Source organism: Rhinolophus sinicus, chromosome X (assembly GCF_036562045.2).
Source record: "Rhinolophus sinicus isolate RSC01 chromosome X, ASM3656204v1, whole genome shotgun sequence".
Lineage (NCBI taxonomy): Eukaryota > Metazoa > Chordata > Mammalia > Chiroptera > Rhinolophidae > Rhinolophus > Rhinolophus sinicus.
In genome coordinates, this window is record NC_133768.1 from 103,591,191 (window position 1) to 103,735,369 (window position 144,179).

The 144,179-nt window shown below is 36.4% G+C and overlaps 1 pseudogene; it reads right to left on the reverse strand.

Moving 5' to 3' along the window:
• Nucleotides 1-44,826: 44,826 nt before the first annotated feature.
• LOC109456644 (hsc70-interacting protein) lies at nt 44,827-114,396 on the reverse strand (annotated as a pseudogene).
• Nucleotides 114,397-144,179: the final 29,783 nt, after the last annotated feature.

Here is a 144,179-nt window from a genome sequence, read left to right on the forward strand (position 1 = left end):
AGTTTCTTTTCAGGACTCTGCGTGAGCTTTGCTTGCTGCTACACTCACCTCCACTGTCTTCTTTCCTTTTTCAGCCAAAAAGCTTAGCCTATAAGTTTAGCTCCCCCAGTGATCAGATGTTCTCCCTGCCCTTTTGCAGAGTTATTAGGTGCCTGGACCCCAACAGCAAGGAATGTCTGAAATTGTTTGTGCTTTCATGTGACCTGGCCAATGTCAGTCACTCATATTCCCACCAAGCTGCAGCTTTCTCTGGAACCTTCATTAGATTGGAGTCATTTGAAAAGCTGGGCTCCTACCTCAAGTTTTTTCTGAAACTTAGATTGCTTTGCTGGAGCCTTAGCTGGCTCTGGTCAACCTCTTTTCCCTGGAGAGCAGGCCTAACCCCCAGTATCATTAGTTGCTTTCTGAGGGTCCTGCTCCAAATAGGTTGATCACCCACAATTACAAATCTGTTACCTATTTGACTATATTCATTTAGTCATGAATTAAGTAAATATATGATTGAGTATGTACTATGCTAGAACTAGGGACGAAGACACTATAGGCACTCACAGTCTATTGAGATAAGAGAAGTAGCGCCCACATCAATTGTGTGTCTGTTGCAGAATTAGGGAAGCAAGGTAATTCAGTAGCAGCTGGGAGTGGTGCCAGGGCTGCTGACCCAGAGGAGGTGATACTTGTCACTGACTGTGATTTAAATACAGCTTATTTAGATAAAGAGAGGGTGTGAATGACATTTGAAATGAGAGAAACTTCACATGCACAGCACCCAAGCAGGAAATTTGGATAATGCTTAGAACATATATTATTGGCGGAGGAAACTTTAGGGATGATTGGAGAAGTAGGCAGGTGCCAAGTTACAAAGGACCTTGTTCCCATGATCAGGAGTTTGAACTTGGCACACTGGTATGACATGGAAACCCCTCCTTTCACACCTTCTCATTGGCCTAGAAATCCTTGCACTTTAAATCTAGAATTCAAGGTCTACTACTGGGGCATTCTTTTTTTTTTTCTTTTTTTTTTTTTACTGGGGCATTCCTTTCAGCTACAATTCTCACTTTTATTCTCCACCCTACCATACTTTGGAGTCTTGGCTCTCTTCTTTTCACCATTTATCCCTATTGTTGAGCTACTGGCATACCGTTCAGCAGATCAGAGCTGCCTTACCCAAAATAGATCTTGGGGGAGGTTGGCCCAAGTTCTTGTAATTGTTAAATGTGCTTTACAATGTTCAAAGGGAAGGGGATGGAAAAGATTAGTTTTTAAGAGAGTCATATGTTCCAAAAGATAATTTTTAGAAAAAGCATGACTTGCAGATTTTATAACAGTTTTTATTTTGAAGACCAAATTCCTTTAGTTCAGAGCAATTGCACAGGCTAAGAAATCCAACTTCTCTCTCTCTCTCTTTCTCTCTCTCTCTCTCTCTCTCTCTCTCTCTCTCTCTCTCTCTCTCTCTCTGTCTCGCTCTCTCTCTTTTAATTTTCCTAGATGGAAAGGAAAACAATCTAGGCTTTCTGGGTTTTAGAGTAAAAGACATGGCAACCCTCTGGTTGGGCTTGGCTAGGGGGGAATGGTATAATTAGAGGCTGGAATTCCACATAAGTTAGTGAGAGCTGCATGTTACAGTGTATTCATGGGACCTCACTGTGCTATTTTATTACCTTTGCCTGAATCCTACTCACCACTTCATTTAGGAGATAAGTAAGCCTGTTAAAAGCCACCTGAGCCATCATTCAAGAAGGTGGTAATGACAAAAATTTGGTTCATTTAAATGATTTGAAATACTATATAACGTTTCAGTTATTTAGTTCTCAAGTAATGGTTCCTTGGCGTTCTACAGAAGCAGACACTACAGAAGCAAACAGCCGTGCGTTTGGGGAGCAATTGGTGAATCTTTTAAGATATCGGTAGTCACACCACTTTTAAACGCACTTTCTGCAACAATCTCCTTTACTGTGTATTATCACATTCAGTAAGAAAATGAAAATTCAGCTCTTTGGTGGTGTTAATGTTGGTGTTAAGTTTTTAAACAGAAAATGTCTGATTTCCATGAGTTTAATCATGAGCACCATGCAGGGATGAAAAAAGAAATAATCATCCTCACTCTTTTCTTGCTTCTGTTTCTATAATTTCAAGGTGAAGGGAGAGCTTCACACAGAGGGGGAGTATACAGAAACATGAAAATAGACACAGGATGTGGAGTACACCATAAGGAATAGAGAGAGTGTAATTTTAACAGCTACATACGATGTCAGAGGGGTAGTAGATTGGGGGACGGGGCTATCACTTTGTGAGGGGTGTAAATATCTAACTATTACATTGTTTTGTACACCTGAAACTAATAAAAAAAGAAATAATGTCAAAAAAATAAAAAAATAAAGTTATACCATGTTTTGCTGACTTTTAATATAATATGATTTCAAGATGTAATGGGTGGGGAGGTGGTGACGAAGAACTGTGTCCAGGGACCTAATGTCAGTCTGTCACCTAAGACATCCCTCAGGTGACATCCTTGAACTGTAACTTAGCCAAGAAAATAGAGTATGGATGCCTCCCATGTCTTGATGAGTCTACCTAGACGTAGGTGGGAGGGATAAAAAGAGTCTGAAGTCAGGGACCACACAGATAAGTGTTCAGTACAATTTGTGTCCCACCCATATTGACCTGATTACCCTAATTTCCAAAGCTTATGTAATTATAGCCATCCTTGTTCCAAAATGGATTTACAGCATTTCACAAAACTACATACAAAACAAGGAGTTAAACCCTACAAATTAATTAACTTTCATTGTAGATTAATACATCATGGACACACACACACATACACACACACACGCTCACACACACGCACATTTTATGAAAACTCTAGAAGTTAGTACCCCTCACTAGAAGGGGTCTTTCTTTAGTTAGAGGAATTAGATGTTATTTTTACATCTGTTTTTCTATATTTTATAATGTTTATGCAATGAACAGGTATTACTTTGATAATAATTAAAATAAACCTGATATTCAAAAGGAGTGAGCAAATTAGTGCAAAGGAAAATTAAAGAAGGAAAACATCAGATGAAGCCAGAGTTGAGGTTAGCAAACAAAATAAATTCTACATGTTTCTGTGAATTTGTATTCATTCCCTCATTTGATGAATATTTTTATTCATCTACCATTTGCTAGGAACTAGGGGGTATAGAGTTAAAGAAGATACTTTTTCTGCTTTCATAGAACTTTCTTTTTTTTCAATTAAAGTTTATTGGGGTGACAATTGTTAGTAAAGTTACATAGATTTCAGGTGTACAATTCTGTAATAAACTTAAATCCCAAATCATCTATATCACATTGTGTACTTGGGTGGAAGAACTTACTTTCTAGAGAGGAAGGCAGATATTAATAAAATAATCATAAAAATAAATGAAAATATACATCTGTGATAACTATTATAATATGGAGGAATGAGTAATTATGCAAACACATAATAAATAAATACCTTATTTAAACCAAACAGAAGTTATGTAGTTTATTGATTGGTTAAGTCAATATAACACTGTTATTTGGAGCCCTATATTTGCCTCTGAGCTTCCTAGTAGCCAAAGAAAACAAGAAATATGATTGTTTATATGATTCATTCCTGAAAGAAGCATAACTACCATGTTTCCCCAAAAATACGACGTAACTGGAAAATAAGCCTTAGCATGAGTTTTCAGGAAGACATTCCCTGAACATAAACCCTAATGCTTCTTTTGGAGCAAAAAATAATATAAGACCTGGTCTTACTTTCGGGGAAACATGGTATATATTTATAGGACTGAGATAAATTTTTCATAAAGGGCTTTGAAAAGATGACACTCTTCAACAGCATTAACAACATCTCTGTAGTAAATATGAGTCTGTTGCTAACCACCAGGTATTGGGTTCTTGTCTTGCATTTCATTGCTGAAGTTACTATTCTGAAATCTCAATCACTCAAAGATTCTGTAAGAAATCTGGGGATCATTGCTCCTTCCATTTCATTTCCAGTAGTTGCATACTATCTGGACATGAGCCCAAGACTCAGTGCATCCTCCCTATGTAGGTGCTTTATTTAGACCTCCCTTTGGGATTTAAGTTTTAACATTGTGGCAGTATGTTCTCACACCGAGAGTTGCTGGCTTTTGGTTCAGTACACGTGCCAGAAACACATGTCCATCTCCCAAGCCATCTCTTAACAACATTTAACAATAAAACCATGATAAGGACAATAGTCTTCTCATTAATGAGCACTTAGTAAGTGACAAGCAAAGTGCTAAACACTTCATACCATGTTTCCCCCAAAATAAGACCTAGCCGGACTATCAGCTCTAATGCGTCTTTTGGAGCAAACATTAATATAAAACCCGGTATTATATTATATTATATTATATTATATTATATTATATTATATTATATTATATTATATTATATTATATTATATTATGACCTGGTCTTATATAATAGTAAAATACGACTGGGTCTTATATTAATTTTTGCTCCAAAAGACGCATTACAGCTGATTGTCTGGCTAGGTCTTATTTTCAGGCAAACATGGTATATGACATTTAATTTAATCCTTTCAAAATATTTATTAAATTTATTGGGGTAACATTGGTTAATAACATTATATAAGTTTCAGGTGTACTTAATTTACACTAACCCTATGAAGTTGAAAACTATTTTTGTCCCTATTTTTAGGATGAGGAAATTGAGACATAGACATGGAAAAGGAGCATAGTCAAGGTCACGTATGTGTTACGTGGTCAAGCTGAGTTGTAAACCAAAGGTCATGCACCAAATCACCAAGTCCTCTCTAGTTCCTGTCATTGGTGATCTGCCAATGCCTATTTTCCATGTAAGGCCCTCCGAGGATGGGCCCAGCCCTTTGTTTATGCAATTATTGATACAATAACTCATTCATTCATTCAACTAATATTTATTGAGGGTAGCTTATGAGCAAGCAGTATGCTAACCATTAGGGATATGATGGTGAGCAACATAAACATACTTGCTGACAAAGACTCACTCAAGTATGTAATAACAAACTGTGATAAATGCTATGTAGGGAAGGATACACAGGAGAACCCAATATAAACTGCAATGTTAGAGACAGGAGACCTGTAGAATAGATAGTCATTGAATAGGCCAAAATGTGACATATTGGTGGGGTGGGGGACTGTAGTTGAAGAGTGTTTTAAGCAGAAGGAATAATTTGTGAGAAAGCTTTGAGATTTTAAGGAATGTACCCAGTTGAGGAAATGAAACAAAACCAGCACAGTTTTAAAGTAAAGGGACAATGAAGAGACGGTTACAACATAACATAGCAGAGTTCCGTAGGGCCATAACTGCTCATATAAGCCCTGAGTACATAGGGTTATGATAGAAATTGTGGTTTTTTCCATTGGAAGAGTAACGAACAGAAAGCTATGGATGAGTTTTAAGCAGCCGGATGTCATGCAAAGATTTGTTCTATTTTTAAACTGGTAAACAGTTTTGGACAACACATTAGTAAAGGGACAGAAGTAGAGGTGAGGGAAACTACCGTGTTTCCCCGAAAATAAGACCAGGTCTTATATCAAGTTGTGCTCCAAAAGACGCATTAGGGCTTATGTTCAGGGGATGTCATCCTGAAAAATCATGCTAGGGCTTATTTTCTGGTTAGGTCTTATTTTCGGGGAAACACAGTAGTTAGGACACTACTGCAGGCAACTGGGTGACTGCAGGGCTCCTGCTTCTATTTTTACTTGATATATAATTGACATATAAGATTGCATAAATTTAAGATGTACAATGTGTTGATTTTTAAAAATATATATAATATTTATTTATTAATTTATTTATATTTTTCAATTACAGTTGACATCCAGTATTATTTTATATGAGTTCAGGTATATGGCAGAGTGGCACATCTATATACTGCTATTATGACTACCACTGTAGTATTAGCTAACACCTCTATCAGGTCATGTTAACAATCATTTCTCTTTTGTGGTGAGATTTAAGATCCAGTCTCTTACCGACTTTGAAGTATATAATACAATATTGTTGACCGTCTTCACAATGCTGTGCTTTAGATCTCCAGAACTTATTCATCTTGTTACAAGTCTGTATCTAACATCTCCCCACTTCGATTCTAATACCTGGATCTTCAGGGTAATATGACAGTTGGGCAGGATCCCACTTGCCTGTATCTCGTTGGAATAACCGAATAATTTAGACACACCCTGTCACAAAGAAACTGATTCATTTGGTCATATCACTGGGTATTCTGCAAGTCATTTAGCTAGCAATACATCAAATAGTCACAAACTGGAGCATACAAAATGTAACTTACACACACATATGACGGAAGCTCCACATCTGCACAGAACAAATGGACAGATCAATTCTTTCTAGGCATATTCAACTTAATTCAGTAATGTGTAAGCCAAACTCAAGCAATGTAACTTCTGTCACTGTCTGTCTTACAGCTGAATCATTTGAGGTAAATCCTCAGTCCCTCCCCCCAACCCTCCCCCCATGTCTGGACTTCCCCCTCATGGGATCTAAATTGCTAAGCAGCGATGGTAGGAAACTCTAATGCCTTATTCTGCATTGTTAAAGTGGAGTCCGGTCCTTGCTACAGGCAGACTGAGTTTCTCATGCCTCTCAAGTTCTGGGCATAATGCCCAATGCACAGCAGGAATTTATTGAGAGTGCATTGTTTGGTTAAATCACAAACAACATTTTTGAGACCTCACTTTTAGATTATTCACATGAATTTCTTGCAGACTGGACGATGTCGTAACCATTCTATAACTTCTTTCTAGAATAATGCCTTATAAACAATAGTGATTCCACAAATATTTGATGAACAGATTTGACTCGTTTACTCTCTGAGACTTCCGTAAAGTGTTGTGCAGCTCTTGCTTTATTTGGTAGGAAGTTAGGCGGTAGAAGTTAGGGGTGGAGAGGCTTCAATCAACACAATATCTCCCTGTACATTCACCAGATTTGATTTATGCCTGTAATTTGCATATCTATGCTTCACTAGGCTGGGAGTATAAAATGAGGTCACATTGGCTTTCTTTCCTTATTAAATTTTAATGCTCAATTTACAGGAGCTCATGCCTCTACTGACTCTAATGTAGGAATGCCCCAAACAAAGCATAGCCAATTGTTTCTGGTGAACTACAAAGAGTCATCATGCATATGTTCACAATTCTTCTGCAGTGCCCTTCCTTTCTTGTTCTCATGGCTCCTAGACAGCAGCCACTATTTGAGACATCACATCAAGAAACTCACTACCGCCAGTATCAACGTGTCTTTCTAGTACCAAGAGCGCTTTATCTCAGTGTTCACAAGCCTGAATGGTACCTGATTCTCTGCAGAGCTGGGAAGATTTGCCCTTGCCTTGCTTTGCTGTCTCATTTAGTCACCTGGGCCCTGAAGTGACACTATTCAAGTCCAGCCACTCACAGATGAGCTCAAGAATGGTGTCCCTTCAACTCTTTCAGATTTATCACAACAATTTATGCAGCCAAACAAGAACACTTAGAATTTACATTTCCTATCTCCATCAACATGTATCTTTTTGCGTAAAAACCATAAAGCACAAACTTGCCATAGGTATTTGCAGAATGAATGCATACTGTCTCTAGATATATTAATGAGAAATTTGAGGGAATTTATTTCCAGAATTCAAGTGCATGTCAGGTTACATACAATGAATTTTGGTTAAATTTTCTTTTCCTTTTCCTTGAATGATTTAGATAATCATCTCAATTTCTCACTAAACTGTTCAGAAATAAGTGATCTATATGTAAATAATAATAATAATAAATTAAATATTATATCATAGACATGTAACGGTACTAAGAGTACACCAGTATATAAGCCAAGAGAAAATAGTCCATATTCTATTTAGTGATATTTAAATTCTTTAGAGGAAAACAAATGTAAAAGAGAATAATGCAATTCAATTTACTAAGTGCCAAGTGGAGGATAAACAGGATGTGAAAGACACCAGAGGGAAAAAAACTGCATAATTAGCAAACTCAGTAATTCTTCTTCCTCAATTATTTTTGAGTTATAATTATTTTTCATTCTTAAAAGACTATAGACCAAAATTGCCACAATGGAATATGGAATTTATTTCTTCATCAGAGGAATATGCATTCATTGAAATATTGAGATAAGCAAAAAAACACTTTCCTTAATAATTAGAACTTCTGTACAATAAGAACAGCGTCATTAACCTCTAGTTTCTATATTGTGTGCTTTGCTTGCTTGCCTAACTGTGTACTTTCCCACTGACATTTTGTAAAATTATTCAATTATCAATTTCTAGAGTATGGATTCTTAAACTTAGAGGCACGTTGAAATCACTGGACAAAGCTTTAAAGAAATAATTGTTGCCCAGGCCTCACACATAGAAGGTGGTGATGAAATTGGTACATGGTATGGCCTGGAGTTTGGGAGAGTTAGCCTCCCGCAGTGATTCTAATGCACAGTCAAGTTTGAGATTCTGGGCTCTAGAGCTAGAGGATTTCTTAAATAACACCTCCACTCCTGTGATAAGCCTTGTTAACTCTATGGAGGCAGTGTTTTATAACATGTAAGAGTACATGTTCCGAATTTTGACCGTCTAATTTAGAGCTTGCCGTCTACCAAGTCATATATGTCACTTTATGCAAATTACTTAAGCTTCAGTTTCCTGGTCTGTAGAAGAAGGAGGGAAGAAAAAACAAAAAGAAGGGCAATGTTACCAATCTCAGATATTTAATGAGGATCAAATTAAATCAATATTGTAAAGTATTCAGCAGAGCCTGGCACATAGGGTACACTCAATACCAATCAGCAATTCATACATTTGATTATTATTAATACATCGAATACATGTAGATTATATATCAAAGCACCAGACACAAGAAATGTTTGTTGATATTATGTTATTATCATTATTTAAACTACATAGGTCATGTTTGCCTTCTGTGGTCACATAACCCAATGTAAGCCCTGTACAGCACCCAATTTTTAAAGAACTTAAGAGAGAAATCTATTGCTTGCTTCACTTAAAATATAGACTAGAATGAAATATTTCACCTTTTTAAAGATGAATTTGGATAACATCCCAGGTTATCCATTTTCATTTCCGAAATACAGCTCTAATGATCAAGCTAAAAATTAAAGTAATTAGGAGATATATGCTATATGGATAGAAAGGTTAACTTTCTCCTGCTTTAGATAAACATTTGTATTGACTTTAATGTTTTTAATAAGTGAAAGCATCTTTTCATATGTACTTGAAGGTGATGCACAAACAAGTGGGGAAGGGAAATAACACAAATAATGAAATAAAGAGAGTCGTGCCAAATTCTCATTTGGAAAATACCAGGCACCAACTGATGTGATGTTAGATCTATTAAGTGTGCTGATAGTTTTTTGTTTTGGAATAATTTTAGAAATATAGAAAAGTTACTAAAATAGTACAAAGTCCCCCATATACTGGTGTTTCACTCAGTTTCCCCTAAATTTCATATCTTACATAACCATAGCACAATGAGACCATTGCTATTAACTAATCTCCAGAATTAGTTTGGATGGATATCGCTTTTCCCCTAATTTTCTTTTTCCGTTCCAGTATCCATTGCAGGTTACTACATTTAATTTAGTTGTCACATATCTTTATTCTCTTTCAATCTGTAGCAATTCTTAAGTTTTTCTTTGTCTCTTTTTACATTTCCACTGTTTCTATTCCTAATGCTGTACTCCGCTTCTTGTAAGTATATACATACATATCTTTGTCTTTTTTATCTTAACAATTTTGAAAGTAATGGTCAGTGGTTTTACAAAATATCCTTCAATGTGGGTGTATCTAGTGTTTTCTTGTGAGAAGACTGTGGTTATGGATTTTAAGAAAGAAAACTGCAGAGGTGGGGTATCCTTCTCAGTGTAACGAATCAGGCGATACACGAGGTGGCTATGTCTTATTTCTGATAATGTTAATCTTACTTTGTTAAGGTGGTGTCTGAGGAATTTCAGCACTATGAAGTTGCAATTATTCCCTTTGTATTTAACAAATATCTTGGGCGTAATATTTTGGGACTATGCAAATGTCCCGTTTCTCCTTAAATTTTTTCACTAACTTTAGCATTCTTTGGTGGATCTTGCTTGCTACAATTATTCATTAGTGTTACAATGGTGATGGTGATTGTTTTCCCTCATTGATTATTTCCCTCATTCCTTCCACATTTTATTATTATTACTATTATTACTATTCAATTATAGCTGACATTCAATATTGTTTTGCTAATTGGAATTCTTCAATAAAAAAGCTATTCCTTCTCCTACGTTTATTGATCTATTTAATTATTTATGCCAGTATGGACTCCTCATGGATATACATTTTTTTCTGTCGGCTTCATTCCAGTACTCCAATTAATGATTAATGTTTTTGTTTAAATGGTTCCTGCTTTATGCATTGGGAAGTCTTTCAGGTGGATGTGTATGTCCTTTTGCCTCCTTCTTTGAGCACTTCCCTAATTTTTGGCATTGCAGAATGTTTCAGAATCGCTTTTTGTCCCAGTCCTAGAATGAACCTCTTTTCCAAACAACTCTGGTTTTTTTCCCTTGGAGAATGGTATTTAGAAACCAGTCTCTAGGTACAAGGTGTGCTCGTTGTTATTGACACATTGCTGCTTCCAAACCTACTCAGTGAGCAGAGCTTGGAAACATATGTATGTATAATACTCCAAGACTACACACACCTATACTTATTACTCTACCTATATCTATCATCTGTCTATGTATATGTGAACTAAAATATGAGTTCAGACCGATATCTGCAATTCCAATCCACCACGATGAGGTTCAATCCAGAATTTGCCCTTTCCTTTGGGTAGCTTATTTCTCTGACAGTGATCACCTGGTTCTCATTTTCTACCACATATTTACTTATTTCTTCAGCTCTGGTGCATGCTTACAGTAGTTTCAGAATAGCTAACCCATATTCCTCTGGGTTATTATAACCAGTATATTCCATTTATTAACTGAAGTATAATAGTTATATAGTTATTTTTACCTTATACCGTATTTAATCAAAATACTCTTCCAAAGTAACTTCAGCCTCAAATATATTTATCCAAATATTTGCTGATGGTTGAACCTGCTTAGTAGGTAATGAAGTAGTTCTCTTTTCATATTCAAAATGAGATTTATCAAATACTCTATGCCTTCATGTAATCCAATAGCATATTATGAGGTCATGTGTTATCTTCAGGCAAGCCATATTTTGGATAGTTTTGACCATGAAACATTTCTTAAATTGAAGCCAAATCTCTCTCCAGCTTCTACACTTTGGACTACATGTTTATAAATTCCATAATTAAATGTTGCAAAAGTTGACTTAGAAGAGTCAATTAGCTCTCATTATTTAATTATTTATGGATATATAATGGGACCATCACATGTATTTATTTGTAGATGTCAGTGATGTAGCAGAAAAAAAAAGAACTTTATTCCAGTTGCTCCTGGAAGCCATAGATAATCTCATACCATAACCTTATTTTATTTTTTTTACTACTAGGGAACTGTGGCTTTCCAAGCAATTACATAAAAATACATGCAATAGTATGAATACACGTATTTAGAAAAAAAGATCTTTGAGTCTCTGTGACATCCTTTTGTGGAATAATTCTACATGGGTTACCTATCTTATTAAAAAAAATACTCCTCTGATAATTACTAAGTTTTTTTCATAAGAGCAGACACAAATAAAGTGAAAGACATGTACCGTGTGTGGATAACTGGAGTTTGTGACCCATAATCTGTTCAGTGTTTTGTAAAAAAAGAAAACTGATCTTTTAAAATAAGATTATTTTATGAATCAGAGGGAAAAAGAACATTTATCATTATTAGCAGCATCGTCTCCATTATAGATTTTCTCAGCTGCGTGAGAGCTAGTTCATATTTATAGATTTTGCTTTCTGCATGATGGCATGGGGCCAAGCCAGCAGGCAAATAAGGAAGACTTGCACAAAGTCAGAAGTGCCTGTGATTCTGGGCGAGCAGTGATAGGGTGTGATATGCAGTCTTAGGAGGGCTGCCAAAAACCTAAGACCTTGGTATTCACTGATCCCCAGTACACAGTGGGTGTGGCTTCAATTAAGATAAGTGCCTTCTTTGGTGCTCTTGAAATCCTTTTGTTTCTGATTACATTCACTCACAATATCCATTAACTTAAAGTGCATGCTCAAAAGGCATTTCTTAAATGAATATGAATGAACGAATGCATGAATAAATGAATGAATGGTTTGTCAGGCATTAGCTACTACGAGCCATGAGAACAGCAGCTCACTGCAGCTCAACAGTTAATGACAGGCACACCCATGCTTTCCCAGCTGCCTTCCGGGTCAAATTTAGTAATGAGCAGAGCTGAGGTTTCTGAAGAATCTTTTATCCACACTCTGGAAAAAGGCGTTATGAGCTCAAAGAGAATAATGAAGCTGAAACTCCTGATGAGTTTTCTCAGGATTTTGTCTTCAGTAATTGATCATTCCTTCAGCCTATTGATTTTCCCTTTAAAGAAAAATTACTTTCTTTCTCTTTTCTAGTTGCTATGAATGAACAGAGGCATTCATCATTGTGAGCAGTTCTTACTCCAATTTAATTTAGCTGTCATCCATAAAATATCCCAATCTTTGGAATAAAGTAGGATTATTGCTTGAAATTATTTTCTCATCTTTTTCTGTCTCCTCATTTGATCAAAACCAGTATTAACTAAATGATTTCAGAGTTTCAGATGCAAAAGCTACATTCTCATAGAGATGTAAACTTGCTATTTAGCACTAAATAATTCTTTAAAAACAAATGGTACTTTGGAATTAAAAAAGAAAAGGAAAAAAGAAATTTCTGCCCATGCATATCTCTTTATTAAAAGGCTTACATAAAAGCTCATACTTATAGTAGTCTATTTTAAGCTAACAACTTCATTTCAATTGCATATAAAAATTCTACACCTTTTTCCCTGCACACACATACATTTTATATCACAATTTATATATTTTTATATTGTATATCCGTTAACAAATTATTATAACTATAACCTTTAAACGAGTTAAGAGTGACTTACATGCCTCTATCACAGTACTAGAGTATTCTGAATTTAACTGTGTGAGGTCTGACAATTAAGTTTGCGAACTTGTTGCAACAATGCTGCTAACCTTTTTTTCCATATCAGAGGGATTATTCATTATGAATTCATACCAACTGGACAAACAGTAACCAAGTTTACTATTTGGAAGTCTTGAAAAGTCTGCGTGAAAAAGTTAGACAACCTGAACTTTTCACCAACAATTCATGGCTCTTGCATCACAACAGTGCACCAGCTCACCGGGCACTGTCTGTGAGGGAGTTTTTAGCTGGTAAACAAATCACTGTATTGGAACACCCTCCCTACTCACCTGATCTGGACCTCACTGACTTCTTCTTTGTCTGAAGATAAAGGAAATATGGAAAGGAAGACACTTTGATGACATTCAGGACATCAAGGGTAATACGACGACAGCTCTGATGGCCATTCCAGAAAAAGAGTTCCAAAATTGCTTTGAAAGGTGGGCTAGGTGCTGGCATCGGTGCATAGCTTCCCAAGGGGAGTACCTCAAAGGTGCCAGTAGTGATATTCAGCAATGAGGTATGTAGCACTTTTTCTAGGATGAGTTCGCAAACTTAATTGTCCTACCTTGTATATTACCTATATTGGTGCTGGGATCATAGACTGATGGGTCTGCCTCCAGGATCTCAATCATATGGGGCTAGAGCATAGTTACATAGCTGTTGTCAGGTCCACAGTTGGGTCTGAGGTTGGCAGGCCTGTTACCAGCGGCACAAGCATATGCGGTCCCTGCCAGATCCCCAGGTAGACTGGACTGTTCCAGGGCCATGCTGGAGCAGAGCCTGAGCCAGTTCATGAGGCTACTTCCAGGTCTGCAGTCGAGTCCAGTGGGCATTTACCAAGTACAAAGAGTGGTTTGGCTCCCACTATTTCTCGAAGTGGCCTCCTCCATGGTCTCTGAGTGGGATTCTGGATGGACAGAGCTGCCTCCAGGACCACGGTAGACAGAGTGGGAATGGAGCTGGGTCACAGGGTTACTTCAGGGTCTGTACTCAGCAGACTTGTCAGCTGGGGTTGACATGTGTCTCCTACCAGTTTCCTGGGTGGATAGAATTCCCTTGCAACCATGGCAGAGTGGGCTCAAAACAATTCTCAGGGCCACTTCCAGATCCCTAGAGATAACTGACTTTATGGTCCATAGCTGGGACTGACTTCAGCAGGTTTGCAGCCAGTGCCACGGAATGGCATTGCTGGGTCTCTGGGCAGGCAGGACTGGAGTTGGCTCATAGGAGAGTTTCAGGATCTGCAGTTGCGTTTGTGGCCTGAGCGCTTAGCATCAGGGGCCCAGACAGGCGTGGCTCCTCCTGGGTCCTTGAGCAGGCAGGGATGTTTCTGGACAGGCAGAAGGCAGGAGGGGAGGGCTGTAGACAAGTTACAGGGTTGCTTCAGGACTTGCAGTCAGGTCCATGGCTGATAGGACTGTAACCAGGGTCACGGATGGATGTGGCTTCACCTGGGTCCCTTGGCATATTGGCCTGGTTGCAGGACGGCACCCAAGTGGGACTGAATCCAAGTCCATAGGGGGTTGGAGCTCCTTTTGGCTGGACCATGTTTGGTGAGCACGCCACAGAGAAGTGGGCCTGCTGTCACAGAGCAGCTTTCTTCAGTCATAGGGTTCACCAGGGTTTTGCAACCTGGATCCCAAATCTCCCACTATGGCACTTTTGTCCCAGGATGGCTGTCAAATTGTTATTCTCGTTGGGGGCCGCAAGCTGGGCACCTCCCACTCCTCCATCTTGCTGATGTCACTCCTTTCATTGTGGTTTTGATTTGCATTGCCCTAATGATGAGTAATGTTGAGTGTTTTTTCCTGCGCTTATTGGTAACTGGTGTATCTTTTTTGGCAAAATGTCTTTCAAGTCATTTGTCCATTTCTTTTTCTTCCTCCTTCATCCTTCCTCGTTCTCCTTCTCCTCTTTCTCTGTCTCCTTCTTTTCTTTCTTCTTCTTTACCCATTTCTTAGTCAGGTTTTCTGTTGTTGAGTTGTTAGTATATTTTTTTTAATTATTATTATTATTTTGGATATGAACAACTTACCAAATATATAATTCTCCATTTCATGGACTGCTTTTTCACTCTGTTGGTAGTGTACATTGATGCACACAAGTTTTTATTTTGATGTATTCCAATTTACCTGATTTCTGTTTGTTACCAGTGCTTTTGGTGTCACAACCAAGAAATTACTGCCAAATCGAATGTCATGAAGCTTTTCCTCTATGATACCTTCTAACACATAGCTCTCACATTTAAGTCATGGACCTATTTTGAGTTAATTTTTGTATATGCTATTGAGCAAGGGCCCAATTTCATTCTTTGGCATATGAACATTTAGTTTTCTCAACATAATTTGTTGAAAAGACTGTATTTTCCCCATTTAAATGGTCTTAGTTCCTTTGTAAAAAATCTCCTCATTTTTTAATGAATATTAAATCTTTTCTTTTATTTTTAGCAGATAAAAAGTGTTGACCCTATCAGATCTCAAATATGTATGTTTAATATACCGTCCCACCCAATATGTTACTCCTTTGGTTGCTATCAAATATACCTCACTTCATTAAACATTTAATATTTTAAATATAGTGATTTAAAGTGATGTCACAGTGTATACTACTCTATTGGATCATATATAGGCCACTTTTTGAAACTGTTAAAATAACTAAAAATTCTAGATCTTTGACTAGGTCGGAAAGAAACAAAGTAGGATCATTTATATTTTTTGGTGATCTTAGTCAATCAACTCAAAAGAATAATGTTAATGAACATTTTTGATTGATTTTCTCATTTTTCATTAAGAACCAAAGATCATCATGCCAAATGGACAAATGTTTAATATCATCAGCGATTTGGGTCTGCAGTCAAATGTTGGTAGCATACATATTGTACTATTAAACACATTGTCAGTAACACTGGCACCAAGGATAAAACAAGGGAAAATAAATCACATTAAGCTTTCCACTGAGCTGTTATGAACAATCTGTTAAAGAGAAAACTCCAGGTACATTTTTGAACATTTACTTAAGAACAAAAGAATAAGTCTCGGGCAAAAGCATGTTTCTATTTGCAGCCTCACCACAGGGAAATTGAGTCCATGTTTGCTTAAATTTACTGTAAGAAAATCTTTGTTCTAATATTTTCATTTAATCGACTCATATGAGTGAATTGTGAAAAGAACTGCACCTAAGTGATTTTTAGAATTACATCCCAACTCTCTCTCCTTTTAAAGAGAATTTGTTCTGTATAGTGGGAATATTCATGCAAATGATAAATGAGAACAGGAAAAGTCACACAACTTTTGGGAAATACGAAAAACACCATAGGATTTTCTTTTCAATTTCCTTATATAGGCTCTTTTTATTATAGTGTAGATGTTTATTTAGAAACAAATAATTTAGAAATTCGGAAACTTTACCGTCTGTAACAACGATATATTTAGTCTTTAACAAGACTGGGTTTTATGTAGAATTCTAAATTGAAAAGATGAAGAACATAAGTTTGAGAATATCTTTTCCAATACTGCAATGAAAGATCAAAAGAAATAAATGCAAGTTAGGCCAGTTCTCTAAACCACATTGAAACTATTTGGATTCCAAAGTTTTGAGAACTTGAAAGAAATATAATTTTTTTTTCTTTTTTGCAAGCAAATAAAATCTAGGTTAACCAAGTAGGGCTCATGATAGAAAGAGCTTTAATGACTGGTAACGCGCATCCCAACGGTTTGTATGAGAGTGAGTGATTTTAAAATGTTTGAAAACAGTTCGCTACTTCTATTAATTTTCTTATTGGCAAATGTATGAGATGGAAAATAAACCTTCACTGGGCCTGAGTTTAAGTAGATTTTACTGTCCACCTGAACATGAGCGCGAGAAGCTTCTTCCATATTAAAGCTTCCGACAAAGTGTTTTGGGCACTATTTTCTAAATAGTTCCATCTATTTTTGTAGACATTTCAAGAGGTCCTGCATCAAATCTGCAAGGTTAGGTTAGCTTGATTGACTTTGTAATTATACATACTCAGTTCATAGAAGAAGTAGGAGGGGGAGAAAATGGACGAAGGGGGAAGAGGAGAGGAGAAGGGGAAGGAAGAGGAAGAACAGGAACCCAGCTCTGTTTCCACGATAGCATCCCTTTGTTAATTTGGATTTGGATTTGAGGAGAAAATATACTGCTCATGCAAATATATTTAAAACACTGCTTGAAGCCAACTGAAATATCTATAGTTGTGACTAAAAATCACCTGCAAATGGAGGTAAGGTCAGATAGCAGAAGAAAAACCCAAGCATCTTAAAAGGGAAATGGAACTCTTTTTCTCCTTTTTGATTCTTCGATGAAGAAAGTACTGGAATTCTTTCAGAACATAATACTATGGAACTGTAGACCCAATCTTCAAATTTTTCAAGGTAATAATTTGCCCCAGTTGGTTGTTTTACCTCTTGCCATTTTAATTTCCTGGGTAGTTATGAAGGACTTTACCTCCAGCCAAGTATGGGCTGGTCTAACATTCCAAAACTCAAGAATAAATCATGTGAAATATAATCTATGACTTGATGTGCATTTGACTTTCCTGTAAAATGTGTTTCTTTCTGGTTCCTCCTACACACTATATCCTTACTGAAAATGCACATTAAGCAAATACTATCTAGGTCTTAATTAAATATGGGGGAGCATGCACTATTACATAACTCATCAGGTGACATAACAGATAATCCCTAAATAATCAAACCCATTATCAAGTTAACAAAAACAATTATTGAGTTCTTACTGTTTGCCTAATGTGTAAGGAGCTGAGGATAAAACGATGGTGAGCAAAACATAAACTAAGGCTGATCTAGTGTAGTCTACTTTACTGAAGTCATAATTAATGAGTCACCGTCAAGACTCAAAAATATGTCTTCGGGTAATAAGGCAATGCTTTTGTCCATTATGTCTGTATGTAGATTATATACATCTATGCTTTCTTACCTAAGAAAGGTCATCATCAGGACTGTTCAGTAACATCAGCCGTATATGCATAATATATATGGATATCAACTATGTATGCATTTTATTGATATGCTATTAAAATAATTCACGTGTTTTCTCAAACATCTTTAAAATGATTCATTGTCTCTACATGGCATAATGCAGTGTTTTAGGGCCTGGGCTTTTAGCTAGAAGACAACAGTTTGAATCCTGGCTCTGCTGCTTCATGGCTGCCCAACCACAGGCAATGTATTTAATATCTCTGTGCCTTGGTTTCCTCAATTTTACAATTAATATAAATAGAGTACCTATTTTATTGAGTTGTCATGAAAATTGAAGGAGTCAATATTTACAAAATTTTTAGAATAGTGTCAGGCGCCAAGTAAATATGATATGCGTTTCTTAAATGAATATAATAAATGTTTTAAAAGCCTTTGAGGGCCTTCTTTTCTAGAAAACTCAGAAGCATCTCACTGTGGCCCACTTCCCTTCCTATCTCTGTATTTAAAGAAGGAGTTTCCATTAGTTAAATATCATAGAATAGTCTGGATTCTTCAGGCTAGCTGAATAAATTCTCCACATGATGGAATAGATAAGGAATGCAAGCAATCTAATTGGGTTTAATACAGAATAACTGTATGAAGAAATATATATTTATGCACACAGCACACTTTTTTGTTGCATTGCCAAGATGGTCGTACATTCAATACATCAATATGGAGAGAGCAGAATATATTTTCTTGGCTTTGATTTCAATTCTGTAGGCTCGATGAAGAGCAGTGCCATCATGAATACTCATTATATATAAGAAGAAAAATGTGATGAGAACCAAATGTTATGAGTGGTTTCATAGGTGAAAGCATTATTAAATCATATCTTTCTGAAGGACTATGTAGGATAGAAATTAAACAAGTGTGACAACTTAAGAAGGTGAAAATGTTGGTCTAGTATCTGAATTTTTCCTGTGTACTTTATCATAATTTGCAGAAATTACTACTCTCTGGTTTAGCTCTTCATAAGGAAGCAAAGTCAATCAAGTTCAAAGTCAACTTGTACCCTTGTTATACTGTTACCTCAAGTTACACTAAATTAACCTTTTTCATTAAGTGTACAACTCTTCATATATAGAGGCTTGCATGCCAGATTTAAATAACAAGGTTGATTTTTTTCTTCTTTTCTAATATCGACTCAAACTTTTTCCTAGTGGTTATAAAATGTAATGAAGAGAAAAGAAAGTTGATGACCTAGTACCTAGTACCTAGAAAGGTACCTAGTTAGGTGACCTTTGGTAAATTACTTAAGTTCTCTGAAGCTTTAATTATCTCACTTACAAAATTGGTATGATAACCACTATATCTTAGAATGGTAGTACAAGATGGAATTGTACTTTTGGAATATTAACCATTTTTCTCTCTTAATTGATAAGCTCCTATGCTTCTTTTGCTCTATTGCTACATAACAGATTACCCCCAAATGTAGCAACTTAAAACAACAAACATTTATGATCTCACATTGTCTGTGAGTCAATAATCTGCTGGATCCTCTGGCTCAGGGTTTCTCATGAAACTGTAAACAAGATGTCACATATGATCTCATCTCAAGGTTCAATGAAGGAAGGAGGTGCTAAGACATCAAGGGGATCAGTACGCTGATTACTATGTGGGAGATAGAAAGATCCCAGAGATGTAATGGTTCCCTGTTTTTTCTCAGTAAATGGAGCATAAGTATTCTATCAGTGATGACACAGCCCCGGCATGAAATGTCAATATTAGAAGGATTCCCACGTTCTGCAGTATGGTGTGGAAATAGTGGCAAGAGTCACTTGAAGGGTGTATGAGGAGAACTGAGGCATGTCACAGTGGTTTTCTGCAAGTATCGGATTGCTTGAGTGGACTGATGGCACTGGGAAACAGATGTACTGGCACTCCCACTCACGTACCCCATTCTTGGCCAACTCTTTGGCACTTTGTAAGCCCCGAGCAACTCAGAACCAAGGCTGGGAAAATGGGCAGGTGGACAATTTTGCCATGACACTGAGTTAGTTTCTGCCACCCTGCGAGGTGTGGACCACACAAATAAATTAGGTCAATTCTATTTCTTTCACACTTGTTTTTGCAAGTTATCTTTACATCTCATGTATATGAGGGCCTCGTTCATATATTGAAACATTGTAGACGCTTATTAACTGGTAGCTATTATTATTTCCCAAGCTAACTGATATTCAGAACACCTCACAAAAATCAACTCTCTCTATGTCAAGAACATAAGTTCTATTACAACCAAGGGTCTGCATTTATGTTGGGGGAATAGGGAGTGATTGATCAATGTGTTTCCCGAATTATCTCTCTTGTAAGTAATAATGCTCCTATGCTAAGACTGAAGTCTGGCCCCCTGATAGTCATCTTCTAATACTTATCTTCAGAATGGCATTTGATCTGTGAGTATCTCATTCTCCCCATGCAGAGAGTGGGTACCTTAACCCTTTCATCAAAATGTTACTTGGAAGTAGCTGGGATACTGCAATAATTAATCCTCTGAATCAAGGATTTAGATTTCAAAAATTACTTTTTTTCCATTAAGTCTCAGAACAAAGTAAAATATACTAAAAGAGCATTGAGTTGTAATTATTCAACAATTATACAGGAGATGCTTAACCATCTGCATCAGAAAATAACTGCCAATATTTTTTGAGTGCCTAATATGTGCCCAATACTGTTCGAATTGCTTTGTATATATTATACTATCTCATTTAATCCTTGTCACATCCCTCTGAAGTGAGGATCATTATAAAGTCCATTTTAAAGATATGGAAACTGAGGCCTATGTTCACACAGCTGGTAAGTAAATTAGCCAGGATTTTAACCCATGCACACTGGCTCTAGAGTCCATATACTGAACCACTTTCTCAAGAATAAGTTTATCACATGATCAAAGTTAGGAAAGCATTGAAATTGAGATTGAGAGACAACTCAAAGTGCATTTGATTCAGAGTTCTGCTACTGACTAGCTGAATACCTTGGAACAAGCCACTTAATATTTGTTAACTTCATTTTCTCATCTGTATACTCGTACCTACCTGCCAAGTTTGTTGTAAGAATTAAAAGAAGCAATACAGAGCCAAGAACATATTGTTAATTTTCTTAGAATCAAATTTGCTATTTTTAAGTCTCATGGCTAGGCTTCTGATGATCAATTGAGACAATTTCAGTGAAAACATTTTGAAAATTACAAGTCACAAGATAAATGAAAGAAGCTATTTCTATTAATTAACACTATTTATAGAAATAGCTAAAAATTTAAATGTACCAGGCACTGAGGCAAACACTTTTATATATTAGTTAAAAACAAAAACAAACAAAACAAAAAAACTCTAAAGAAGTTTTTTAAAATCCCAAAAGTACAAAGTACTATTTTACAGATGAGAAAACTGAGTCACAGAAGAGCTAAGTAGCATGTGCATGGTTACAGCTAGAAAGTATTAGAGCTTGGAGGTTTCCTCAAACAGTTATCTCCCAAACTGTATGCTTTATATCAGAAAACGTTATTAAAAACATACTGCTTCAAATATCTTAGAAGTAGTAATTGAACTGTGAACAAAATAATTCTATTGTAACCAGAGAGCCAGTTACTTTAGCTGGTGAAATGATACGGGTAAGATTAGTGATTTCTATTGTAATGGTTGATAACATTTTAGGCGGGATTGGATGTACCTCAGGGAGGGATAGGGTGTTACCAAAATCTCCTGAAAGCAATAAAATTTTGTATTTTAAAAGATGTTACATAAATAATAATAATAATAATAAATCAAATAAGTCTAAAAAAAGATGTTACATAATGTTCAGATGATTTTATCCATCTATTTTTGCATCAATGCATCCATTATCCTTCTTTTCTTCATTTATTCAGTAAATGTCTGTAAATCAACCTACTCTTGAAAGGCCCTGATAGTTGCATTACACAGCATTGGAACAAGATATATCAGAGTTCACAACGCAGCCTCAAAACTTACCGTTTGTGTGACTTGTAAAAGTCACTAATCTCAAAATGGAAATAGTAACAGTATCTATCTTAGACAGTTGTTGTACTAAATGTGATAATGCACCTAGAACACTTAGCTCAGTGTCTGGCATGTGGCAAGCACTCAGTAATACTTAGTCATCGTCATCATCATCATCTTTTTAATCTTACCACAAACATTGTCCAATTTATGACAAACTTTTTTTATTTTATAAATTCACTATGTCATAACTGGCTCTCTAGAAACTAAAGACCTATTTCTCTGGATGTCATTGGTTACCTGGAGAAAGAAGCAATATTTCCCTAGAAGCAATCTTACAAACACTACTCAGATTCCTAAGTTACCTTGCCCCATTCCATTAATGCCATCATGTAATTATATAAATGTGATTTAACAAGTTCCAGTCAAGAGACAAGCCAGAGGTCTTGCAAGCCCTAGCTAAACGGCTAGAAAAAAACAGTGGTGGAGAAAGAGGTTGATGGGAAAGGTTGTAAGCTATGCTGAAATGAGCAAGCTATGAAGGGGAATAAAATCATGAAAAATTAAAGATTCTGGGTTTGAATTAATGGATTGATTTAATACTAACAAGTTATTGAAGAGGCAGAGACAGAACCGGAAACGACAGGCCAAAATGGAGGTTGGGTAGAAAGTGGGAAAATTCAGTGCAGATACAGGACACCTGGTTCCAGGAACAGGGCCTAGAAAGACAAATATGGGTGAGGTTGGGTTGGGGGAGATACCAGGGAGAAGGGAGGAATACCTTCCCTTCCCTGAGGTGAGACAGGAGAGAGGTTGTAGATCTAGCTGTACTTTTCCACCTACATTTGTGCTTCTGAAGTTTGACAGCTAAGCAAAGAATAGATCAAGGAGGACGGTGTATGTCCTGCTAAGACATTGGGACAGCTTGCAGAAGGTCATGAAGAGTCACTTAGGACATGCGATTCAGGGAGTCAGCACTTTCTACTACAATCTTAGTCTCCATTTTTGAAGATGATTTTCTATGTGAACTTATTACATGCTGCTTCCAGGCAACCGGCTAACATACTGTAATGGAGCTTTTGCTTAGCATCGTTTAGTATTTTTTTTACCTCTAATGAAGCAGTCACAGAAAGATGAACATTCATACGTTAACATAAAAATCTTTGGGGTGATGTTATACAGCTCTGTATTTATTAACAACACGGCTACATTATTTTTAACAAGCTGGGATAAAACACTCATTTATTCCTCTTGCCATTTTCAGAGGTCACCACGTATGGAGGTCCCTGGCAGCATTACTAGGGAGCTAAATACTTTAATACATAATGTAAAAGTTTTTCATACAGGAATATCAGGTGAGCTACAATGTCCACTCAGCACTCAGGTATGCAGATTTTTTTCTGTATATTGAATCAAATTTGTTCACAAATTTGTTGACATCAAATTTGTTGCTCCACAGAGTCCTTCAAGTCTGATATCTCCTCAGATTTACTGTAAACTCTGTGCAGAGGATTCTGAACCTCACAGACCACTATCTGCCAAGGTATTCTGCCTCCAAAAGTCGTTGGTCAATAACTTCATCTGTCTGGAAGAAGTTGACACTATGGAAATTAGACTACTTTGCTTGACCAGTTATAGGGCATCGGAAAGATGTTTATATAGTCTAAAATGTATCAATCGATTGTTTAAACATTCTTTTCCTGCCTCTCAGGGGAACATAAAAATCAGAGACGAGGCAGAAGTAGTTCTCCAATGCACAGTGCTATCTACATACTGATAGGTATCCCTCCCTCTCAGAAAATAAAAACAAGTAAACATGGCTGAATTTCTTTTTAATTAAAGTTTATTGGGGTGACATTGCTTAGTAAAGTTACATAGGTTTCAAGTGTACAATTCTGTATTACATCATCTATAAATTACATTGTGTGTTCACCACCCAGAGTCAGTTCTCCTTCCATCACCACATACTTGATCCCTTTTACCCTCATCTACCAGCCCCCTCCCCCCTTACCCTCTGGTAACCACTAAACTATTGTCTGTGTCTATGAGTTTTTGTTTCTCATTTGTTTGTCTTGTTCTTTTGTTGTTTTTGGTTCATATACCACATATCGGTGAAATCATATGGTTCTCTGCTTTTTGTCTGACTTATTGTGCTTAGCATTATAATCTCAAGATCCATCCATGTTGTCATAAATGGTCCTATTTATCTTTTCTTACCGCCGAATAGTACTCCATTGTGTATATATACCACTACTTCTTTACCCATTCATCTATCGAAGGACATTTTGGTTGTTTCCATGTCTTGGCCACCGTAAACAAAGCTGCAATGAACATTGGAGCACACGTGTCTTTATCTCTAAATGTTTTCAGATTTTTTGGGTAGATACCCACGAGAGGGATTGCTGGGTCATATGGTAATTCTATTCATAATTTTTTGAGGAACCTCCACACTGCCTTCCATAACGGCTGCACCAGTCTGCATTCCCACCAACAGTGTATGAGGGTTCCTTTTTCTCCACAGCCTCTCCAACACTTGTTATTATTTGTCTTGTTGATGATAGCCATTGTAACAGGTGCAGGGTGATATCTCATCGTGGCTTTTATTTGCATTTCTCTGATGATTAGTGATGTGGAGCATTTTTTCATATGTATATTTGGCATTTGTATGTCCTCTTTGGAGAAATGTCTCTTCAAGTCCTCTGCCCATTTTTCAATTGGGTTGTTTGTTTTTCTGTTGTTGAGTTGCATGAGTTCCTTGTATATTTTGGATATTAACCCTTTATCGGAGGTACTGTTTGCAAAAATCTTTTCCCATTCAGCTGGTTGCCTCTTTATTTTGTCGATGGTTTCTTTTGCTGTGCAGAAGCTTTTAAATTTGATATAGTCCCATTCATTTATTTTAGCTTTTATTTCCCTTGCCTTTCGAGTCAAATTCATAAAATGCTCTTTGATCCCAAGATACATAAGATTAGTACCTATGTTTTCTTCTATGCAGCTTATTGTTTGAGGTCTTATGCTTCAGTCTTTGATCCATTTTGAATTAATTTTGGTACATGGTGACAGGTAGCAGTCCAGTTTCATTCTTTTGCACGTGGCTATCCAATTCTCCCAGCACCATTTATTGAAGAGGCTGTCTTTTCTCCATTGTATGTTTTTTGCTTCTTTGTCAAAATTATCTGTCCACATTTATGTGGGTTTATTTCTGGGTTCTCAATTCTATTCCATTGGTCTGTGGGTCTGTTTTTCTGCAAATACCATGCTGTTTTGGTTATTGTTGCTCTGTAGTACAAGCTAAAGTATTGTCGTTTTTTCTTAAGATTGCTTTGGCTATTCGGGGTCTTTCGTGGTTCCAAACATATCTGATGATTTTTTGTTCTAGTTCTTTAAAAAAATGCCATTGTGATTTTGATAGGGATTGCATTAAATCTGTATATTGCTTTGGGTAATATGGCCATTTGAACTATGTTGATTCTTCCAATCCATGAGCACGGAATGTCTTTCCGTTTCTTTGTGTCTTCTTCAATTTCTTTTAAAACATCTTATAGTTTTCAGCATATAGGTCTTTCACATCCTTGGCTAAGTTTATTCCTAGGTATTTTATTCTTTTTGTTGCAATTGCAAAAGGGATTGTTTTTCTAATTTCATTTTCTGAGATTTCATCGTTAGTATATAGGGATGCAATGGACTTTTGTACGTTGATTTTGTAAAAAATGCCTGAATATTTGAATTTTGCAAAGTACAGATTTTTTTTCTTCATAGTTTTCACCTACATTGAAACTGCTATGTAACAGTCCTGCCTTCTGGGGGGGGGGGGAAGGTATACTTAACACAATTAAAATTTTTCTGGTGCCTCGGGGTCATTGTCAGTAGCACTTGTTTCCTATTGTTTTTGTAACAAATCACCACAAACCTGGAGGTTTAATCACTAAAAATCTATTAACTTCCAGTTCTGTAGGCCAGAAATCCAACACAGGTTTCATTGGGTTCAAATCAAGATATCCGCGGGCCTTGCTTTTTGGAGAATCTGTCTCATTGCCTTTTCCAGCTTCTAGAAACTGCTCACACTAGAGGATGACTCTGGCCCCTCTTCCCACATCTTCAAATCCAGCAGCACAGTTATCTTCAAATATCCCTCTCTTCTGACCTCTGCTTCCATCACCTCTCTTTCTCCAACTGACGTCTTTGCTTCCCTCTTCTAAGGATTGGGCCCATCTGGATACTCCAAGATAATCTCCCCATTTTAAGATTCTTAACTGTATCTATTCTCAATAGCTTGTTTGAACTTCTCCCTCAATGACCAACTGTTTTTTGTGCCAGCTTCCCCCATCTAGTTTTCTCCTTCTAAGTTTCTGTGAAGAGTGAGTAGATGATTAAAGTTGATAGATGCAATAAGAGAGAGAAGAGAAATGAGGAAAGAGGATAGGTAGACATTGAAGCCAACTCTGAATAAAATTTGAGGTAAGATCTTCTGTTAGTAAAGTGCATGATATCCCTGTTGTCCATTTAAAGAACTTTATTTCTTGCTTCTGATTTTCAGATGTGTTCAGGAGAGTTTAGTCTGCTGTTTGCAGCCCACTCAACTATTAAGAATATCTCCCCTTGAATTTTTTTTCTGTTCCTGTACTCATACGTCGCCCCTGCTCCCTGGAATGCCCTTCTCTCACTTTTATCTTTTCCAGAATCCTTTTCAAACATAAATTCTTCTTGAAGACTTTATTAGTACCCTTTCTCCCCAAGTTAGTAATCACTCCGTCCTTTGAGCTCCTATTGAATTGTGTTCCTGTTCAAACAGTTCTCACTCTGTCAGGCTTATTTGTTCATGTGCATGTCTTCCCCTGACGAACTGTGAGTTCCTCAATGATGGGGCTGCATGGTCCTTAGTTTTGCACCCACATCACAGTCCCTGGGACAGAGTAAATTGCTGGGGAGACCAACACACAGTTTGCTGAATATGTAGCCACTATGGAGGGTCAAAATGCTGTGCTGGGTGTGGGGAATGGATACTCGCTGGTTCTGGGCTCTAGTTACCACCATTCCATTGCTTTTCACTCATTGAATGTCTGCGAGAAATATCTGATGAAAGGATGAGTAATTGAAGGTAAATGAGTTACCGGATATGATCACTCTAGTGCTTATTTTCCTTGTCATCCACAAAGGGAACCTCAGCAATATTAATAGCCACCTCTTAGTGCTGAACTTACCTTATCTTATTTATAATTCCAAAGAGTTCTGTGAAGTAGGTATCCATATTTGACAGTCAGGAAACCAACGGTGAAAAAGTCTTTTGCCCAAGATCACGCTATTATCAAGTGTCAAAACTGGAATAGGAACCCAGATCTAACTTTTCTCTTAACCTCTATGCTGTGTGACTTTTCATGTTTACTGTCTGAGTAAACATATGGGGGATGAGTAGGGTGTGTATATGTGTGTGTGTAGTGTATGTATATAAAGAGATATGCCCACTCACTACACACTCATGAAATCTTAACTTGCTCTTTCCACCTAATATAAAAATCATTCTGTACACACACACACACACACACACACACACACACACACACACACGGTGCCAAAAAATGTATACATATTTTAAGAAAGCAAAAAACTGTATTAACATTGTAATACTCAATATATACCATTGACAAAAGATGAATACAAGTCATGTGTATATAATTTCTTGGCACCACTGGTGTGTGTGTTTGTGTGTGTGTATTTTTTTTAATAGCGCCATATTAACCCACTTTATAGAAGTAACATATTTTATTCAACCATTGCACTATTGATAGTCATTGAGGCTATTCCCAGGGTATTATTTTTCTTTTTTGGTATCACCAAACAATGTAGCTATAAACATCTTATTTATACTTTTGTTTCTGTCACTACATCACCTAGGGTGGGATTATCAGAACAAATGTTATTTATGAGCATTTATTGTAATAAATACTTCTTGGATATTTTCCAATAGTACTGCTATTAATAAATAGTTCTAAAAGCAGTGTATAAAAATCCCTATTTCGTCACCACTCACCCACATCAATTAATATATTTTGTCTCTTTAAAAAAAAATCTTGTTAGTTGCTTTGTTTTAATTTCTACTTCCCTGATTACTAGTGAAGAAGTGCATAATCATATTCGTTTCATTTTTTCTTGTCTTAGCCCTAACACAGTATTAAAATACACACTGCAAAAAGTATCAGCAATCCAAGGAGAAATACACATAATGATAATTAGACGACTTTAATAAATCCCTTTAGAACACAGACAGGTGGAGATTTAAAAGAAAGGATTAGTATTATTAATAATCAACTGTGTGTATATTTCATACCACATAGCTAGAGAATACACATTCTTCTCATATGTTGATGGAACTTTTACAGAAACTATCGCTGTTTGATAATAGGTGGACAACAGAGTATTTGCATTCCAATTTTCTATTAGGAACCTAGAAATATTTATTGCACTATGCACATTCTTTATCTTATATCACCCCAGATATTGACACAATAGAGCCTGTCCGTTTCCTTTTAAGACGGATATGCCGAGGACACGGCCTTAGCTATAGAAAGGTATAGAAATAGGCATGCCTATTAGTTTTCTATTTTTGTCTTACAAATTAGCACAAATTTACCAGCTTAAAACAACAAACATTTATTACTTCATGGTTCTATAGGTTAGAAATATGGACAGAATCCAGAATAGACTCTCTGTTTTACTTCAACTTACTTGCTGGGCTGATTGCTTATTTGGAGGCCCTGGGGAAGAATCTGCTTCCATTATCATTCACATTTTTGGCAGAATTCAGTTCCCTCAGCAGTTGGTCTGAGTTTCTGTTTCCTTGCTGGCTGTTACAGAACTATGGGCTAGTCGGAGCTCCTAGACGCCATTCTTAGATCCTTACCACCTATTGGCCCCTCCATCTAAGGGTCAGCAATGGAGAACTTACTTCCTATCCAATCTTTCTTATGCTATCAAAGGATGCATCTCATTAGTTAGGCCCATCTGGATAATCTCCACAGCTTAAGGTCCACTGATGAATAACCTTAATAATATTGGCAAAATCTCTTTTGCCACGTTCTGTAACACAATCATAGGAGTAACACCAAGGGGTGGAGATCATGAGGGACACCTTAGAGTTTTGCCAAGTACAACATGACTGAAGCACCAATGACTTTGGAAAAGTGGATAAGAATATCTCTTTAGTCCATATATATCTGAAAAACAACGGAAATGCTACTACTGTCTGGGAAAAGACACTAAGTAAGTATCAAGACAGAACACAATCAAGGTTGCATGTAGTCTATCACAATTTCAAAATTACTATGTCTAGGGGCACTGGAAAGTGTTGTTAGCTAAGTTGGATTTATTTTAAGTGAATTTTGTTTTATTACAAAAGAAAAACTTGTCCGTTATAGGAAATGCATAAAATATGGGAAAACATAAGAAGAAAACCAAAGCTGGTTCAAATACCACCACCTAAAGATAAGCACTGCTTCTACTTACACATCCAGAGGGATTTTTTGGACTTTGGGCCTCTAAGCTTTTGGTGAGACAAACAAGGTAGTATGTAGAGACGTGTTATGTAAAACACCAAGGAAAGCGATAAACTCACACTACTTGGAGCTTCCTAGACGAGAAAGATAAAATTATCAGGAATGTGGAATGGCCCGAAAGTAGCCTGGCCAGAGAGGGGAGAGACATGTGAGGAGATGATCCAAGGAGAGTGAGAGTTTCTGGAAAAAGAGAGCAAGAGGATTAGGAAACCTTGGGAGAGATTGAACAGTTGAAAAAAAAAAGAAGGACTTCCGGAAAAATGGCGGCGTGAGGTGAGCCTCTGTAAAGCTCCCCTGGAATTTACAACGAATCGAACAACAAAAACTCCACAAAGGACTCCCTGCACAGCAGACAGGCAACACGAAGAGGCCCACTACCGACTGAAATCACCTACAGGTGGGAGATTCGCGCGAGTGGAGGGAGGAGGAAAGGGAGACGTGCGCGGAGACGGAGCCGCGCGGGCGCAGGACGCAGACCTAGCTCAGTGCACCGAGCTCGCTGCTTCCCGGAACTACCGCAGCTGCGGGAGAGGGAAAAACTCGGACTGCTAGGGCTCCGCCAGGGCTCCACAGGGCTGAGGGGACAGCATATAACACGGCTGAACCCAATGCTCACAGCAGAGACCTCGGAGAAAAGACTGAGGGAAAAAGGCTGAAAACGGTGGTTTAAGCCCGCACTGCCGAGCAGAGAACGGAGCCTTAGGCACTGAGACTAGCCGCCTCCCTCCCTCCCAGAGCTCGCCCGCCCCCACCTGCCCGGTGCTAGAAGCGAAACAGTAGCAGTGTCAGATCAAAACAACAGAAAATTTGCTGTTTTGAGAACTGTGGACTGCAAACACAATTTCACAGCCCAACTAGTTCCAGCAAAGGGGAGAGACCTGTGGAAGCAGGACCGGCTGTGGTGGTGGTCGCCGCCATTGCTCTGGGCCACCTCTCACAACTCACCCCGCCCCTGACCCCACCTATCTGGGCGGATCCCTGCAGGAGTAAACAGAACTGCTGAAACATACGGGCTCTGAATCAGGAGCTGGAAGAGCTTTGGAACATCAAAAGCTCTCCGCATACCCACCGGGACACTGCGCCCTGTGACCTAGACGAACTATTAACAGAGGAGAAGCCCGTCTCCCAGGGAATCCCCCATTGTGTGAGAAGTTGGAATAGTGCAGAGAAAACATAGCACTACTGTGTGGGAGAAGAAAATAAGTTGCAGTTGGAGAAATAATAAAACATTCTACCAACAAGTACTGGCAAACAAAAGAAAGACCGCTTATCAACCTGTTGCAGAAGTCACTCCTGTAGATGTCTAGGAAGAGAAATAGTAAACCAGTAATCGCCATGAATAACCAAGGCAACAAGATAGCTCAGAAAGAAAGTGAAAAATCTCCAGAGAAGGCACTTAAAGATACAGAAATATGTGACTTAAATGACAGAGAATTCAAGATTGCAGTTCTGAAAAACTCAACGAGATACAAGAAAACACAGATAGGCAGTTAAAGGAACTCAGAAACTCAATCAAAGAACAGCATGAGCATTTTACGAAAGAGATTGAAATCTTAAAAAGAACCAAATAGAATTTCTGGAGATTAAGAACTCAATAGAAGAAATTAAGAATGAAATAACCAGCTTAGGTAGTAGAGTTGACCAGATGGAGGAAAGAATCAGTGACATCGAAGATAGAAACCTGGAAATGACACAGAGAGAAGAAGAAAGAGACTTGAGACTTAAAAGAAATGAAAGAACTTACAAGAACTTTCTGACTCCATCAGAAAGAGCAATATAAGAATAATGGGCATACCAGAAGGAGAAGAAAGAGAGAAGGAACAGAGAATATATTCAAACAAATTGTCGATGAGAACTTCCCAAATTTGTGGACAGAACTGGACCCTCGAATCCAAGAAGCAAATAGAACACCTAGTTACCTCAATCCCAACAGGCCTTCTCCAAGGCACATTGTATTGAAGCTGTCTAAAATCAACGACAAAGAAAGAATCCTCAAGGCAGCCAGGGAAAAGAAGACGGTAACTTACAAAGGAAAGCCCATTAGATTATCATCAGATTTTTCAGCAGAAACTCTACAAGCCAGGAGGAGTGGAACCAAATATTCAAACTATTGAAAGAGAGAAATCATGAGCCAAGAATAATATATCCAGCAAAGATATCCTTTAGATATGAAGGAGGAATAAAGACCTTTCCAGACATACAGAAGCTGAGGGAATTTTCTAATACACGACCTGCACTACAAGAAATACTAAAGGAGGCTATTCGACCACCATCAACAGGGACAATTTGTGGCAACCAAAACTCAAAAAGGGGAGAGTAAAGGCCTGAACCGAATATGGGAATGGAGAAAGTAAGCGTGCTGAAGAAAATGGAATACTCTAAATATCAAACTTTCTTTTACATAAACTTAAGGGTAACCACTCAAAATAAATCCAGAATTGAAATATATACTGAAATAAAAGAAGAAACAGAGGGAAACATCATAGAATACCACCACACAGAAATAATAGACAACAACAAAAGGCAAAGAAACAATGGAGACACAGCCTTACCAGAAAACTAAAGATAGAATGACAGGAAATCCTCACATATCAATAATCACCCTAAATGTAAATGGACTGAACTCACCAATAAAAAGACACAGAGTAGCAGATTGGATCAAAAACTAAACCCAACCATATGCTGTCTCCAAGAGACACATCTCAGCTACAAGGACAAGCATAGACTCAAAGTGAAAGGGTGGAAATTGACACTCCAAGCAAATGGTACCCAGAGAAAATCAGGTGTAGCCATAATGATATCAGATGAAACAGACTTCAAGGTGAAAAAGATAACAAGAGATAAAGATGGACATTTCATAATGGTGAAGGGGACTGTACAACAAGAAGACATAACAGTCATCAATATTTATGCCCCCAATCAGGGAGCACCGAAATACACCAAGCAACTACTAACAGAACTAAAGGGAGAAATTGACCAAAACACAATTATACTAGGGGACTTAAATACATCATTGACAGCTATGGATAGATCATCCAAACAGAAAATAAATAACGAAATAGTAGCCCTAAATGACACATTAGATGAAATGGACATAATTGACATTTATAGAGCACTTCATCCTAAAACATCAGACTATACATTCTTTTCTAGTGTACATGGAACATTCTCAAGGATAGACCATATATTGGGACATAAAATCAGTCTCAACAAATTTAAGAAGATTGAAATCATACCATGCATATTCTCTGATCACAAGGCTTTGAAATTGGATATCAACTGTAAAAAGAAAGCGGAAAAACACAAATACATGGAGATTAAACAACATACTTTTAAAGAAGGACTGGGTCAAAGAAGAAATTAGAGGAGAGATCAAAAGATACATAGAAACAAATGACAATGAAAATACATCCTACCAAAATTTTTGGGATGCAGCGAAAGCAGTTTTAAGAGGGAAATTTATCTCATTACAGGCCTATCTCAAGAAACAAGAAAACTCCCAAATAAATAACCTCATGTTACACCTTAAAGAACTAGAAAAAGAAGAACAAGTAAAACCCAAGGTCAGCAGAAGAAAGGAAATAATAAAAATTAGAGCAGAACTAAATGAAATAGAGAACAAAAAGACAATAGAAAAAATTAATGTGACAAAGAGCTGGTTCTTTGAAAAGATTAACAAAATTGACAAACCCTTGGCTAGACTTACTAAGATAAAAGAGAGAAGACACTGATTAACAAAATCAGAAACGTAAAAGGGAAGTTATCACGGACACCACAGAAATACAAAGGATCATCCAAGAATACTATGAAGGACTATATGCCACCAAATTCAACAACCTAGAAGAAATGGACAAGTTCTTAGAAACATATAGCCTTCCAAGGCTGAACCATGAAGAACTGGAAAATCTAAACAGACCGATCACCAGTAACTAAATTGAATCAGTCATCCAAAACCTTCCCAAAAGCAAAAGTCCGGGACCAGATGGCTTCACTAGTGAATTCTACCAAACCTTCAAAGAGGATCTAATACCAATTCTGCACAAACTCTTCCAAAAATTGAAGAAGAGACAGTACTCCCTAACTCATTTTATGAGGCCAACATTACCCTGATACCAAAACCTGGTAAGGACAGCACAAAAAAGAAAACTACAGACCAATATCTCTAATGAATACCGATGCAAAAATCCTAAATAAAATTCTAGCAAATCGAATACAACAATGCATTAAAAAGATTATTCATCACGACCAAGTGGGGTTCATCCCGGGGCACAAGGATGGTTCAACATCCAAGAATCCATCAATGTGATACATCACATAAACAAAATAAAGGACAAAAATCATATGATTATATCAATTGATGCAGAAAAAGCATTTGACAAGATACAACATCCATTTATGATTAAAACACTTAATAAAATGGGTATAGAAGGAAAATACCTTAACATAATAAAGGCCATATATGACAAGCCCTCTGCTAATCTCATAATTAATGGAGAAAAACTGAAGCCCTTTGCTCTACGTTCAGGAACACGACAGGGATGTCCCCTATCACCTCTGCTTTTCAACATAGTGTTAAAGTCCTTGCCAGAGCAATCAGGCAAGAGAAAGAAATAAAAGGCATCCAAATTGGGAATGAAGAAGTTAAATTATCACTCTTTGCAGATGACATGATGCTATATATAGAAAACCCTAAAGACTCCACCAAAAAGCTATTAGAAACAATCAACGAATACAGTAAAGTTGCCGGCTACAAAATCAACGCACAAAAGTCCATTGCCTTCCTATATACTAACAATGAAATCTCAGAAAAAGAAATACAAAAACAATTCCTTTTGCAATTGCAGCAAAAAGAATAAAATACCTAGGAATAAACTTAACCAAGGATGTGAAAGACCTATATGCTGAAAACTATAAGACATTTTTGAAAGAAATTGAAGAAGACACAAAGAAATGGAAAGACATTCCGTGCTCATGGATTGGAAGAATCAACATAGTTAAAATGGCCATATTACCCAAAGCAATATACAGATTCAATGCAATCCCCATCAAAATCCCAATGGCATATTTTAAAGAAATAGAACAAAAATCATCAGATTTGTTCTGGAACCACAAAAGACCCCGAATAGCCAAAGCAATCTTAAGAAAAAAGAACAATAATGGAGGTATCACACTTCCTGACTTTGGCCTGTACTACAGGGCCACAATAATCAAAACAGCATGGTATTGGCAGAAAAACAGACACATAGACCAATGGAATAGAATTGAGAACCCAGAAATAAAACCACATAAATATGGACAGATAATTTTTGACAAAGAAGCTAAAACATACAATGGAGCAAAGACAGCCTCTTCAATAAATGGTGCTGGGAGAATTGGATAGCCACGTGCAAAAGAATGAAACTGGACTGCTATTTGTCACCATGTACCAAAGTTAATTCAAAATGGATCAAAGACTTAAGCATAAGACCTGACACAATAAACTGCATAGAAGAAAACATAGGTACTAAACTTATGGACCTTGGGTTCAAAGAGCATTTTATGAACTTGACTCCAAAGGCAATGGAAGTAAAAGCTAAAATAAACGAATGGGACTATATGAAACTTAAAAGCTTCTGCACAGCAAAAGAAACCATTGACAAAATAAAGAGGCCACCAACTGAATGGGAGAAGATTTTTGCAAACAGTGCCTCCGATAAGGGGCTAGTATCCAGAATATACAAGGAACTCATGCAACTCAACAACAAAAAAACAAACAACCCAATTGAAAAATGGGCAGAGGACTTGAAGAGACATTTCTCCAAAGAGGACATACAAATGGCAAATAGACATATGAAAAAATGCTCAACATCACTAATCATCAGAGAAATGCAAATCAAAACCACAATGAGATATCACCTCACCCCAGTCAGAATGGCTATCATCAACAAGACAAATAGTAACAAATGTTGGAGAGGCTGTGGAGAAAAAGGAACCCTCATACACTGTTGGTGGGAATGCAGACTGGTGCAGCCGTTATGGAAGGCAGTGTGGAGGTTCCTCAAAGAATTACGAATAGAATTGCCATATGACCCAGCAATCCCTCTCCTGGGTATCTACCCAAAAAATCTGAAAACATTTAGAGATAAAGACACGTGTGCTCCAATGTTCATTGCAGCTTTGTTTACGGTGGCCAAGACATGGAAACAACCAAAATGTCCTTCGATAGATGAATGGATAAAGAAGTTGTGGTACATATACACAATGGAATACTATTTGGCAGTGAGAAAAGATGATATAGGAACATTTGTGACAACATGGATGGATCTTGAGAGAGTAATGCTGAGCGAAACAAGTCAGACAGAAAAAGCAGAGAACCATGTGATTTCACTGATATGTGGTATATAAACCAAAAACAACAAAAGAACAAGACAAACAAATGAGAAACAGAAACTCATAGACACGGACAATAGTTTAGTGGTTGCCAGAGGGTGAGGGGGGTGGGGGGGAGGTGAGGGTAAGGGGGATCGAATATATGGTGATGGAAGAACTGACTCTGGGTGATGAACATACAATGGGATTTATAGATGATGTAATACAGAATTGTACACCTGAAATCTATGTAATTTTACTAACAATTGTCACCCCAATAAATTTAATTAAAAAAAAAAAAAAAAAAAAGAAAAAAAAAAGAAACACAAGGAATGGGAAAGGTATCCATGTGTTGTGTATTGAAAAGCCTTCTTATATATATATTGTATTTTATATATCATATTTTATATATAGTATATCATGAACTCATTCCCACACTCTTAATTACAATGATAAATTCTCCTTACAATACATTTAAACATGTCAAGTAATCTGTTAGGTGGGTGCATAGCTAATTGCAGTTTTTGTGATTATTTTTAACCTTTTAAACCGCAATTACTTTTGCACCAGCCTAATATTATTTTACTTCTGTTCCCCCTTAGAGATATCCTTCTTGGAGCCTTTGGTCATTCAGTTCTGATCTGCAACATTTGCTCTCTAGGACTGCAGCTTTCATCCTGATAGCTCCCTTTGTTATCATCCCAGGGATTATCTTTACCTGTCTTGTAAGTACTGTTGTCCCTGTTTCCCAGGGCCTTTGTGTAGTGGACATTTGATGCACTACTCAGATTCCCTTTCAATGAAGGATTTGCTCCTCAACTGCTACAAGTCCTGTCTGCGGACAGCCTTCCCCCTATCAGTTCATCAGGATGGCCTCAGCTTCAGAAGGTTACCTCGTCCAAGGCCAAATCCCTTCCTGGGGCAAATCACAACCGAGTATGATTGATCCAAGAGTTAGAAGGCTTGCCATCTTGGATCAATTTGAGACAATTCTGAATGGCCAGTCTAGCTCCCGATCTCGCAATGGTGTCAATCAAGGTTTTCTTTGGGTCTGCATTGCAACTTAACTTCTCTTTCAGCACAATCCATCCTTTCCCTCCCTTCTACAGGTTTGATCCCAATGGCATTCCTGAATAAATACACTGCATGCCAAACTTCACCTCAAACTATTTTTTCATGGGGACCTAATATGCAGTAATTTGTCTGCTTTCTTCTTTTACTCCCTCTTTTTGGTGTAGCAAACTCTTCAATAGTTTCTTGAAATTGGCTAATCCCTAGAGTTTCCATACTTCTTCTTTTTTAATATCTTTTTTTTGGGGGGAGGGGAACAGGACTTTATTGGGGGAACAGTGTGTACTTCCAGGACTTTTTTCCAAGTCAAGTTGCTGTCCTTTCAATCTTAGTGGTGGAGGGTGCCATTCAGCTTCAAGTTGTTGTCCTTTCAGTCTTAGTTGTGGAGGGCGCAGCTCAGCTCCAGGTCCAGTTGCCGTTGCTAGTTGCAGGGGGTGCAGCCCACCATCCCTTGCGGGAGTCATGAGAGGACGCGCTCCAACCAACTGAGCCATCCGGGAGGCAGCTCAGCTCAAGGTGCTGTGTTCAATCTTAGTTGCAGGGGGCACTGCCCACCATCCCTTGCGGGACTCGAGGAATTGAACTGGCAACCTTGTGGTTGACAGCCCACTGGCCCATGTGGGAATCGAACCGGCAGCCTTCAGAATTAGGAGTATGGAGCTCTAACCACCTGAGCCACGGGGCCAGCCCGTCCATACTTCTTCATTACTATTAGTGTATTAGTTGAACATTAGGCTGGAATTCTGGTACAACCTTGGAAAATTCAGAAAGCAGGGAGAATGTAGAAGAGCTTCAAAAATAACAGTGAAAGGATACACCACCTTGTAAATCCTGATATAGTAAAAATTAAATTGAACTAAACTGATAAATTACGTGATACTGGGTACCGTGACAAGACCTGTAGATTCAAGAGAATATTAGTGTTGCCTTAAGAACATTTGCTGTATCCCCTAGAGGTAAGGAAAGAGGAGAGTAATAAGTATAGAATGCAAAGCTAAACTGTACAATAAGATATAAATAAGAAATAGGTATGTACAATGATAACTTATGAACTGTGATTCATTGAAAAATTAATTTTGGCCACTATCTGCTAAGTCCCTATGTACCAGTCATAATGCTAAGCACTTAGGTATGTTATCTACATTAATTTTCAAGCTGACCCACTGAGGCAGGTACTATTAATATTCCCATTTTACCAATAAGACACTGAGGATCAGTAAAGTTCATTTTCCAAAATAACTGAGTTATTAAGTAGTGAAACAGGCTTTTAAACTTAGTTTTTAGCTGATTCTGGGTCATGCCCTTAACATCTGTATCGCACAGCCTCCCCTATGAGAAAGCCTTGTTTATTGCTTTGTTTGTTTATGTCCAGCTTTATTGAGATGTAATTGACATAAATTGTGTAAGTTTAAAGCATAGAACATGATTATTTGGTACACATATATATTGCAAAATGATTAGCACAATAACTTTAGCTAACACATTTATCACTCACATAATTACCATTTCTTTAGTGATGAGAACATTTAATCTCTACTCTACTCTCTTAGCGACTTTTAAGAATATAATACAGTATTATTAACTGTAATCACCGTGCTGTATATTAGATCCCCATAACTTATTAATCTTATAACTGGAAGTTTTTACCCTTTGACCAACATCTCCCTATTTCCCCCACTTCCCCAGCCCCAAGGCAACCACCACTTGATCTCTGTTTCTATAAATTCAGCTTTTTTTGATTCCAATGTTTAAGTGAGATCATACAGTGTCTTTCTCTGTCTGACTTATTTCACTTGGCATAATGCCTTCAAGATTCATCCATGTTATTGCAAATGGCAGGAGTTCCTTCTTAGTCATGGCTGAATAATATGCCTCTGTGTGTGTGTGTATCATACTTTTTATCTATTTATCCATTCAGTTTTCTTTGATGTACTTCTATAAACTTTAAAATAAGCCATGAGGAAATTGCTTACAGCACAGCAGTCTCATGTAAAAGTTATTTTCCAAAGTTAAGTTTAGAGCTTAAATCAGGTATGTCACCATCGCCCTTTAAATCCTTTCAACTATCCACATACATCATGTATTTATACCATTTTTAATTAACCCAACATGGCCAGTTTTTTCTTCATTTGTTGAAACAGACTGCTATTTGAAACAGAATGCTATTTTTAATGTTGAACATGCATTGAAATTGAGATGATGTTATATGAGAAATGTATATCATTAATCAGTGGATTCACAGTGTCACATGAGTTAAATGTGCGTGAAGATGGTAAAAATCCAGTAGCACAAATTTCAAAGCCCCTTGACTGAGGATCTTTATCAAAAGAGGGCATGAAGTTTGGAAATTTGAAAAGATGTTAGAGAAGGGATGGGGTATTTTGCAATGCTAACTTGGGAGATAAACAAAAAGTTGAGGACAGGGGTCCGCCGGTGGCTCAGGCGGTTAGAGTTCCATGCTCCTAACTCCGAAGGCTGCCGGTTCGATTCCCACATGGGCCAGTGGGCTCTCAACCACAAGGTTGCCGGTTCAACTCCCGCAAGGGATGGTGGGCTGTGCCCCCTGCAATTAGCAACGGCAACTGGACCTGGAGCTGAGCTGCGCCCTTCACAACTAAGACTGAAAGGACAACAACTTGAAGCTGAATGGCACCCTCCACAACTAAGATTGCAAGGATAACAACTTGACTTGGAAAAAAGTCCTGGAAGTACACACTGTTCCCCAATAAAGTCCTGTTCGCCTCCCCCAGTAAAATCTTAAAAAAAAAAAAAAAAAGTTGAGGACAAGTAAACCAGAATCTTAAAACTGCACTCATGTATCTTTCAGGAAAGATGGAGCATTTTCTAACACAAGCTGTTGATATGCTTTTTAGTAGGAAATAATCAGGATTGGAGTGAAGATTAAAAACTTTTCAAAATAGTTAGGAAGTTTAATAAATAGTTACTCAACATGACATATCACTTAAACAAAGCCACCCAAGGTTCTTTCGTTTTTGTTTGTGTCTTTCTTTCACAGGCTAATCTAAATTACTCTGTATCTCTGAAAGTCAAGATGATCCCAGAAGGCAAAAGTCAACTCCAAATTGCAAAATCGGAAAGACATTACATTCTCTGAATGGTGAAGCAAACAGGATAAAATGCCTCTTTGTATCCCTAATAGTAGACAATAAACCAAATGGAATTCATTTCTTTAAACTTCATAGGAAAAGGCATGGCTGAGTGTTTGGGAAGCAAGTGATGATAAAAGGAAATTTGATGTCATTATTATCACTTTGTTATGTAAGGAGGTCTTATCTTTTTTTATTCACATATACACTGATTCTATTGAACAGAAAGAAAATGGCTTTCAGTTATACCCATGACCACTGTCCCTTTGGCTAAATATTTCCTATATGATCCAAAGATCTTTAAGCTCATATTCCTGCACTGGAAGGATTTAGGTATCTAAGCTAGAGAATTATTGTATCGGGAAATTACAATATTATTTAATGGAATAATAGTTTTCAATGGTAGATGACATATTTGTAAACTTTATATGAGAGGGGCAATATGAACCACACTTTTGGTGAACGTTAGAGGAGACCCAGAGTGCTTGTGGTGTCTTGTCCAGCATTGCCTGTCTCAGACTCACCCAGAATTTTATGATAAATCTGTAATTGTGTATAAAACATTTTACACAGAATAACATTTTTACCTAAGGACAGAGCTCTGAGTCACACAATTGGTTTTTAATTTTTGGGCACAGTTTTGTGATTAAAAAGCAACAACTCTTGCCTCAGTTCCCCATCTTTAAATGGAGCTAAGAATCTGTGACAGAAAGATCCAACTTTACAGTAGCTTAACCCTTTCACTGCGTTAATTGATTTCAAGTTTTTTCTCCAAAACGTGTCAAAAATCCACGAAAAATAATTACAGTATTTATATATTTAAGTAAATAGAGTTAAGGTGCTGCGTTTTATTCAAATAAATGATTACTTTAAAGTATAAAAATTTCCTATTGTTATTCATTCTTGAAAAAACACAAAAATATAGAAAAATGTACATCTGCTTTCCTAAACTTCCTTTCTGGAACACTGAGCTCGTGGAGTAAAGTTGAACGCCGCAGTCAGAGGCACGAAAATATCATTAGACTATAGTCAAACATTGCAGTGAAAGTGTTTTTAAAGACCCAAAAAGTGTTTATTTTTTCCTTAGTAAACAGAATGTAAAGAGTTGAATGGATAGGTAGGCTACTCTGCTCCATTTGGTCATTAAAGAATTTGACTACTTTCTTAGTTCCCCACCGTTATTCCTGGACATTGCCCTCATCAGTGTAGTTGAAGTTGGGTCGCAGCTGTGTCTGTGTTCTAGCTCGTAGGGAGAGAGAGAAGCATAAAAACAAATCAGACACAGTGTTTTAATGCCTAGTCCTAGAAGTGGCATGCTATTCACTTCCACTCACGTGCAACCCTAGTACTATGAAAGAAGGGCAGAATGGTGACCTGGTACAAAATGGGCGACGGAAGTTGAGTGTGGATGAGAAAAAAATGTACTGAAGTAGTGGGATACACCCTGTATTTGTTCAGAGCTGTTTAAAGCCTAGCTCAGAGTTATTTTCGTTTTGCCTTGGTCACTGTCATACTTCTCTGAAGTGAAAATAGGTTATTTCCCCCCAAGTGTATATATTCTGAATTTTCTTCTCAGGGCTTTAAAACTGCTTTCAATATATCTGCAATATATTTTTTAAAGCTAGAGGAAAACGTGTTGAAATGAGTCATTTTTTCACTCTGGTTCTTGCAAGTTTGCTCTGTCCAACTGTACACTGCCTGAGCAAATGCATCTACAAAGTGTTCAAGACTTTCATTGCCTCAGTTGGTCATCCTAAGACGAAGTCAGGCAAGGGGAGGTATTGTTTAAACAATGTTCCCAAACTTTGGAGATGAATATTTTTCAAGTATCATCCTGGTGTTTTTGACTATAAATGAAATACAGTATTTATATGAACTTTAAGCTTTAAATTTGGGGGTTGCTGACATTTTTGGAAGCCCATATATTTTTTAAGAAACTTTATTCTAAAAATGCTTATGCTCTTCAAAAACTGGCTAACCCACAATAACAGCTTGAATTATTCAGGTACCTCAATTCCGATCAATCCCATGTTGTAATGTTAGTAAAGCTTGACAGTATCATGTGAAATCAATAATAACGTGTTGCTGCTGTGGCAATATGGTATAACGTCTGAGAGAGCATTGACAGTTTTCCATAACCTTCCAAATCACACATTTATTCCACTTTCCAAATATGCCTCTGCTGTCTGAGCTTCAAAAGGCCTCTTTTGGCAGGCTGGCCATTCATTTTTAAACTTTTTCTATAGACTATTTTTTTCTGTATTTCTTCCTGTGCCTCAGTTCACAAACGCAATTAATATATATTGCGTTAACGTATTTTGGGCAATTGTATGTTCATGTACCTTATCAACTGGATTATTAGCTCTTAGAAATCAAAGGTTTATTATTTTTGTCTTTTTCTTTATCCTAGAGCCTCTAATATATTCCTAAGCATAGAAAAACCATTAAACAATCACTTTTGAGGTACGAGAGAATGACTGAGTGAATTAATAACTGTAACCAAAGAATATGCCTGGATATAGCAGACTGACCATGGGAAGAAAGGCTTCCTTCTCCCTCCAAAATTATCAGGATCCTAGGAATAATATAATCAAACATAAGTTTAGATTTATAACTGAGTGCCAACAAAAGGGAAATCCACAAGTAACACAGATAGAGAGTAATGAGATAGATGATAGATAGATAGACAGATGATAGATAGATAGATAGATAGATACATAGATAGATAGATAGATAAAATAAAACCCTAACAGAGTAAGGGAAAGGTGATGATGCCACAATGACTTTTTTATCCTACAGACTGGCTGAAGGCTTTAGACTTCAGGAAATGGGACCAAAGATTCAAATGACCTTGTAGTAATATTTCAGTGTACCTCTGTAAAAAAAATGGTTTTTGTGAGTTATACCTCAGTCAGAGGATTTTCCCCTTCCTGTCTCCATTTCTACACATGGTGCCCCAGAACTCCACTTTCTATTGGGGGTTGTACTTGCGTGGAGAACTATTGAATGGAATTGTTCATATGTGATGGCCTAGTGGGGTACCCACGCTCAGGTTAGCATAACACCGACTCCTTTATACCATATGAAATAACATATTCCATGAGGGTATGTGATTATGTGTTTAATGATCATCTCCACTATTGTAATGTAAGGTTCCTTATGTCATCTATACACAAAATTTTGCATATAATTACAGGTAGTACAGATGCTCTCTGAAGTCCATCCATTCATTAAACAGATATTAACTGAGCCGTTGTTATGCGACAGGCACTACATTAGGCAAAAGGCTCTAGGAGTGAACAAGTTAGGCCTAATTCCTGTTCTTATGTCATTTCACTTATTCTTACCTTATTAAAATCATTTGTGTACCATCATATTTCCACCTGCGAGACGATGAATTGCTTGGGAGGTATTTTTTTATGTGTGGAAATAATATGAAACATTTATTTACATATCAGACAAGAACAGAGTGAAGTAATCCAAATTAACTGCAGCATTATAAAAATCATCACTTTACCACAGTGTAAGATTTAAATTCATCTGCATAAGGGTACGTGTTATATAAAATGTAGGCGATTGCTGCTGGACCTTGAGATTATCATGCTAAGTGAAATAAGTCAGACAGAAATAAGTCAGTTGAAAACCATGTGAGCTCACTCATAGGTGAGATATAAAACTGAAGACAACAAAGGAACAAGGCAAATAAACAAACAAACCTTCATAGACGCAGACAATAGTTTAGTGGTTACCAGAGGGTAAGGGGGGAGGCGGGTGGTAGATGAGGGTAAAGGGGATAAAATATATGGTGATGGAAGGAGAACTGACGCTGGGTGGTGAGCACACAATGTGATATATAGATGATGTAATACAGAATTGCACACCTGAAACCTATGTAACTTTACTAAGCATTGTCACCCCACAATCAATTTAACAAAATAAAAAACAAAGCATTTAAAAAGACAAATCAAAATGCCTCAGTAACCATATAGTCAACTCAAATTTTATGTATTTAAATATTATATTTGCCTCCCATGAATGAATCTTTATTTCACCCAAACCAAGCAATAAATCTTCCATACTGAAGTATTTTCTTTACCCAACTAATTCAAAGGAAAACACCAACATGATTAGTAAAGAAAAATGTAGGGTTTAACGCTCCCTTTTTTTTATTTTTATTAGTTTCAGGTGCACAAGACAAAGCAAAACTTAGACGTTTCTCATTTATATCCCTCACACTGTGTGAACCCCCCTCCCCCCATCCACTATCCCTCTGTACGTTCTCCAAATTAATTTTCAAAACCCCGTGGTATCTTGTGGTTACCGACTATTTTCTAAACTCTCACCTTCCCCTTATCCCCACCCTCCCGCCCCTCTAGCAACCCTCAGTTTAAATTTAAGATTTTTAAAAGGGTTTAAAGATTGTAATTCCCAGTAGGAAAACGTTATCTGACGAATATGCTAATCACAAATCACTGTAGAATGCTACAACTGCATTTGGGCCAGAGGGGTAAGGGATTCTCTACAAAGAATTCCAGCTTTCTTTATGAGAGGGTCAGAGGTACACTGGTTTGTCTTATAGCGACATCCACTGGGTGATCTACGTTGCTTTTCCTTCAGCAAGGACTTTGTCAGAAGGGCATTATGCTTGACCTTCAAATTTGGCAGAAACTTTACTGATGAGATTCACAACATGTGGGTTGCTCTGATATTTTGACCTATTTGCCAGGATCTGGGCCACATCCTGGAAGGCCACCATAATTGTAGATCCAGCATGATTGCAAGAACCTCACGATCTCTAAGACTTTCACTGAGTCCAGGCGCTGCTGCCATTCCAGTCATGCTCCCTCCCATTCCAGGCATTCCTCCAGGAAAATTAGCAGGCATTCCCCCAGGAAAGCCACTTGGAAAAGAGCCGGACTGAGCACCTGATTGTCCTCTGGCTTTTTCCTCCCTCTGGGATCTCTCAGGTTCTTCCAGAGCCTTCTTAACCCTTCCCATTCTTTGATCTCTCGCTCTCACGTTTCCACTCATACTTTCTCCAATGTTCTGCAATTTTCTGGGCCCCAGGTTGAACTTCTTTCAGCATCGCACTGGCATCTTCATCATAATCCAATTTACACGCAAGGGCAAGGTCATAGGCTGCTTCTTCCCAATGGCCCAGAAGTCCGTGTGCTTTACCTTGCCATTTGCAGGGCTGAGCTGAATCAGGAATTATTTCAATAGCTCTGCCACAGGTTCGGATGGCAGCAGTTGGCTCCTGTAATTTGATGAAGACACTGGCTCTCTTGGCAGACAGAATGGCCAAGCAAGGATTCGGCTTGATGGCATCTGTGAACAAGTCGATGGCTTCTGTAGTTCACTATCATTTACGGCATCAGTGACAGCCACTTCTTTATCATTTGCCTGATCCATCATCTCCTCGGTTATCTCTACATTTTCATCTCCCATTTCTTGAGAGGCATCAGTGTCTGGTTCAATCATATCTTCAACGTCAATTTCTAGATCACTTTCCTCCATTGATGGTTCGACTGTCTCTGTGTTTTCCTTTTTTGTCTTACTGTTTGTTCTTTGATATTTTCTTCTGTTTTATGAGTAGCAGGTGGCATTTTACCCCCCAAGCTCTCCACCCACTCCCTCAGAAGTGCATTTCCTCAGTGTGCACAATGCTTGGATCCTGCTTACACATTTTCACGAAGGCCCGGAGCTCACTCACTCTGTGAGGTTCCGTGGTGGGGAAGTGGCAGCAGGCGGTACGTGCGACTGAGGCCGTGCAGGCCCTGGGCACTAGCTTGACATGACCTGATAGAAGGATGGTGCAGTTGGTTGAGAGTTTTAATCTGGACCTAACAGAGTCTGGCACAAGGCTGTGCGGGACAGAGAGTTGAAATTTGTTTTTTTTAAAAACTGATTTAGCAGACTAATAAAATACTGGCATTTCAAGTAAATTAGCTTTTTATTTCTCGTATGTGTCACATAACTTCCCCATCCCACCCCGATGAGAAATAAGTGGTGTAATTTACTGCCCAAATAATTTAGTAAAAGTGATAATTAACAATCATTCTAAGAATCTAGAAACCTATTTTCATACCAAACTGGAGAAAAGAGATTTTATAACCACACAACCTCACTGAGGTTTTCATGGCAATGCAAACAATGATAGTTTGATGATTTGTACTTCACTGCACAATTGGAGATTATAAGAAATTTGTGAGGAAGGAAAATATGTAAAACAGCAGGAGAAAAATTAACTTTTATGAATTCGTAGTCATGCAATTCAGCAATGTTGCTACTGAAGGAGAGAAAGTGAGAGGGAGAGGGAGAAGGAAGGAAGGAGGGAAGAAAATATTGGCAGGAGGAGGAAGGGAGAGAGAGAGAGAGAGAGAGAGAGAGAGAGAGAGAGAGAGAGAGACTGACTTATCCGTAAACAAATAAAGAATGCTACTTCTTCTTAGGCATATCTGGACATTGGAACACACTGAGCACAGACCAGGCCTCACAGAATGGTCAATATTTTCCAGAGAATTTATACCGCATACAGTACAATTTCTTTTTTTATCACAATGATAATATTGGATGTGAATAATAGAAAGATAGCAGGAAAAATGGTAATTATAAAGCACTTAGGACTAAGTGATGAAATCACTACATATTAAAATGTGTGGGATGCAGTGCAAGTTTCATTTAGTGAAATGTTTATGTTAAAGAAAGAAGAAAAATTGAAAACTACTGTGAAAAACACTTCTCTCAAAAAGTTAGAAAATTACCACAAACTAAATAGAAACAAAGTAAAAGGGAGAAATATTTATACGTAACAAGAATTAATAAATAAAATTATAAACAATAGAGAACATAACACATTCAAAGCTTATAACATTTTTAAAAATTAAAAAGAACTTCTGACAAGATTTTTACACAAAAAATAAAGTAAAAATAATCGTTAAAAATTACTAGAAACGAATACAGATATACTAGAAATATTATCATGAGAATACTATAAAAATCATCAGTCAGTTTGAGAAGTTCCATATAGAGGACATTCTAGAAAATATATATCAATAAATCATATATGTTTAATCTGTAGTTAAAATACTTCACTTACCAGTATCACACCTCTATGCAAAAGAAGTATGAGACTCAAGGAGTTTTAAAATTCTGTTTTTACCAATGTTCAAGAAACAGAAAATTCATATCTAACAAAACTCTTCCAGAGAAGCAAAATAGAAGAAAATCTGCCATCTTCATTATGAGACTGTAATAACCTTGACATCAACACTTGACAGGGACAGTGCAATACATAAAAATTATAGGCTTATCTGATTATTTAGAATACATATAATAAACCTCAATAAAATATTGATAAAATTGAATCCATCAACACATAAGATAAATGACGCATCATACAAAAGCAATGTCTAACCAAGCATCATGAGGATGGTTTCATATTAGGAAATCAATTACTATAATTCAAAATTCAATGGCCATTTATGATAAAGCTATTAGAGAACTAGGAATATGAGAGCATTTCTTTCTAAATTCATAATGGGTGTCGATTAGAAACCTATAACAATTATCATATTTAGTATTATCTCTTTAAAAGCTGTCATTTACAAGTAAAGATCAAGAATGCTATTTATCATTGCTGTAATTCATTACAATACTGGACTTGGTAGTCCATGAAATAAGACATGAAAAATAAATGGGATATAAAGATTGTAAAGAATGTAAGAAAATGGTAGTACTTTATAGATGTCTTGATTTTCTACGTAAGGAAATCCAAGAATATATCTATACAAACTATTAAATCATTAACAAATCAAGTACATCCGTTATATGCAAGAAAATAATGATGTAATTAAAGTATTTTCATATACCTAAACTACCAATTAGAAATTATCATAACAAATTGTCTGTTCACAGTAGAAACAATAACAAAAAAATATACTCCTTAGGATTAAATATAGAAAATACATGTGATAACTTAATGGAGAAAACTGCACAACTTTATTGAATAACATAAATCTTGACCTGCAAAACCCCACAGAGTAGAGTGAAACCTAAGGTAAACTATGGTCTTTAAGTGATTGTGAGGTATCAATGTAGGTTCAACCTTGTTAAAAAAAAAAAAAAAGAAAGAAGAATAATTAAAAAGTACCATTCTTGTGAGTGATGAAAATAGGGGAGGCTATGTGTAGGGGGAAAAGAGGTAGATGGGAAATCTCTGTACCTCCATCTCAGTTGTGTTGTAAACCCAAAACTGCTTTAAAACATGGTTTTAGGGCGGAAAAAGGCACCCTAAAAAATTGACCACAAACATTAGGATTTTAGCAAATTGTGCATAAAATGTCACAGTATCGGGGCCAGCCCGGTGACTCAGGCAGTTAGAGCTCCATGCTTCTAACTCCGAAGGCTGCCGATTCAATTCCCACATGGGCCAGTGGGCTCTCAACCACAAGATTGCCAGTTCAATTCCTCGAGTCCCTCAAGGGATGGTGGGGAGCGCCCCCTGCAACTAAAATTGAACACGGCACCTTGAGCTGAGCTGCCGCTGAGCTCCCGGATGGCTCAGTTGGTTGGAGTGCGTCCTCTCAACCACAAGGTTGCCAGTTCAATTCCTCGGCTCCGCAAGGGATGGTGGGCTGCACCCCCTGCAACTAGCAACGGCAACTGGACCTAGAGCTGAGTTGCGCCCTCCACAACTAAGACTGAAAGAACAACTTGAAGCTGAACGGCACCCTCCACAACTAAGATTGAAAGGACAACAACTTGACTTGGAAAAAAGTCCTAGAAGTACACACTGTTCCCCAATAAAGTCCTGTTCCCCTTCCCCAATAAAAATCTTAAAAAAAAAAAATGTCACAGTATCATACTGATGTTAAGTCCCTCAAAAATGATCTTGAGAATAATTTCTTGCAACAAAATTCCAGACAGGATTCAATGGAACTTAAGAAGCTGAGTTTAAAAATACAATGAAAATACATCGAATAATTGATACAATTGTGAAGACAGTCGATGAGATGAGGAACCTTGCTGTACCAAATATGAAGGCATTAAAGAGCAGAAAACATTTAGAATGTGTGACTTGTCACATGGATAGTCAAATTAACCAACTGAAAGAATGAAAACTTCAAAAACTTTCATGTATATGTAAAAGAAGTGTTTATTGAACAGTGGTAATCAAACTGCTTGGGTTCAAATCCTGGCTCCTTCACTTACTGGGTCTGTGACAGTGGAGAAAGTGTTTCACCTTTCTTTACATCAGTTTCTTTGATTGTAGAATGGAAATAATACCTTCTTCATACAAGTGTTGTGAGGATTATATGATATAATGCAAATACAATGACTAACACATAACATATGTACAAAGGTTGTTAGCTATTATAAGAGTGTTTGGTATATGGCAGAAGTGGCACTGGAAACTAGTTGTGAAAAGATGGATTTTAAAACAAATTATGCTGAAACAATTTGCAATCAATGTAAAAACTAAACTGAGACTTTGAAAATAACACCATAACCTCTCTATCCTAGATAAGAAAAGAAAAAAATATATTTTAAGAAATGTAGAAGAAACTGTAAGAGAATATTTTAATTACATCTGAAGAAAAGATTTGTAAACAAGATAGAAAGTTACAAATCAAAATGAAAAGACTAATAATTTGATATCAAAATTGAAATTTTCTGTAAGACAAAAGCTATCGTAACTTAGCACAACCATAATAACTGACTTGGAGAAGACATTTGCAATGCATGTCACTGAAACTAATTAACATCTATAACATACAAATAACTAATATGAAGAAATACGCAAAAATCAAATGGACTAATAGAAGTACAGCCAAAGTCTAAAAACTGGTAATTCACAGAAGAAACATGAAAGGCCAATTACCTAGGAAATAGGCTCAAATTTACTAGCATACAGGGAACTGCAAAATTAAGAAATGATGTATCTCATACTCACCAATGTGGCAAAGTATGATAATGCCATGCCAAGTTTCGGAACGGAAATGGACAAAACAGACTCCTTTACACTGCTGGTGGGCATATAAATTGGTAGAACCAATCTGAAGAGCAATTTATCTAATAAATATACACGAGGGCTGACAATTAAGTTTGCGAACTCATCCTAGAAAAAGTGTTACCTATCTCATTGCTGAATATCACAATAGTCACCTTCAAAGTACTCCCCTGGGGAAGCTATGCACCAACACAGTGCCTAGTCCACCCTTCAAAGCAATTTTGGAACTCTTTTTCTGGAATGGCCATCAGAGCTGTCGTAGTATGACCCTTGATGTCCTGAATGTCATCCAAATGTCTTCCTTTCAATATTTCCTTTATCTCCAGGTAAAGAAAGAAGTCACTGGGGCCAGATCAGGTGAGTAGGGAGTGTGTTCCAATACAGTGATTTGTTTCCTGGCTAAAAACTCCCTCACAGACAGTGCCATGTGAGCTGGTGCATTGTCGTGTTGCAAGAGCCATGAATTGGTGAAAAGCTCAGGTCGTCTCACTTTTTCATGCAGCCCTTTCAGCACCTCCAAATAGTAAATTTGGTTAACTGTTTGTTCAGTTGTTACAAATTCATAATAATCCCTCTGATATAAAAAATGGTTAGCAACATCATTGCAACATGTTCCCGAATTTAAGTGTCTGACCTTATATATTCCCTAACGTCAGCAATCCCAGTCCCTGGTACATTCCTTAAACAAACAAACAAACAACAAGAAACCCACAAACCGGTATCATAACTCTTATGTGGTGAATTGTGTTCCCCCAAAATTCATATGTTGAAGTCCTAACCTCCATAACTTCAGAAGGTGACTGTCTTTGGAGACAGGATCTTTAAAGATCTGATTCTGTTCAAATGAGACCATTAGGGTGGGTCCGAATCTTATCTGATCTATTGTTTTTATAAGAGGAGGAACTCTGGACATCAAGAAAGACACCAGGGATTCCTGTGCACAGAGAAAAGTCCATGTGAGGACACAGTGGGAAGGCAGCAGCCATTTACAAACCAAGTAGAGAGGCCTCAGGAGAAACCATACCTGCCGACAACTTGATCTTAGATTTCCAGCATCCAGAACTGTGAGGAAATAAACTTCTGTTCTTTAAGCCACCCAGTCTGTGGTGTTTTGTTATGGCAACCCTAGCAGACTAATACAAGAACATATAACATGTGCACACGGACATATATACAAGGATTTTTATTATAATGAGAAAACGGAAAAAAATCTATTCATCAATAGACTGATAGAGGAACAAGTAAGTTAATTCTGAGAGGCAGTGATGTATACTGGTTAAGAATCCAGTCTTTAGAGCTCAGTACAATTCCTAACTCTGCCACTTACTAGTTATATAAACTTGGTTAAAGTTACTTGTTTTCTCTGTGTCTTACTTAGACTCCACACTTGTGTAATGGGTATAATAGTATCTTCCTCATAGGGGAGATTTGAGTTAATACACGTAAAGTACTTAGCACATGTCTGACACTTTGTAAGTCCAATGAGAATGTTAATATTACTAATAAACTATTATATTCATATGGAAAAAGTACAATACTTACTATAGAAAGGTCACAATAAGTATAATTAGACAATTATTCTGCAATGTTATATTTTAACAGAAAAGTTCTGACTCAAACACTGCAAAATCCTTATATTTGGGTGATAGCTAAATGGGTGTTTGTAATATTACCCTCCGTACCCTTCTGCATATTTAAAATACATTTTAACTGTAAAAAGACAAAGCGCATTCAAAGATATAGAATGTCTAAAAAGTAATAGCTTTAGGGTTACATTAAAATGGTGAAACATCCCGAATTATAAAATATCCACTTTTTATTGTGGAGCTCAGCTCAGTACTGCAAAGCTCTACCAAGAGTTACAGAAGCGATTTGAGGCATTTGAGCAGTCGAAAGTAGGCTTAGGACCAGACAAAGCATTATCTATTGGGCCAGAAAGTGACACTGCATTCAAAGTTTATAAACCCAGCAATTTATTTTCCATAAGGGAGCAACAAAAAGGAAAAAAATTACTTTATCTCCATCAAGGGTTATGATGTGAAATTTACTCCAATTCTCAATGGGGAATAACCATTGAAATACCTCAGGTTTTTTTGGTGTTTTTTTTAAAGTGTGAATGAGGGCTCGGAAACCATCGAAAAGCAAATGTGTAGGTGTGGCAGGAGAAATAGAGGAGGAAAATATTTTCCTCTGAAAAAGAGTGACTTCAGATGCAAGAAAGTATATTTGTGGTCCAACCTGGTAGTTGGCTATATTTGTTTCATCTTCTAATTAATTGGACACTTTTCCCATCTCAGCACTTTTATGCTTTTCCCATTTTAAAAATAGCATGCATTATTTTGAGTATTGGTGTCATAATATGCTTTTTATTTTAGAGATGCATGGCCTCAATTTTGCAAGCACTCTGAAGACTGGGCAGTGTGTCACCATTATTAAATATTCTATGTTATACTTTGTGCACTGCTATAGACCTTTGAAGCTATTAGTTTAACTAGTGCATGCTGATAGAATATACTATAAAGGAAGCTCGTGAATTTATGAAAGAGCATGTACATCTCATTTCACCAATTAGGAAAAATCAGGAGGAAGGACGGTGAAAACAAATGAAGCATATTCTGATCACACTGAAGTAACCATTTAGACCAAACTCTTTTGATGTTGGTAAGGCCTCAGGTCCAAGTGAATTTCATTCTTCAGAGAAATAGTAATGTCAACCGTAAAATCCCTTTTTGTGTCCTCAAGATTAGAACAGAGGTGGAGCATAGATAACTTCCACTTTAGCACTGATACTTAGATATACAATTATATAATCCTCATTCCAGAATATGTTTGAAGGCACAAAACGGCACCGATGAGTGGTGTTTGACTACTTATATACATTGTTTCCAAAAGGAGAGGACAGCAAAATCTGATTGATGATTTCCTTTTCTCTGACCGCAATTCTTGGCAGATATGGAGACTCTCTTCTCCAGAAAGTGAATTGATGACTGTGGAAATGGAGTTCTTTGCTTGAAGTAACTGGTTCTGCTATCCTGAGTTCCTCAAATTACCGTCAAAGAAGAGAAATATTTTCAGCAAATATCCTCTCCCCCAAAGTATACAGAATTGTTGCCACTGAAATGATATGTTGGTTTTACAGATGGAATTCATACCGTGAATTTCTGAGAAAAATTTGAGTTAGTGACTCTAGGCAACTTTGCACCATGTTCCTTCCATCTGGAATGTCGTTTCCTAGAATGTTCACACGTATATGTTCAAGTTCTACCCAATTTTGACACACCACCTCCTTGGGAAGGTGATCCCTGATTCCTCCCCATTTTCCTTTCTCTAGCATCTCTGACCCCCCCTCTTATTGCATAAAAAGAAGAGGAAGAGGGATGGGAGGAGTAAAAGGGTCAACAACAAAACAAATAGCTCTTATTATTTATTGAGCATTTATTGTGCAGGAGAGGGTGTGCTTCATATCCATGAGCTCATTTAATTTCCACAATAACTCTGTGAGCAAGAAACTATTATTATTATTATTCCTAGATGTTAATGATCCAGAATCATTCATCTAATAATTAATGGGATCTAAATTCAAACTGGATCTGTTGGCATCCACTGCTCTCTGTTGCTTTCCTATGAGCTGCCCAAGGGCAGGGTCTCTGTCTGATTAATCTCAGTTTTGTCTGCAATACCTTGCAAGGAATAGGTGTTGAACACCTTTTTTGGCTTACTATATGCATGTGAGTCAGAGAGCAAGAGGATGTAAGATACAATTTTAAGGATTAAAAATATCAAGCTGAAAAAGGTTATATTATAATTCATATGAATATATTTTGGTTAATAGTATTAATAACTTTTACCTTTACAACCCTTTCCAATTTCCAAAAATGTTCCACATGGTGTAAAAGACATTAAAATTTCAAAAGGTAGACCATTAGTGTAATTTTAACTATTAACATACCATGTTTCCCCAAAAATAAGACCTAGCCGGACAATCAACTCTAATGCGTCTTTTGGAGCAAAAATTAGTATAAGACCCGGTCTTATGTTACATTATATAAGACCCGGTCTTACATTATAGTAAAATAAGACTGGGTCTTATATTAATTTTTGCTCCAAAAGATGCATTAGAGCTGACTATCCAGTTAGGTCTTATTTTCGGGGAAACACGGTAACAATAGCTAGAGAGTATACAGACTATACTTAAAAATAATTTCTTAAAATAATTTGCTATGACATTGAAAAAAAATAACTTTTGTATGTTAGGCTTCCAGATACTCAAATTGATATGAAAAGCTGTCTAAAATACTCAAAACCTTTAAGCTTTGTAAAGTAACTCAATCAAAAAGGTTAACATTAATCAACTAACAATAATATCTACAATTATGTCATCATCATTAAATATTAAGAAAGCGTATGCCAAGACAGAATTCAAAGATGTCAGATAGAAAACCATTTTCATTCTCCAGGACAATAATTCTCAGTTTGTGCTAAAATTACATATCTCACTTGATTCTTATTTTTTTTTTTTTTTTTTTGTCTTTGAAGGCAAAAACAGCTCTTCAGTATATACAAGAAAAAAAGAACAGAAAGCATTATTGCTGTGGCAGCTGCTGTTACTGCTGATTTCATAACCCAGCATCTCCTTGACACATACACAGCTGACCAGATTTGCTGATAAAATGGGAGGCATCCTAAGTTGTTAATTTACTGAACACTGTTCTTTAATAACTATGGAAGACTTACTCATACTATGTTGAGCTTTGCAAACAGTCAAAAATGGATGAATGATATTTAATGTTAAATAATGCCAGTATTTTAATTGCTAACCTGATATTATCAACTCTGATATAATGTGGAGAGCATTACTTTTTTAAATTGAATAAATAAGAAAGAGAATGTGGCACAATTGAAATGAGAAAAACGCTTAGCGCACAATTTCACCATTTAAGACAATATCAGCAAAGACAATTTAGATAAGAGCCACTGAAATGGGATAAAATTCAAGAAACATTTTTAAGAGCTACTACAAAGCCTTTCGCTGGGGGCTTTAGAACAGGGAAACAGATGGGGGAAATAATTGTCTAACATTTATGTTAATGTACCATAAAACCCCAATTATCCAGGCTGCTTGGGGAATCAGGTGTTTGGCTTAATTTTTTGGTTAGCTGAGAGTTACTCTAAAATCCAGTACAATTTCAGCCATTGTTGTTGAAAATTGTTCTAAACTGGTTGCATAGTGTCTTGGAATTATAATTGCATTTTTCTTTGTGGATCTTGAAATGCTTCAAGGGCATTGTTCTTTGTAGATCTTGCCATATTCTTCAAGGTCATAATTCTGAATGTGTAGAAGTATAATGGCAGACGTGGACTCATGGGTAAAACTAGGATACACTGGAAATAATTTTTTTAAATAAATGTATAACGTGAATTTCTTTTGCATTGACTCCCCTCTTTTTTTTTAAGCACTGCCCTTCTGTGCAGGCAGTAAAGGTCTTCTGGGCACGGTTTAGGGGTTCTTAGGGAGTCTCCTGGATCTCAAAATGTTCCTAGCCACACCTATCGCCATTAGAGATGCAGTCATTTGAAAGTATAAATTCATGATTTTAAAACACAATTATCTCTGAGAAGAGTTGATAATTGATTGTTTATATCATAGTTTAAATTCATCTGATCAAATTGCTTTCTATTAAATAGCTACCTGAGGTCTATAAACAGATATAATGGGATTTTTGATTGGGAAAGAAATTTGGAAGCATATAAGATTTTCAGGGAATCATGCAGTACCTACATATTAATGAATGACAGAAAAAAAACTTACCCTTATTAGGAAGTATTTTTAAAGCTCTCATTGTTAAAGTAGCCAGTGTTACCTTATCACACTATTTTGTAATTGCTCATTTTACTCAACATTATTTTTTAAAACACTCTATGTTCTGTGATGGCAGGAACTCATCATACTTATATGATTATTTAATATGTGAAGTTAGCCTTTACCATTGTGTTGACTGTGCTTAGGGTAGAGTCTGGTGCAAAGTAGATGTCTGATAAATATTTGTAGAAAGGATAAATGTATTAATGACGTGAAAATATTTGTGAACAGTAAACATAGAGGTAGAAGGGATTTTTACACATAGCAATTGGTATTATGATGCTGATAATGATTATGTCAAAAGTACTCTAAATATTTATAAATGAGGAGATTGAGTTTCAGAGATGTTGCATATATTCATAACATCCTGGACATCTTCTTCATAAAATTTTTCATAATTTATTACTGAATCATGCTGGTTAGTTTATTGTTAGTCTATACTCTGAAATATAGGTTCTAAGAAGGTAGGGGCATGTAGTTTTATTTATGCTGTATCACAAAACCTAGCTGAGTACCTACCATATAGTAATTGTTTCACAAATATTGGTTGAATAAATCAATGATTAAAATTTAATTGATAACATATCATCTTGTTTGAATTTTAAAAGAAAAGGGCAGAAATGTGTCAGGAGATGCCATGTGATCATGATTAAAATGACCATTTACAAATTAAACTTTTATTCCATCCAATGTCATTCAGCAACCACATAACTGGTTTTCTGAGATGGCACTTTGTCTACAAGACACGGAATAAGAAAGAAGTCAACTTACATGAAATTACTATCAAGCATGAATTTTGAGCTATATTTGAATATATATCCTATACTTTGGAACATGTCAGCGTTAATTTTACTCTATGCACAAGATGAATTGTTCACAGATTAAATATGTATATATGTACATACATATATACACATATACACATACATATATACATACTACATATGTATATGGTCTACATTCATATTTATATATAGTTACATACCCTGTAACCTCACCATTTTATAGTATGTATTGCCAAATAGTTTGGGCTCATATAACATGCAACAAACTCTACCAATAGTCGTCTAGGCACTGAACTTGGCTTTAAACACAAAAATGTGTAATCTGTAGCCCTTGTTCTCAAGCAGATTACAGTCTACCGAGAAAGACAATTGCATACACAAATACAACGATGCGATACGTAGTACAATAGATGTGTGTTTAAAGTATTTTGAGAAGAATCCATTCTTTTTGAGTGGGGCAAAGTGAAAGGAGATGGTAAGAGAATGTGAGAGAGAGGAGGTGGTATTTATATTGGAATTTGAAGGATGAGTAAGCCCTTAATGTTGAAGCTAATAATGACAGATATTGCAGGGAGAAAGAATTGCATGGCTACTATACAGAACCATGAGAGAGTATTCTACATTTGAGGAAGTTACAGTATGTATGGAATATATGCTGTGATCAACTTTTGAAGAGCCTTTTACATCAAGCTAAGAAGTTTTAACTTCTTCCAAAGGCTAGTGGAGAGCTACTAAAAAAGATGGAGACTGATATAATCGGCAAATTGTTTTGATGAAACCACTCTCATAGTGTGGATGATTTTTGGGGGAGGAGGGGTAAATTGGATACAGGAAGTCAGTATCAAGGTTACTTCCATAACCCAAGTGAGAGATAATGAAAATGTAAATTAGAAAAGTGGCAGTGACGACAAAGAGGAAAAGAGAAATGAAAGATGTGAGAGAGTTTCAGTAGTTTCGAGGATGGTTTTATTGATTTCACTAGAGTCAGCTCACATTTTATTCTAAATTCTGTGTTATACTACCTTTTTATTTAAATCCAATAAACATTAATAACAGTTAACAATTATACAAGGCTGTGCGCTTCACTCTAGGTAAATAGGCCAATAAGATACAATTTGCCCTCAAGGAGCTCAGAGTCCACTGGTAATACACTCCACTGGTGACTTAATCAAGTAAATGGTATTCAGTGTACTGTTTACTATAACTGTTTACTGTAAAATATGAGATAGACAAAATATAGCAAGTGGTCAGTTTAACTAGGGGATATCAGAATACTTCAAATCGAAGAAGCTTCAACTCCAGAAGCCTCTCCGGGACAAAAGTTGAAAATGACATTCCATATAATTGGTATAAGGAAGGATTGAAATAGACGAGATTTCTGGGACATATTTTATAAGAGATTTATATGCCATGCTCAGAAACGTGGGTACATTTTTTTGTTAATTTGTTATGGAAATTGGATGGCTTTTAAACAGAAGACAGGCTAGATCAGCTCTGGTTTTCAAAATGTCTTCTGGTGAGAATGTGAAGGTCAGCTAGAGGGGTGCAATCCAGGAAACCAGGAGAACATTTAGACAGCTGATTTCATGGTCCAGGAGAGTGACAATGAAGCCTAGCATGGAAGGATAGCATTCAGGATGTAGAGGAGAGGATGGATTAGAGAGATATTTAGAAAGTAAAAGCAACTGGACTTAAAATAGTGAGGGAGAAGGAAAATTCTAGAATGGCTCTCAATCATAGAATTTTTTATAATGATGCAATCCTGAAAATGCCAAACATGGAAGCAAGCCAAACTTGACTGAGCATGTCTTATATTCAGTGTGGGGCTTATGGCTTTATTTTCTGTGAAATGATACCCTTCTATGAAAAATGACACTGAAAAATGTGGCAGAATACCCTCAAATACTATTTCTAAGTAGCATCGTAATTGTGGCACCCAAACTGGATTTTCCATCTAAATCAAACTATAAGCAATGCCACAAATAATTTGTTACAGTTGACTGACACTTGATAACAAAACTATATATATTTTACATATATGCCCTTGCTGAAATCACCTTCCTCATCATCTTTCAAACAATTGGGTGTGAGATACCTAAAAGAATGGGGCTGTAGGAAATCTTACAAACATTAAATAGAAAATGCAGTTGACACACTGACACTAAAAATGTCTGCCACCAATTGGTTCTTAAAATACTGCCCGCATGACAACATAGCCCATCATAGGCTACTGAATGATTCAGAGATCAGAATAGATACCTCAGCACTGAGATCAAGGACTTTGTAGTTAGAAATGACTGGGTATAGTGATGAGTTTGGGCCTTTGGTAAGTTACTCAGACTTTCTGAGCCTGATTTTCCACATATGCAAATAAGGATTGATGATGGTGGTATTTTCTTCCTAGGATTATTTTGACGATTAAGTTATACTGCCTACCAGGACAGAAAATGGAGTTCATGAACTCATTCTAGAAAAAATGCTACATGCCTCATTGCTGAATCTCACTATGGTCACATTCAAAGTACTCCCCTGGGGAAGCTATGCAGTGATGCCAGCATTTAGTCTACCCTTCAAAGCAATTTTGGAACTCTTTCTCTGGAATGGCCATCAGAGCTGTCATAGTATTACCCTTGATGTACTGAATGTCATCCAAATGTCTTCCTTTCAATATTTCCTTTACCTTTGGGTAAAGAAAGAAGTCATTGGGGGCCAGATCAGGTGAGTAGGGAGGGTGTTCCAAGATGGTTATTTGTTTACCAGCTAAAAACTCCCTCACAGACAGTGCCCTGTGAGCTGGTGCATTGTCGTGATGCAAGAGCCATGAATTGTTGGCGAAAAGTTCAGATTGTCTTTTTAACGCAGCCTTTTCCAAATAGTAAATTTGGTTACCTGTTTGTCCAGTTGGTACAAATTCATAATGAATAATCACTCTGATATAAAAAAAGGTTAGCAACATCGTTGCAACAAGTTCACGAACTTAATTGTCACCTCGTATGTGAAGTTTTGCTAACATGGTTGCTAACACACCTGAAGAAGCAGTAAATGCTAACATTTTATTATTTGTTATCATGAAGAAAATTAACATGAAATAAAAGAGAAGCAAAGACAGAAAAGAAGAAAGAAGGAAAGGGAGAGGGTGAGGGAAGGGGTGGGGGGAGGGAGAGAGAGAGAGAGAGAGAGAGAGAGAGAGAGAGAGAGAAAGAATCCTAATATCCTTGGATTTCAGTATGCATTCCTGAGCATTTAACAAGCAAACTTTCATTATTTTCTTTAGCCTTTGATTGAGATAGTCACCTGAGGAGTTTCGATATTCTTCACTGATACTGTTTAATCCAATCTTTCCAAAAATTTTCTAAGAACTATTCAGCTGGAGTTCATTACATGAGCAAAGCTTAACACTGATTAAATTTCCTAGTACGTGTTTTGTCCTGCCCGCCATGTTAGACTGTGCCTATGCCTGTAATCCTGACACTCTTTTGGCTTCTTAGACCATTTGGTATCCAATTCAGTACAGTCAAAATGCTGACAATTGTGCCATGTGAATAGGTTATTGAGAATGAGTAATATTGGATGTCTTTGGAAGTCAGGGTCACCAAGATGCCTGGATTCGGATGCCAGGATACTAGAATTCCTAATGAGTATTTGTCACATTCTTCCTTTTCATTGTGCTGTCTCATTTCAAACTGTTCTGAGTTAATTTGCCAAGCACTTGTTCAGACACTATCAGAGACATTACACAAATATTATTTCCACATGTTACACATGATTTCAACAAATACTGAGGCCCTATCATGTGCATGACATTTTTGTTAGATATTGGATTTAGAGGAATGTGAGAGCATGCCATGGTGGACAGTAAGATAAAACTATTAATAAGGTTAAGAAAACTTATGGGAAAAAATACAAGCATGCATCTTAATAAATTAGGAGTAACCACTAAAAATTCAAACTAGAATTTATAATTGTTAAAGCAGCAAAATAGCATTTGGCATTTCTAGTGGAAGGCAAAAAATGAGGAAAGAAATTGAAGTGGAAGAAAATTAAATGAGCAAAAAATTATTGTGCATTGGTAAATTGCAACCAACACTGACTGCCTAAGCAATAATGTTTAATTTAAGGAATTAAAATATAGAATTCAAGTATAAGAAAAGAATGAAATGAAAAAAAATTAAGCATCAGAAAATAAAAAAAATCAGGAGAAGCTTGTAATTATAGTGTTCTAAAGACCTTTTCTTTTGTTGAGAATAAAATTGTAATGTTGACTAAGTTTAGAATTAAATATTAAAATATTAAGGACAACTGTTAAAAGCATATAAGTAGACTGTGTAACTTCCAAAATTTGCAATAGTAAAGAAAAAAAATAAAATTTAAGAGATTCTCAAGTCATCAAAATATAAAAAGGAAAGAGGGAAACAATAAAACGTATTTAAAAACTCAAATAGAAAGCACAAGCTAAGATCATGGAAATAATTCCAGTACGCCAGCAATCAAAATAAATGCTAATGGACTACATTCCCAGGTAAAAGACAAAAATTTTCAAGTTGCATTTAAAAATTTAAATATATAGCATTTATAAAAGACATACTGAAAATATTAAATTACCAGGAAAAAAGAATATACATATACCTATATACATGCAGCCCCACACACTCCATATCTCTGTGTGTGTGTGTGTGTGTGTATGTGTGTGTGTGTGTGTGTGTGTGTGTGTGTGTAGCAAGCACTAAATAATTCAACAGAAAGAAAGCTGGTATAGCTCTATTAACAGCAGACAAAAAATATATTTTAACACAGAATCCATCTGTGTTACAAAGGATGAAGTCATGTACCTACAGACTGTATTATATGAAAAAAAATGAACCGCTATTTCTGTTACTTACAAGCAGAATGTAATCCCAATGGATATGTTAAAAATGTTGTTCGTAGTCGCTGAGAATTAGAGGCAACTTAGGTGTCCATTACAAATATAATAGATAATAGATGAATATTACGGCCTACTCTAAAGAGGTCAAACTAATAAGCTAGATGTAATACCACATCATGGCTAAATTTTACCATATTAAGTGAAAAAATAAGGAATACAATAATGTCAAAAAACTATTGTTCATGTAATTTAAAAATGTGTGCTTAGGCAGAGGAATAGAAAGCATTTATTGAGGGCTTACTATGTGCCTGACGCTTTCCCAGGGCACCACATGGATTTACTCATTAAATCCTCACAATAACAGTAGGGAAATGAATAGCTAAGATGTTAAGCAGTTTTGGCAAGCTTACATAGCTATTTAGCAGGAGAGCCAGGATTTACACTGAAACACAATCTGACTCTAGAATATTCACTCTTTACCACTATGTTACACGTTCCATAACTTTGCAAGGGCACATACATATCCAAAGACATATACTGGGGTTGCCAAAAAAATGTATGCATATGACTTGTATTCATCTTTTGTTATTGGTATATGTTGAGTATTACAATGTTAATACAGTTTTCCTTTCTTAAAAAGTGTATAGATTTTCCTGGCATCTTCTGTATTTATGAAGATAGGACACGAACCAGGACAAAATGATAGACTAAGAGAAGACAGGAAACTTGTACAGATCAATAATGAAAGAGTGCCATGTCCTGAGGATTATGATTAACACATTCTTCTGAAGTCAGAAAAGAAAAAAAGAAAGAAAGAAAAGAAAAAAAAGAGAAAGACAGAGAGAGGGACGGAGGGTAAAGGACCAGCACTGGCCAAGATTAGCGTAATTTAGAAGCTAGGAGCTGATCCTGTTTTCTGTCTTGTTACTGATAAATCAGTTTTACAACATTTCCACGTTTATTAGTTAATGTTGCCCTTCTTTGTTATATGTGTCTGATGTGAAACTACATCTAGCCATTGCATGGAACCCTCTCTCTATTTTGTTGGCCATATTGCCAGTGTTCAATTGACAGGTAATAATAGAAATATAGTGACAAGCTGAGTGACCTACCTCTTATGTTGCTCTTCTTCTGATGTTATTTTTATGTCTTTTAACTGTTTTTCTCAATAAAAAATAAATTTCAAAAACTTTAATAAAAATAAAGAAAAGAAAAGAGTATAGCTGAAAACAAGTACAAAGTCAGGACAGATACTAAATGTTTTCAGATAAGTGTCATATACTCATAAAGCAAGGTTATAATTTTTGATAATGTCACTTATCAATTCAAAATGAACCTTATTTTCTCAGCTCCTTGTATCAAAATAAGTACAATAATGAGCAAGTGACTAGTCACTAGACCTAGACCATATATGGGTTTGTCACTAGCAAAAGATCAAGAATAGCAGAGGCTGTCAGGTCAACATGTAAGAGTTCACTGAAAAGGAAGGTTGATCTGTCCTTCGATAGATGAATGGATAAAGAAGTTGTGGTATATATACACAATGGAACACTATTCGGCGGTAAGAAAAGATGATAAAGGACCATTTGTGACAACATGGATGGATCTTGAGAGTGTAATGCTGAGCAAAATAAGTCAGACAGAAAAAGCAGAGAACCATGTGATTTCACTGATATGTGGTATATAAACCAAAAACAACAAAAGAACAAGACAAACAAATGAGAAACAGAAACTCATAGACACAGACGATAGTTTAGTGGTTGCCAGAGGGTAAGGGGGGTGAGGGGTGGGGGGTGGGAGATGAAGGTAAGGGGGATCAAATATATGGTGATGGAAGGAGAACTGACTCTGGGTGGTGAACACACAATGGGATTTATAGATGATGTAATACAGAATTGTACACCTGAAATCTATGTAATTTTACTAACAACTGTCACCCCAATAAATTTAATAAAAAAGAAAAAAAAGAAAAGGAAGATTGATGAACATATAAAGGACTTTGAATAGCCAGAGAGTAGCACCAAGGGTTATGGGGGATAGGAGAAAGGGTGCACCATTCCTTGATTCATTTAAACCTACTGTGTTATTCAAAGTTTTCTGAAAAGCAGACACCAAAAGGGAATTACCCATGCAAGAGCATTTTTAGAGGTATTGCTTGTGAGAGAAAATGGGGAGAGGAGACCTGAAGAACCATCAGTCAACCACACAGTTTTAACTCTTGTGAAGGAGAGAAGGAAGAAAGGAGGGTTGCATGGATGTCTCTTAGACTACGGAACAGTCATAAGAGAATTCACCAGGACCAGTGAGAGTCCTTGAGACAATGTCAGTCATCAGAAGAGTCTCAAATCTCTTAGATGCTGGTCTTCCTTAGTATTCCTGTTGCACTTTATTACTAGCTGAAAGAAGCCTGGAGGAATGGAGGGCTTCCACACAAATGTGATGGTAAATTCAGAGTACAGTGGTACCTGGGTTTTCGAACATAATTCGTTCCGGAAGACCTTTCAAGTTCTGAAACGTTCGAAAACCGCGGCCTGGTTTCCCCACAGAAAGTAATAAAAAGTGGATTAATCCATTCCAGACTTTTAAAATCAACCCCTAAAACAGAAATTTAGCATGAATTTTACTATCTATTGATACCACAGATTCATAAAATTTACGGTGTTAGTAAACTGAAATGTTCGTCAACGGAGACGTTCGAAAAGCAAGGTACCACTGTATACCGCAGCAGCAGAAACTGTTGGCTAACCACAGTCAGCTACCTGAGAGCAGTTGGATATCTGAAAGGTTGACTTTCATGTCTCCAAACCTATTATATACTCAACACTGTATCAACACTATACTAAACACTAAAGGGGGTAGGGACAAGTGGGTAGATGAGGTAGATGATAGGGGCTGAACGTTTGTGTTCCCCATAAATTTGTATGTTGAATCCCCAATCTTCAATGTGATGCTTTTAGGAGGTGCAGCCTTTGGGAGGTAATTAGTTTTAGATGAGGCCATCAGTGTGGAGCCCACATGTTGGGATTAGCGCCCTTATAAGAAAAGGAAATGACGCCAGAGCTTTTCTCTCTGCCATGTGAGGACACAGTCAGAAAATGGCCATTTGCAAGCCAGGAAGTGGACTCTCGCCAGGAACCAAATATGCTGGCACCTGGAGTACACTTCTCAATCTCCAGAATGGTGAAAAATAAATGTCCGTTGTTTAAGCCACACAATGTAAGATATTTTGCTATAGCAACCTGAGCAGAATAAGATAGTAGGATATGAAGGTGAAGAAGATATAGGTCATGCCCTAAAGGTGCTAACAATAGAATGATGGAAGTGGACTTACCAAAACAACAAAAGAGAGATAATAGAAAAGTGCAAAATAGTATTATAAGACATGTATTATGGAAATAGAATTAATCCTTTCAAGTAGGTGGATCAAGAAAAGTTTCACAGAGCAAGTGGCATTTGATTTTGGTCTTGATGAAAAGGGATTTTTAATAGGCAGATCAAGTGTGGAAAGACCTTCTCGGATGCAGGAACAGCAGAAGCAGATGAAAAGAAGACTTGGCACAATTTAGAATCGGCAACTAGTAAGACAATCATTATGGGAGTGGAGGTTATTTGGGGATCTCTTTTAGGAAAAGATGAAAATGTGTATTGGAATTGATTATAAAGGCTGACTGGTTATCTTGCTTAAAAGTGCATATGTATACGTATGCATGCATATATGAGTGCATTTTGTTTCTTCCTGGAATGCAAGAGAGTCATTGAAGGTTTTGCTTAGGAGGGCTAGTGTGGCATGATGTGATCAGACTTGATTACCAGAGAATTCTTTAGACCATAGTGTGGAGAGTGGGTTTAAAAAAGATGAGATTAAAGATAGGAAAGAGACTGAAGATAGAGAAAGAAAGCCGTTAGAAAGGCATAGCTTGAGTTCAGGGAAAAGCATGATGAATTCAGTGAAATAGGAAAAGAAAGAAAGAAAATAATTCAAGATACATTTTGGAGGTGGAATTGACAGAACCTGGTGAGTAATTAGGTGGAAGATAAGAATAAAACAAATATTGTTATAGTAAAGTGCTCTTCTCCTCTAAAACCACACTGTGATTTTATCTACAAATGAAATCTCCTTATGTATCAGCAGGGAACATCTCTGCAGGTAACTGAACCCAGTTCTCGAGCCAAACATATATACTTCCATTGTAAATTCCTAAATTGGCATTCTGTTTTATTATTAGGATCTTACAAATTTGGTAAATATTTTTCAGTCCAATGTAACTTGAACAATTCTGTGCAATCGAATTCCATTAATTTCCTAGAGGGTAATCAGTCCTTCAAACTACTGCTACCTTTTGAGACCCTGCCTGAAGCCAACACCTGACATCTCTTCTTAACTGACAAGGAAAGAGTTTGTGAGCTTTTGTTCTTTCTGTGAGGGCAAATGTACGTACAAACAATTGATATCTAGCTCTTGGAAAAGATTTGGAACAGATTAGATCCACGGCTCCTTTCAAAGTTTATGCTGGTGTCCCAATCACTATATATCTAACTTGGGAATTTGGATGGAATAGAAAACTTGTTTTTGATCTGAAGACATCTCAGAATAGGAGGGACAGCAAATCTAAACATGATCGGCCATTCATTCATTTGACAATTATTTTTGGTGCCTGTCATATGCTAGACATTATCACTACTAAGTACAACTACTGCTAAAACTACTATTATTAATCATGATAATGAAAAACTATATAAATATAATAATAGGGCCAGATTATACCTCATTCCATTTAAATTGCCTCTTAGTGCTAGACCATATCAATCCCATGAAATTATCTCTATGCCTTAAAGATTCATGATATCCTTAAGTTAACTTCTGCCAATACCAAGATTTATCAGCATCCTCTAGAGATCTTCAATCCTCACAGATACTCCAGATTCATAAGCAGGTTCCAGCTCATTCTAGAAAGTGACTTCCATAACCTGGCCTCACATACTGAACAGATGCAAATGTCCTTCTAGAGGGTCTCACTGTTCCAAAAATTGGGTTTTTCTTACCTTTCTGTTTTTTATTTTATACTTTATAGATACGCCAAACGCACATTAAAGTTTACTATTTCATTCAACAGATATATATTGGATCTACTATATGCTAGGCACTATTTGAGGACATACCTCTGTACAAGACAGACATGGTACATTTCCTCACGGAATTTTTAATCTAGAGGAGAGAGAGACAACATATGAGTAAGTGAATAATTATTTGCAATGATACAACTCATGTATATAATAAAACAGGGTGTGTGAAGGAGTATTACAAACACAAATCCTAGACTCACAGACCAACGCCTCCATAAAGTACCTCCTTTCTTTATAGACATATCAAACTCATGACAAGAATAAGTCATTCTTTAATTAAACAACTATTTATTGAACTCTATTACACTGTTCTAGCCCATGAGAATAGAGAAATCAAGCAGAAAAGGTCCTTGCTATTATGGAACTTATATTCTAGTGGGCGTGGCATAACTTGTCATTGGTTCCATTAATACTTTGGTCAATGGGTCCAAAGTTCTTCCCAAATAATGTGGTTTCTAGGCCAGATCAATCAACTTATATAGAGAAACTTGGAGGACAGCCATCAGAGATGTGCTAAAATGAATCCAATAAACGGGGGTGCCAAAAAATGTGTACAAGTGGACACTTTGGTCAATGTTGCTCAAGCAGTAGTTTGCCGTAATCAGAAGTGTTTGGACGCTGATGGTAACCACTTTGAGCACCTCTTGTCATTGCAGAAGTCACACGTGACTTGTATTCATCTTTTGTTATCGGTATATATTGAGTATTACAACTTTAATACTTTTTTGTCCTTTCTTAAAATGTATATACATTTTTTGGCACCCTCTGTATATACATATAGATGATGGATTGTAAAAATGTACACTTTGAAACCTATATAATTTTATTAACCAAAGCCATCCCAATAAATTTAATAAAGATAAAAAAATCATTAGAATGCTGAAGTTGGATATTTCCGCTTTGTAAACTCTGTATTTGTATGCTAGTTGCGGCTCCTTACTATTTACAATACAAAAGAAGGATCACAAAAAATATTGTCTTCTAAATTACAGTTAGCATAGGCAGATAATCATTTGGAAAATGGTTGAATTAGAGGGGAAAAGTTGAACAAAAGGTTAATAAAGTCATCAGGTTGTTACCTTCAGAATATTGATTTTTTTTTAAATAGTAAAGCTCTGCCCAGAAAAATGACGTCATAAACATAAAAATAGAGCAGCGTTCTAACACTTGAACAAACTGCTATTGGATTTCATGGTGGTGATTTAAAGCAATATCACAATAGCATCTGTACTGAGTAATACGTTGTTTCTTTGGGTTTTTTTTTAAAGAAAGTTAATTATTTTCCTTTCAGAATACCAGATCAAAACACTGCGCCATAGTCTTGTCACCTTGCTGAGTCTTCACGATATGTAGAACAATGAATTACTAAGCGACCCAAAGATATAGAGCACAGCCTCGGCCAGAATTTCTGAATAATCACCAGGCACACAGAAATCTAGACAATGTTACAATGAACAAGTTAACCAAAATGTTACCCAGAAGAAAGATATTCATATTGAAGTTCAGCAAGAGTAAGGAATTATTTGTAATCCTACCACCAGTAAATATCAATCATTATAAGCTTTCGTAATTCATCTTAGCATATTCAATAGTAAATTAATTCTCTAGAAATTCTCACACAGAATTCAAATTTACTGGCCTGTACATAAAATTAATTTTTATCTGAAATTGCTTCCTTTTTTGAAGGTTGCTTTCAATCATATGACTATGTTTTCTTAATATGACATTGGATTACTTGTTTAATGACATTTCCATTTTCAGCTAATTATTTAACTGACGTTATGCACACATAGTCAAGTCAATGCTTATAATTAATGCATGTTAGTTCATTTATGGAATGGAAGCCCAAGCAGCTTACCACTTAATGATATACCATGATACAATATGTAGGGAGAAATATTTTGTCTATGGAATTGTTTAGCATTGCTGGCACATGGCAACCATAAAAAGCAGATCAATTTTAGTCAATTTTATTATTGCTTACAAATTCCCTAGAGAACATGCACCAGTTTACTGCCTGTATTCAGGCTCCCATTGTTCTACTTTTTATATACGCAATTGTCTGTTGGCATCTTTTGCTTCATTGTTTCCCAGGTATCTCACTTACAATGCGTGCAATTGATCAGAGCTATGGCCCCAAACTTCATCCTCCTTATGTATTCCTGATCTTAGTATATTATACCCCCATCCAGCAGGCTCACAATTAAAAAAAAAACTAGAAGTAACTCCAGATTTTTATCTTACTTCACCACCCCTATCCCCATCTCAACAGTTATGAAGCCTTGCTGATTCTACCTCAAAAATAAATATCTAATCGTCTACTTCTCTTCATTCTTATTGTACCTCAATCAGGAAACTGATCTTTCACCTAATGATTAACAGTCTCCTGTCTTGTCTCCTATTTCCACTTTTGATGACTCCAATGCATTCATCTTCCTCACACTTTAACCATTGTGATGTTTTTAAAAATATACAACTGACCCAGCAACTTGGCTGCTTCACATGCTATAATGTCTTCTCATTGCCCTTAAGGATGAATTACAAACGTACAAGATTCTATAGGACCCATCCAGAACTTCCCATCACCACCCTTTAAACTTCTTTCACTCTTCACTAGAATTTCGGCTTTATGAGGGCAGGATTCTCTTATTCACTACTGAATCCTCAGTGCTTGCAGGAGATTTCAGCATATAGTAAGCACTCAATAAATACTTTGCAAGTAAATGAATTAATTCCTTATCACATTTCCTGTAGCTTTCTGTTGGAATCAATTATACGGAATTGCCATTCCCGTAGTCCAAAAATTATGACAATTTCAAATGGCTGAACTTTATTATTCTATCCACTATAGACCTTTTTCAATTTCCCCAAAGACTTACTATCTTTCCTACTTAGAGTCTTGACAAATCTTCCTACAGCCCTCAACTCTGTTCCAAATTTGAGCAACTTCCATGTTTTTTTTTCTTTCTTTTTCTTGGCTAGATCTTATGCCTCCTGTAGGTGTCACCTAAATATCACTCCCTCCAGGAATTTTATGACTTCTCTATCTAGGTTAGGTCTTACTATATTTTTCTTTTAACACCTAATAGTTTTGCTTATACTATGTGACATACTTGTTATTTGTTCACTGTCTCTCTGAAGCATTATAAAGACAGGATGCTTCCTGATCTTATTTACCACTTTATCTCTAGAAACCTGCAAAGTGTTTTCCATATGTGCTCAATAACTATGAATTGAATAAATGACTTAATGAGAGGATATAGGTAGTATATGGAGAGAGATACTGGGATGGGAGATGTGTGTCCCTTTAAGTGTGAGAAATATATCTTTAACACTGTAGATAAAGAACAAATATAGAGAAAGAACTTAAAACACAGGAGAGGGGATAAATAATAGACTAATGTCCTTGAGGCGGGAAGGATGGGAATCAGAGAGATTAAACTGATGCAGGCCTGTATATCCAACTATTGACTAGACATTTCCCCTTGGATGACCCATAAGCCCCGGAAGCTCAACACACCTAAAATGTAATCTATCACTTTCCCCTTGTCAAGCCAGAGGAATATCAAAGCAACAACAACGAAAGCCCTGTTCTCCCTCTAGGGTACTTGCTCTCAGTGAATGGCACAACCATCCACCTGGTTGTCTAAGTCAGAAACCTGGGAGTCACCCTTAGCTCCCACATTCAATCAGCAAGTCCTTTCAGATCATGATTTGCCTCCTCCATTCGATTCTGTGCTCAGTGAGGAAAAGAACCATGTTGGTGTTTTCACTACTGGGTCCCCAGAACCCAAGACAGTGCCTAGTACACAGTAAGCGCTGAATAAAAATTTTTCAATAAATCAATGAATAGAAAATGTAACTCCATTAATTAAGGAGAAAGTAGTTAAAGGAGGCAGAACAGAGCAGGCTTCCACAAAGTACAAGGCCTAACAGATCATATCCGACAGTTAAACCAGTAAATAATACTAGCAAAACTGGCCCTTTGCGTAATTAATCTGGTCATCTGAATGGTCAGTATGTATTCATTTTATTGACACATATATTTGATTACAAAACTTCCAAATATTTCTGTATAAACCATGTTTGGACAGATCTAGTGATGCCATCTAGAAATGGCCCTTCTCGATACTCATCTAATCAATTTGTGTTTAATCTAAATCCAAGTAGGGAATTACTGGCATCACGATCTCCGGTTACTGAATTCAGTCACATTAAACATGGAAACTTATCTTGTGTCACCTTTCTACGCATATGTATCTCATCTCAGTAAATACGTTATATATCTCTGTAAGTAAGTCTGTTCACCTCTTTGCAGACTCCATTTTTTCCTCCCCAAATGGGGAATGAATGCATTAAAAACAGCAACAACATCAACGGCACCAACCACAACAATATTATATTTGGACCACTCAGACAATTCTTGAAAATATATATTAAATTGTAAAGCATGTATTAGCATAAATTTATGTGAATCATCTTATAAGGAAAAAACATACTTGTATTAAAAGCAGACATACCTATTTCTAACATCCAGCTCAGAGAAATACATTAATTTTCCCCTGGTGTTGTGGTGCCAAATAGTGAAAACGTCAGTTCAAGCTTCTACCACACCATATGCATTTTTCATATATTTTGTTTGGAGAAGTATAAATTTCTTTCCTTACATTTCCCAAATAAGAAAAAGTTGATCAAACTTATAAATATTGGCAGCTTTATTTTTTTTTTCCTTCTGAGTCTAACACCTAAATAGGTTTGTTTTGTTTTGTTTTGTTTTCTTTTGAGAGAGAAAGTGCCTATGACCTGAAATTCTAGCAGTCAGATTTTTAGGGTACTTTGCAAGATGCTTTCCATGGATTTCACATGGTTCAATTTATCCTCCTGCAAAAGGCTGCCTGTGGAACCATCAGTCCCTTTAAAAATGCTCGAGTGTTCATCTACTGCTAAAGTGACAAGTCTACACTCCCACACCCCTTACCCCATCCTCCTTCTCAGGAACTCTAGGTTCTCAGAAGTGTTATTACAGTATTCAAGCCATACTCACCAAACCGTCATCAATTTCACAGGCTTGCTTTCTGATAGCCTGCCATCTTCCTGACTCAGTTCACCTTATGCTTATTTACCACCTCATAGATGCCAAGCACTTTTCAAAGCCTCCCACAGGATACAAGGCATCAAAAAATTGAAAATATAGTACCATTTGTGAACGCTCTCTGAAGTTATTCTCTCAACTGTGAGATGAGAGTAACGATTACAACTCAATGAGCAGTTAAGAGGGATAACAATACTGTATTCATTCCATTGGATTGCCATGAGGATTAAGTGAGCAAAAAGCTCTTTGAACAGTGTCTGGCATGTTGTCACTGCTAAATATGAATGAGCTATTATACTACTACACAATTTTACAAAGAGGAATCTGAGAATCTTATGGCTTAAGGAACGTCGTGAAAGTCACATAGCTTTTAAGTAGCAGATTTAGAACTATCGTGCCAGAAAAACCTGTTACCTTTATTACCACAGAGCTCTGCAACCTGAACAATTGGAACAATTCTTTTCTTCTGTAAGATCCTGTTAATAAAGATTAATTGAATGAACACTGACCTGTATTGTTACATCCATAAATCTGTAGTAGGGTATATTGTACATGCACTGTAGCATGTAATTTTCACAGCAGTCCAATGCTTTAGAAACTCTTCTTATGCCCTTTGTACAAGTGAGATAACTGAGGCACATAGAAGTTAAGTATCTTGCCCAGGATCTCACAGCTATAACAGTAAATGGTAAAGCTAGGATTCTAACTCAGTTCTGTCTAATTCCTGGAACCACACTTGTGACAACTTTTGACAGAAGGCTCTATTGCCTTTGACTATAATTCACAGGGAAGGTTGTATTCCTGTGTCTCTCGCAGGAAATCAAGAACTGGTGTGTGCCCCCAATAAAAGCACAGCCCATCCTTCCACGACTCTTTACAGCTTCAAATTGCACCCATACTCATGTTCTCATTATCCACAGCTATTTATTGTATTGTAACATGTATATATGTGATTTGTATTTGTGTGTGTATAGGTATAGATATTTATACATAATGTGTGTATATATATTCACATACATACATGAATATGCACACGAAAACATGAGTTACAAAAATTGTTGCGTGCACTCTATGATAAATGATTTCACTCATTTATGTCTACATGTGTATGTTCTGCCACAAGTGTCCATCAAACCTTCCCAGAAATACTCACTAGGACGCAAGAACGTCAGGCAGTCATTCTGCCTGCGTGCATTATGCCAGAAAGCATCGAAGTCTGACAGTGGAAGCCAGCCACCACATTTCATGGTGATGTTATTATATATTTATATGGACAGTGCCAGTCTCTTCATCCTGCTCAAGAGATTCAGGAAAGACAGCTAAGTGTGTCATGCTGCATTCATGGGTTAATTAGCCTGCATCACTATAGTCTTGATTTGAGGAAGTCAAATGTCTGAAGCCTCGGGGGAATTTCCTATGTTCTTTGTTATCTGAAAACATTGTGTCATTACTGGAGTTAATTACCTAAAGAGCTCCGCACAGAATCTATGTAGCTGTGTCATGCTTTACTTCTAAACTAGAACAATGTAATTGTAACACATAAAAATAAGTATATTTACTCTAATGAGCTTGTTTCTCAGTATTGCTAGTGGCATAAAAAACTAATAGCAGGGTCAATATGTCTCTATGGTAATTATCACGCACTTCTCTCTTCCTATATTCTTCTCATGTTACATTTTAATGTGTTTCTGCTCAAGTCAATTCAATTTATCAGTAGGCAAGAGGCATGAAACTGGGCTGATTTGCTCTGGATCTACTTACAAGTAAACTGTAAAACTCAATTTGCAAGTTCAGTTTTCAATCAGATACATATGAGAAAAACAATAACTGATTTAGTGGATACCATTATTTACAGAGGTTTAACCTGATGTAAAAACAAAAGAAAACTATTAAAGGGTGGAGTACATTTTGCATTTGCATAATCTACCTGTTTCCTTCTTGCTTCTCCATTACAAAGAGATTTGAGGGCTATCATCTATGAAACGATAACCCACAAGTGATCATGGAAATATAAAATGTGAAGAAACCCTCCAGGACAGTGGTTTTAAACCAGGGTGTGCATATCTGTGTGTAGAGGTTCATGAAGACTTTTTAAGGAGTACCTGGATGTAGCTAGTTGTAAGAGAATGTATTTTCAGTTCCCTCACTTCTACATGTCATCTTTCTAAAGTTGACCTGCCTGAAAACACCTTGAGTGAGGTTCCAAGCAGGTTCTCCTCTCTCCTGTGTCTTCACCATCGTCCTCCACCCACTTTACAAAAGAAAGGCAGTGCTTTCAAGTTGTCTCTAACATCAGGGCATTGGCTATTTCCCTGGAGGAGAAACACCTCCAGGGGACCAGACACAGGTTCAATTTCAAACACTGTTGTAACTGCTGAGCATGTCCATCAAATTACCAATGGAAGACACATTCTTTGCAATTCATGTGATTTCTAATTCTTTCCTTTCAACCACATTGAAAAATCTAAACCAATCAACAGCTGATAAATCTTTGACATATGTCATGGTTCAAATAACTGTGAAACATTATTAAAATAAAACTCTTCCTTATCCTATAATTGACAAAAATAGGTTTCTAGGCCTAACATATAAGCACACACATACACACACACCCCTCCAAAATGTTCTCGATGGATGAATTCAACTATAGTACAAAGTAAAATTTATCTTTTTATCGCAGGGCATATAAACTCATTGAAAAAAATGTTTCTTATCCAATGCATTTAAGAAATACATTAAAATTTTTTTTTGTTGTATTACTTTGTTGTAATCAAACAAATTAATGTTTTAACAGTTAAAATATAATTTGTAAGCTCAGTGATATAGCTTAGAGGAAAATACAACTTGGGGTAACAGAAGCATCTTGATTATTGAAAAAAATCTGACTAACACTAGAGAATCAAAATAACAAATATTTTGAAATATAATCGTCCACGAACAAATGGAAGAGCAAAAAAGGATGTATTTATTTGCAATATGATCTAAGATATAATAATTTACTTTTCAAATTTAATAATTGAACCAAAAAATATGAGAATATAGAATTCCGCTATGAAAATGTAAAAAAGTATTTTTATTAATTTTGATATTGTGAGTTAGCTTGAAGTCCTATACTAATTGGCAGTGGTGTAAAATTAATAAAGTTAATTTTAATATCATTTCAAAACAGACCAATTATATGTAATCTCTTACCAATTTTTTTAGTTTAAAAAGTATTTTAAAGATTAAAACTACATCATTTGATGTGAGACTCACACCAGTGTGTGGGGCAGAATATCATTTGCATTAAGTTTACTCTGTCATGAGGCTTCCTATTTTTTTTCAGTTTTACTGAAAGAAAATTTACATACATCACTGTATAAATTTAAGGTGTACAGCACGATGGTTTGCTTTATATATATTGTGAAATGATTACCACAATAAGTTTAGTTAATATCCATCATCTCATATAGATACGAGAAAAGAAAAAAATTCTCCTTGCTATAAGAAATCCTAGTAGGATTTTCCCTTTTGCCAACTATCCTATAAATCATACAGCAGTGTTAACTACACTCATCATGTGCTTTATTACATTCCTAGTATTTTTATGAGTACATATTGCATAACATTACTTATTTATTTTATAACTGAAAGTTTGTACTCTTGACCCCCTTCACCCATTTTGCCAACCCCAAACACCCCACCTTTCTGGCAACCACTATTCTGTTCTCTGTATCTATGAGTTCTGTTTTGTGTTGCTTGTTCATTTGTTTTGTCTTAACGTCCACATATAAGTGAAATCATGTGGTATTTGTCTTTCTCTGTCTTATTCCACTTAGAAAAACATCCTCCAGATCCATCCATGCTGTTGAAAATGGTATGATTTCATTATTTTTTATGGCTGAAAAGTAGTCGATTGTTTATAAATAACAGATCTTTATCCACTCAGCTATAGATGGACACAGAATGTTTCCATATCCTAACTATTGTAAATAATGCCGCAATGAACATATAAGTGTATATATATTTCCAAATTGTTGTTTTTGTTTTCTTCAGATAAATACCCAGAAGTGGAATTGCTGGGTCATCGGGTAGTTCTATTTTCAATATTTGAGAAACCTCCACACTGTTTTCCACAGTGTCGGCACAAATTTAAATTCCCACCAACGGTGCACCAAAATTCCCTTTTCTTCATATCCTCTTCAACACTTGTTATTTCTTGTCTTTTATTTAGTCTATTTTTATTTATTTTTTCAATTATAGCTGACATTCAATACTGTTTTATATTAGTTTCAGATGTACAGCACTGTGGTTAGACATTTATATAATTTATGAAGTGAAACCCTCAATTAGTCTAGTACCCACCTGGCACTATACATAGTTATTACAATATTATTGACTATATTCCCTATGCTCTACTTTATATCCCCATGATTATTTCATAACTACCAATTTCTACTTCTTAATCCCTTCATCTTTTTCACTAAGCCCCATACCCACCTCCCATCTGGGAACTACCAGTTTATTCTCTGTATCTATCTATGAGTCCGTTTGTTTTGTTTGTTTGTTTATTTTGTTCTTTAGATTCCACATAAAGTGAGATCATATGGTATTTGCCTTTCTCTGTTTGACTTATTTCACTTAGCATAATACCTTCCAGGTCCATCCATGTTTTCACAAACGGTAAGATTTCATTCTTCTTTTTATGGCCAAGTAATATTCCATTACATATATGTACCACCTGTTCTTTATTCAGTCATCTATTGATGGGCACTTAGATAGCTTCCATATCTTATTGTAAATAATGCTCAAAAGAACATACGGGTGCATATATCTTACCAAATTAGTGTTTTGGACTTCTTCGGATAAATACCTAGAAGTGGAATTTCTGGGTCATAAGGTAGTTCTATTTTTAATTTTTTGAGGAACCTCCATACTGTTTTCCATAGTGGCTGCACCCATTTGCAATCCCATCAACAGTGCACAATGTTTCCCTTTTCTCCACATCCTCGCCAGCACTTGTTTGTTGATTTATTCATGAGAGCCATTCAGCCACGGTTGAGGTGATAGGTCATTGTGATTTTTATTTGCATTTCTCTGATGGTCAGTGACATGAATCTTTCCATATTTCTGTTGGTCATCTTTGGAGAAATGACTATTCAGTTCCTCTGCCCATTTTTTTTTTAATTGGATTGTTCTTTTTATTTTTTGGTGTTCAGTTGCATGAGTTTTTATGCATATTTAAGGATATTTAACCCCTTATCAAATATATTGTTGGAGAATATCTTCTTCATTCAGTAGGGTGTCCTTTCATTATGTTCATGGTTTCCTTTGCTGTGCAAAAACATTTTGTTTCATGTAGTCCCATTTGTTTATTTTTTCTTTTGTTTCTTTTGCCTGAGGAAATATATCAGAAAAACTATTACTAAGAGCAATGTCAGAGGGTTTACTGCCTATGTTTTCTCGTAGGATTTTATGTTTTCAAGTCTTACATTACTTTCTTTAATTCATACTGAGTTTATTATTGTATATGGTGTAAGAAGGTGGTGTGATTTCATTTTTTTTACATGTATCTGTCCAGTTTTCACAGCACCATTTATCGAATATACTGTCTTTATCCCCACTGCATATTCTTATCTCCTTTGTCCTAGATTAGTTGACCATATAGGCATGGGTTTATTTCTGGGCTCTCTTAATCTATGCTCCATTAACCTATGTGCCTGTTTTTATAACAGTTCCATGCTGCTTTGATTATTATAGTCTTGTAGTATAGTTTGATATCAGATAGTGTGATACCTCCAAGCTTGTTCCTATTCTCAATATTACTGTGGCTATTCGGGGTCTTTTTTGTTCCCTATATATTTTAGGATTATTTGTTTTAGTTCTGTGAAAAAAATGCCATTGGTATTTTGATATGGATTGCATTGAATCTATAGATATTGAATCTATAGATTGCTTTGGGAAACATGAACATTTTAACAATGTTAATTCTTTCTATCCATGAGCATGAGATATGCTTCCATTTATTTGTATCTTCTTCAATTTCTTTCTTCAATGTCTTATAATGCTCCAAGTACAGGACTTTTACCTCCTTGGTTAAATTTATTCCAAGGTTGTTGTTGTTGTTGTTGTTGTTGTTGTTGTTTTGATGCAATTGTAAATGGGATTTAAAAAAAAAATTCTATTTCTGATAATTCATTATTGGTATATAAAAATGCAACCAGTTTCTAAATATTAATTTTGCATTGTTACTTTACTAAATTCATTTATTAGTTCTAATGGTTTCATAGTGGACTCTTTTGGGTTCTCTATATATAGTATCCTGTCATCTGCAAATAATGACAGTTTTATTTCTTCTTTTCCAATTCAGATGCCTTTTATTTCTTTTTCTTGTCTGACTGCTGTGGCTAGGACTTCCAAAACCATATTGAATAAAAGTGGTGAAAATGGACATCTTTTTCTTGCTCCTGATCTTAAGTAAAATCCATTTACCTTTTCACTGCTGAGTATGATGTTAACTGTGGGTTTGTCATATATGGCCTGTATTATGTTGAGGTATATTCCCTCTATTTCCACTTTGCTGAAAGTTTTTATCATAAATGAATGCTGCATTTTGACAAATGCTTTTTCTGCATCTATTCATATCATATGATTTTTATCATTCATTTTGTTTATGTAGTGTATCACGTTAACTGACTTACAGATATTGAACCAACCTTGTATTTCAGGAATAATTCCCACTTGATCAGGGTGTATGATATGTTTAATGTATTGATGAATTCAGATTGCTAATGTTTTGTTGAGGATTTTTGCATCTATGTTCATCGGGGATATTGGCCTATAATTTTCTTTTTTTGCAATGTGTTTGGCTTTGGAATCAAGGTAATGGTGGCCTATAAAATGAGGTCAAGAGACTTCCATCTTCTTGAATTTTTTGGAATAGCTTGAGAATGATAGGTGATATGTGTTCATTCTTCTTTGAATGTTTGGTAAAATTCACCTGTGAAGGCATGCTGCCCAGAATTTTAGTTTGCTGGGAATTTTTTGATTACTGATTTTATTTTGCTGGTAGTGATTGGTCTGTTCAGATTTCCTGTTTCTTCTTGATTCAATCTAGGCAGCTTGTATGCTTCTAGGAATTTATCCATTTCTTCCAGATTGTCTAATTTGTTGGCATATAATTGTTTATTGGCATGTAATTGTTTATAGTGTTTTCTTAAAATCCTTTGTATTTCTGTGATGTCCATTGTCACTTCTCCACTTTCATTTCTGATTTTATTTATTTGGGTTGCCTCTCTATTTTTCTTGATTTGTCTGGTTAAAAATTTATCAATTTTGTTTATTTTTTCAAAGAAACAGCTCTTGGCTTCATTGATCTTTTGTATTGTTTTTTATATTATATTTTGTTTATTTTGCTCAGATCTTTATTTCCTTCTTCTACTCACTTTGGGCTTTGTTTGTTGTTCTTTTTCTAGTTCCTTTAGATGTAGGGTTAGATTATTTATTTGAGATTTTTCTTGTTTCTTGATGTAATCCTGTATTGCTGACTTTCTCACATAGACTGCTTTCGCTGTGTCCAATCGATTTTGAGTCCTGTTCTCATTTTTATTTGTCTCAAGGTATCTTTTGATTTCTTCCTTAATCTCATTGTTAACCCTTTCATTGTTTAGTAGCATGTTATTTAGCCTCAATGTGTTTGTGTGTTTTTCAGTTCTTTTTCCTTTTAATTGATTTTTAGTTTCATGCCGACAAAAATAGCTATTAAATTTTCTTTGATGTTTGGTAGAATTCAGTGAAGTTGTCCGGCCATTGACTTCTGTTTGTTTGGAGATTTTTAATTACTTATTCAACCTTCTTACTAGTAATCGGTCTATTCAGATTTTTCTATTTCTTCTTTATGGAGTCTTGAGAGATTGTGTGTGATTCTACGTATTAGGTGAAAGAGCTACCTCTCCCATTCTTGAGGGAATGGACTTGCATAGGAGATGAAGCTTATTGTTTAAACTTGCCCTTGGTTGTCTCTCAAACTTTTGTGATTGTCAAAGCAGCCTGTGTTGAGGGTATGCTGTGACTTGTCAGTATTCCAAAGGGAGGGATCTTATTCAGCACCTATTTTCAGGCTGATTAGAAGCCAGACCCTCAGTTGGCGCTTTAAAGGATGAAATATATACAGTCCTATGGGACCACAATTATAACCATGCTGGCCTCCAGACCAAGCAACCAGGAGGTCTTCCTTTGGTGATAGTTGGAAACACTGGGGCTCTGGATGAGTACATAAGCTCCCTTTTGGAAGTACTAGCGAGTTTTTGGGAGGCCAAGAGAGAGCAGAAAGGTGGCACCCCACAGCTATGTTCCCTGAGAGCAGCTCCATAGCCCCTAGATATGTGACAAACCTAAAGTCTGCCCCTCAGACTGAAGCTCCACAACAAGTAAATAGGCCTTTTTCACAGGAAGACCAGAGGTGTGTTTCAGTCTGCTATCTGTGAAGTGTGTTGGGGGAGGTAACATTCCAGGAATTGTCTCTTTGATTGTTTCAGTCCCATGGGGCCCAGAAACACAAGCTTTAGCAGGGTCACAGTAGCGTGTGGAACTAGGTCATACCCACCGGCCTGCAAGGCCATGGGAGTATGCGAGCCCAGGGTGCACCCACTAGCACTTAGCAAGGTAAAATGAGAAAGTAAAATGGCACCTGTCAGTGCCTCTGTACCCTGACAGGCCAACAGGTCCTTGCCTCTCTGGCAGATGGTTTTAAGATTAGCAAATAAATCTCCTTCACGTATGGTCAAACTGATGCTTTTGTTCTGGGTCCTGGGGCAAGTGGCTCTGACTGTCAGACCTTTATGAGTGGACTCTCAGTTCATTACAGCCCCTTGGGTGCCATTCATTTCCAAAGCCATACATTTGGAGGAGCTCATCTCTCTAGTTCATGTCCCAAGGATTGGGGTGCACGACGTGAAGTACCAATGCCTAGCTCCTGAAGGAGAAACTCCATCTTTGTGAGATCCCTTCTGATGTGAGTTGTAATGTCAGAGGGAGGGTTTTTGTGAGACTGTGTCTCTACTACCCATCTTGATGTCACCCCTTTTTCCTTTGTTCTGGAGGAGCTGTTCAACTAGTTTTCATGTCTTTTTCAGAGGAAATTGTTTCATATATAGCTGTAGATTTGGTGTGTGGAGGGGAGGTAGTGAGTTCTAGATCTTCCTATACCACTATTCTGAACCCCTCCCACCAAGAAACACATTTCTAACATATATTAATTTTATGTTTTTAATTTTTATTCAAATGTATGTTTATGTTGATCAATTGTATACTACTAAATAAGTGTAATGACAACTCAATCCTGAATAGTTTTTTAACCCATAGGAATTTATGGTCACAGGAAATGTTTAAATGAACATTTTTAAGTATATACATATTTTTATGCCAAAGAAATATGATCTGATGTTCCATAAAAGACTTAAGCATAAAATATATTACACTAGCATAAAATATTGTAGAAATGGCTGCATGAGTTACAAGACAAAAAGGAACAATGTTAAATTTCTGACAGTTATAATACGGGTTGTTCATGTATTTTTTTTCATGGATAATGGTGTATATCCAGTTGTTTTAGTATATAGATAGTATTGGGTAAATTTGAAAGGATGAGGAAATATTTTTATTTTTAAAATTCAATATTTTGAGTATGCTCTAAAGTACACTCTTTGTGACCATTTAAACATACAGTAAACATTTAAGCTTTTAATTTATAAGTTTGTGATGGAGAAAGTATACTAAAATCTTTTTATGATGTATGAAAGCAAAAATAGTTTGATGAACACTGTTCCAACACAACAATTGTGACATAATTTTCACAGTGGCAAACTTCCTTCAAATGAAATCTTACCAGGAATCTCAATATATAAAACAGATGCGATTGGAATAGCTGTGCACCCCCTTTTCATCCCACCACACTCTAAATCTAGCAGTAGCCCTTGAAGTATCTTCTTTGTGTCTCCTGGGAAACGGTTTTCAAATCACTGATCTACTACAACCTCCTATTTTACAGTTGAGAAGTGGCTCAGAGCCAGTGAATAACTGAACTGTGCCCAAACCCAAGTTATCTAACTTCAAGGCTAAAACATACCACAATCACAAGATACTACTCTGCTGCCATGGTTCAACCTAGCCTTTAATAAATCATTAATATATAATCCCTTTGTCCTGCATTTTTAAAATACATTGATTTAAATACTTCTTTGTGAAAGCTTTCATTAGAATTTTCCTCTTTATTTTAAGGTGTTTAGGAAATTCAAAGAATAGAGTAAAACTTTAGTATTGTGTAACGCAAAGGAAAGGCAAATTTGATAAGATCAAATGTGTTTTATAAAATGATTAAATAAATAAAGTTTTATTACTATTTAATCTGAGATATGGTATAAACTAGAGCACAAATGAGAAAAATAAGTGTAAACAGTACTTGGGTCCAATTTCAGGACTCTGTAGCATAAGCCCAAATCTTTTTTAGTATACAAAAATTAATCACTCGACCCAGAAGTAATAGGGAGAATAAATGTTGCTCTAATCTCTTGAGACTGATGTTTACAAAGTTTGATTACCTACAAATATAGCTACATAGTTATATATTGCTTACATACTGATTTTAAATAAATGAATTTAAAGACAGGGCATATGTTTCTTCTATATAAAGACATGTGACTATTTGACACGTTCCTTTCTTTATTGTTAAACAAGTCACGTTAATGTCTTATTGAGTACACTTCCATTTTTTTCTGTAAGGAATTTTTAAAACAAAGGAGACGCTCCTCTTCTGCTCACACTGCCGGTGTCATCCTTAGCTTAACACTGCTAACAGAATTATACCATGTCATATGTTTTCCATTTATTATATCATTACTAACTTGAAATATTAAGCTCTATCTCTAGAATAAACCATTAAGTAACAGGTTACTTGAATCAGTAATGACAGATAAATTAGCTAATTTCTCTGCCTGCACTGATTGCCCACGGCTAAATGGATATGTACATATCAAATATGTCGCAGCCTTGATGTCAGTATTTCCTGTGTCTTCCATAGTTCTATGTCTGCACTTACTTCTCTAAACTCTGGTACTACTTTCCTCCTTGCACACTCAGGCTCATTGGCCTCATTGCACTTCAATTCCTCCAATCCACTATGCACACTCCTGCTTCACAGTCTTTGCACTGGCTGTTCCTTTTGCCTGGAATATATTTCCCCTAGATAAGTGCATGAGTCACTTTCACTTCTTTAAAGTCTTTTTTGCCAAAAATCTCTTTTGCAAATGAGGTCTAGTCTTACCGTTATCCTGTTGTTTTTTTCTTCTTTTGGATTTATCACAATTAAACATGCCATATAATTTCTTCGCTTCATACTGTGTTCTTCTCTGTCCTCCAAATACGGGGTGTAATCAAAAGACATGGTGGATGTTTAAATGAAAAAAATTATTACAGTAAAAGAAACATTGCTATTAATCCCCCTGAAAATACTCCCCGTTGCTTCAAACACACTTATCCCATCATTCTTGCCACTTTCTGAAGCAGTTCTGGAAGTCATCTTTCGTGAGTGTCTTCACTTCTTCCTCCATCATGACAATACTCCGTGTCACACATCGCTTCTGGTATGGCAATTTCTGTCAAATAAAAACATTATGGTGCGTCCTCATCCACCTTATTCACTGGATCTGGCAGTGTGCGAATTCTGGCTCTTCCCCAAAGTCCAAAGGACCATGAAAGGAAAACGTTTTGAATCGATTCAGGACATTGAAGCAGCCACAACAGCGCAACTAAAGACACTCATGAAAGACGACTTCTAGAACAGCCTCAGAAAGTGCCAAGAACGATCAGATAAGTATGTGTGAAGCAAGCAGGGTATTCTGAGGGAGATTAACGGCAACGGGTCGTTTAGTGTAATAATTTTTTTTAAACATTCACCATACTTTGTTATCATATCTCGAGTAACCTCCACAAAGGAAGGCATTATTTTTTTTTTGTCTAAGAAATAACGAATCTTGATTTCAAACATGATAAAAAATTATGTTAAAGGATATACTAATATATAACCATGGGACCTCCTACTTATGGAGAATACTAGTTTAAAAAGTAATAATCTAGGAAGAAGATTAGCAGTACTTGTATACAGAGGAATATTTTTTAATGATTACTTCATATTAACAAGGAGAACTTGAATGAGTGCAGACAATTCAGCACAGCTAGATCCAACTCATGTTGTAAAATAAGATTCAAAAGGGAATGCTGCCTGCGTGATCTTTACCGTGACAAACTGCATTTTATCATGCCGGTGCTCACTGGCCTTCAGAACTAGAAATAAGACTAATACTAATAGAAATACTCTATCTCCTTCACAAGTAAAACTCGAATGTGGCAGACAATAGAGAACTCGTGTTTAAAATGTACGGTGTATTATGAACCTCCTGGCAGCATTTAAATTCAATTCACAACACCACTTTAGGTTAAGGCAGCATAAAAAAGGAACCTGTCAAAACCAATGCTGAGAAGCAACCCAAATTAAATTTTACTTTGGGCTCCAAATTTTAAGGTGGCTACATGAAGTTTAATAAGCTAACTATATTGTCTGTTAACATAACTTCTTATAAGGTGTTAATTATAAATACGCTCAACTTCTTCAGTAGAATGCTCTCATCCCTTTTAATTTCTCATTCCTGATCTAAATTTGGGGACACTAATGATATATACGAGTAAGAGAAATGGCAAACTACGTTGACCGTTACAATTAGGCTCACATATTTTTTCCTACAGTATACTCAGAAAAGAACAGTGAAGTATATCTAACTTGCTTTGAAAATGTTAGTCTGCCTTAAAAAAACTCAAAAGTGCTTTTCCAAATGTGGATAAGGTCATCACCAGCAGATAGAGAATGAAAACCAGAGTCAAGCAGGAAAATTGTAACATTGAGATAAAGTCATTTCTTTTAATTAAGACTAGTAGCTGCTCTCAGGAATATATTGCATTTCCGATTGTCGGAAGGACTACTGTTCTAATGATGCTAACACATGGCCAACGGATCCTCGGATAAAAACTATTATCTTAGACAAGGAGCTCTCAATTAAAGGACGAATCTTGACCTGTTTGAAAAGACCAATCTCAAAATATGCATCAATAAACCTAGATTCAAGTAACATAGCTTCAGCTGACTGTGAGGAGGAAAAAGTTGAAATGAAGCCAAGAGGTGTATTCAAGTGAATAATCACTCAGTGCTCTACTATGTGCCTAGTGTTGCGGCTGCTTGTAATAAGCAGCTATACGAGGTCTGATAATTAAGGTGGCTACATGAAGTTCACGAAATCATCCAAAAAGTGCTACATACCTCATTGCTGAATATCACTATGGTCACCTTTGAAGTGCTCCCCTTGGGAAGCTATGCACTGATGCCAGTGCCTAGTCCACCCTTCAAAGCAATTTTGGAACTCTTTTTCTGGAATGGCCATCAGAGCCATCATCGTATTACCCTTGATGTCCTGAATGTCATCAAAGTCTCTTCCTTTCAGTATTTCCTTTATCTTCGGTAAAGAAAGAAGTCATGGGGGCCAGATCAGGTGAGTAAGGAGGGTGTTCCAATACAGTTATTTGTTTACTGGATAAAACCTCCCTCACAGACAGTGCCATGTGAGCTGGTGCATTGTCGTGATGCAAGAGCCATGAATTGCTGGTGAAAAGTTCAGGTCATTTAACTTTTTCATGCAGCCTTTTCAGCACTTCCAAATAGTAAACTTGGTGAACTTTTTGTCCAGTTGGTACAAATTCTTAATGAATAATCCCTGATATCAAAAAAGGTTAGCAACATCATTGCAACAAGTTCTCAAACTTAACTGTTAAACCTCGTACTTCTTGCTCTGCCACAGTCACTTATCTCCTTCCTATGTGTTGTTTCTATATTTTATTAGTTCACAATTTCCCAGAATTGGATCCCAGTTTTCCCTGCATCCATTCTCTTCTCTTTTAATCTTTCTCCCTTTTTTCACTTATTCTTCTGAAATCCAAATTTGACCTCGCATACACCCTGCTTTTACTTTTCAATGACTCTGCCTACAAATATAAGCTTCTGAAGCCCTGGATTTTCACTTTTCTTCTCACCTGTATCTCCAAAGACTGGAATACTGTTTGCATTTAATAGCCATTGGAAAATTTATTGAATGAATAAACTGATTTATTGTCATGGTAACAAATTATCTTCCACATGGCAGGATTATCTCTTTCACAATCTAGTCCTAAACCACTTTTCAAGGCTCTTTTCCCATAATCTCTTCTATCAATCACTTTCTATGCTCCAACTTGCTCTAACTGTACCAAAACCTCACCATATCCCTAAAAGCCGCCCATAGTTCCTTGCCACATGGGCCTTTCCAACATGGTCACTGACTCCATCAAGACAGCATGAAGTGCTTCTATAATGACTTCGTTTAGCAAGATGGAGACTTATATGATGTCATATTATCATGAGACTAACATCCATCACCTTTGTCATGTTCTGTTGGTTAGAGGCAAGTCACACGTTCTGCCCTTACTCAAGGAGACAGAATTACAAAAAATGCATGAATACCAGGGGTCAGAGTTTAGGCCACATTAGAATCTGTTTGCAATGCTGGCATTATAGCTGGGAGGATGGTGATGACATTTACTCTGATGAGGAACAAGACTGAGTTTACAGTGGGGCTAGAAGTGGTCTAGCCCATTTCTAGATCATGAGTTCCCTAAGGGCATGTTAAATCTGAAGAGCCCTTGAGGCATCCATTTACAGATGTAGAGAGTGAGACATACAAATCTGAAATGTGGAACAAAATTTCAGGCTGGAGAAATAAATTGAGAAGGCTGTCAGCATATATTGGCAGGGGATGTATGAGAGTAGAAGAGATCATAGAGGGAGAGGAAGTCAGTGTCCAAAGGAACTTCAATATTTAAGTCCCCTGAAAAGGAGAAGTATTTATAAAATGAATATTGATTCCGTATCTATTATGTGTCAAGCATTATGTTAGGTGCCGTTCAGTCTATGTGCCTTGAACTCAGATAAGATATCTGAAGTGGGACAATGAACAGACTATGAACAGTTTTTTGGATCAGATCCATGTCTTAGTTGTCATTGGTCTAAAAATATAGAATAATTATTTGCATGTAGTAGATGTTAAAATGATTATGAACTGAGGAGTTAACCTCATTTGCTTGTTATGAACACACACACACACACACACACACACACACACACACACACACTCATCTGTAGATTAGTCCCAGGAATACGAAGCTCAGTGTTCTAAATTGTGTTTCTTCCTCATCCTCTTTAGTATATTTAAATAGACTTTTTGCACATTACAGAGTTAACCTTTGAGATGTAAGTAAATCACAGAATTCATATTATAAGGAATAAAACAAACAGTGCTGTAAAAAAATCAATAAAATAACTCACTGTAAGAAACATAAAAAATATCACTTCCAATACTGGTTTTGTAATTCTTTCTGGCTTTCTATAACTTGTATGGTGGTAAAATTCAATATGTAATTAGAAATTGACAGTTTCTCTTAAAGTTACACAGTCTGGAGGACACTTTTGTTACTTAACTGAAAAATGGATGTCGGTTACTGGGCAATGAGTGCCTAGAAGTTAAAAAATGAAGAACTTAAAAAGATTCTTGGTTAGATCTTCCACTGTAAATATTTCTGAAGTCAATACACATACTCAAGAAAATTCCCTTAAATGTAATACTAGATAAGTCAAGAAATAAATAAAAGAGGCAGTTAAGTTAGAAAACTGCTTTAGCTCATTGTGTTTTCTTTACATAGTTGAAAAATAGGTTCAAATATTTATATAGCTCAGAAAAATGTGAATGAAAATTGACCACAACATTAAAAGGAAAAACAAACAAACAAACAAACAAAACGGTTAATTTCTCATGTATAGGGGTTTAGGGGAGGCAAGTAAAACTTGCAGATCGAAAACTCACAAGTAAGTGAAAGAGTAAGCCTCAAAAAGATCAAAATAAACTGAGCTTTATCTGCATTGAAGTACTGGGTTCTCAGGGAATCCAGACCTGTCACTTTACCCTGTTCAAATGCAGTTTGATAATATGTAAATAGATGTTGCATACTAATGAAAGGTTGTATTTGACAACTTTTGGAGAATAAGAGCTAAGTCTTAAGACCTTCATGAAACTTTCAGTTAATATATACCACTATAATAAATGTTTCTCCCCATTAAATGCAATACAATCTACACACGTAAAAAGCAAAATAACTTTCAGACTCATATTGCTTTATCCAGCACTGCACAGTGTTTTCCATCAAACTGAATAGAGAAATTATATTTTTCTTGTTTCTATATAGAGCATATGGTTGGCTGGCTTGCTGATGCCAAAGATGTGAGCTACCATGAAATCCATTCTTTCTCTCTTTAATTTAGGTACAATTTTATCGCTTTTTGCCTTCTAAGGACTGTCAACTTTCTTAGACACCATTGTTTGCGCCCTCTCTTCATCAAGAAAAATATCAGTTAACTTTTTTTACAGTCATTCTTTTCCACAAAGAAATAACAGTTGAATTAGTTGATGAGAATTACAGCATTGGTGTCAAGATAAGTAGAGAATAGTAAAGCCAAGCTACGATGCTGAGAATGGCTGCCAAGTTCACAAGCCATAATTCAAAAGTGTCAATCACAACCTATTATGGACTCTGTAGTTACCTCCATATAGCTAAACTTTAAATTAATATTATTAATTAATGTTCCAGAAGGCCACACTGATGGAAATTCTGGAAAAGAAGTAGATGAACTGATAGACACAAATAAACGTATAGAGAGAATTTTGCTATGATTTTAGAATACTCACAAACTCTCTAGAAAAGAATATACTCTCTGATAAATTAAACCAAAGTACATCATAATATTTAATTTAAAAATTACACTCTTGTGTTGGGTACCAGAAATGAGTTCCCAATTACCAGTCACTAGGAGAGCCTTCCTTTCACAAGAAAATTAATGGGAAAGTGTGATGCATCTTTAACACACTAACAGAGCTGATTATGATTATTGCACATTGGCTGGTTGGGAAGTTAAGACATGAACGTAGATATCATACATAAAGCAGAATATAACCAGGCATTATGAAAAGGACTCCACAAAATACCACGAGAAGACAGGAAAGTAAAGTGAGGTGGTTTTATGACTGAGGATGTTGAAGACATCTTCAAGGAAGAATTACTATTTGGGTGGGGACCACAATGGTGTATAGAAATGGGAGTAAGAGCCTTCCGGACGAAGAGAAGTTTGTGTGAAAAGGGAGCAAGGTAGAAATGAATGTATCCCAAACTATTCAATGTGGTTAGAGCATAAAGGGTGGATAATGGGAAATAATAGAAGACAAAGACTGCACAGGAGGTTTGACATTGAATTATAATTTAAATCAAATTTCTACCCTTTACTAGTTGAGTGCCTATGGATAATATCTTCAGTTTCCCCATCTTTAAAATGGGGACAATTGGATTTCTTTGATACTAACCCAAAGAACACATATGATGTTTGTAGCATATTTCTTACACAAAATAGACAGTGAATAAGGTGGTACCCGTTTCTTTAGTTGTCTGTGTGGAAACAATATTGTCTCTAACTATAATTTATACAGATACAATCTACTCTGCATAACATATGTAATTCTGAAAATTTCTGTGCATGTATATATATTTCGTAACTAATGTTGCATTTAAATGTACTCCTGTGGCTAAGTATTTGATGAAATCATATAGATAAAACCTTTGAAAAGAGAATTATTTCACCCCACTTCCTCAATTTTACCTATTTCATAAATCCAGATGTTCAAACATCATGTTTTCTGAAATAGGAGTATACCTATATGAACTTGCCTTCCAAACAAAATTTGACCTTGGAGAGATGTATGCAAATCCGATCTCACAGCCTAAATTTGCCTCCTTATCAGAGATGTGTGATCAAAAGGTCAGTTTATGGTCACCACTGGGGATAATTCCTTGACTATCAGAGAGCTGTAAAAGACATGGGACAGTCTGAATTTCTGTATATCCATAGTATTGGCAGGATAAAGGACAGGTTAACAGACATGGCATAGTACCATGTTTCCCCCAAAATAAGACCTAGGTGGCCATCAGCTCTAATGTGTTTTTTGGAGCAAAAATTAATATAAAATCTGGTATTATATTACATTATACCTGATATTCTGTTATATTGTATTGTATTATATTTTATATTATATTATATTATATTATATTATATTATATTATATTATATTATACTATACTATAGACCTGGTCTTATAGCAAAATAAGTTCAGGTCTCATATTAATTTATGCTCTAAAAGACACATTAGAGTTGATGGCCCAGCTAGGTCTTATTTACAAGGAAACACAGTATGCATTCAGTTTTTTTCTTGTAATAGAAAAATTAATTTTGACATTCACATACTAGAGGAACTCAGGCAAAAGAATCTAATAGTCTGCCTGGGATTCAGTTTTGAAAATCATTTTAAAAACATGTCTAATGTGTCCCTTAGACTCACTGTGGAAAGAAGGGTTAGGAAAATATCCAAAACACAGTTTCTGAAACTCTGGCAGATTGAAACCTGGAGGGAGCCCAGCACAAAGCTATATTAAAATGACCAATTAGCCCCGAGAACTAAACATGGAAGCACTGCATTCTGACCCTGTTTGCAACTTAACTTTCTTGACCCTAAAAGTATTGGATGAGGGCAGGATGAAGAAATGAGACCAACTTGGTATGTAATTTGCTGAGAGAATGAAAGAGATATGTGGGTTTAAGGAAAATTGGTGCTAAAATGACACCTTAATTGTAGGTTAGAAAAAATTTGTTAGAAAATTTCAAATCGTTAGAAAAAAATTCCAATAAAGGAGATTTCAGTGCTCAGTTCATGTGACTCAGAGAAATCAGAAGCTTCTGCACTATGAAGATAATTAATATATTTGCTCAGAAGAAGGAGAGTTTGCAAAATGTAGCCTCCAATTGGAACTGACGTGGTATGTCAGACAACACAGTACACGCCTTAAAATAATCTGGCCATCTCCATATAACATAGAGGATTCGAGTGTTTTGAATGTTAGAAACACCAGTCAAACTTTTAAATTATAGGTATGATAGATGATGGATGGATGGATGGATGGATGGATGGATGGATGGATGGATGGATGGGCGGGCAGACACATAGATAAATATAGATATAGATAGATAAATACACATATAGATAGAAATAATGCTTTACCATTATGTCACAAAATGCTATTCACAATGCGCTTCCACAGCTATTATCTTCTATGATCTCTTGTTATTTTACATTGGGTGGGGAGGACATAGTAAGTATATCGGTACATTCATTTTTTAAATGAGAAAAATAAAGTTCCGAGAAAGTGAATAACTTTTCAACAGTTACATAGCTGTTAAGTTGTATATATATCCCAGCTACATTGCTGTGAAGCAAACTATCTTAATACCAACTGGCTTAAAACCACAACTATTTTATCACACTTTACATATTCTGTAGTTCAGGAATTTGGGCAGGTGTCAGTTGGATGAGTCTTCTGCTTCTCATGGCCATTGCCCAAGGTCAATAGTGGTACTCAGTTGGTGGAAGGGATAGTCTGTAGGGTCCACGACTGCTTTACTCATGTCTGACACCTTAGAAGGGATAACTGGAAGAAGTTAAGAATCAGCTGAGACTTTTGACCAACGTTTCTACATGTAGTACCTCCAATATGGTGGTCTCAGGAAAATCACGTTTCTTATAATACGTTTGGCTTCCCCCAAAAAGTGTCTGAAGAGAACCAGGCAGAAGATGGGTGACCTTTTCTGACCTAGCCTTGGAAGTTGCAGAGCATCTATTCTGCTGTATTTCTAGCAATTACAAGCAAGTCACATCATCTGCCCAGTTTGAAAGGGAGGGAAATTAGAATCCACCTCTTGATTGGGGTATGTCAAAGTCAAATTGTAAAAGAGAAATTTTGGGGGCCTTCTTTAGGAAATAACAGTGTGCTGTAAGTGCCAAGACTAAAACGAAGGTCTCAGGACTCTCAGGCTTTCTTGGTTCCTAAATCTCTATATATGCAAGTGTGTAACCACAGACATATGCAGATATATGTAGTGACAAACAGACACACACATTATAAATGAAAATATAACCTCCACAAGGGCAGCACGTTGCCTGTTGATTTTAGTTCATTTTTTGTCATCATTATACTTCCTCAGAAATTAGCATGGTGAGTCCTCAATATATATTTGTGAAAAGACTGGATGAATGAACGCCTGAATATTGAATGTAGGGAAAGTATTCACAGTACATCATTTCCATTTTCTATATAAAAAAGGTAATAGGAATTTCTATTCTAATCAATTTAATTATAGTTACTTTTAGTTGCATTTTAGAAATTAGTTTCACTAGTCTTGATTGATAACTTCCATGCAATACTAAACAAATAAATTGTAATTCTAGAAGTGGAAAATGATTTTGCATCTGTATACAAACAGTCCAAGGATTAAATCTAGGCAGGGGTTTATTTACAATACACAATTTTGATGAATATCCTCTGTGACCTTATAGAAGTGGGTATGTCACAGCTTTTCCTCAAAGTTACATTTTAACCATCTTTACAATGAAGTCCCCTCTATGGATTTCTGGAATTTTCACAACCCACTTTTTCTTTATCTTTGGTTTCTATGTTACCGTGTTTCCCCCAAAATAAGACCTAGCCAGACCATCAGCTCTAATGTATCTTTTGGAGCAAAAATTAATATAAGACCTGATATTATATTATATTATATTTTATTATATTATACCCGGTATTATATTATATTATATTATATTATATTATATTATATTATATTATATTATATTATATTAATTATATTATACCTGGTATGATATTGTATTATATTATATCTGGTTATATTATATATTATATTATATTATGTTGTGTTGTGTTATGTTATGTTATGTTATGTTATATTATATAGACCAGGTCTCATGTTAAAATAAGACCCGGGTTGTGTTGTGTTGTGTTATGTTATATTATATTATATTATATTATATTATATTGACCAGGTCTCATGTTAAAATAAGACCCAGTCTTATATTAATTTTTCCTCCAAAAGATGCATTAGAGCTGATGGTCTGACTAGGTCTTATTTTCGGGGGGAAACGGTATGGTTTCACAATAAATATTTTGCTTTGTAAAGATTTTGAAGTTGTCTCCTAAACTAGATGAGAAATACCCAGAAGATAGCCCAGCTTAATTCAAGGTGAGACGAGAAATATATATCCTATCTTCACTTCTAAGTATTGTTTTCCTTGACTGAAAAATATCCCATTTTTAAACTAAAAGTAAATGATGGACTGGAGGCAATACTGAAACAATTTGCAATAAGCTCATGTGTGATTATAGCAATTTGTTTTAGGGGAGAATTTGTCATTTGTGGCAAAAAGGGTGTTTTCTGGGACGAACAGTTACATGTAGCCTACACCCACAATGCATATTCTCATATCCAAGAACAAACATATCAGTTTCACAAGTGAGCAATGATCATATCTTTCAAGTGCACTAAGAAAGCTCAGTTTCCAAAAGGCATACATAGACAATGAATACGCTTCTTGATGAATTTGCTACAATTAGGTTCTTTTAGGCTTATAATCTAGATGAAGCATCACCGCGTCAAACACTTTGTTCACAACTCATTTTGACCCTTGATTTACAGTAATTCTTTTTTAAGAGGAATGAAAACTTTAGTTTATGAAACTTTTATGATATTGAAAACATTAGATTCTATGATCTCAAATTTCTGAGCCTTGAATAATTTTTAATATCCAGAGGGAATATAGTTTGGGAGGAGAGCTGATTTAGCATTCGTGGCATCCAGCCCCTATTTTTCCAGAAAGGGAAAGCAGCTCAAAGAGAAGTGACAGTCCAAGAGTATACAGCTTGACTGTACCACAAGTAGAACCCATGTTCCCAAATTCATACTGGGTTTCTCCCAAGTCTGTCCAAATTGTAACAACCTTGAGGAAACCTGTTAAAAATTTTCATTTAAATAGAGTGATCTCAGTGACAATAATATTGATTTGACACATCACATGTTTAAAATAAGAAAACACTGTGTTGTAAAATATGATGCATTTCTTATTTTGTCAGTTTTGTTTTTGTTGTTGTTTGTTTGTTTGTTTTTAAGTTTGGGTTAAAATTGTGACCCGGGCTTGTAGTAGCATTCTTTTCTGTTGATGCTGTACCGTAGAAGCATGAGTGTCAGTAACCTAGGTTGCATAAGGGAGAGGAGCAGCTAGTAACAGGACACATGACAAGAGTTATTGAACTGCACCAGACCTGGAACGACTCATCAGGTAGAATGATTATTTATGAGGCAGCTTCCAAGTGTTCTCTTTACCTACTAGTAGTAGATAACTATAAGGTAAGTCACCTCAGTGCAGTCAGGAAATAAAAACATTTCAGTTTCAATTGAACCTACTTAAATATATATTCACCCAAATTTGTTTATAGCTCACATACACATTTAAATGAGGCTATTGTAGATCTTCATGAAAATATTGTTATAAACAATTTTGTGTTTTTCTGATTACAAAAGTGATAGATGTTTATTATAAAAATGAAAATATACATATCAGGTGTGATCGAAAAATATCGTGAATGTTTAAATTAAAAAAATTATTACATTGTCATGAATCCCCCTCAGTATACTCCCCCTTGCTTTGAATACACTTATCCCTTCGTTCTTGCCACTTTCTGAAGCAGTTCTGGAAGTCCTTTTTCATGTCGTTAGTTGTGCTGTCATGGCTTCCTCGATGTCCTGAATCTATTCAAAATGTTTACCTTTCACTGCTTCAGAAAGTGGCAAGAATGATGGGATAAGTGTGTTTGAAAAGAAGGAGTATTTTGAGGAGGATTCATGACAATGTGTCTTTTGCTGCAATACATTTTTTTGTATTTAAACATTCTTGGTAGTTTTTTTTCACACCTCGTATAGTTACAATACTAAATAAAATTTAGTTGTTAAGCTCAATGATGTTTTGGAGCCTTTATTTCTAGTCTTTTTACAGTATATACATGGAGGTATGCAAATACATGCATATACCTAGACACATACTTTTATATTTCATTTATATTTCATTACAATTTCATAGCTTGCTGTTTTTGGCCTAACATTATATAATGAGTGTTTTCCAGATCGTTGCGAATTCTTTCTAAATAATTTTGTGATGACTATGAAAAAGACCATAATACAGATATTACAGGTTCTTGAACCATTTTTCTGTTGAATATCTAAGTAACTTCCAAATTTGGTATTATGAACAATGTTGTAGTAAAGATTTTGGTAGGCAGGTTATTCTTTAGGACAGGTTCTTAGACATTGAATTATCTGATCAAATGCTATAAATAATTTGAGGTTTTTCACACATATGGCCAGTTTGTTTTTCCCAAATTGTTGATGGTATTTGTGAAGTTTCTAACTAGTCTTAGCTTTGTCTTCTGATTGCAAACCCAGGAAGTAAGGTGATTTGCTTGCATTTTCAGTATGCTTCCACTTAGGTCTGCTTAGGCTCCTGTGGGTTAAAGGGCCAGGTTTCAGCCACAGGCATGGTCAAATGCGTGGTTTTTTTAGTAATAACTTTAATATTTTAGATTGATAATTCTTTTTTACTAACAGTTATGCACAATGCATTAAGAATGATCACATTCCAAAGGGTGCTACCCAAATCAAGCATATCTTAAAGGAATGAATTCATATGGCAAGTATCATACTTTTCTCCCTTCTTGTTAATGAATCATAATTTAGCACTTCATGTTCAAATACAAAAGACTGGTATTAAATTTAGGTTTGAGCTTGACATCCCCAAATTTTACTGAATGACTGACCTAATTATACCTTGTTCTAAAACTGATTTGATCAAGACATGAATAAGAGGATTCTTTCTATCGCACTTTGAATCTCCTTATATTCATAAGAACTTCCAGAAGCATAATTAAATCTAGAATTTCTGCTGCTTTACTATGTGAATTTCTCCAAACTTTCTTCCTCTAGAATCAGACATTTCATACAATCTTCCTTGCTATAGACCTAATTGCTGCCATTAGTTTGACTTTCCTAAGAGTCTTTCCAAACTAAAGAGTAAAAAAGAAAAGTAATATGTATTCAATATGCACCAATCTCTCACATATTACCTCATCGTTAAGACTCCCCTGGTCTGTCAGAATGCCTGTCATCAATAAATCAACAAACAACAAGTGCCAGCAAGGATGTGGAGAAAAGGGATCGCTCCTGCACTGTGGATGGCATTGCAAATTTGTGCAGCCACTATGGAAAACAGTATGGATGTTGTTCAAAAAATTGAAAATGGAACTACCTTATGACCCAGCAATTCCACTCCTGGGTATCTATCCAAAAAAATCCAAAACACTAATTCAAAATAACATATGCACCTCTCTGTTTATTGCAGCACTATTTAAAATAGCCAAGATGGAAACAACCAAAATGCCCATCGATAGACGATTAGATAAAGAAACTGGTATATTTATACAATGGTGTATTACTCCGCCATAAAGAAGAAATAAATCTTACCATTTGCTACAACATGGATGGACCTAGAGAATATTACTTTAAGTGAAATAGGTCAGACTGAAAAGGACAAACACAATATGATCTTACTTATATGTGGAATCTAAAGAACAGAATAAACAAGCAAACAGAACAGAAATAGGCTCAGAGACATAGGGAAAAAAAAATTGATGGTTGTTACATGGGAGGGGGGTGAGGATGGAGGAGAAGGTGAGGGGATTAGAAAGTACAAATTAATAATCACAATATAGTCATGGGGATATGAAATACAGTATGGGAAATATAATCAATAATGTTATAAAGATTACGTATGGTGACAGATGGGCAATGGACTTATCAGGGGGATCACTTCATAGATTGTAGATGCCTGACCACTGCTCTATACACAAAAAGCTAACATAAAATATTACTGAATGTCAACTATAATTAAATATATATATATATATATATATATATATATATATATATATATATATATATAATGTATGTGTATGTGTGTGTATACATATGTATATAGTCATGAGATGTCAAGTACAGCATAGGGAATAGTCAGTGGTATTTCAACAGCTATATATGGTGTTAGAGGGGTAGTAGACTGGGAGGGATGTTATCACTTTATGAGGGGTGTAAATATCTAATTATTACATTGCTTTGAATGCCTGAAACTAATTAAAATAAATAAATAAAGACCCCCCTGGAAAGTAAAGGATTATCAGCACTTTCATCAGAGGAGGAAAATGAGGAGTTGAGATTTGAACCACCGTTTTCAGCCTTCTTCCCTCAGTCTTTGCTCTGCGGTCTCTGCCATGAGCGTTGGGTTCAGCCGTGTTACATGCTGTCGCCTCAACCCTGTGGGCCATAAGCGGAGCCTTAGCAGTCCGAGTTCTTCCCTCTCCCGCAGCTGCCGTAATTCCGGGATGCAGCGAGCTCGGAGCACTGAGCTAGGTCTGCGTCCTGCGCCCGTGGGGCTCCGTCTCCACACTTCTCCCTTCCCTCCTCCCCTGCTTGCACAATTTGCCCACCTTTAGGTGAATTCAGTAGTGGGGCTCTTCATCTTGCCTGTCTGCTGTGCAGGGAGTCCTTTGTGGAGTTACAGTTTTTCAATTTGTTGTAAATTCCAGGGGAGATTTCCAGAGGCTCATCTCACGCCACCATTTTGATGACTCTCCAGGAGTTGAGATTTGGAAGTAGTCTCTCCAAAGACACCCAGATAGCAGCAGAATCTGTCTGACTCCCCAAGCTGTTCTGGATGCACAACTCCAAGATATCTTTAAGTTCCTAACAGTAATTTTTCTTCTCTACTCTGAAGTCTTGTTCCTTTGAGTGTCTCTGAACCAGAAATTGAGTGATTACAGTCACACCATGCATTTCTCTATTATCTGCTGCTGACTCTCCAAATGAGCCTTTCCAAACTGGAATTCTTTTCATCTGACTATCTTGTCATGCTTCAGTGGGACTTTAAAACTGGTAAGTAAAGTGGTCATAGCACAGTATTGAAATAGAGAATAGGATGGGATTACTATCATTTATCTTGCATATTTTCCCCAGAACTAGTATTGTTAAGAAAGTAGGAAAAAAGGAGAAGAAAACACACCTTCATTTTTATCTTTTACATATGAATTTAGCTATGGATCGAGAACACGTGTCTGAATCTGTATGTCTTAGGGAAAACAAGGAATCCTAATTCCAGTTATTGTGCACTCGCTGCATATTATAAAAATTGTTCCTATTCTTTGATGACTATGAACTCACATTAGGATAGACATAGGCATTCTATTTTATTCTTGACATACTATGCCAAAAATAAAATTACTTCTAAACATGATAATATTGTAGAATTACCATCTTATAGATAGTAGAATTTCCATTATCATTGCAGATCTGGAAAACATGCATCATATAATTTAGTTCTTTCCCTCCTCTGTCTCCTTTTTTCCTTCCTACACATTTCTTTGTTCTGCATATAGTAAGCACCTACTATGTACCGTGTTTCCCCAAAAATGAGACCTAGCCAGACAATCAGCTCTAATGCATCTTTTTGAGCAAAAATTAATATAAGACCTGGTGTTGTGTTGTATTGTATAGTATTGTATTGTATTACATTACATTACATTACATTATAGACTGGGTCTTATAGTAAAATATGACCGGATCTTATATTAATCTTTGCTCCAAAATACGCATTAGAGCTGGTTGTCCATCTAGGTCTTATTTTCAGGGAAACACGATAGTAAAATAAGACCAGGTCTTATATTAATTTTCGTTCCAAAAGATGCATTAGAGCTAATGGTCTGGCTAAGTCTTACTTTTGGGGAAACATGGTATAGTGACCACCTATATGGCAAATATATAGGAAGCAGGCCCCGTGCCAAAAACTTATCAAGGGGATCACTTCATAGACTGTACAGATGCCTGACCAGACATTTACCATGTCTGTACATTTACCATGTCAAAGTTTCATGGGAACAATAACAACTAATTTGTTTAGCACTTGAAAGATTATAATAAACAAAGTTTTTTAATGTTGAAAACCATAAGCAGGAGGGATTTTTATGCTCACTGTACTGATGAAGAAACTAAAGTTCAGAGAAGTTTAATGACTTGCCCTAGGTGACACAACAAGTAAGAGGTGGAGTCAGATTAGAATGCTTGTCTGTCTGATTCCAGTGTCTGTAGTGAATTATGTAGCAACCATGACCTTTATTTCCCTTTCTGCCATAATGTGTTTTGATTTTACTTATTCAGGTAATTTGACAGAGGAGTTTAGGCACAGAATATTAGATTTGGAAAACCAACAACCCTTAAGGAAAGATTATATTAGTGTTTTTAATCATAAAACATAAACAAATTAAGTGACTTATTAGACAAAAATAAGTGAAAGAAAGAATAACAAGTAGAATAAAGTAATTTAATTCAATTGAACAAATATTTATTATCTCCTATGGGCATAACGCCATTGGGAACAAAGATTAAAAAAGCATGGACCCCTGTGTCCTGGTGTTTGGAATCTAATTGGGGAGTCAGAGATATATAAATTATTCCAGTAATAAAGCCAATGATTATAAATGCTGTAATAGAGGTTGAGAAAACATGCTGTGAGATTTGCAGAAACAGATATTTGGTCTCCACAGGGATAATTAGGTTATACTTTTTGAAGGGCATTGGATTTAATACAGATTTTAAAGAAAATAGATATTGCTTGAATAAAATGGGGGAAGGCATTAAGAGAAGGGTGAATAGTTTGAGCAAAGGTTCAGCACAGTGATTTTAAAATTGTTTTGATCCAATGTCACCAATCTGTGGATGGTTAAAGATCGCAGAATGACCTAACATCTTTATCTCATTTCCCAATAAAGACCACACTAAAATGATGATGGACATTTAACCACATTAGTAGGCAAGAAATACTAACAAATTCATTGTCAATGGAAAGCATTGGAAAATGAGGTCTGGTAAAGCAGATAAAGAGAAGCTGAAGCATAGAAAACCATGCATATAAAGATCTCATCTAACAGAACCACAAAGAAGCTCATGGCTCCAATATCAAGGATCAAGGGTTGGAAGACTAGGGAATTAATAGTAAACATGACACTTGATCAATCCGACATTCTCTTACTTTTTCCTTAAAGAATGATAGTCACAGCAGCCGAGCACATACCCACTGGGCAAAAAAGTGAGAGCTCTCTCTAAATAAATTAAATGGCCCCAGAGCAAACTTCTCTTTGCTCTGGTAGTAATGCATCTCCTGGTTTAATAATCTGGCATTCATCAAGTCTTGCCCAAGTGCAGAAAGAAAGAAGCACAGGGCTGAAAACAGTGAAGATAAAGTCTATATAAGAGAATTAGTCACCTATGTGGCTCCCAGAATGTGCAATCCATAGGCTACTTAACAACTTTGTGTGACCTAGGCATGCCACTAAATCGCCCCAAATCTTATTTTTCTGATCTTTAAACTGGGAAGGAAAATGGATAAGCAGCTTATTTATTAAATGTTTGCAGGACATTTACTGAGAGAGCTTTTCTAGGCTCAGGGCTCTTTGATTTGATGCTATGAATTCATTTCTAGGTCTCTAACTTGGATTCATGGAGGGTATTGTAGTGGTTTTTACCCTTTTACCTGTGATCAGAAGTTGTGGTCAGCTCCACATCTGCCCCAGCGCCATTTTCTAATCTCAGTCCAGGTAAAGCCCTAGTTCCTCCCTTTACACAAGAAGGACATTCAGACGAGGACTATTTTGTGTCTTGATGGTAGGCCCTCCACTAGGTGTTTTATGCAAGCTATCGTTATTAACCTTCACAACAGTTATGTTACATCAATATTATCACTGTCATTTTCCAGATGAGGAAATTAAGGTTCAGAGAGATGACTTAAACATTTGCCCAGTCATAGAGTGAGGAAGAAACAGGATGCCAAGTGAGGTCTGCCATAATCCAAACTGCACTCTTTCCAATTCACCACACTCCCTTTACCTTTCGGGTTTTCTGAACCATGCAAGCTCTTCAGATTTTAAAGCTACTAATCATATCATCTTGTCCTTAATTACTTCAACTACCTATCTTGAGATATGATTTCCAGTAGGCTCCCTATTTAGTTGCTCTCCTCTGTCCATGATCCACTGTTTTAAGGGTGACCATGCATCTTGTATTTTGAGATTTAAACCTCTAGTCTAATTCAATTTAACAGTGTAGTTTAGCTTGGGAATTTTTGAACATTTTTTTTCCTGTCCCTCCTGCCAAACTTTAATGATACTGTTTATTATACATTTACTATGCATACCAGTTTCAGTGGTTCTGTTTACTCCAGACCAGTCTCAATGGTTCTGTTTACTGCAGACCTTACGCATCCCAGGCTCAATGGCCCGTTTTCTCAAGGAAACCTCCAGGAAACTGACTTGAAAGAAGTTTTTACATCTGCCTAAGATCCACTCCTATCCCTGAAACAAACCAGCCTCTGGGGAGGCGCCCTTTTCCAGGAATTGCCTGACCAACTTCCCCTTTCATTTGCTCCGCCTCTCCTTAGGTGCCTATAAAATCTCTTGGCCATGGGGGAAAGGCGAGATGGCCTTTGGACAGGAATCCGCCATCTTCCCAGAATGCTGGCATTTTGAATAAACCTGCTTTTCTTTCCACCAACCGTATCTCTCAAGTTTTGGCTTTCGTGTGACAAGAAGCTGGATGTTTGGCATGGTGACACTGTAACTGTATCTATATGAAGATATAGATATAGTTATTGGCTCTATATATCATGAATTCCATGAAACATAATATGTATTGACTTTGCTAAAATAGAAATCAAATAAGTAACAAAATCAAAAGCAATTGTACTTGGTAACACCAGTGTGGCTTGCCTGAGGTACAGAATGGTAATTTGGGTCTATGAGTAAATAGAGAATATTCTATGTAAGCATCATTCCCTTTAATGTTCTCTTGGTTGCTGGGCTTGGGAATCAATGTAAAGGGAAGCAAACAAATAACATATATGGTGTTACACAGCATTAAGGACAAAATGTACTATCAACAAAGACTGCATATTTTAAAGCAGGATGAAGGAGGCAATTTTCTTTAAAAGCTAATAATTTGCTACTAACTACTAAGGGAAGAAACTGTTCCTTTGTTGGTCCATCTTCATTGCCAATCTATCTAAAATTGCAAGTCCTTAAATAAAATTAAATACAAAGGAGTTCAGAAACATCTTTGGATTTCAAATACAAAAGATAGCTCAGAATGTATATAATGATTTTTGTCTTGAAAGGTTACCCTATAATTTTTATTTTTTATTTTAATTGAAAAGAGAGAGCCAGGCTATTGAGGGCCCTCCATTGGCGTGACGTCTCTTTGGCAATTTTGCCATAACTCACAGCACCCAGCAGAGCCTGTTTCAGAAAGTCAGGGCAAGAGACCATGTAAAACAAGGTGGATTGAATGCATATTTCCGAATACTCCTAATATACAAAGCGGGGTGGGGTGAGGGATCGAAGGAAAAAGAAGTCAAACTGTCTAACCAACCACGGCCTAAAAGCTAGACTTTCTCTTGCTTGTAAAACAGAAACAGGGGTTCTGTGTTTTATTTTACTTGATAATAATATTTTATGAGAGAAATATAAATCAAAACAATCTGATGATGTACTTAAGAGGGGAAAAAATAGCATTGTGGTTCATCTTGTTTATTACAGACAACATGAAACAAGGTTTCTCTCTGAAGAAAGCATTTTATGAGGAACACAGTTATTTAAAAGTACACTTCATAGCGAAGGCTGGCTATATCAAGCATTGCTTGAAGAGCAGAATGAGGAATTGGAATCTAATTTAAAACCACTGGATTTGGTTTGATATTATTAAAGGTTACAAAATGTGATTTATAAATATTTCATATGATTCATGTCCTTGGGTTACTGGTAGATTTGTTTATTTTTACTACTTTTTTTACAATATACCATATTGTTTCTGAAATTGTACTTCCCCACGAATGCTATAAAATAAATTTTCATAATAGCATATGAAATCTCATCAAAGGAAAATATGTGTTTCCCAAACATATTAAATATTGCTCCCAAAAAGTACAGTTTACCAATTAATGCTATGGTGTGTTTTAGTTTTTCATTATTTACCTTTTAACATTTAACATTCAGCAGAATATTTCTCTTCATAATACAACATACACTTTCCTCCTCCAAACACAGATTCAACTTGAATACATTATCAATTGCAGATATCAAACCTGTTAATATAAATTTATTCTGAATGAGAACTATTAAAAATGAATGTTTAGAGTTAATAAAAGCACTTAATTTTTGCATCACCATTGCTTTAACTGAAAGTAAAACTTGTTGGAATGCAATTCATTTGTTGTTTATTGGAATCTTTGGACTAAACTTACTAACTTCCTGAATGACCTTGCATAAGTCACTTAACCTCTCTGGGCTTCAGTTTTCTCACCTTTAATGCACAGAAAATCTTTAACATGTGAACTTTAATGACCCTTGCAGCTCTAATAGTCCCTTTAATCTTGGGTAGAAATATTAACTCAGAACTTCCCAAGACATTGATAAATAAAACAAGACCCCTTCAGTCATTTTTAAAAATACATCTACAATTATTCATTATCACCTAGTATATTTATGTATCAATTAAGATGTCATCTAGGAAGAAAGAGAAATGTTTATCAAATCAATCACAAACAAAGGAGTACATCTATTAATGATGTTGATAAAGAGCCACAAGAAGGTATAACGAAGATAAATCATTCCACCAAGGATGATGAGGTGAACGTTATGCGGAAGTAGTTGCACTTCATGCTAAGTCTTCAAGAATCAAAAGCTACAATATGAGGAACCAATTCCCTTAAAGTCAATGCTGACTGTTAATATGCGTCAACTTGACTGGGCTCAGGGATACCAGATAGCTGGTAAAACATTACTTCTGGGTGTGTCTGAGAGAGTGTTTCAGAAAGAGGTTAGCATTTGAATCAGCAGAGTGAGTAAAGAAGGTTGCCAACATCAGGATGGGTAGGCATCATCCAATTCCTTGAGGGCCTGAATAGAACAAAAAGGCAAAGAAAAGAATTTGCACTCTCTGCTTCAACTGCCCTCAGACATCAGTCTTCCTGGTTCTCACGCTGTCTGACTTGGACTGGAACTCGTTCTCAATCTCTGGCTCCCCTGGTTCTCAGGCCTTTGGACTGGACTGGGTCCATATCACCTGTTTTTTCGGGCCTCCAGCTTGCAGAGAGCAGAAGAAGCTGGACTACTCTGCCTCCACAAGAGCATGAGTGAGTTCCTCATAATAAATCTCCTTCTGTATACAAGTTCTGACAATTCGCGAACTTCTTGCAACGATGTTGCTAACATTTTTTGATATCAGAGGGATTATTCATTACAAATTTGCACCAACTGGACAAACAGGTAACCAAGTTTACTATTTGGAAGTGCTGAAAAGGCTGCGTGAAAAAGTTAGACGACCTGAACTTTTCACCAACAATTCATGGCTCTTGCATCACGACCATGCACCAGCTCACAGGGCACTGTCTGTGAGGGAGTTTTTAGCCGGTAAAAAAATAACCATCTTGGAACACCCTCCCTATCACCTGATCTGGCCCCTAATGACTTGTTTCTTTACCCGAAGATAAAGGAAATATTAAAAGTAAGCCATTAGGATGACATTCGGGATATCAAGGGTACTACGACGACAGCTCTGATGGCCATTCCAGAAAAAGAGTTCCAAAATTGCTTTGAAGGGTGGACTAGGCGCTGGCATTGGTGCATAGCTTCCCAAGGGGAGTACTTTGAAAAGTGACCATAGTGATATTCAGCAATGAGGTACGTAGCACTTTTTCTAGGATGAGCTCACCAACGTAATTGTCTAACCTCGTATCTATACACATAGATATAGATATACGTATATAAACATATCTATATATACACATATCTATGATTTTATATATATCTACATAAATCTATATCTCTCTCTATAGATATCTATCTATGTTTATATCTATACCTATGTATATCCTATTGGGTTTGATTTTCTGGAGAAGCCTGACTGCTACATCAATGACATAGGTGATAATGTTGCCAACAAATAGCTGACGTCATGGATATTTGGAAGGCTTTTTGGTGAACGACTGGACACAAGATAATTGTGAGAAAGAGGAATCAAGGATGTGTGTTAATTTTAAAATATGTGTGATTTGGAAGCGGGTAGTAGCCTCTATGAACATAGGGAAATCAAGAAGAGAAGTTGAAATGGAAAGGGCAAAAAATGAAATTTGGCTCTATGCATGATACAAGGAAGTTCTGCCAGGGTTTATAGGAAGAGATGTCTAGTAAGCAATAAGAAATGAGACACAAATGGACATGTGGGAAGAAGGAATAGGTCACAGCTTTGGAATCTACCACACTCCAATGTTAACTGAGGGCCTAGCAATAAATGACATTCATAGGGGTGCAATGGTAAGAGAAAATACTAGAGTCTTCAAGCCATAATTGTTCTCTTGGGTATACCTTGGAGTTATGCAACACCCGCCCCCCCCCCCACACACACATACCGGGGGTGCCAAAAAAATGTATGCAAGTGGACACTTTGGTCAACGTTGCTCAAACAGTAGTTCACTGTAATCAGAAGTGTCTGGATGCTGATAGTAACCACTTTGAGAACCCCTTGTAATTGCAGAAGTCACACGTGACTTGTATTCATCTTTTGTTATCAGCATATATCAAGTATGACAATTTCACGTTTTTTCCTTTTTGAAAATGTGTATACATTTTTTGGCACCCTCTGTATATACTTCAAATTTTGCATATACTCTCCTTCCTGACTGATAGATTACACACGTTTGTTCTTTCAACAAACTACTTAACCCCATTAGTTATATTAGCAACATAATCTGAATACATATGTGAAAAAAGGACTTTGATCTTTTCATATCCTCTGCAATGTTCTGAGGTGGAAATATAAAGCCTCAATAACAAGGATATGACCAATTAATTTATGCCTTTAATATTCATTAACTGAAACCCTGTCTGTGCTTGGCCAGGCCCTTGGGAAAACCAGATAAGTCATGGTTGTTGTCATCAAGGAGCTTACCTTCCAAGGAAAGGCAGAGGGACCTATCAGCAGAACTAAAACCAGAATATTTTCTTCTAACTCCTTTACTAGATATTTGCCAGTCATAATTCCAGCATGCTCAAGGTGGGGCAAAAGTGAAAACTTGCACCAGGGATCATGTCTTCAGGTATTTTGATGTAACTGGATGTGACTATACCAGAAATGTTCAGTGTAAAAGGGTCAAGAGGACTAGATCTTCTCCTGTTGATCTTTACAGTTAAAATTTGGGGAAAAGATGAATGAGTACATTTTAGTGGGTCTCTACAAAATAGACTATAATTAAAATCACAAACATTAGCCATCCCATGATAATTCTCACAGTTTTCTAAGTAGTAACAATAACACAGAAAATGTATTCACAAACTCCACATTGCATTGTTATTAGAAATGAAGCAAAAGTAGCTTAAAAAGTATTATCTTGGTCGAAAAAGCATGAAATAATTAAACACTGGAGATTTCAACAAACGAATAAGGTGGGTGCATACAAATATACCCAGGAAATTAATGTTGCTTTCGAAGAATACTAAAATATTGAATCCATTCCAACATCTAGGAGATAAATTATCTTTATTCATTTTAAATGAAGACATAGGCACATTTTAAGTGAAGACACTTTGGTCTGCACAAGAAAGTAAAGAACTTGATGAAGTTTCTCCAGCCCCCCCCCAAAAAAAGACAAATCATTTTCTGCAATTGTTCTCATTTTGTCAATAAAACAACACAGATTTTTTTCCCTTAAAAATCGTCTTATTAAATTCCACACTGGGACTTGAACTGTATGAATAAAAAAACAGTTACTTTATATTCAAATCTAGCCCAATTATAAGACTGCACAATCTGACTATCAATCTTGACCCGTCTTCAAGATAAATGTTAATTTAAAGATTATAGTAGAGAATTAAACAAAAAATGATTCCTGCAAGTTGCCCTTAATGTTCAGATTTTACCTAAGAACAGTTGTAAAATAAGCCATCTTCAGGTGATCCAAACACCTCATGTGTTTTGATGCTTATGTGTCAAAAATTTAACAAAAAAGAATAAAAGAAAAAGTAGAATTCGGAGAATTCAGCTTCACTATTTGAAGTTTCTAAATTTATTATGTTCATTTTATTTCTTATTCATTTTCATCAATTGATAATTCGAAAGTATAAATTGAATATTTGTATCACCCTCCCCTAAATTCATATGTGGAAACCTAATCCTCAGTGTGTTGATTCTGGAGGCAGAAACTTTGGGAATAGATTAAGTCATGAGGGCTATGCCTTCATGAATGAAATTAGTGTCTTAATAAAAGACAACTCAGAGAGCTCCCATGCAGAATGCCAGCACGACTCCTATTGCAAAGATATACACAAAGAGTAGATAGATAGATAGATAGATAGATAGATAGATAGATAGATAGATAGATAGATAGATAGATAGACAGATACTTCTATATCCAGATATAGATATCTTTATACACGCACGAGGTCTGACAATGAAGTTCGCGAAATCATCCTAGAAAAAGTGCTATGTGTCTCATTGCTGAGTATCACTACGGTGACCTTCAAAGTACTCCCCTTAGGAAGCTATGCACCGATGTCAGTGCCTAGTCCACCCTTCAAAGCAATTTTGGAACTCTTTTTCTGGAATGGCCATCAGAGCTGTCGTTGTATTACCCTTGATGTCCTCAATGTCATCAAAATGTCTTCCTTTCATTTTCTTTATCTTCAGGTAAAGAAAGAAGTCATTGGGGCCAGATCAGGTGAGTAGGGAGAGTGTTCCAATACAGTTATTTGTTTACTGGCTAAAAACTCCCTCACAGACAGTGCCGTGTGAGCTGGTGCATTGTCGTCATGCAAGAGCCATGAATTGTTGGCGAAAACTTCAGGTCGTCTAACTTTTTCACGCAGCCTTTTCAATACTTCCAAATAGTAAACTTGGTTACCTGTTTGTCCAGTTGGTGCAAATTCATAATGAATAATCCCTTTGAGACCAAAAAATGTTAGCAGTACCATTGTAACAAGTTTGTGAACTTAATAGTCAGATACATCTATCATAGGTCTATATATCTATATCTAGATATCTGTATCATCTATATATAAATCATCTGTATCTATCTATATGTAATGCCAGGATTGAACCTGTTGGTGGCTGAGGATTACCTTGGAGTTACATAGTAGCACAAATAAGTAGCTCCATTTATATTTTATCTTACCATCTTTTCAAGCCTTCAGGTATCAGAGTTCCAGGGTCATGGGCCTTTGGACTCTGAGAATTACACCAGCAGCCCCCTTATTCTCAGGACTCCGGACCTGCAATGAATTATACCACCAGCTATCCTGGTTCTCCAGCTTGCACACCGGAGAATGTGGGACTTCTCAACCTCTATGACTATGTACGTGAGCTAATTCCTATAATAAATCTCTCTATCTGTCATCTATCATCTATCTATCTATCTATCTATCTATCTATCTATCTATCTATCTATCTATCTATCTATCTACTAATTTTGACATTGCAGAAACCTTAATTGATTCCCTTTTAATACCTTTCATCTATAACAATTTTTCTAGTTATTATCTCACCTGTATTCCCTTCCCCTACTAAGCTATTCTGAATCTAACAGCCAGATTAATTCCTTTAAACTATGACCCTGATTATGCCATTCCACTGTTACTGCAGTAAGTTGTCTTTCAAGGACCTCTACCTACCACGTTGATCAACAATCTGGGACTCTTCCTCTTCCCACACATACCCATTATCCAAAGTAAAGGACAAGTCATGAAGCCTTCTTACCTCTGCGCCTTTACTCATTGTACCCTCTAAAGATGATCTCTTCTCCCATTACGTCACACTAAATCCCATTTGAGGTTCAAACTTTAAATCAAATGCCATATTCATTTTTGTTTGTTTGTTTCTTTTTCTTCTTATTATTAGTTTCAAGTGTACAAAACAACATAATGATTAGACACTTACACACCTCACAAAGTGATAACCCCGACAAGTCTATTACCATCTGATACCATAAATAGCTATTACAATACCATTGACTATACCATTCACATCCTGTGAATATGAATATATATATATATATATATTTAATGGTTGAACATTTATGTAATTTATGAAGTGATCTCCCTGTAAGTGTAGTACCCATCTGACACCATACACAGATTTTACAACATCATTGACTATATTCCAAATCTGTATTTCACATTCTTGTGACTATTTTGGAACTGCCAATTTGTAATTTCCAATCCATTCACCTTTCTCACCCATCCCCACAAACCCCCTCCCATCTGGCAGCCATCAGTTTGTTGTCTGGATCTATAAGTCTATTTCTGTTCTCTTTATTCATTTATTCTGTTCTTTTGATTCCGCGTATAATGAGAGCATATGGTGTTTGTCTTTCTCAGTCTGACTTATTTCACTTAGCAAAAGATCCTATAGGTCCCATGCACGTTGTTGCAAATGGTAAGACTTCATTCTTTCTCATGGCAGAGTAATACTCCATTGTAAAAATATACTAGTTTCTTTATTTTCTTTTTTTTTTCCTTTTAATTTTTGTTATTAGTTTCTTTATTCAGTCATCTATTGATGGGCATTTCAGTTGTTTCCTCATCTCAGCTACTGTGCATAGTGCTGCAGTAAACAGGGTTGCACATACTTTTTCAAATTAATGTTTTAGATTTCTTTGGATAAATGCTAAGGTGTGGAATTTCTGGGTCATAAGGAAGTCCTATTTTTAATTTTTTGAGGAACCCCCATACTGTTTTCCATTGTGGCAGCACCAATTTGCAATCTCACAAACGGTGCACAAGGGTTCCATTTTCTCCACATCCTGGCCAATTGTAGTTTTTTATTTATTCATGAGCACCATTCTGACAGGAGTGAGGTGGTATCTCATCATCGTTTTTATTTGCATTTCTTTGATGATTAGTGACATTGAGCATCTTTTCTCATATCTATTGGCCATGTGTATGTCCTCTTTGGAGAAATGTCTATTAAGATCCTCTGCCCATTTTTTAATTAGATTGTTTGTTTTTGTGTGTGTTGAGTTGTATGAGTTTTTAAATAAATTTTGGATACTACCCCTTATCAGATGTACCATTGGCAAATATCTTCTCCCATTCCGTAGGATGTCTTTTTGTTTTGTTTTCCTTTGGTTTCCTTTGCTGTGCAAAAACTTTTTAGTTTGATGTAGTCCCATTTGTTTATTATTTCTTTTCTTTCCTTTGCCCGAGGAGATAGATCAGTAAAAATATTAGTAAGGGTAATATCCAAGAGTTTACTTCCTATATTTTCTTCTAGGAGTTTTATGCTTTCGGGTCTTACATTTAAGTCTTTAATCCATTTTGAGTTTATTCTTGTATATGGCATAAGAGGTAGTCCAGTTTTATTTTTTTGCATATATCTGTCCAGTTTTCCCAGCACCATTTATTGAATAGACTGTCTTTACCCCAATGGAAATTTTTGCTTCAACTGCCATAGGTTAAATGACAATATAGGTATGGATTTATTTCTGGGCTCTCTATTCTGTTCCATTGATCTGTGGCTATTTTTATGCCAAAACTAGGCTGTTTGATCATTACGGACTTGTAGTGTATGTTAATATCAGGTTGGTGATACCGCCAACTTTGTTCTTCTTTCTCAGGATTGCTATGACTGTTCGAACTCTTTTATGGCTTCACATAAATTTTAGAATTATTTGTTCTAGTTCTGTGAAAATGCCATTGGTATTTTGATAGGGACAGCATTGAATCTATTAATTGCTTTGGAAAATATAGATATTTTAACCATATTAAATCTTTCTATCAATGAGCATTGTATATGCTTCCATTTATTTGTCTTTTTAAATTTCTCTCTTCAATGTCTTATAATTTTCTGAGTACAGATCTATTATTTCTTTGGTTAAATTTATTCCTAAGTATTTTATTTCTTGATGCAATTGTAAATGGGATTGCTTTTGTAATTTCTCTTTCTGATACTTCACTATTAGTGTATAAAAATGCAACAGATTTCTGAATATTAATTTTGTATCCTGCTACATCACTAAATTCATTTATCAGTTCTAATAGTTTTTTTGGTAGAATCATTGGGGTTCTGTCTATATAGTATCATGTCATCTGCTAATAATGACAGTTTTACTTCTTCCTTTTCCATGTTGATGCCTTTTATTTCTTTTTCTTGTCTGGTTGCTGTGGATAGGACTTCCACTCTATTTTGAATAAAATCAGTGAAAATGGGCATCTTTGTTTTGTTCCTGATCTTAAGAAGAATGCTTTTAGCTTTCCCCCATTGAGTATGATATTAACTGTGGGTTTATCAGACATGGCCTTTATTATGTTGAGATATGTTCACTCTATTCCTACTGAGAGTTTTCATTATAAATAGATGCTGTATTTTGTCAAATGTTTTTTCTGCATCTATTCCTATAGCCATATAATTTTTATTTTTTCATTTTGTTTATGTGGTATATTATGTCAATTGATTTGTGGATATTTAACCAACCTTGTATAGCAGGAGTGTATCCCCTTGACCGTGGTGTATGATCTTTTCAATGTATGGCTGTATTCGGTTTACTAATATTTTGATGGGTTTTTGCATTTATATTCATTAGAGATATCAGCCTATAGTTTTTGTTTTTGTAATGTCCTTGTCTGTGTTTGGAATCAGGGTAGTGGTGTCCTCATAAAATGAATTCAGGAAGCTTCCTTCCTGTTGGATTTTTTTTTGGAATAGTTTAGGGATAATAGATGTTATTTGTTTTTTGAATGTTTGGTAAAATTCACCTGTGAAGCCACGTGGTCCAGATTTTTTGCTTCTTGGGAGCTTGTTGATTACTGATTCAATTTCATTGGTAGTAACCACTCTGTTCAGATTTTCTGTTTCTTCTTGATTCAGGTTTGGAAGACTGTATGCTTCTAGACATTTATCCATTCATTTCATATTGTCTAATTTGTTGGCACACAGTTGGTCATAGTACTTTCTTAAAATTGTTTTTGTATTTCTGAGTTGTCAGTTGTTACTTCTCCTTGTTCATTTCTGACTTTATTTATTTGGGTCCCCTCCCTCTTTTTATCTCTCACTCTCTCTCTCTTTGTCTGCTTTAAATTCTGTCAATTTGTTTATCTTTTCAAAAAACAAACTCTGGATTTCATTGATCTTTTTTTGTTTGGTTGGTTTTTTGTTTTTTTTTTAGACTCTATTTCATTTATTTCTGATCTGATCTTTATTATTTCCTTCCTTGTACTACTTTGAGCTTTGTTTGCTCCTCTTTTTCCAGTTCGCTTAGATGTAAAGTTAGACCACTTATTTAAGATTTTTCTTATTTTTTTAAGTAGGCCTCCACTGATATAAATTTTCATCTCAGGACTGTTTTCCAAGATTTGGGATCATTGTGTTTTCATTTTCATATGTCTCAGGTATTTTTTTATTTCTTTTATGATCTCATTGTTGACCCATTCATTATTTAGTTACATGTTATTTAGCCTCCATGTATTTGTGTGTTTTTCAGTTTTTTTTCTTCCTAATTATTCCATTACCCAGCTTGTAAGACTTAGCCTTCTCTTGATTTATTCTCTACAATCTCCATTTGAATTAATGAAAGAAACAAGGGAAGCAAAATCGCTAACAACTTCAATGTCATCACTGTCTGTGTTAAAGGTGTGTGTTTCTTCTATAGTCATGATTTTTGGCTCCTTGATGTTCAAATGCAGTCCTGCGTTGGCACTTTCTTCTTTTACTTTCATCAGAAGGCAGTTCAAATAATTGCTACTTTCTGCCAGTAAGATGGTGTCATCTGCATATCTTCAGTTATAGATACTTCTTCTTCCACCAATCTTCACTCCTCCTTCCTCTGAGTCTAGCCCAGTTTTTTGTACATGTTCTGCATGCAGATTAAACAAATAATGAGATAAAACTCACCCTTGCCTAACACCTTTGCCTATAGGGAACCATTCTGTCTCTTCATATTCTATCCTGACCTTGGCTTCCTGTCCACAATACAGGTTACACATCAGGACGGTCAAGTACTGGGGCCCCCCAGTTTCTTTCAGAGCAACACAGAACTTGTCATGATCAATGCAGTCAAAAGCTTTACTGTGGTCTATAAAATATAGACTAATCGTCTTCTTAAATTCTTTGGAGCACTGCAATCAGTATCCAACGGATGTTTGAAATTCGATAATTAGATCTGGAGTGTCTCTTCCTTTTCTGAATCCAGCTTGAATATTTCTTGCTCCACACAAGGTAGAAATCTTTCTTGCATCACTTTCCTCACGTGGGAAACTAGAACAATAATTTTACAGTTACTGAACTCCTTTGTCGAGTCCTGGGCGACGAGGGTTTCAGGGAGCGAGGAGGGCGGTGCAGGGTTAAGAAAGACAGTAGCCAAGAATAGAGTGCAAATGGGGCCAAGGGACTTCAGCCTCAAGGACTGAGTCCCAATCAGGCCAACGCATAGTTTTATTAGTTAGGTGAGGAAGTAAAGGAGATAAAGCTTGTCAATCTCAAGATTTGTGGCTTCATTATTATACATTATGCATCATAATAGGAAACTGATTCAAGCCAATCACCCTTGCCTGCAGGCAGCGGAACCATAAGTCTCAGGATGTATGTATTTCCCCAAGGGACAAAACTTTATGCATATGAATAGATGGAGAGCACATCATTGAATCACTTCCCCTGCAGGTTGTGGAAAAGAATGCAGCCAGAGAGGCAGAGGCTCTCCTTAGCTCTGGGAAGGTTGGGGACTGTGCCCACCTCTATCAACCCCATGGGCTCTCCTGTTGGTCCCCACATGGCTCCCCCTGGCTTGGGTTGTTCCCTCTATGGGGAATCTTACCCGTCATTGGCTGACCAGCCATATTTTGGGGCCAAACAGGGAGACATAGGTGCAAGAACAAAGGTGAAGCAAAGTCCCTGAAAGTATCCGTCTCACAGACTCTCCTTTCTTTAGGGGCAGGTACGAGGACACAGATGGGTAGGTTGCTGTGTGGCAACAATCCTTGGTATCTCCTTTCATGGGATTGGATGTATATGGAATATTTCCAGTCTGTAGGCCAGGGTTTTGTTTTCCATATTATTGATATATCCTTGTTAGGATTTGACAGATTCAGTCTCTGTGGCCTGAAACAATCCAATCAGTATCCCTTCTACTCCTGGTTATTTATTTCTTCCCAATACTTTCAGGGCAACTTTCACTTCACTTTCTAGAATTACAGGTTCTTCCTCATGGGAATCTTCACCAAAGGTATCTGTCATCTTTTTGTCTCTTCTGTATAGGTTTTCAGTGTACTGTTTCCACCTTCCCTTTATTTTATCCCGGTCAGAAAATGTGCTTCCTTGTTGCTAGTTCAGAATTACTAACCTAGGTTTCAATTACCCTTTTAGTTTTTTAATCTTCTGGTAGAGACCTCTTGTTTTTCCTTCTTCGTCACTCTCTCCTATTTCCTTACATTGACTATGATACTAGTCCTCTTTCTCCCTATGTGACAGTCATTGCAAAACTATGCTCAGGATTCTAAGCCTGCTTTTGTCACCTTTAACTTTTGCCTCTCTCCTGTCTCTAAGAATTTTTAGTGTTACTTCTGTTATCCATCTCAATTTTTATTTACTCTTCTGGCATTGTCCTTTCACATTCTTCCCTAATAATATTTCTAGTTTCAGCCCACAGTTCTTCCGGTTCTCGATCAATTAAGTTTAGCAGTGCAAGTCTGTTTTTATGTGAAATTTAAATGTATCGGGAATGTTATTAACATTACATTGTGGCACTGTGATTATTTTAGTACTCTTCTCCAGCTTTACTCTGTTTGATATTAAGTGTTCACGGTCCGTACCGCAATCTGCTCTTGGTTTTGTTTTGGCACAGAGAATACAGCTTCACCACCCCCTGCTTCCAATCACAAAGTCTCTTTGATTTCTATGTTGGCCATTTGGTGATGTCCATGTAAACAGGTGTCTGTTCAGTTGTTTGAAGCATGTGCTTGCGATGGATGAGTTGCTGACTTTCCAGAAATCCATGATCCCATGCTTCATTTCTTACCCATACTCCAAATTTTCCAACAACACGATTGTGCATTATTTCCTACTTTTGTGGTCCAGTCCCATATAATATCAGCATATCTTGTTTTGTTGCATAATCAATTTCTCTGTGGCTTGCATAAAAGCTTTTAATTTCATTTTCTTCAGCCTCTATAGTTGGACATAGACGTGAATGATGGTTATGTTAATTAGTTTTCCTAGAATTCTGATTGGTATTATTTGGTCAGACCATGCATTATAGCCTCTAACTGTCTGTGCTATGTCTTGCTTCGGTATTAAAGCCACTCTGCTTCTTTACTTGCTTTCCAATTTCCAGTTTAAATTGGTTCATAGTTCTTATATTCCATGTCCCTATTGTAGGTGTTGTGAAGCATTGCACTTTCCTTTCGCCTTTATGCACATCAGCCAATAGATATCTTTCCAGGTTTGATCTAGTTATTGGTATTCATACTTGTTCTCTGCTCTTCCCTAATAACAATTTAAGCACTTTCTCACCTGGGAGTCTCATCTTTCAGCACTATCTCAGGTTTCATTTTGGATTGTCTCATCAAAGGATTTCAAAGCAAAACAAAACAAGAAGAAAAGAAAATGCTGCAATGGTTAACCATTGCCTCCTATTGCTCAGTATGTGAATCCAAATCACATGTGCTCAGACACATGGTGTCACAATCACCAAATGCTTCCAAAGTGTAAGTGACCCTGTGGGTGTCTAGATGTACAATGCTTTTAATGAATTTGATTTGGGTGTCTTCTGTGCTTATTAATTCTTTGGATTTATGTCTTTCATTGGTTCAGAAAACTTGAAACCATTATTTATAATATTCATCTGCCAGCATCTCTATGTTTTTTACTTTTGCTTCAGTAAGACATGTATCAGACATTCTATCATCTATATTGCTTAACCTGTACCATATTTTAATTTATTTGTCTCCGTTTGCTACATTCTGCAATTTCTTCTGAATTATCTTCCCTAAAGGTAATTCTCTGTTCTTCTGTGTCTTTGTTGCTCTTCCATCTAATCTTTGTCATTTTTATTTCTCCAAATATATACTGCTGTTTGCCTACAATTTTTATTGCATTCTTTTTCAAACACTTATATAGTTATTTCTAATAATATCTCATCCTTTTATTTCCTTAAATATTCCCTGCAGTTATTTTATACTCTGTATCAGGTAATTTTAATACATAATTCCCTTGAAATTTAAATATGTTATTAGTATTCCTGTGCTCATTCACTATGTACTCTTATCTTGTGTATTAGGTAATCTTGATTAAAATAAATAAATTGGAAATGCATTTTTCTATATGGGTTTTGTGTTTTGTTGCTGTTGTTTTTATTTGGAGCCTACAGATGCTACTAATCTGGGACCACATTAGCCTCTCAGAATGTGTCAGTGTGTTGTAGGACACTTAGGTTCAATTCTGTCATCTTCACACCAGTCCAAGGTTTAGCTTCCCTTTGTGTTGCTGATACCAGCGTTTTTACTCAAGACAACTTTCCTTTTTCTTTTTTTTTTAAACTTTCTTGCTGCTCAGCTCTACACATACTGAACTCAGCTCATATATTTTGGCGGAAAAGAGACCTAGGAGAACATCCTTACCTATGAAATACAATGTATCCTAAAGACAGTTTTACATAGAGTCAGTTGTTTTGCAGTGGCAAGGATCCCTTCAGAGAACATTTTCAGCTGTACTTGAAGTGGAAGGCTACTGATTATATATAATTTTCATTGATGTATATAATAGTTGATCCTATATTATTTTTATATTTTTCAGTTTCTTTTTATGTGTGTATTTTCCTCCCTCCATAGTTTTTAAACTTAGTTTGAACAGAAAACATGTAGTCTACTTCAATTGTATTCCCACGGTACCTGTAATACACTAGGCTCTCAGTAAATATCTGTTTAACATATACAAAAAATGTCCATGTTTTTTAATTCTTATTAATAGAATATACAGTGAAAATGAAGAACGCAAATTATCTGGTAGATGCTCTGGAAAGTAAAAGATTAAAATCCCCAGATATGAACTTATATATCTATTTTCAAAGATGCAAATTTAATCCCCTTTTTGAAATTCTCAGTCTCTAATGTTTTGTGCTTTTTTTCCCCCACACTTTTACTTCTTTGCCTCTTCACCAGATCCCCAGGCAGCAAGAAGATCAAAAGCATCAATACTATATTATGACATACTCTGAAAAATAAAACAGGTAAAGAAAGACACATGAAATACTAAGTTCTTTTAAACATGGAATTTAAAAGACAATGCTTAGTGAAACAGTATAACATTTATTAATAATGCCATCATATATAATGGGGCTTTAATGGGGATAAAAAATCCATCATAATGATTATTTGGTGATACAAAAAAATTAAAATTATAAGAATGAAAGTTCTGAAAAAAAGTGATTGATTATTAAAAGATCACAGATAATACATAGTCAATGCGTAATGATCTGAAGACTAGTAATTCAGATTGTGTGCGCCCTCTTTCTCTATGGCTGCCTTTTGGCTACTTAGAGGACTCATTGAGGTCTTCAATAATGGGTGGGAAGAAAAAATTAAAAAGCAAAAAGGTTATCCATTCAGAGAAATTTTAACCATTCTGATAAATGATGGAGGGAGAGGAATTTGAACCATTAGTTTAAGAAAGGTTAATACATCACGTATGTTTGTTCTCTTTGTTCATTTACCTAATTCCCATTAATAACCCAAAATTAGTAATAGCAGAATACTTACACTTGTGATGATCCACATATTATGTCTGAGCATAACAGACATAACATATGTAAATGGAGCACAGAAGGACTGCTGGCCAGGTAGTTCCCACATTATTCACCTCCCCAGGCCAAAGCCCTAAAATAAATCTTTATTTTCAAACTATAAATTCAAATATTGCCTAAATGGTTCTGAACTGTCAATAGGCCCTGTCCAAAGAATCAAAAAAGACTGACAGTAATATAAAGGATATAACTCTTGGGTTCTGCACAAAATCTTCATCTCATTAGCCTTCCATAGCAACTACAACTGGTAAAATGATATTTGAATGAGGGCAGCCCTCATCCGTTAGGGTATGAATACCATTGTCAGACAAAGCAAGTAATGTGCTAGATTAGTTTGATCTCACGTTAGAGGATAACTAAAGCTTTCATGGAAGCAGATGTAGTGAACATGAAGAGTCTTAAACCTATGAGAATAAAGATGTACTTAGTTCAGTAGGGCATATTTTCAAAGATACACTCACATTTTAGTTTCACATAGCCAGTCTATCAGTGTACTGTAAAGAATGACTTCCTAATATTAGTATTACATACAGCACCAGGCACAAGCCCAATGAGTACAGTGATTACAATTTCTAAGTGCTAAATTATTAATATTTAGAATACCTCCATTATTAATTTATATACTAATTAATTTATATACTATTTTTTAAAGTAAAATATTTATTTTTATCTCTTGTAACAGATGAGTAAAGCTGTTGCTATGCTCTTCCTACTACCACTTCAATTCTGTTGATGCTTTGATTTCAGCACAGTCCTGAGCACATCATGACTGAGGTAAAGCAAGTAACAATGTACTCGGGCTGATGAGAGGTGATACAATATATATTTGAATAGCATGGGTTTAGACGTTAAATTAGATGGACTTGTATTGAATCCTGAGTCTGTCCCTTACTATCTATATAACTTCTTACATCATACTTACTACGTGAGTATAAGTTTCTTTAATTGGGGAAGGGGTAACAATAATATTTACATCATAGAGTTCATATAAGGATTAAATAAAATAATTTATGTAAAGCATTTTTCACAGTATCTGACATATTGGTCAATAAAGGTTATATATATATATATATATATATATATCAAAATTTTACGTAATTAAATTTTTCATTATCTACAATATATTAAACTCCAATCACCAGGACCTGTATATACATCATTTTTATCCTGTATTTATTATGTTTATTTCATAGATAAGAAAATTCAGGCCCAGATATTTTAGGTAACTTACCTGAAAACACATAGCTATAAGTGAAGGGATCGAGTATTGAATACAAGTCTGTTTTACCCCAAAGGCCATGCTTTTTCCACCGCACATATTGCCTATTAAATTAATATTTATTGGAATTATGGCTAAGATCCCAGAGAGAGTACACTTCAGAATTTGTTAACCGGTCCTCCAACATAATATAGCGGTATATTCAAGATGTCAAGATTAGGCCAGCTCCAGGACCAACTGTCATGATAAGTCAAAGCCCCACATTCTTCTGCTCCACGATTGTCAACATAATTGTATGATTCTATACTTTGTTCCTTGTAACTCACACACACACAAATCAACGGACTGGTTTTCTATAATTTAACAAAAGAGAACGTTCTTGTTCAATCATAATTGTGGTGTACTTATAAGTACCTGATCAAAATGTTTTGGGGTTAAGGTTTATTAATGTGTCACATTGATTGAATTCCCACTCTGAAATAAATTCAACTAAAACACTGTAAAGCATACTGGAAAAAAATATGAAAGCTACTGGTGCTAGAAACAACAGATGTAGCAGTGAACACGTTGAAACTGACATAACAACAGTGCAAGAATATTTAGTTGCTGAAGAATCATGGCAGTCTGAGCCTACAAAATCCTGTTTATCAGCTGCCATAGCAATATCCAGAAGGGTAATTAGGGATTTGAGCAGCATCACAGAGGTTAATAGAGGGGGCTAGGAAGAACTGCAGCATGGTACAACAGCATGTGCCAGTCAGAGGAAGGCTGTGGATTCAGTTTGAAAAATCAATGAAAGGAAGAAAATGCCATTAGTGCCTGTGATTGTTGGAGAACTGACTTCAAGGTGATGGGTAAAGTTGAATCAGGCTGCTGTGAACCAAGAAGAGCCTCAAAAATCTTTACTTCCAAAAATATCATTTCAGGTCTACCCTGATTTGCAGATCTACAAAATTTCCAAGGGACTCTGAATTGCATAGACAGTCAATTTTTAAATAGGCAGTCCTTTCCCCTGTGGGGCCCCATCGGTACCCTGGTATAGCCGCCTAATCTACATGTTAGTATCAGGCTATGTACAAGCTACAGAACTAAAGGAAAGGTTTTACCAATAATCCAGATAAAATGATTCATTATATTAACCAAAAACAATAACCAAGGTATAAGAATGCATTCATTGTTGTGTTTTTTTCGGTAAGTATTTATTAAATACTTCACACCTGCACAGGCCACTGGGCAATGTGTGAGAGATACCAAGAAATATGATACATAGTCTTAATAAGAAGAAACTAAGGAAAAGTAAGTTGTATTGTAGAAGTTAAAATCATAACACATAAGAATGACAGGTCTCTTGACAAAAGTATATAGGTAAATGTCAGTGATTCAACAATTGAAACTAACTAACTTAAATGCGCTCTCAGTTTTCTCTTCTCAACAATTCTCATTGTTAACTTGAAGTAGTTTTCAAAATTAAATTTTAAAATATATATGAAAATCACTCCCTCCTCTGGGAAATGGAATAGATACAATTTTGCCTCTTGATCCTGCTAAATACAACTAAAAATGCTGGGTATTTTATATAAAATAAACATAAGAATACTCTGGAAGATAGAAGAAAATCAGACAGGCTTTGGAGCTCAGGGCCCAAGGAAAAATATGGTGGTAAGTTTTCTAGGTTTGATTTTATTCTTTTATTCATCCTATATCGTAGACTTGCAACTGAAGAACACAGCAACTTGGAAATGCCAACAGGCACAGACAAATAAAAGTCCAAATAAAATCCTGCTCTCTATAACCAAAGGACCAGGAAAGAGGTAGCCTAGGCAGACTGACAACTTTTATAAAATAACCATTCTACTGCAGCAAATCACCTCCCCCCAACAAAGAACTGTCTCTATCCCCACCCATGCCACCACAGGGAGAGTGGGGATCCTAGGTTTCCACCCTGACCAGGCTGTAACAGGTGCCCTAACATATTGACAGGTGTGGTATCAGAAAAGCTCAAGTAGCCAGTTAGGATTTTCACCCTTGCCAAGTGGTGATGAGTTCCAGGCCCAACATTATCAGTGGAGAGTACATTGAAAGCATGGTCTTATATTCCTACTTGGTATTAATAAAGTGGCCTGCAACTTCTTACAGGGGTGTTTTAGAAGATGCCTACTGGAGAGTCAGAACTTTTACCATGACCTAGAGGTGATGAGACCAGCTTCCTTTAGTGGTATTAATGGAGGTCACATAGGGAGCAGTAATGAGGTGCTCTACTTCCCAAGCCAAAGAAGTATCAGTAGAGACTTAGTGGCAAATTGAAACTCTCAATCTCACCCAAAATGAAAATTTCCCCTCCTCCAGTAGCCATGAAGATCAAGTAGGCACTCTGGATGTCTACCCACACCTAGCAATAAGGAAGCAGTGTGTGCCCTCCTGCCAGCACAGTGTCAAAGCCAACTAAAACAGATGTTTAAATATGATTCCGATTATTACAACATAGTACACAAGATACCAATGTTTCAATCAAAAATCATTCATCATATGAAGAACTAAGAGAATCTCAACTTGAATAAAAAAACCATAATGGATATCATCACTAAGATGATAGATTATCTGACAAAGATTTTAAAGAAGCTATCATAAAAAATGTCAACAAAAATTTGTATACATACTTGAAACAAATAAAACAATAAAAAGTATGAGCAAAGAAATAGAGGATGTAATGTAAAGAAGAACCAAACAGAAATTTAAAAACTGAAAAAATACAATAACCAAAGTAAAAACTTAATGGATGTGCTCAATAGCAGAGTAGAGGGGAGAGAGGAAACAATTAGTGAACATCAGTATAGAACAATACAGCTTACTCAATATAATAACAAAGTGAAAACAGACTTAAAAAAGATATAAATCAACAGAGCCTCAGAAACTATATTTATGTATATAAAACATTCACATTATCAAAGACCTACAAGGGAAGAAAAGGGCAGCCTGAGAAGTTTCCAAATTTTACAAGAGACATAAATAAGCCTAAAGAATCAAAAAGTTGAGCCAATTCCAAACAGGATAAAATGAAATAAATCCACAATGAGCCAACATTATAGTTGAAATTCTGAAAATATAAGACAAAGAATTAATTTTTGAAGCAGCCGGAGAAAAATGATGCCACAAGAATAAATGAAAAACAATTTGAATTACAGTGAATTTTCATCATGTATGCTGGAAAGATGTTGCACAAAAAATTTTCACATGCTGAGAGAAAAAGAACTGCCCACCCAGAATCCTATACCTAGTGAAAATATCCATCAGACACAAATTGCAAACATAAGAAAACAAGTGATATCACTACAGACTGGAAAACATCAAAGACACAATAAAAGAATATTAAAACATACATGTGACAACTTATGTGAAATGGATTAATTTTGCAAAACTGCAAACTACCACAATTCGTGAAAATGAAACAGATAATCTGAATAGCCCTATAGACATTAAGGATATTAAATTCATAATTTAAAACTAGTCAAAAAAGAGAAATCCAGGGTCCGATGGTTACATTGGAGAATTCAACCCACTATTTAAAGAAGACTTAACAAAACAAAAGTGGAAACAACCCAAATGTGCATCACCTGATAAACAGAAAACTAAGTGTTGTATAGCCATACATTGGAATTCTATTCAGTCATAAAAAGCAATAAAATACCAATACATGCTACAACATGGATGAACCTTGAAAACATTAAGCCAAGTAAGTAAGCTAGGCACAAAATGCCAATGCCATCTATCATATAATTTCACTTATATGAAATTTACAGAATAGGTAAATTTATAGAAACAGGAAATAGATTAGTGGTTTCCAGTGGCTTGAGGGTGGACAAAATGAGGCACAAAGTTTCCCTTTACAGTGATGAAATGATCTGGAATAATACAGCAGTTATAATTGTACAACTTTGTGAATATATTAAAATGTTACACTAAATGAATACATTTTATGGTATATTAGTTATATCTAATTTTTAAAAATCCTACAGCTAACATTAAGATTAATGGTGACAACTTGAATGCTTTTCCACTAAAACTGGTAACAAGCAAGGAATTTACTCTTACTGATCTTATTCAAAACAGTACTGGATATTCTACACCAAGCAATGTGAAAAGAAATGGAAATGAATGACATATAGTTTGGACAGGAAGATATAAAATTGCCCCTATTTTCAAAAAAATCAAACAAGCATGGGTTGCAGCTGAACTCGACCTGTGGCAGAACCCCTCCAAGAAGTCCCCGGGCTGGCATGCCCGATGACCAGCTTTGGACTGGGCCAGAGCATCACCTGGGTGCATCCGAGGATGATACACCCAAAGGGCAGACTGGGCAGGCATGAGAACCCTGCTAAAATGAATTCAGCTCCGTAGGGTCAACCCCTTCACAACAGCTCCTCCACTGTAGTCATGGCCAGGGCAGTTCTCACAACCAATAAGCCCAAGGGTCCATCCCTCCCATTGACATGCAAACAACAACCAAGGCTCAAATACAACAGGAGGACACACAAAACCCATAGAAGGGACACACCTGGAGCATTCAGCTCCAGTGACCAGGGAGACTGTGCCACTGGGCCCTACAGAATACATACTACATTAAGGCCACTGTATTAAGACTGGGGGTACAACAGCCCTACCTACTGCATAGAAAAAAGCACAGGGAGGCAGCCAAAATGGGGAGACAAAGAAACATGCCCAAAATAAAACAACAGAGCAAAGCTCCAGAAAAAGAACTCAAAAAATGGAGACAAGAAACCTACCAGATGCACAGTTCCAACACTGGTTATAAGAATGCTCAATGATCTTAGGGAGAACTCCAACAAAGAGACAGGAAACATAAAAATGGAGATAGAAAACATTAAAAAGAACCAGTTAGAAATGAAGAATACAATAATTGAAATGAAGAACACATTAGAGGGACTCAACAGTAACTTAGATGAAGCAGAGGACTGAATCAGCCATTTGGAAGATAAGGTAGCCGAAAACACCCAATCAGAACAGGAAAAAAAAATCCAAAAATATGAGGAAGTTTAATGGGCCTCTGGGATAACATCAAGCATATTGACAATTGCATCATAGGGATACCAGAAGGAGAAGAGAGAGAGAAAGGAGTTGAAAACCTATTTGAAGAAATAATGACTGAACACTTTCGTAACCTGGTGAAGGAAATATATATACAAGCCCAGGAAGGGCAGAGAGTCCCAAACAAGTTGAATCCAAATGGGCCCACACCAAAACACATCATAATTAAAATGCCAAAAGTTAAAGACAACCGAAGAATCTTAAAAGCAGCAAGAGAAAAATAGCTGGTTACATACGAGGGCACTCCCATAAGACTGTCACCTGATTTCTCAACAGAAACACTGCAGGCCAGAAGGCAATGGCATGAAATACTCAAGTGATAAAAAGCTAGGATCTACAACCAAGAGTACTCTACCCAGCAAAGCTATCATTTAGAATCAAAGGATAAAGAGCTTTCCAAACAAACAAACAAACAAAAACAACAACAACAACAAAAAAAGCTAAAGGAGTTCATGACCACTAAACCAGTGTTACAAGGAATCTTAGAGTCTTAGAGGCACTTATTTAAGAAGACAAAGGAAACAAATGTAAAAAAAAAAAAGAATAATAAAGTGGCAATAACTACATATCTATCAACAATTACTTTAAATGTGAATGGATTAAATGCTCCAATCAAAAAAGACATGAGGTGTCTGAACAGATAAGAAAACAAGACCCTTACCTATTCTTCCACCAAGAAACTCACTTCAGATCGAAAGACACACACAGACTGAAAGTAAAAAGATATTTTATGAAAATGGAAAAAAAAATAATTCTGGGGTTGAAATACTTATACCAGACAAAATAGACTTTTTTAAAAAAGGTTGTAACAAGAGATAAAGAAGGACCCAGTAATACCACTTCTGGGTATTTATCTAAAGAAACCCAAATGCTACTTTGAGGGGACCTGTGCATCTATATGTTCATTGAAGCACTGTTTACAATGGCTAACATGTGGAGGCAGCCTAGGTGTCCATCGATGGATGAATGGATAAAAAGGCAGTGGTACATATATACAATGGAATATTACTGTGCCAGGGAAGGGAATGGGCTTTTGCCATCTGCAGAGGCATGGATGGATGGACCTGGAAAGTATTTCCCTTAGTGGAGTATGTCAGACCAAGAAGGACAGATGCAATGCGATTTCGCTTATATCTGGAAGCTACAGAACAAAATAAGCACACAAACAAAACAGAAACAGACTCATAGATACAGCAAACATTTTGATGGCTGCCAGATGGGAGGGGACTTCAGGGGGTGGGTGAAAAGGGGGAAGGGATTAAGAAGTACAGATTAGTTTTTACACAGTAGTCATGAGGATGAAGGGTATAGTATAAGGGATATAGTCCATAATATTGTAATAACTGTGTAGGGTGTCATAGTGTACTAGATTTGCTGGGGTGATAGAGGGGAGGGGGTTGGAGGCAGGGTTAAAAAGGTGAAGGGATTAAGACATATAAATTAGTAGTTACAAAATAGTCATGGGGATATAAAGTAAAGCAGAGGGAATATAGTCAATAATATGATAGTAACTATGTATAGTGCTAGGTGGGTACTGCACTAGTCAGGGATAGCTTGTTAAATTATATAAATGTCTAACCACTACAGTGTACATCTGAAATTAATATCAAAATATATTGAATATCAACTGTAATTTAAAAATTTTAAAAGTGGGGAATGATGAAGGGCAATAAGAGGTTCAAATTTTCAGGTATAAAACAAATAAATCATGGGGATGTGATACACAGCACGGGGAATATAGTAAATAATACTGTGATAACGTGGTGCAGTGACAGATATTTGCTGGACTTACCATGGTGATGACTTCTTTAGGCATACAAATGTTGAATAACTATGGTATACACCTTAAAGTAATATAATATTGTATGTTAGCTATATTTCAATAAAAATAAATAAATAAATTTTTAAAATTTAAAAATAAGACAGGTGTAAGACTGAATGAAAAAGCAAAGTTCAAATTAAGGTGCTCACATGCAACTCACTTTAAATATAAAGACAGAGACAGGTTGCTGCTGTTGTTGTTGTTATACAGGATGAAAAAAGATACCTACACAACAGTAACCAAAAAAAAAAGCTAGAATAGCTATATCAATATCTGACAATTTAGGTCTTAAAGGATAATATTGGATAAAGTAAGTGTATTACTACATAGCGATACACAGGTCAATTCTCCAAGAATTCTTCAACAATCCTAAAGTGTGTATTCAGCTAATAGAGTTTCAATATACATAAAGCAAACCTGATATAAAAGACAGAAGTAACAGACATATCGAAAATTATAGTTGAAAACTTCCACATCCCACTCACATTAATTGACAGAGTAGGTAGGACGAAATCAATAAGGACAGAGATGATCTGAACATCCAAACTGGCTAAGAGATATTTATAGACTATTCCACCTAAGGACAACAGAATGTAGTTTTCTCAAATGCTTATCAAATTTAGAAGATACACAATATCCTGGACTACAGGACAGATTTTAAGAGATTTAAAACAATTGAGATGATATAAAGTATGCTTTCAGACCCTAACAAAAAAAACACTGGAAATCATAACAAAAAGGATACCTGGAAAATCCTTAAATTGATGGGAATTTTTTAAAAAACACACCTAAATAATATATGCTTTAAAGAAGTCTTAATGGAAGTATGAAATAAATGAACTAAAGGAAAATGAAAATACAACATAAGAAAATTTGTTAATACGGTTAATGTCGTACTTAAAGAACTTGGAGCATTTAATGCTTACATGAGAAAAGAAATAAAATGTGAAAAAAATCAGTGATCTAAGCTACTACTTTAAGAAGCTAGAGGAATAAAAGCAAATTAATTTGTAAAAACAAGTAGAAAAAGTAAAACAACAGAAGATGGGAGCAAGTATTAATAAAATTGAAATGTAAAATAATAGCCAAATCAAAGCAAGCAAAAGCAAAAACTGCTTCTTTGGGGAAAAATAAAGAAACAAAAACTGATGTCTTTAGGCAGATTGGCAAACAAAAACAATAGGAAAACACGCAAATAATCAATAATACCAGGGATGAAAGGGGGCATTAGTATAGACACCAGAGATATTTAAAAGATAATAAGGAAACACTAGGAATAATTATATGGCCATAAATTTGACAAACTAGATGAAATAGTCCAATTACTTGCAAGACGCAAACTACCAAAATTCACTCAGTAGGAAAGAGGTAACCTGAACAAATCTACATTTGCTTTATAAGTTAATAAATAATTTAAAACTTTGCAACAAAGGAAATCACAAGCACACATCGTTTCTCTGACAAATTTTACCAAACATTTAAAGAAGCCATAAAACCAATTCCACACAATCTCCTTCAAAAAATAGAATAGGAGGGGAAACTTCCACTCATTCTATAAGACCAGAATTCTACTAATAAATTTAAACAAAGACATTTCAAGAAAAAAAAACACACTATAGAACAATATCCCTATGGCAATAATTGCAAAAATCTTCCACAAAATATTCGTAATCAAATTCAGCAATATAGAAAAAGGATAACACATATGACCAAGTGTGACTTATCCTAGGAATATAAATTGGTTCAATATTGGAAAATGCACCCAAACAATTAATCATATTAATAAACCAAAGAAGAAAAGCCATAAGATTATATCCATATGATTATATCAATAGATTATCAAAGTAAAAACATTCAGCAACCTAGAAGTAGAACTTTTTCAATCTCATAAAGGGTATCTATAAAATACTAGTATAAATATATAACTTAATGGTGGAACACTGAACGCTCCTCCCTAAATGCATGAACAATGCAAGGATTTTCTCTTTCACCACTCCTATTCAAGAATACATCAGAAGTCTTAGGCAGTGCAATATAGCAAAAGAAAAAAAAAAAGTAAAAGAAATACAATTTGGAAAGGAAGAAATAAAACTATCCTCTGCAGATGACATACTTGCATAAACAGAAAATCTTAATCTACCAAAAAGCTGATGGAAGTAGTAACTTTTTCAAGGTCACATAATACAAAATCAGTATACAAAAATCAACGATGTTTCTATTTACCAGCAAGGAATAATTGGAACTAGATATTAAAAACAAAAATACCATGACAATAGCACCACAAATTATTCAGGTTTGCCCTGTATAAAACATGAGTAGATTCTGTGTGCTGAAAACTACTAAATATTGATGGGAAAAAAATTACAGATGTCAGTTTTCCCCAATCAAATCCATTTATTTACTGCCACCCCAATCAAAATCTCAGCAAGCTTTTAAAAACAGGTATCAACTAGATGATTTAAAAATTTATATGGAAAAGCAAAGGAATTAGAAAAGCCAAAACTGTTTCACAAAGGACCAAAGTTGGAGTATATATAATACCCAAGTTCAGGAATGATTATGAAGCCACAGAAATTAAAAGAGTGTGTGAAATCGTGCTGTATCTACTCTAAAAGTGAGACCATATCCTTATTTAGCAACTTCCTTCTCCCTTACCTTATTTCTCTTACTCCCCTCTTTTCTCAATAATCAGTTGCACAAGAGTGTCTACACAGAGTGTACCTCTAGGACATCCAACATGAGGCCACCAGCTAACATTTAAGGAAGTCACTGATATACCATTCACTCTCCTGACTGCATTATGTGCATGACGTCATTTAACCTGCAGAACAATCTGGTTGGCTATATAGTCTTATCTTCATTTTACAGGAGCGGGAACTCAGAAGTCTCTCTTCTGAAGTCATAGCATTAGTAGGTGGCGGAACTGGAGTATGAATAATTAACTCTATTCTTAGAACAGAGGAGAGCAGGAATGAGCAAGAAACAGTTGCTGCCCTCAAAAGGATGTTATCCCCAAATAGGTAAAGAACCAGAGTTTGAGAGAGGGTCTTTATCCTAGTGTCAGAAATACTTGTATCATATCCCCATATAGAAGGCAAGTAGTTTATAAACTTTTTTTTCACTATGATTTTGTGGGTCAATTTCTGGGTTCCCTGTTCTATTCCATTGATTTGAGTCTACCCTTTCACCAAACCCACACTATCTTAATTTCTGTAACTCCTAACAACCATATGAGATAGTTACTACCTCATCACCCCCATTTACAGATGAATATGAGGCTGGACAATTAAGTCTGCAAACGCATCCTAGAAAAAGTGTTACATCCCTCATTGCTGAATATCACTATGGTCACCTTCGAAGTACTCCCCTTGGGAAGCTATGCACCGACACCAGCGCCTAGTCCACCCTTCAAAGCAATTTTGGAACTCTTTTCCTGGAATGGCCATCAGAGCTGTCATCATATTACTCTTGATGTCCTGAATGTCATCCACATGTCTTCGTTTCACTATTTCCTTTACCTTTGGGTAAAGAAAGAAGTCACTGGGGGCCAGATCAGGTGAGTAAGGAGGGTGTTCCAATACAGTGATTTGTTTACTGGCTAAAAGCTCCCTCACAGACAATGCCGTGTGAGCTGGTGCATTGTTGTGATGCAAGAGCCATGCATTGTTGGCGAAAAGTTCAGGTTGTCTAACTTTTTCATGCAGCCTATATATATATAGTCACAGGATGTAAAGGACAGCATAGGGAATATAGTCAATGATGTTGTACCAGCTATATACGGTGTTAGAGGGGTAGTAGACTGGCGGTGGGGCAGTTATCACTTTGTGAAGGATGTAAATGTCTAACTATTACATTGCTTCCTACACCTGAAACTTATTTTTTTTTTAATTTGCAACCTGGAATAAAAAAGTAAATACTTCTTAGATCAATAATAAAGGTAATAGTTTCCAGTCATTTAGCTTATGTGCCATGCCCCAAGGTAAATGTAATTCTCCTAAGATACCTAAGACAAAGAACTTGCGATTGTCATATTACAGATAAAGGAACTGAGGCTCAGAAGTGAGGCAACCTACCTGAGATCACACATTTGTGTATGTACATGTAAGAACAAAGAAATGAATCCAGGGCTCTCTCTCTGATCCTTAAACTCAGGCTCTTTCCACTGCGCAACTGCTATCACTCTTCTGATCATGAAAGATGCTTAACAAGCTCTTTTATACTTATCAGAAGTGTTTATTGGCAGTTAACTAGGTCTTTGATCTAGTTGCTTTTCCTTTTTTTTCTCCTAATTAAGACATAATTAATGATGTTTGATTAAGACATAATAATGTGTTTGGTAAAGTATTTTAAAACATACTAGATGTATCTGGCTAAAGTAACAAAATTGTTAATTGTTGCCAAAAAAAAAAAAGAAAGACTTGATGACCGGTGGAGTAGGGCACCACTTTTCTACTGGGAAACTCAAATTTGTAATTTGGAATCTTTTTAAAGGTTCTAGGTCTCCCAGCCAGTTAATCTTTCATGATGTTTAATAGGAATTTTTTTTGCCATACATACTGCCCAGCTATATAACTTCTTTGTGAAAAGTTATTTGCAGACAATAATGTAGTAAAGGTAAATATCACAGAGTATATTAGAATATGTTGTTCATAACATATCTAGCCACAGTATTGATAAAAATATGTTATGATTAAAGTTTTTAATCACATCTTACATAGATGATTACCTGATTACCACCCCTAAAGTCCTTGCAACGTTTAATTTAGCCTTATGCATTTTTAAATGACAGCTAAAATAAATCATCTGGCCAGAATACTAATAGTGCAAGGAGAATATCAACTGTCTTAAATAAAATGAAAATGAGAAAAGGATTTTACATTTTATTACATCACAAATGACTGACAGGAAATTGACACAAAAGGATGCTTTACAATTTTATCTTCAAACCCATTTTATAAGAAAATGTTTTCTTTAAATCAGGAATGACAAAAATAGAGTTGCCAATTAAAAAGTATTCTCAATTAAACTAGCAATGGTGTATATGTCAAATTGTAGAGGGGGGATAAAAATTAATTAAGGTAAAAACAGTTCTTACCAGGGGAAAAGGGCAAACATACATTTGGTACCTATCAAGCATTGATGTGGGTATGAATATTAAAGAGGGAGGTATTTGAACTTGAAGCTCCAAATCTTGGGAAAAGAGTCTCCAGATATATTTAATTATCCCAATAGTTAGCAAAGGTGCACCTTGAATTACAACAAACCCTGTCTGTTCACACCCACAATATTACCTGTCATTAAGTGCACAATATGGAGTTGGTTATCCTAGCAGCTCTTAGTTCTTTAATTTATTCTATAACCTGATCTACAAAACTCTGACCAATGCAAGTGCAAGAGCCCAGGGCAGTGGCCATGCCTTCAGCACACAGCCCAATAGTTAGCTTTAGTGAAGCTCAGTATTTGATAATTAAGATCTGGGGGTCGGAGGGGGACGGGGACGGGGGGGGGGAGGGGGTTCTTGCTCAAATGAAATATTTCAAACATCTATTGACATTCTAAACTACTTTGCTTTCTGACCTTTTATGACAGAGTGAATCCAAGAAGGAAACTAGGGAATAACAACTACACTCCTGTAATGGAATGAGGTAATGCAAAGGGAGAAACAAACGTGTACCCTTACCAATACCTATAGTGGTATAAATTATTTAAACTGGGTTTCCACTGGAAGCAGCTACCAAGAGATGGTGGATAAGCTCTCAAGGAAGTTTCTGGCTTCTGTGTGTATTAGCAGAGTGATTCGATGCAAGGTACCTAATGTTAACAAACCAATCTCACTGGTGTCCTGAAGCTCCTATCTTGTCATACCCTTCTGAATCACCTAACATACATGTGCACATACACACAAATTATTGCCCTTACTCCTGCCAATTAGCAATCTTTTCCTTTTTTCCTCCTATGGCCCTCTCTACTACCATGTTTCCCCAAAAATAAGACCTAGCCGGACCATCAGCTTTAATGCGTCTTTTGGAACAAAACTTAATAAAAGACCCGGTATGTTATATTATATTAATTATATTATATTACCCGGTGTTACATTGCATAAAAATAAGACCGGATCTTATTTTAATTTTTGCTCCAAAAGATGCATTAGAGCTGATGGTCCGGCTAGGTCTTATTTTGGGGGAAACATGGTATGGACAGTATTAGTTGTAAGTAGTAGTGGTGTTCTTATTAGGGTAGACATAACATGTAGCTAAGCTCCACAAATATTTCCTGATCAACTACTAAGTGTCAGCACAGGTGTTGGACACACAGAAATAAACTACAGAGTAACAGAGTCCAAGGGTCACCTTGGAAGTCCTGTGTTCCAGCTGCTGCAATGGTGCCACAATAAAGCACTTGTGCAGTTCTTCAGGAAAATGCCTCACTCACTCATGGAACTTTTATGAGGTCTGACAATGAAATTTGCAAACTCATCCTAGAAAAAGTGCTACAGACCTCATTGCTGAATATCACTATGGTCACCTTCGAAGTACTCCCCTTGGGAAGCTATGCACTGATGCCAGTGCCTAGTCCACCCTTCAAAGCAGTTGTGGAACTCTTTTTCTGGAATGGCCATCAGAGCTGTCGTCATATTAGCCTTGATGTCCTGAATGTCATCAAAATGTCTTCCTTTCAATATTTCCTTTCTCTTTAGGTAAAGAAAGAAGTCATTGGGGGACAGATTAGGTGAGTAGGGAGGGTGTTCTAATACAGTTCTTTGTTTTCTGGCTAAAAACTCCCTCACAGACAGTGCCGTGTGAGCTGGTGCATGGTCGTGATGCAAGAGCCACGAATTGTTGGCAAAAAGTTCAGGTTGTCTAGCTTTTTCACGCAGCCTTATCAGCACTTCCAAATAGCAAACTTGGTGAACTTTTTGTCCAGTTGGTACAAATTCATAATGAATAATCCCTCTGATATCAAAAAAGGTAGCAACACTGTTGCAACAAGTTCGCGAACTTAATTGTCAGACCTCATATATCTTACTGTGTTTCCCCGAAAATAAGACCTAGCTGGACAATCAGCTCTAATGTGTCTTTTGGAACAAAAATTAATATAAGACCTGGTCTAATATTATAATATAATATAATATAATATAATATAATATAATATAATATAATATAATATAATATCACCGGGTCTTATATTAATTTTTGCTCCAAAAGATGCATTAGAGCTGATTGTCTGGCTAGGTCTTATTTTCAGGGAAACAGTGTAGCTCAGATATTCTTAAAGTATTGTCTCTGAAACTAGCAACATCAGACTCACCCAGGAACTTGTTAGACATGCAAACTCTTGGCTCCATCCAGATTCAGTGAACAAGAAACTCTCAAAGTAGAGTTTCTCCATCAATGTGGAGTTAATCAAGCCTTCCAAGTTATTCTGAAGCATACTCAAGTTTGTTTGAGAACCACTATCTTATTTCATAGTCTAGGCCGATATGGGTATGTCTTTGCTCTTTCAGTTCTCATTCCCAGCCAAACAGGCCCCAGTAGCACTGTTTCTGATCCAATTCTAGGTCTGGCTTCCTTAAGGATTAAAGGTCACAAGCAATACATTCAAGTGACACCAGCCATCCCACCTGAGCCCAGCCTCAAGTTGATCCTTCCAGCATAAGAGCAGCCATATGAATGAGCCATGTTACACCAACAGAACTGCCCAAGCAAACTACAAAACCATGATATGAAATAACATATGGGTTTTGAAGCCCCTAAGTTGTGAGTAATTTTAAATGAAGTGATAACTAAACCCTGGTGCCTGGGCTATATACTGAAGAATATGAAGGAACGATTAGAGAGTTTTTAGGATAGAGAGGAACAGGATCAGCTTAAAAATCACTCTAGCTACTGTATAGGAGAAAGGTTGGAGAGGAAAAACAGGCAGAGGAGTTAGCAAATTTATACCAAGATGTTAGGCCCTGAATCAGGGCTATATATATCATGTACTCTTGTACATAACAATCAAGGTGTTGTTCTAACTCCAAATGACTGGAAAACTATGGGATGTGCCCATAATGTCTGAAGAGGCAGGAAAGAGAATGTTCAGCCCATTTAATAAACTGGTTGTTTCTTCCCTCCAGGTAGGTCACTTAGGTAACTATATGGGTATTACTGTGATGTAATGTGTTCTCCATATCCATCCATGTTTTCAAAGACAAGTTGCGAGCACTTTTATTGGAAGAACTATCTCACAACCAGAGAAAGGGAAGGGCTTGATTTTTTTCCATCACAGTCCTATTGATTTTTGTTACTTCCTTCACATATTCTATATGGGATTTTTTGTGTTAGCTATATAAAACCTATTAGTTACTGTTTGCCTTAATTCAATAACTAAAATTAGTCAGTGGTAACATGGGAGATGGTATAGCAGAGGGAATAATACTATTCTGGTCTAGACAAGAGATATATCATTACGGATAAAAGCAGAGATTCCGAAATTAGACAAACCTATTTTGAAACCCAGGTCTACATCTTAAAAAGAAAACTGTGTTACCTTGGACAAGGTAAGCCTCTTTCAACTCTTCATTCCCTATCTGTGATGGAGTTACCAGTGAGATAATATATCGTGAAGTATCTCAGCACACTGCCTGGAAAACAGTCAGGATTTAGTAAATGGCATATGATATTGATAAACGTCTCTGGCAATGTATAACATTGTATGAATCATTTCCCCATTTGGGGGCCTTAATTACATTACCTGTAATCTGAGGGGCTTGGGACCCTGCAAGCAATGTTGTTTTAGAAATTTACATTTTCTAAATTTTAATTGTTTCAATATCAAGTGCAGTAGGCTGCCTCTCAGAATGATTTGCCTTGTGAACAAAAGAAAGATACAAACAAGTATAATTGCCACATTTCTTTGAAAGCTTTTCAAAAAGCATTTTCAGAAGTTGTATAATGCTATACAGAAAATATGCTCCCTGACTGTTTCCTTGGGCTCCAGTTTTATTTGCTTTGTTTCAAGAGCTCTTTTGTGTTAGACATGATTTTCTCAAGTGGAAAAGATAGTGGCAGGTCCTGAAATTTATACTAAGCAAGGTACTCTTTAGAGATTTTCCCTACCTACTCTTACTGCTATCACAGTCAGATGCCTAACGTACAGTTCCCAGATTCAGTCCATTTTCTTTTTTAAAAAATAAAAGTGTCAGTAGTCAGCCATCATCCAAGCCAATGCCTGAGAAGCTGCTGGTAATAATATGTTGCAACTTTTTGTTAGGAGTCCAGCTGGGGCCCTGTACACAACTTCACAATGAAGGCCATCTGATGCTTACACTTTTTCTTGAAATTTGATTTCTCAAAATTGCCATTGTTTGCTTTCAATAGACTTGTTGCAGTATGAAATATCAGTTCTCTACATGAAACTGGGCAGTCACATCTGGGCAGTTTTCGCTGAACCCTTAGGCATGGAACATCTTCTACATGTCAGTGGTGTCTGTGAATGACTCAAATCACCACATAATGCCAAGAGTTGGGGCACATATACAGGTTATTGTATGGCAAAATATGGAGAGTTATCAAAGAAGATAGTACCCAAATCTATAAAAAATTCTTCTGCAGGGATTACGAAGTCTGACAATTAAGTTCGCGAACTTGTTGCACCGCTGTTCCTAACTTTTTTTGATACCCGAGGGATTATTCATTATGAATTTGTACCAAGTGGACAAACAGTTCACCAAGTTTACTATTTGGAAGTGCTGAAAAGGCTGCGTGAAAAAGCTAGACGACCTGAACTTTTCACCAGAAAGTCATGGCTCTTGCATCACGACAATGTACCAGCTCACACGGCACTGTCTGTGAGGGAGTTTTTAGCCAGTAACAAATAACTGTATTGGAAAACCCTCCCTACTCACCTGATCTGGCCCCCAATAACTTCTTGTTTCACCTGAAGATAAAGGAAATATTGAAAAGAAGACATTTTGATGATATTCAGGACATCAAGGGGAAAACGACACCAGCTCTGATGGCCATTCCAGAAAAAGAGTTCCAAAATTGCTTTGAAGGGTGGACTAGGCGCTGGCATCAGTGCATAGCTTCCCAAGGGGAGTACTTCGAAGGTGATTGTAGTGATATTCAGCAGTGAGATATGTAGCACTCTTTCTACGACGAGTTTGCAAATTTCATTGTCGGACCTCATAGGGCTTAGAATGTCTCTTTTTGAATGATCATTCATTCACTCATTTATTCATTCGTTTGTTTGTTTATTTATTCATCCATTTTTCTAAGACACATATATCATTGTGTCACTACCTATTTAAACACCTCAATCCCTCCACCTCTGCCCCCAGTTCCAATATTATCACTACAACTCTTTCCCATAAGATAGAATCAAAACTCATTAATACTGGTATATGTTTGCCCCACCTCTTCCAACCTACTTTCTAACTTCAATCTTTGCCAACATCTCTAAGCTCTATCCACACAGATATTTACTGTATTCTCCACAGTTATCCTAATGCCTTTGCATATGCTCTTCCCTTTGCTTAAAAGGACCCCCACTGTGCTATTTTCTCCACAATTGCCCTAGGAAATTATACGAAGAACTGTTGTGCACTAACACACTCTGTACACTTCTCTACAATGGCCCTTATAACAAGTTGAAATTGTATATACATATATTAATTGCTTTGGTAACAGGGAACATGTCTTAGTTCTCTTAGTGTCTCCAGAACCACTGATAACCTCTAACAAAGCAATGAAAAGATCCAACAAAAATTATAGCTGTTAATGAATGTCACATCAAGCTAGGGCTTATGAGAGTGTAAAGGGATATGTACCAGGTAGGAATCAATCATGGAAATAAGCCAACTAGAATGATAATTGTAGATGGGTAATAAAGCCAATACAGAAACTACAGCAGCAGAGGCTGATCAAAGGCTGAAGTTGGAACAATGATTCATTAAACCCAGTCATTAAACACAGACAGACTTTACACCCTTAACACAAACTTCCTGAACATGGTTTATAGGCCTAAATTTCAAATACAAAACTATAAAATGTCTAGAAGATAATGTAGGAGACTACATAGATGATTTTGAGTATGGCAATGGCTTTTAAAATACAATGCCAAAGACATGATCCATAAAATAAATAAATGATAACCTAGACTTCATTAAAATTAAAATCTTCTGCTCTGTGAAAAAACAATGTCAAGAGAATTAGAAGACAAACCACAGATGGAGAAAATATATTCCTTTGCAAAAGACACATCTGATAAAGGACTATTATCCAAAATATATGTAGAATACTTAAAACTCAACAATAAGTTAATAACCCGATTAAAAAAAAATGGGCCAAACACCTTCACAAACAGCTCAACAAAGAAGATATACAGATGGGAAATAAGCATACAAAACATTGTTCCATATCGTATATCATCAGGGAGATACAAATTAAAATAACAATGAGGTACCACTACACACCTACTAGAATAGCTGAAATCCAAAACACTGACAACACCAAATGCTGATGAGGATGTAGAGCAACAGGAACTCCCTTTCATTCCTGGTGGGAAGACAGTTTAGTGGTTTTTTATAAACTAAACGTGCTCTTACCATATGATTCAGCAGTCTTGATCCGTGTTATCAGCCCAAAGAAGTTGAGAGCTTACATACATGCAAAACCCTCCCAATGGATGTTTATAGTAGCTTTATTCATAATTGTCCAAACTTGGAAGCAACCAAGATGTCGTTCAGTAGGTGAATGGATAAATAAGCTGTGATATATCCAGACGATAGAATATTATTCAGCACTAACAAAAAATGAGCCACCTAACCATGAAAGTCATGGAAGGACTTTAAATATATATTATTAACCAAAAGAATCCAGTCTGAAAAAGCCACATAGTGTATGATTTCAACCATATAACATTCGGGGAAAGACAAAACTATGGAGACAGTAAAAAAAAAATAAGTAATTGACGGGTTGCAATTGTGAGAAGGGATGACTAGGTGAGGACACACAGAGAACATTTAGGGCAGTGAAAGGATCCTGTATACTATAATGGTGGATACATGTCATTATACATTTATCCAAACCCACAGAATGTACAACACCAAGAGTGAACCTTACTTAACGTAAAGTAGGGAGTTTGGGTGATAATGATGTGTCAATGTAGGTTCACCAATTGTAACAAATGTACCACTCTGGTGGGAAATGTTCATAACAAACACCTATAATATAACACTAAAATAAGCCTTATCATTGGACCCCAGGATTTGACAGTTTTAGACATTGTAGTATAAAATATTATTAGAGTAATTTATAAGAATTATGAATGAGCCACACATAAAAGTTGCTATATTTTTATTAGTTCCCTTGCAAATGACTGAAGGTATCCTTTCTTCTTTTTAGTTGGATATTATGTGTCCTCCTCTGCAATGTGATTATAAGATGAAATGTTTCTCTGCTATACATCACATTATCCAAACTACTCCCCTGAGCGCAGCCCTGATGTGAGAACAGAGCAGCATTACAGAGGCTTGGTTCAATCGCTCCCTTCTCTCAGAAGATCCATATTACATATTGAGGAATAATTAATCAACCTGAGGACTCTATACCTTTAAAAAGTCCTTAAAACATGCACATCATGATCTTGTGTGGCTTTGGTATCTTGAAACTATTGTCTACTTATCTACATCTTTCTTTCCTGAGAAAGGTGGTCTCAGAAACCACGTACTTCTCTGATGATCTGTCCTCCAGGGATCCTCATGTTTATTGTCTTAGTTTCTAGAGCTCCACATGGAATATCTAAATGTTAGAGGATACATAATGCTCCCCTTCCTTTTAGGGCATAATGGATATTATTTCTTATCATAGAATACGGGAATTTGGTCTCATGTGACACACTTCTTTTTGTGTGGTTCAAAGTCATAGTGAAACACTCACCCAAGGCCTGCACTAAGCCTGACCCAACCCGTCTGTTCTACCTGACTCTGAAGTGTCTTGGGGCTAATTGTCACCAGAACAGCTGACAGTGCAGCTTTGCCACATGACCTCTCCTTCCATTCCTTTTCCAAAAAGCAGGAGTTTAAGGGAAGTCCTTAAACTCATTGATTCCCTAGCATCAACATATGCATGCTGACAACTGTGTTATAAATATTATTGTCATAATACAAAATAGGAAACTGAAGCACAGAAAGGTGAAACATGCAACAAGTTATTTGTTCTATTTCTCGTAGCTGGAATGTGGTGGAATCGGGTGTGTAACTCTGTCTGGCTCCAAAGCCCTGCTCCTCTTCAAGTGCATCTCACTAATCAACAGCTTAGGTGAGGTATCGGAAAGGGAGTCTAAAAAAGAGTGCACAAACCAAAACTCAGGAGAGGAAGAAGGGGGAAAGGCAGGAGTAAATATCTTCCTGCCGCTTTCAGGATCTTCTTGTGAATGGATGGATACATTTGCATTAACTTTCATGGCTTCCTAGTCCACATCTGCACTATTTATTTTCCTGTGTAAATTACTAAAAACTTAGGAGAAAACTGTGAGTAATTAGCCTTTGCAGCTTCCTTTTTGAGTTTTAAAGGACTCCACAAACATTAATTACCCACCTACATCTGGAAGGCAAGGCAAGAATTATTGCCTTCATTGAAGCAAAGGAAACTGAGAGGTCAAGCAGTTCCCTGTGGTCCCCACAGCAAGCAAATGATGGAGTGAGTCAAGAATTGGAAAGCATACTTCTTAATTTCACTTCTATATTTAGATATTGGCTTTTTTATTTTCTGGTATAAGAAGGGCAGTGCTACTAACTATACTGAGCTATTATTCTGCCTATCTCTCAGAGGAAGCTGTTTATTAGAGATAGGAAGGACAAAAAAGAGAAGATCAGGAAGACAGGTATAAAGACACAGGGGCAGAAAGACAGCTTTTGAGTAAAAGGAATGAACTTTCATACTCCTTGTGAGGGGCAACAGGGAGTGTTGCCAGGGAAAGGGAAAACTCAAGCTAAATAGGGGGGAATGCAGACCAGGAGGCAAGCAAGCAAGAATTTTCTTCACACCACAGGTGTTACTCCTCAGCAGACTTAAACATAAAAAGGGATGACAATACTAAAAAACCACAGCAGTAAGATTTCAGAACTTTGACTCAAGTGCATCTCTGCTCCATCACCACTGGAGTGTTCCTTGAACATCTCCATGAATTATAAAGAAAACCCAAATGACAAAGGTATTTCATTTAAAAAGGTGAAAAAGATTATGAGGGGTGTATTCAGTAGGAAACAAATATGGCCACAATTAGATAATACTAAATTAGCGAAGATGTAGAAACATTAAAATGCTCCTTAAGAGCTTATCTTGAGGGCAGGAATCCAAGATGGCAGAGTAGATAAACTCTGTGCTTTTCTCCTCCCATGACCACATTAAAATTGCAACTCAATTATAGAACAATCAGCCTGGAAAACCATCTGAAGTCTGGCTGAACGGAAGTTTTATAACTAAGGATACAGAGAAGAAGCCAAGTCCAGACATGTAGGAGGGGTGGAGACGTGGAATGGCCCAGCCAAAACCTCTGGGTGGCAGTTGAGAATTGGGAAGGGTATCTTGGCTATGGAAGTGCCCCCCAGAGGAGTGAGGGATCCCAACCACACACCAGGCTCCACAGCCCAGAGTACCTGTGCCAGGAAGAGATCACACAACATCAGGCTATGAAAAACAGTGGGGATTCCAACTCTCCGGTGAGACAGAAGGCTATAGCAATTGCAGATGTCCTTTTAAAGGGCCTGTGCACAGACTCATTCGCTCATAAGCACTCACCTTGGGCTCTGGCAGAGGGACAAACTCAGCAGGTGTCAGAGACATACAGGGAGAGACTGAGTTGTAACTTCAGAGAGAAGACTGGAGGGACAGTCGCCATTTTCTCTGTGTAGAACCCTCCTTCCGAGCAGCTGGCAGGCAAGTTCCATCACTCCTGTTTTCAGCCCTCCCCAGCAACATGGCCAATTCTGAATCTGCATTAACCAGGTGAACTCAGCTGGTTCCACGCTGGTGACTTCCTGGGACCCCACCCCACTCAACTAGTGCAACACCAGAATAACTTTCTTGGCCAGCATGGCCTCTGTGTGCTCTGAGTATTTTCCAGACTAGTTTCAGGCTCAGCACTGCACCAAATAAGAATATACATTAAGCTGGTAAACACCACTCATCCCACCCTGGTGACTGACTACCTGAGACCATGCCTCACCCAACTCACGTACCGCACAAGGCTTATAAGTAGCTGAGCCTTACAGGAGCGAGCAGGTGGCAGCAGGCCTTAGGGTGCACTGGGCTTTTTCTGGAGCTTCCGCAGGGCCTGCTAATGTGGCAGCCATCCTCAGTTCATAGTGTGGTATCTTACATATGCCTCCAGGTTCAACACAGGTAGCGACCAACCATGGATTGCTTTGTAGTCTTACCAGATAGTTCCTGGCAGGTCACAGGCAGTGACTGATCTGGGTCTGTGCCAGAGCCCCTCCCAAGAGGCCCCAATACCAATATACCTGGAGGTTGTCTTCAGACCACATTGGAACACCACCCAATGAGCCCCACAAGTGGCACACCCAAAGGGTGGTCTCAGCAGGCATTAGAGCCTGCTGGAGTGAATCCTGCTCCATGGGGTAAGCCCCACACACAATAGCCCATAAGCTATGGAAGTGGCCAAACACCAAAGCGAGTCAACATGAGGGTCAGTTTTACCCACTGACCTGCCAATAGCAATCAAGGCTCAACTATAGGAGGGCACACACAACGCATACAAGACACACTCCTGAAACACCCTGCACAGGTGACCAGGGAAACTGTGCCACTGGGCCCCAAAGGACACATACTACATAAGGATACCTGGCAAGACTGGGAGACATAGCAGCTCTACCTAATACATAGAAACAAACACAGAGAGGCAGCCAAAATGAGGAAACAAAGAAATATGTGCCAAATAAAACAAGAGAAAACTCTAAAAAAAAAAAAAAAGAACTAAAAGAAAATGGAGGCAAGTAACCAGAAACATAGTTCACAACAGTAGTTCTAAGGATGCTCAAGGAACAGAGTGAGAACTTCAACAAAGAGATAGCAAGCATAAAAAGGTCATAGAAACCATAAAAACAAATGAATCAGAAATAAACAATACAATAACCAAAATAAAGAAACCACCATCACACAAGATGAAGCAGATGACTGAATCATCAACTTAGATGATAAGGTAGCAGAAAACATCCATTCATACCAGCAAAAAGAATAAAGAATAAAAAAGAAATGAGGATAGGCTAAGAGGTCTTGAGAAAACATGAAGCAAAACAACATTCAGATCATAGGGGTAACAGAAAAAGAAGAGATAAAACAAAGGATTGAGAACTTATTTGAGGAAATAATGACTAAAAATTTTCCCAACCTGGTGAAGGAAATAGACATACAAGTCCAGGAAGGGCAGAGAGTCCCAAATAAAATCATACCAAGACACATTCTAATTAAACTGGCAAAGTATAAAGACAAAGAGAGAACCCTAAAAGCAGCAAGAGAAAGGCAACTAATCACTTACAAAGGAGCGTCCATAAGACTGCCAGCTGATTTCTCAACAGAAACTATGAAGGCAAGAAGGGATTAGTATGAAATATTCAAAGTGATAAAAAGCAAGGACCTACAATTAAGAATACTCTACACAGCAAGGTTATCATTTAAAAATTGAAGGACAGATAAAGAGTTTCCCAGGCAAAAAAAATGTTAAAGGAGTTAATCACCACCAAACCAGTATTACAAAAAACGTTTAAAGGGATAAGAAAACAAGACCCATACATCTGCTGTACACAAGAGACTCACTTCAGAACAAGTCACAAAAAGATTGAATATAAAGGGATAGAAAAAGATATTTCATGCAAATGGAAACAAACAAACAAAAAATCTGGGGTAGCAATACTTATATCAGAAAAAAATAGACTTAAAACAAATGCTATAATAACAGACAAAGAGGGACATTACAAAATGATAAAGGGATCAATCCAAAAAGAGGATATAACCCTTGTAAACATTTATGCACCCAACATAGAAGCACCTAAATATGTAAAGCAAATATTGACCAATATAAAGGGAGAAATCAACAGTAATACAATCACAGTAGGGGACTTTAACACCCCACTGACACCAAGGGACAGATCTTCCAGACAGAAAATCAACAAGAAAATGGCAGCCTTAAATGACACACTACACCAGATGGATTAAATTGACATTTTTAGAGCATTTCACCTGAAAGCAGAATATACGTACATTCTTTTCAAGTACACGTGGAACATTTTCAAAGATATAACACATGTTAGGCCACAAAACAAGTATCAATAAATTTAAAAATATTGAAATCATACCAAGCATCTTCTCTGACCATAATGATATGAAACTAGAAATCAATTACAACAAAAGTAAAAAAACCACACAAACACATGGAAGCTTAATAACATGCTGCTAAATAATGAATGGGTCAACAATGAGATCAGGGAAGAAATATAAAGATTACTTGAGACAAATGAAAATGAAAACATAATTACCTGAATTCTATGGGACACAGTGAAACAGCTCTAAGAGGGAAACTCATAGTAATACAGGCCTACATCAAGAAAAAAGAAAAATCTCAAATAAATAAAATAACCTTACACTTACAGACACTGGAAAAAGAACAGCAAACAAAACCAAAAGTGAACAAAAGGGAAAGAAAAACAAACAAAAAAACAATAAAGACCAGAGCAGAAATAAACAAAATAGAGTCTAAAAAAAAAATAAATAAATACAAAAGTGCAATGAAACCATAACCTGGTTCACTGAAGAGATAAACAAAATTGATAAACCTTTAACCAGACTCATGAAGAAAAAAGATAGAGGATCCAAATAAATAAAATCAGAAATGAAAGAGGAGAAATGACAACAGACACCTCAGCAATACATATGATTATAATAAAATATGACAAACAGGTATATGCCAACAAAATGGACAATCTGGAAAAAATGGATAAATTGCTAGAAGCATGCAATCTGCAAAGACTGAATCAAGAAGAAACAGAACATCTGAACAGACTGATTAATCAAATA